Source organism: Pongo pygmaeus, chromosome 16 (genome assembly GCF_028885625.2).
Source record: "Pongo pygmaeus isolate AG05252 chromosome 16, NHGRI_mPonPyg2-v2.0_pri, whole genome shotgun sequence".
Taxonomy (NCBI): Eukaryota; Metazoa; Chordata; class Mammalia; order Primates; family Hominidae; genus Pongo; species Pongo pygmaeus.
In genome coordinates this window covers 95463446-95607090 of record NC_072389.2, presented here as the reverse complement: position 1 = coordinate 95607090, position 143645 = coordinate 95463446, and the positions used below count along the sequence as shown (strand labels likewise).

The 143645-nt window shown below is 44.5% G+C and overlaps 2 protein-coding genes, 2 non-coding genes and 2 pseudogenes across 5 annotated transcripts; 3 read left to right on the top strand and 3 right to left on the bottom strand.

Moving 5' to 3' along the window:
- Nucleotides 1–2959: 2959 nt before the first annotated feature.
- On the bottom strand, nucleotides 2960–7892 carry LOC129013897 (protein ILRUN-like; annotated as a pseudogene).
- Nucleotides 7893–53051: 45159 nt separating this feature from the next.
- On the top strand, nucleotides 53052–69786 carry ARPIN (actin related protein 2/3 complex inhibitor). Its single transcript, XM_054450395.2, has 6 exons — nucleotides 53052–53298; nucleotides 55228–55303; nucleotides 57956–58088; nucleotides 62399–62605; nucleotides 63002–63165; nucleotides 64594–69786. Exons 1-6 carry the CDS (start codon nucleotides 53207–53209, stop codon nucleotides 64600–64602), a joined length of 681 nt encoding a protein of 226 aa, XP_054306370.1. The 5' UTR covers nucleotides 53052–53206; the 3' UTR covers nucleotides 64603–69786.
- Nucleotides 68749–68810, bottom strand: LOC129014770 (U7 small nuclear RNA). The gene has a single exon (XR_008494308.1). It is a non-coding gene; the product is annotated as a U7 small nuclear RNA (small nuclear RNA).
- A 1496-nt stretch (nucleotides 69787–71282) lies between the features above and the next one.
- Nucleotides 71283–128791, top strand: AP3S2 (adaptor related protein complex 3 subunit sigma 2). Of its 2 annotated transcripts, XM_054450397.2 has the most exons (6): nucleotides 71283–72487; nucleotides 77980–78071; nucleotides 78488–78599; nucleotides 95486–95557; nucleotides 124643–124750; nucleotides 126716–128791. In XM_054450397.2, exons 1-6 carry the CDS (start codon nucleotides 72419–72421, stop codon nucleotides 126842–126844), a joined length of 582 nt encoding a protein of 193 aa, XP_054306372.1. In that variant the 5' UTR covers nucleotides 71283–72418; the 3' UTR covers nucleotides 126845–128791. The 2 variants fall into 2 exon arrangements, with proteins under 2 accessions (XP_054306372.1, XP_063509000.1); XM_063652930.1 differs by lacking the exons at nucleotides 124643–124750; nucleotides 126716–128791 and having other exon boundaries at nucleotides 95486–98010.
- On the top strand, nucleotides 80533–80639 carry LOC129014761 (U6 spliceosomal RNA). The gene has a single exon (XR_008494303.1). It is a non-coding gene; the product is annotated as a U6 spliceosomal RNA (small nuclear RNA).
- Nucleotides 89811–90546, bottom strand: LOC129013745 (arginine/serine-rich coiled-coil protein 2-like; annotated as a pseudogene).
- Nucleotides 128792–143645: the final 14854 nt, after the last annotated feature.

Genomic DNA, 143645 nt, shown 5'->3' with positions numbered 1-143645 from the left:
GGTCAGGAGGCCCTGGGCAGTCTGAGCTTGCAGGCCTGGCCTTGTCTAACACGGCCTCCCCTCCAGGCATCGGGATAGAAGCTGGACTGGAGCACCGAGCCTGGGCTAAGCCTGGAAATCTGGCCAGCCCCATGGTAAGGGAACTTGCAGCTGATCAGCAGTTCCCCGTGTGAAGGCAGGTGAGGCAAGGCCAGGCTTGCCCCAAGGCAGCCTGGGAGCTGCTGGAACAACAGGGCCAACAGGGCGAACAGGGCGAACAGGGCGAGGCAGCCTAGGGAGCATCGGGCACGGGGTGTGTCCAACACAGTGACCCCACCTGCTGCCAAATAGGACCCAATTAACGCTTAGCAACTCCTTCTCCTCCAGGCTTAGAGCGTGTGGAAGGAAGGGGCAGAGAGGCCCTCCTGACAGGTAGAAGAGTGTGCACCAGTAATGCGTTCTTTCAAATTACTGCACGTCGCTCAGTCGGAAGGGTTAACGTACTCATGAACATTTAAGTTCCCTTCCCTGCCCTTTAAAAAATATTAGCGAAGCTGCTGGGAGTCAGCCCTCCTACCCTCGACAAAGCTCTCCTTATTTCTAGGTCTTCTTTTATGTCCTTCAGTAAAGTTGTATCGTTTTTGTCATATAGGCAGGCCACAGTTTTTGTTAAATTTATCCTAGGTATTTTACAACAGTTATTATTGTAAACTTTTTGCATGCACATATATTTATATTTTTATATTGTCAAATCTGTTACTTTGTGCCTGCCAACTTTGTTACTAGGCTTAGAAAGGCCTTCTCCACTCCAAGATTATGGAACTATTTGCTTATATTTTCTTTTAAAACTTTCATGTTTTTACTTAAAATACATACAAGTTTTTTGTTTGCTTTTAAGGAATGTAGGGGCTTTTCTTAGCATCTGGTATGAGATGGAGCTCAACTTTCTCTTCCAAATTGTTAGCCAATTGAACCAACAAAATGTATCGAACATCGAACTACCTATCTTTTCTCCATTGATTCAAAATCCCCCCTTTATCACACATCAAATTCTTATATCTATTGAATCTCTTTCTCAGTTTTCTATTCCGTTCTATCGATCTGTTGGCTTATTCCTGGGTCGATACTACAAAATGACTTTATTTCTTATTAGAAAAGCAATAAAGGCTTATTACAGAAAGATCAGAAATATATAGACACTAAAAAACAGACAAACAAAAACACTTGTGCTTGCACCCAGGGATTACTACCATTTTACCTGGATGTTTATCACCCAGATCATTTAATTTATATAAATGTATATAAATATATACATTCATAGAGTAAAATTGAGATCACACCATATAAATGGTTTTGTAAACTTTTTTCATTTCATGATACTTCAGGAATATGCTTCCTTGCCAGTAAATAGTCTTCTTTTTAAAACTTCTTAATTGTAAGATATGCATACAATAAAGTACACAAAATAAACACATTTAGCTCAATGATTTATCACAAAGCGAACACCCATGTAACCACTACTCAAGTCGAGAAGTACAACATTGTCAGCACCCTGGAAGCCCATCCTCTGTGCTCTGTGCTCTCTCTCTCTCTTTTTTTTTCTTTTTTTTTTTTTTTTTTGAGACAGGGTCTCACTCTGTCATCGAGGCTGGAGTGCAGTGGCATGCTTGTGGCTCACTGCAGCCTCCACCTCCCAGGCTCAAGTGATTCTCCCACCTCAGCCTCTCAAGTAGCTGGGACTACAGGTGTGCGCCACCACACCTGGCTAATTTATATATATTTTTTGTAGAGATGGGGGTCTCACCATGTTGCTCAGGCTGATCTTGAACTCCTGGACTTAAGCAATTGTCCCACCTTGTCCTCCCGAAGTGCTAGGATTACAGGTGTGAGCCACCACACCCGGCTTTGTCTGTATCTCTTGGTGTATATATGTAAATCTTTCTATTGGTTGTGTACCCGGGAGTGGAATAGCCAGGTTATAAGGTTTGCCTATGTTCAGTTTTCATAGATATCAAAAATAGTTTTCTAAAATGATCATATCCTTCTACCAGCTGTGTAAGAGAATTCTGGTTGTTAATTCTTGATATTGTCAAGAATTTTAATTTTAGTCATTCTGATAATGTCTCATTGTGGTTTTATCTTATTTTTTATGCATAGGCAAAATACTTTTTGTTTAAAAAGATGCCCCCCCCCCCGCCCCGGATTTTAAACTTTTTTTTCCCCTTCCCAAATGACTTAATGACTTGTTAGCCTGATGCCTAATAAACAAAATCCAAGGTGGCTGCGTGGATTTCTGCTTGGTAGCCTCAATACCGTTCTTGCAACCCAGCATTCACACATGTGTAATGAGTTTATTGAAAAATAGTCTGTCTGGCCTGGGCATGGTGGCTCACACCTGTAATCCCAGCACTTTGGGAGGCCAAGGCAGGTGGATCACAAGGTCAAGAGATCGAGACTATCCTGGCCAACATGGTGAAACCCTGTCTGTACTAAAAATAACAAAATTAACCGGAAGTGGTGGCACACGCCTGTAGTCCCCAGCTACTTGGGAGGCTGAGGCAGGAGAATCACTTGAACCTGGGAGGCAGAGGTTGCAGTGAGCTGAGAATCACGTCACTGCACTCCAGTCTGGCAACAGACTAAGACTCTGTCTAAAAAAAAAAGTCTGTTCTGCTTCTTCCTCTTTTGGGATGGGGGCTCAGAACTGGGGTTCTGGGCCATGTGGTCTGCAATCCAGAGGAACCCCTTTCCTACCCTCCGACCCCAGAGCCAGGTCTTCTGTCTTTTGTTAATTTTTCTTGTTGCTGACACCTGTTTAATTTTTTTTTTTTTCGTACAGATGGGGTCTCCTGATGTTGCCCAGGCTGGTCTCGAACCCCTGGACTCAAGTGATCCTCCCGCCTTGGCCTCCCAAAGTGCTGGGATTAGAAACATGAGCCACCTTGCCTGGCTTGGCCCCTGTTTAAGGCTGCCTGAAGGACTAAGGCCTGTGGAGGCTTACTACTGATAAGCTGTTTGCGTGACCACTGGGGGACAGATTTACAGAGTTCTGTGAGTCTATTCTGATCTTGTTCTGTTGGGTCAGGAGCAGGAGCCCTTGTGTTTTCGCTGATTGGGTGGAACCCGGATGCCCCAGGGTCTTTTAAGTTGTTTTCATCTGATTATTGGTTCTTTTGGGAAGAGGCAAACTGACTGAAGTTTCCTTCTACCTTGGGATGCAGTGGTGCATTGAGCTGCGTTTCAAAAGATGACGGCAGCTGCATTACTCCTAAAAGTCCACCCACCTTTACACTGAGAATCTTCCTGGTAACAGCTCCATAGCAGAGCCCTGTAGCGGTGCACATTCACCACTGTCCCTGATACATTCCTGCTCTGCTGGAGCTGCACATCTGGACGCTGACATCTGCAATTTTGAGGGGCTTCTAGTGCTCTCACTATCACCACATTCACACGTCCAAATTGGTCTCCCCCGACATACTTAAGACGAACCCCTGGAAGCCAGGCCTCTGTCCCAGAATTCTGGATCTACCATGATTTTACAAACTAAGTATCAGGAGGTATTGACTCTGCTTCTCCTTTGGTGACATCTTCAACAAAGGACATAGAGGGCACACTGATGTTTGGGCTATCAGAGTCACAATAGGCACCAATTGCTGTTAGGTTCCAGTTGGTCGTGTCCAGGAAGAAGGTGCTGTCATCAGGGTTGAGCTGGAAGCCAAGCAGCCACAGGAACTCAGAGATGAGCACGTCCTTGTCGGTGGTGCCCAGGCAGCCAAAATTCTGCACCAGCCCTGGGTCCAGGCCCACTCAGCCACTCACTCGCGCTCGTACTCTCTGCTTCCCCAGCACCACCACGAAGCCTCTGGCTTCTCATTGTGGTTTTTAGTACACATGCGGCTTAGTACACATTTCCATCACCACTGTCAATGTTGAGTACTTTTCACATGCTTATTGACCATTTAGAGATTCTCTTTTTGCAATACAGTCGGTGCTCTGAATCCACAGATCCGACCAACTGCAGATCGAAAATATTCAGAAAAAAAAACCCAATAAAAATGACAATACAACAATAAAAAATAATACAAATAAAAAACAATACAGTATAACAACTATTTACATAGCATTTACATTGTACTAGGTATTATAAGTAATCTAGAGATAACTTAATGTATGTGGGAGGATGTGTGTAAGTTATATGCAAATACTACATCATTTTATATAAGGGACTTGAGCATCCATGGATTTTAGTATCCACGGGTCCTGGAACCAATCCCTGGCAGATACCAAGGGATGATTGCACTTATTCAAGACTTCCATTTTTTTTTTTCTTTTTCTATGAGGTTGTCTTAATTTTTTCTTACTAACATTAAAGTTCTTTATTTTTTGGCCCGGCACAGTGGCTCACACCTGTAATCCCATTACTTTGGGAGGCCGAGGCGGGTGGATCACCTGAGAGTTCGAGACCAGCCTGACCAATATGGTGAAACCCCATCTCTACTAAAAATACGAAAATTAGCCAGGTGTGGTGTGGGCGCCTATAATCCCAGCTGCTCTGGAGGCTGAGGCAGGAGGATTGCTTGAACCTGGGAGGCGGAGGTTGCAGTGAGCCAAGACTGTGCCACTGCACTCCAGCCCGGGTGACAGAGCGAGACTCCGTCTCAATAAATAAATAAACAAAGTTCTTTATTTTTATTTTTTATTACTGTTTTTTGAGATAGGGTCTCTCTCTGCCAGCCAGTCTGGAGTGCAGTGGTGCGATCATGGCTCACTCCAGCCTTGGCCTCTTGGGTTCAAGCAATTCTCTCACCTCAGCCTCCAAAGTACCACATGTACACCACCACGCCTGGCTAATTTTTGTATTTTTTGTAAAGACGGGGTCTTGCCATGTGGCCCAGGCTTGAAGTTCTTTATGTTTTCTGAATATGAGTTATGTTTTGATTATAGGTGTTGCAAATATTTTCTCCTATTCTGTGGTTTGCTTTCTTACTCATTTTTAAAACAGCTTTATTAAGATGTCATTCACATGCCATAAATTCACTCATTGAAGTATACAACTCAGTGGCTTCCGGTATATTCACTGTTATGTGATCATCACCATGATCAATTTTAGAATGTTTTCATCACCCCCAAAACAAACCCCACACTCCTTAATCATCACCCACCCCCGACCCACCCATTACTTCCAGGCCTAGGCAAACATGAATCTACTTTCTGGCTCTACAGATTTGCCTATTTTATTTTATATTATTTTATAGACAAGGTCTCCCTCTGTCACCAGGCTGGAGTGCAGTGGCATGATCATGGCTCACTGCAGTCTCCTGGGCTCAAGTGATCCTCTCACCCCAGCCTCCCAAGAAGCTGGGACTACAGGTGTGCACCACCATACTCAGTTAATTTTTTTTAAATATATTTTCGCAGAGTCGGGGTCTCTCAATGTTGCCCAGGCTGGTCTCAAACTCCTGGCCTCAAGTGATCCTCCTGTCTTGGCCTCCCAAAGTGCTAGGCTTATAAGCATGAGCCACAGCTCTGGCCTCTTTCTAGCTCCTCATTAGGACACACACTGTTACTGTAAACCTTATGAGCCTTGGAAAGACAGTTTTTTGGGAGGTGGGGAGGGAAGGTGTATCCATAGCAATCACAGGGATCGTTATGTTGTGGGGAGTATGTGCTCTTCATTTCACTAAGTACTGTCAGCCTTCTCTCCAGACGGCTGTGCCACTTTGCACTTACACCAGCAGGACCTGAGGGCTCTCCACCATATTTGCCAGAACTTGATACCATCTGACTTCTGATTTTAGTGAAGTGGTATCTGTTGTTTTGATTTGCATTGTTCTCATTACTGGTGAGATCAAACCTCCCTTCAAATGCTCACTAGCCAGGTATGTTTCCCCTTCAGTGAGTTGTCTATGAAATCCTTTGCCCATTTAAAAATTGGGTTTTCTGGCCAGGAGCAGTGGCTCATACCTGTAATCCCAGCACTTTGGGAGGCTGAGGCAGGTGGATCATCTGAGGTCAGGAGTTTGAGACCAGCCTGGCCAACATGATGATACCCTGTCTCTACTAAAAATACAAAAAATTAGCTGGGCGTGGTGGCAGGCGCCTGTAATCCTAGCTACTTGAGAGGTTGAGGCAGGAGAATTGCTGAACCCAGGAGATGGAGGTTGCAGTGAGCTGAGACTGCGCCACTGCACTTCAGCCTGGGCAACAGAGCGAGACTCTGTCTCGAAAAAAAAAAAAAAGTTGGGTTTCCTTTTCTTCTCTTGCTTATTTGCAGCAGTCCTTGAATGTTCCAGCTATGACTCTCTTCTTGGCTTTGCACAAGTTTCTCCCAGACTGTCACTAGTCTGCTTGCCTTGTCTACGGGGCACTCTATTGAACTAGAGTGTTTTCAATGCTTAAATCTATTGATTTTTTTAAAAATGCCCTTAAGCATTTTTAAAAAATCTTGTTTAAGAGATCCTGCCTGCCCCCAAGGTTGTAATAGTAAGTGACTACATTTTCTCCCAGTAATTTTGACCCCAGAACCTTTCTTCATATTCTCTGGACCCCAGGGTCTGTCATTAGCACCCTCCCCTGCATCTCTAACCCTTGCTTTGGATAATCCCTTCACCTTTACCTTCTTGCTCTAAAAGAATCCCAAGTCTCCCTGTGAGCGCTGCTCCTGGGGCAGTCCTGTCAAATGGCTGCTGCCTTTTCTGTCATGCCCTTGAACCCAGGACTACTGACTGCACTCTACAGCACCTCGAGGTAAATTAGGAAAAGGCGTCTCTTCTGGTTGGCTGACTCCCAAGCACAGGGGCAGTGAGGGGAACATGGACTGGATTTCTGGCCCTCTCTCTGGGGCCCCCTGTGAAGGGCACATCCCTGCCTGTGTCCCTACCTGTACCTCTGGTCTGAGGACTGGGTTAGACACCCTACTTCCCTCCACACAGGGTTCCTTCCACTCCCCCACCACCCAGCACACACACACACACACACACACACACACACACACACACACACACACCCCTGCTCATCTGAAACACATAAGATCAAGGCCGGGCTCAGTGGCTCATGCCTGTAATCCCAGCACTTTGGGAGGCCAAGGTGGGCTGATCACCTGAGGTCAGGAGTTTGAGACCAGCCTGGCCAACATGGTGAAACCCTGTCTCTACTAAAAATACAAAAATTAGCCAGGTGTGGTGGTGGACGCCTGTAATCCCAGCTACTCGGGAGGCTGAGGCAGGAGAATCCCTTGAACCCAGGAGGCATAGGTTGCAGTGAGCAGAGATTGTGCCACTGCACTCCAGCCTGAGTGACAAGAGGGAAACTCTGTCTCAAAAAAAAAAAAAAAAAAAAAAAAGGCCGGATGTGGTGGCTCACACCTGTAATCCCAGCACTTTGGGAGGCCAAGGTGAGTGGATCACCTGAGGTCGGGAGTTTGAGACCAGCCTGACGAATGTGGAGAAACCCCATCTCTACTAAAAATACAAAATTAGTCAGGCGTGGTGGCACGCGCCTGTAATCCCAGCTACTCGGGAGGCTGAGGCAGCAGAATTGCTTGAACCCAGGAGGCGGAGATTGCAGTAAGCTGAGATCGTGCCACTGCACACCAGCCTGGGTGACAGAGCGAAATTCCGTCTCAAAATAAATAAATAAATAAATAAATAAATAAATAAATAAATAAATGAATAGATCAGGCTAACTTCTCATTTCCTCTCCTTATTACCATCTACCATCCTCAAAGTACCCTTATTCATTGAAATGTTTAGCACCTCCTGTTGTACCATCTCTCTCCTTCTCCCTCCCACTTCTCCAGTGTTAATCTTGGTGATTTCACTTCCCATGTAGATAAAACATTCAACATGCTGGCTTCTTAGTTCTTTGCCTTTTTTACTTTCAAGGATTTCTTCCTCCACTTCCACTTTAACCATTTTCTCCTGTGGTTTTATCCCAGCCCTTGTCATCTTTTACCTTAAAAGACTGCTTTTTTAAGCTCTACACTCTCTGTAAAACTCATATTGTATTATAAATTTATATTAAAAATTATAGGTCTATACAATTTTCTACTTAAACTTTCTGGGTAAGATTTTAAAGAATAACATTTCTCTAATGACTATTGATCATAATATTAATGTATTATATTTTAATATTTACTTAATTTTATTTTTTTACAATCACATGCTTTGAGGATTTTGAACAAAAACAATACTGAATTTAAAAATTTATCTGTTTATCCAAAGACTTGTGAATAATTGAGGTTCAACAGAATATTATCTGTGATAAAAAATAAATAGTTTCATAGATAAACTAAATGTATACGTTAAACTTTTTAAAAAATGCATCCATATGTAGGTATAAAACCTAAAAAGCAAAGGGAAAATTTTGTCCATATCTCAAAAGTGTATATTTTTATATACTCCAACCTGTTTTACTCATATAAAACTCTATCTACAAATAGGCATTTTCTCCTATGTTTCCCTAAGGGTATATTAAGACTTTTATTTTTTCTTTTTAAAATAACTAGTATTGTGTTAAATGATGCTAACAATGAAAAGGATCTAGACCTAGACACTGTAAATCAGTTCCAAGATATTTGAGCCTAAAAGAAAAGGAAAAAGAATTTATGGCTACTGCACAATCCCTACATGAACTCTAACTCTATTTTTGTCTAATTGTAAAATACACTGATTCTTTCTTGAGCTCAAAATGTTATTAGTTACTAGTAAAATAATTAATGTGTTATTGGTTTGGATCTTATAATTTTGCCATGTGAAAGTGTGATTGTGTTTTAAAATTAAGGTTTTCAAAGATCTAAATAAGATAATAATTTAATATATTTTGCTATAACAATCTCTCTTATACATATGTGTGTATATGTGTGTTTGTCTTATATCTCTAGAAAGAACTAACTCTAATTTTTGGAACCCTTTATTTTTAAATTTATGTCATAAACCACATTCATTTACAAAGTTTCACATCCCATGTTACATATGTGTGATTGTGTATACATAGAAGAGGTGTACAGGAATAGGTGGAGCAGGACTAAAAAGAAACAACAAACAAACAATGAACAGGAAAGCTCTGATAGTTCAGAAGTGGGGGAAAGATGAATGTAAAGTTTATTCTGTTTTTAACTGAGACGGAGTCTCACTCTGTCACCCAGGCTGGAGTGCAGTGGCACAATCTCAGCTCACTACAACCTCCGCCTCCCGGGTTCAAGCGATTCTGCTGCCTCTGCCTCCCGAGTAGCTGGGATTACAGGCATGAGCCACTGCACCCAGCCTGATATGGTTTGGCTGTGTCCCCACCCACATCACATCTTGAATTGTAACTCCCACAATTCCTATGTATTGTGGGAGTAATCTGGTGGGAGGTAATTGAATCATGGGGGCAGGTCTTTCCCGTGTTGTTCTCGTGAGAGTGAACAGGTCTCATGAGATCTGATGGTTTTAAAAATGGGAGTTTCCCTGCACAAACTCTCTCTTTGCCTGCTGCCATCCACGTAAGACGTGACTTGCACTTCCTTGCCTTCCGCCATAATTGTGAGACTTCCCCAGCCACATGGAACTGTAAGTCCGTTAAACATCTTTCTTTTATAAATTGCCCAATCCCAGGTATGTCCTTATCAGCAGTGTGAGAACAGACTAATACACAGCCTAACAAGAATTCTTATGTTTGAATCTTGCACATTTAACCAGCATTGAACCAGAGACAGGCTGATCCAAACTCATCCATGATTCTTGTACAGTATAGCCCATGTTTTCCACCGTGTCATAAAGGAGATAGGTAAAGGAGATTTTTTTTCACGTTTGCAACTAAACTTGTCTGCCAAGTAAGGACTAGTAGCCAAAAACCTCTTCCAAGTATAAATTGTAGGTTATTGGAACTCTATTACCTTCAAACTGAAAATAAACTCAAGCACTTGGATCAAGCTACACAAGTGTTTCCACAGTAGAATCAGGAATTATTACAAATACCTAGCACCAAGTAGAGATATGCATTAGAAGGCTACCCAGGACAGCTATAATATTACATTTCATTATGAACTCACCGGTTGTATTATCAGGGATGATATTATGTTTTATTCCAGGATAAAACAAACAAGTAACTATAGTTTTAATCAACAGTTTCAGTTAAGGCTTTATAAAAGGACTTTATGAAAGCAAAAGGATAACACAATTAGATGCTGTCAGCAAAAGACTTTTGAAAGATTTCCATCCCCCAGTCGGGATGCATTTGTCCTTTGATGGTATCAGGGCCACAAACTTCACTGGCCACATTATAAAGGGGATCTGCATCAGCAGGACCTTTGGAATACAAAGTAGGATTTCGATAAATAAACAGAACACATCTTTCACAGGAGCCTAATTTGGATGGTCAGATGCTTTTTAGCTCAGTCAACAAAAAGATGGAATCCTCCTTCGGCAGGGTCAGAACCCCTTAGATATTCTCTGCAGATATTTATTAAATATAACCAGTTTAATTGATGTATTGAGCATACTCTTGCATGTGGTTTTGAGCACACTAAAACGTTTTGTTTGAATATATTGATTATATTTGAATATAATCACTATATTCACAAGAATCTTAAACCAGTCCCTGAGAACCCTGAGACACAATGTTCCTTAAAACAAAACTGCAAATATATTCACTATACATTTTTTTCTTATGCTAAAAAATGGAAGAATTTGGAAACCACAAATAATAAATAAAATGATTACCTATAGGAGAGGAAGGAGACAGGACGGAATGGGGTAGAAGCTATACTTCCTGGAGTATACCTTGTTTTGTACATTTAACTCTAGAATTATGTGAATGTTTAACATAAGAGTAAAACAAACTGAAATCAACACGTATCAGTAATTTGTGTCTTTCTTTTTTCTTGATCAGTATATCTAGAGGTTTATCAATTTTATTGATCTTTTCAGAGAACCAGCTTTTGGCATCATTGATTTTTCTCTGATGTTTGTTTGTTTCTTACTTTATTGATTTCCTCTCTTATCTTATTTCCTCCCCTCTACTTTCTTTGAGTTGAATTTGCCCTTCTTTTTCTAGTTACTTAAGGTGGAAAGTTAATTTTAAAAATTTCTTCTTTTCTAATGCTGATATTTGCACATCTATGAATTTCCCTCTAAGAATAGTTAGTCTCCGTGTGTGTGTGTGCATGCTTGCTTGGGCGTGTGTATGTGTGTGTGTGTGTTTGATAAGTTGTTTTTGGTTTTGGGTTTTTCTTTTTTTTTTTTTTTTTTTTGAGACCAGGTCTGGCTCTATTTCCTAGGCAGGAGTGCAGTGGTACAAACTCTGCTCACTATAACCTCTGCCTCCTGGGCTCAAGGCATCCTTTCACCTCAACCTCCTGAGTAGCTGGGACTACAGGGGCACACCACGACGCCCGGCTAATTTTTGTAGAGATTGGGTTTCACCATGTTGCCCAGGCTGGTCTCGAACTCTCGAGCTCAAGCGATCCTCCCACCTCACCCTCCCAAAGTGCTGGGATTACAGGTGTGAGCCACTGCATCCGGCCTGTTTTTTGTTTTTAAATCACAAATTCAATTTCTTTAACAGGTACACCAATATTCAGATTGCCTATTTCTTCTCAATCCCTTTGGTAATGTGTGTTTTTAAATGACTTTTCAAAGAATGCCAGGATGTTTAAAGAGGTCTGTCTACTCTGGATGGCTAGAACTCAAACATCCCTGGCTCTCATGAACCTCGGGATAGTTAGGCTTATAGCTCTCTGATAGTGGTTCTTTGCCTGCCTTCCATATCTGAAAACGACACATGTACGTAGCTTTAAGGGCCTGCTTCTCTCAGGGCCTCTCAGTGGGTAAAGCTAGGGAATAAAGTGTATATCTATATGTGCATATCTATATTCATTTTTATGTCTGTATTGAAAACCATGATTCACATAACACCTCCAGTTCCAATCCAACCCCACAATGTACACTGTAGCTTTCCCCTTTCCATATTTGTAACTGCCTTCTCTGACAATGAGAAACTCGGCTCTGTTGTCTTTGACATATTACATGATTTGATCAATTGCCTTATATGTAACCAGCCTCTGACTGCTGCCGCCTCCCTCCCCGCCCCCATGTGGATGCCTTCCTCTGTCCTCCCAGCAGAAGGATCACCTTCCCCACATGAAACTCTCCTCTCCCCTCACCTCATGCCAGGTTGTACTTGGCAGTCCCTTCACCCTGTTTAGACTCCAATGCCCCCCACCAAGCTGTCCCCAGTGGGTACAACTACTCACCCTGCTCATGCTCTCACTTTCCATATACACTGCCTCACTCTTTTGGACTCTCGGCCCACTTGGGCTCTGATTCCCCAAGCCAAGCTGCCCCTCCACGAGCTCCCTGCTCTGCCAGTCCAAGTGTCAGCACTGAATTTTTCTGAAAGGGGAAGGCTGTTAAACAATGTTTGATATGATTGGGTGTTAAGTTTCTTCCACTATAGTTTTAAATTCATTATTTCCAATTAGTAAGTAATTTTTGTATCTTGATCTTGTATCCAATGGTATTGACAAACTCACATTATTAGTTTTGATATCTTTTCTTTTTTTCTTTTTTTTTTTTTTTGAGATGCAGTCTCACTCTGTCTCCCAGGCTAGAGTGCAGTGGCATGATCTTGGCTCACTGCAACCTCCACTTCCTGGATTCAAGCAATTTTCCTGCCTCAGCCACCCAAGTAGTTGGGATGACAGGCGTGTGCCACCATGCCTGGCTAATTTTTGTTTTATTTATTTATTTATTTATTTATTTGAGACAGGGTCTTCCTCTGTGGCCCGGGCTGGAGTGCAATGGCATGATCTCGGCTCACTGCAACCTCTAACTCCTGTGTTCAAGTGATTCTCCTGCCTCAGCCTCCTGAGTAGCTGGTATTATAGGCATGCGCCACCACAGGCTGGCTAATTTTTGTATTTTTAGCAGAGACGGGATTTCACCATATTGGTCAGGCTGGTCTTGAACTCCTGACGTCAGGTGATCCGCCTGCCTCGGGCTCCCAAAGTGTTGGGATTACAGGCGTGAGCCACTGCGCCTGGCCTAATGTTGGTATTTTTAGTAGAGATGGGATTTCACCATGTTGGCCAGGCTGGTCTCAAACTCCTGATCTCAAACTCCTGATCTCAAGTGATCGTCCCGCCTCGGCCTCCCAAAGTGCTGGGATTACAGGCGTGAGCCACCTCACCCAGTGGTATCTTTTCTTTCTACTACATTTTATTGGTGGCTGCTGGTGGTATATAGAAAACTATTCGTTTTTTCTTTTAATAGAGACAGGGGTCTTGCCATGTTGCCCAGGCTGGTCTTGCTGGGCTCAGGCAATTCTCTGGCCTTGGCCTCCCAAAGTGCTGGGATCACAGGCGTGAGCCACCGTGTCCGGCCTCTTTTTGATATTTCAACAAAATATTTATACCACAGAGCAGAGAAGAAGCAAGAAAGCACAATGAGCAATGCGCATAGGTCCTGGCCCCATGTCAGGCATTGCAGGGAAACTGCTGTTAATGCATCTGGCCTGTGCACTTGCCATTTATGTCCTTTGTGGCCGTGCTTGGGTAGGGGAATCTGGACATGTAGAGAAAAGATATATCACAGCTGAAGGGGGCTGGGAGGACTTTTTTTTCCATGGGGACACTGAATAAACAATATGTTGTGTGCCTGCGTTTTTGATTGTGACACACAGAAGGGCAGGGGTGGAATTTTCCACTTGTAGTGTCATGTCGGTCCTTAAAAAGTTTCAAATTTTGGAGCATTTTAGATTTCTTATTTTCAGATCAGGGATGCTCGACTCATGTTAAAAATGAATAGTGGGACAGGCACGGTGGCTTATGCCTGTAATCCCAGCACTTTGGGAGGCCAAGGCAGGTGGATCACCTGAGGTCATGAGTTCGAGACCAGCCTGACAAATACAGTGAAACCCATCTCTACTAAAAATACAAAAATTAGCTGGGTGTGGTAGCAGTATGGTCCCCCCATACCAGAGGGCAGGGAACTGGTCTAATTCCTTGCTGTATTTCCAGCACCTAGGAGAAGGGACAGTTAAATGCTCATAAATATGTTAAAATGAATTAATGGAACAACAGTTGGCATGGGCCTTGAAGGATAAGAATACACTAGACAAAGTAAAAGAGGAACAAACCGGCTGGGCACGGTGGCTCACGCCTGTAATCCCAGCACTTTGGGAGACTGAGGAGGGCAGATCACAAGGTCAGGAGTTCAAGACCAGCCTGGCCAAGATGGTGAAACCCTGTCCCTATTAAAAATACAAAAATTAGGCCGGGCGCGGTGGGTCAAGCCTGTAATCCCAGCACTTTGGGAGGCCGAGATGGGCGGATCACAAGGTCAGGAGATCGAGACCATCCTGGCTAACACGGTGAAACCCCGTCTCTACTAAAAATACAAAAAAATTAGCCGGGCGTAGTGGCAGGCGCCTGTAGTCCCAGCTAGTCGGGAGGCTGAGGGAGGAGAATGGCAAGAACCTGGGAGGCGGAGCTTGCAGTGAGCCGAGATTGGGCCACTGGACTCCAGCCTGGGCGACAGAGCAAGACTCTGTCTCAAAACAAAAACAAAAACAAAAAACAAAAATTAGTTGGGCGTGGTGGCAGGTGCCTGTAATCCCAGCTACTAGGGAGAATTGCTTGAACCCAGGGGATGGAGGTTGCAGTGAGCCGAAATCGTGCCACTGCACTCCAGCCTGGGCGACAGAGTGAGACTCCATCTCAAAAAAAAAAAAGAAATATCAAAAAGACTTGCAGATCTCCCTGTGGGTAACAGTAAGAAGAAAAAGAGGATAGGCCAGGCGCAGTGGCTCACACCTGTAATCCCAGCACTTTGGGAGGCCGAGGCGGATGGATCACCTGAGGTCAGGAGTTTGAGACCATCCTGGCCAACACAGTGAAACCCCGTCTCTACTAAAAATAAAAAATTAGCTGGGTGTGCTGGCGGGTGCCTGTAATCCCAGATACTTGGGAGGCTGAGGCAGGAGAATCACTTGAACCCGGGAGGCGGAGGTTGCAGTGAGCCGAGATTGCGCCATTGCACTCTAGCCTGGACAACAAGAGCGAAACTCTGTCTCAGAAAGAAAAAAAAAAAAAAAAAAGAAAAGAAACGAAAAAGAGGATGTATTTATGTTTATCTATAGCACAAAAAGTCAAGCTGTTGGAGGAACTGTACAGCAGTGTGTGTGAAATATCTTCCAGAAGAGTGTGGTCTTGGAATGACCACCATATAGGACCTGAAGAAACAGAAGGATAAACTGTTGAAGTTTTATGCTGAAAGTGATGAACACAGGTTAATGAAAAATTTTAAAAACACTGCATAAAGCTAAAAATGAAGATCTGAATCATGTATCGAAAGAATGGATCTGTCACTGTCACAGTGAACACAGGCCATTTCATGACATGCTGATCATAAATAAGCAAAAATCTATCATGATTGGCTGGGCGTGGTGGCTCATACCTGTAATCCCAGCACTTTGGGAGGCCAAGGTAGGTGGATCACTTGAGGTCAGGAGTTTGAGACTAGCATGGCCAACATGGTGAAACCCTGTCTCTACCAAAAATTAAAAAAAAAAAACAAAAAAAACCCATCTCTACTAAAACTACGAAAAAACCTCATCTCTACTAAAAATATAAAAATGTAGCTGGTACTACAGGTGCACTCCTGTAGTCCTAGCTACTTGGGAGGCTGAGGCAGGAGAATGGCTTGAACCCAGGAGGCAGAGGTTGCAGTGACCTGAGATCTGCCACTGCACTCCAGCCTGGGTGACAGAGTAAGACTCCATCTCAAAAAAAAAAAAAAAAAAGATTTATCACTATCAACTGAAAATTGAAGGGAACTATGCATATTCAACAGGCTGGTTCCAGAAATTTAAGGAAAGACACGACATCATATATTTATTGTGATGATAAAGCATTTGCTGATCACAAAGCAGTGGATAAATTTATTGATGAGTTCACCAAGGAAATCACTGATGACAATCTGTGCCTGGCATGGTGACTTATGCCTATAATTCCAGCACTTTGGGAAACTGGGGGTGGGGGGGGTGCGGATAGCCTGAGCTCGGGAGTTTGAGACCAGCCTGGCAAACATGGTGAAACCCTGCCTCTAAAAAAAATACAAAAAAATTAACCGGACATGGTGGTGCACGCCTGTAGTCCCAGCTACTTGGGGGGGCTGAGGTGGGTGGATCGCTTGAGCCTGGGAGGTTGAGGCTGCAGCAGTGAGCTGAGATGGTGCCACTGCTCTCCAGCCTAGGCAACAGAGCAAGACTGCAAAAAATAAATAAATAGAAAAAAAGAAAACCTAACGCCACAACAAATGTATAATGCTGATGAAACATCATTGTTTTGGCATATTATACCAGAAAGACAATGACTACAGCAGATGAGACAGCCTTTGCAGAAATTAAGGATGTCAAGGACAGAATAGCTGTGTTGGGATGTGCTAACGCAGCAGGCATGCATAAGTGAAAACTTGCTGTGAGAAGCAAAAGCTTGCATCCTCATTGTTTTAAAGGAGTGAATTTTATTTTATTTTATTTTTTTATTTTTTGAGGCAGGGTCTTGCTCTGTCACCCAAGCTGGAGTGCAGTGGCACAATCTCAGCTCACTGCAACCTCTGTCTCTTGAGTTCAAGCGATTATCCCATCTCAGCCTCCCTAGTAGCTGGGACTATAGGCACACGCCACCAGTCCTGGTTAATTTTTGTGTGTGTGTATTTTTGGTAGAGATGGGGTTTCACCATGTTGGCCAGGCTGGTCTCGAATTCCTGACCTCAAGTGATCCACCCTGTTTGGCCTCCCAGAGTGCTGGGATCGCAGGCATGAGCCACCTCGCCCAGCCAAAGGAGTGAATTTCTTACCAGTCCTTTATTATGCTAACAAAAAGGCATGGAAAACTAGGCATAGCTGCACATGCATATAGTCTCAGCTACTTGAGAGGCTGATGTGGGAAAATCGCTTGAGCCTAGTTCGAATCCAGCGTAGGCAACATACTGAGACCCTTTCTCTTAAAAAACAGTAACGACAAGAGGCATGGCTCACCAAAGACATATTTTGTGATTGGTTTCACAAACATTTTGTACCAATGGCTAGTGCTTATTGCAGGGAAGCTGTGCTAGATGATGATTGCAATATTTTGTTATTCCTTGACAGCTGTTCTGCTCATCCTTCAGCTGAAGCTCTTACCAAAAATAGTGTTTATCAGCCGGGCGTGGTGGCTCATACGAAAAAAATATTTTTTGTATTTTTTTTGTAATCCCAGCACCTTGGGAGGCCGAAGTGGGTGGATCACCTGAGGTCAGGAGTCCGAGACCAGCCTGGCCAACATGGTGAAACCCATCTCTACTAAAAATACACACTCACACACACACACACAAATAGTGTTTATGCCATGTACTTTCCCCCAAATGTGATTTCATCAATTCAGCCATGTGACCAGGATATCCTTAGATCAATGAAGAGTAATTATGAAAACACTTTCTTGAAAAGTATGCTAGCAGCAGTGAACAGAGGCATGGAGAAGGAAAGTTTTCAAAAGGAGTTTAGCAGGAAGGATGCCATATATGCTATTGCCAGCACTTGAAACAGTGACTAAAGACACAGCTGTGCACGCCTGGCAAAATCTCTGGCCTGTGACTATGTTCAGTGATCATGGTGAACAAAGTGGTGACTTTGAAGGATTTTATGTCAGGTGAGAACAAAAATAATGTTTGACCTTCTTACATATGCCAAAAATATATCTTCAGAGTCTGTCAGTAACCTACAAAAGTGGATATCAAGGAAATTTTTAACACTGCTAATGAACCTCCCGTTGTTCATTCATTGACCGATGGTGAAATAGCTGAAGTGGTTCTGAATCAAGGTGATTGTGATAGTAGTGATGAGAAAGATGATATTGGCTAGGCATGGTGGCTCACGCCTGTAATCCCAGCACTTTGGGAGGCCAGGATGGGTGGATCACCTGAGGTCAGGAGTTCAAGACCAGCCTGGCCAACATGGTGAACTCCTGTCTCTTCTAAAAACACAAAAAATTAGCCAGGCATGGTGGCGGGTGCCTGTAATTCCAGCTATTGGGTAGGCTGAGGCAGGAAAATCACTTGAAGCTGGGAGGTGGAGGTTGCAGTGAGGTGAAATCATGCCATTCCATTCCAGCCTGGGCAACAAGAGCAAAACTCCATCTCAAAAAAAAAAAAAAAAAAAATGACTATAGACAACATGGTGAAAATATGTGATGGGCTTATTGGACGACTAGAGCAGCATACATTCATAACCGAACAAAAAATCGTGTGAGTTTGTAAAATCAAAGAGAGATTTCTAAGACAAAGAACTGTTGTTAATGAGGCAGATGACTCCGGAGGAAACATTTTAAAAAAGCCGTCCAACAGAGTGCCTCCTTATCCCTAGAGGACCCACTTCCTGGTCCCTTAACTGCTTCTGATGTTTCTTCTCATCTAAAACAATAAAATGCGACATACAATAACCTTTTAATCAAAACACAGCATCGTAGGTGGAGACTGAATGTTACCGTTAGTTGCTGTTGTTTCACAGCTGATACAGATTCTGGTGATGCTACGATGCTGCCTAGTTACCGGGAACATGTTATTTTTTTTCATTGTATTAATAGTGTGTCATATATATATTTTTTTACTGTTAAGTACTTTTGTGTGAATAAGAAAAGACTGCTTATCGGTAACATAAAAATTCCGTCAGGAATGGCAGTGATGCCAAACAACCACAGTATCCACATGGGTGGCTGAGAGAGTGACACCTTTGCTTTTTATGGTTCAATATATAAACTTTGTTTCATGCACAAAATTAATAAAAATATTCTATGAAATGATCTTTAAGCCATGTGTATAAAGTGTATATGAAACATAAATGACATTCATGTTTGGCCTTGGGTCCCATCCCCGATGCCGATATTCCAGAATCCAAAAAAACCCCACCAAAATCCAAAATACTTATGGAACCCAGGCATTTCAAATAAGGGATACTTAACCTACATACTGTCCTGTATCTAGCTGCATTACTAGTTTTACTTATTACAGGGTTTTGTTTTCTTTTCTTTTGTTTGAGACAAAATCTCACTTTGTCACCCAGGCTGGAGTGTAGTGTCGGGATCATGGCTCACTGCAGCCTCTACCTCTCGGACTCAAGTGATCCTGCCACCTCAGCCTTGCAAGTAGCTGAGACCACAGGTGTGTGCCACCACGCCTGGATAATTTTTGTAGTTTTTGTAGAGACAGCGTTTCGCCATGTCGCCCAGGCTGGTCTTGAACTCCTGGGCTCTAGTGATCCACCTGCTCCGGCCTCCCAAAGTGCTGGGATTATAGGGGTGAGCCACCATGCCCAACCTACAGAATTTTAAAGTTGTTTTTCTTGGAGTGATACAAATAATGACAGCTTTATCTCATCTTTTCTAGTATTTATACTTAAAAAATATTAATGAATTAGCTAGAATATCCAGTACAATGGTTGCTTTTTTTCACTGCTGTATCCCCAGCACCTAGAACAATGCATGGCATACAGTAGGTGCTCAGTGAATACTTACTGAATGAACAACAACAACAAAAAATAGATTTAGCTCATTCTTATTGTACTATTCAAATCCTCATTTATTTTGGGTTGGAAGTTCTGAATAAGTTTTTCCTGACAGCTGGCATTCACCTTTCAGGTTTATATATCTAAGAGCATAAATCAGCTGTCTATGTGTCTCTGCCCACAAGCTTCATGCATTATTCACAAGTTACTGGAAAGGGGAAGATAAAGGGCGGTTTTTATTGTACCAACATTGCTAGTGCTCAGGAGCCTTAGGTTAGAGAACAGGTTTGGATAGAGAGCAGGAAGTGCTGTGCATAAGTAGGAGACACTTGCACTGTGTAGGAAATCAAAATATGCTAGCACAAAATGTGCCACTTTGGCATAAAGATTATTTTGAGCTGGAGGTAAATGAGAATCAACAGATGCAGAAAGAAGCCTTCCTGGAGCTTTCCTTATCTGACTAAAAGCAGAAACTTCTGAGAAAAGAAGACTGCCATAAATTCCCTCTCCCAGGGAAGTTTCATGGCCACGAGAAAGAGGGGAAATTGGCACTGAGATGGACTTGCACAAACAAACCTTATTCCATTAGTTTCCCCCATATATTTACCTTCCCACAGTTTGCTGCCCAGGGAAGCCTAAAACCTGTCTCCTTTGTCATGTGACTTCTCTAGAAATTTATTGTTTTTTTGCTAAGATGCTGTGTAAGCCCAAGTCGTAACCACCGATTTGAGTTACTCATCACCGAGGTTTCTTTCACATGATGTGCACAAGTTAATAAACTTGTTTGTTTTTCTCTTGTGAATCTGTCTTCTGTCAGTCTAGTTTTGCAGCGTCCCAGCCAGAGAATCTAGGAGGGTAAAGGACAAAACACTTTTCTTCCCTTAGAACTATAACATCCCAAAGTTTGGATTTGAATATTGAATTCAGCAGTTTACGTAGCCCTGCAAGACTTGTTGCGTTGCTGAGTGACAACCTTTGGCCACAGGCAGCGGGAAATTGTTAAAGTAGAAAGACGCCTCCCCCAAAACAGGAAGTTTGTTAGGAGAAACAGTTGTCTTGAACTTGAGAAAAACTTCCAACAGAATGTTCATTTTTTGTCTTCTTGATCTGATGATTTCTAAGGTTCTCCCATTGTAATGACTGTTTTATCTGCTAGTTCTCAAATTTCTGTTTTTCATGTATATACTTGGTGGGGTTTTTCTTATTTTTTTAAATGCAATCAGTTTTGTTATTGTTGTTTGTTTTTGTTTTTGCTTTTTTTTGAGACAGGGTCTCTGTTGCCTACGCCCTTGACCTCCCAAGGATCAGGTAAACCTCCTGCCTCATCCTCCAGAGTAGCTAGGATTACAGGCATGGGCCACCACACCCAGCTAATTTATTATTATTTTATTTTTTGAGATGGAGTCTTGCTCTGTCGCCAGGCTGGAGTGCAGTGACGCGATCTCAGCTCACTGCAACCTCCGCCTCCCAGTTTTGAGCAATTCTCCCGCCTCAGCCTCCTGAGTAGCTGGGACTATAGGCGCGTGCCACCACGCCCCGCTAATTTTTGTTTTTTAGTAGAGACAGGGTTTCACCATGTTGGCCAGGCTGGTCTCAAAGTCCTGACCTCAAGTGATCCTCCCCCCTCAGCCTCCCAAAGTGCTGGGATTACAAGCATGTGCAGCCGCGCCCCACCAAAAATAATTGTTTTAAAGATTATTTTTCTTGTTTCTTTTCCTATCATCTGCTGAATTTATCACATTTTCTTTGTCCCATTTTTTTTGCAGTTGTGGTTTGCAAGTTATATATGCTACTTATGTTATTCTGCTAGTTATCCTTAATTTTTCAATGTTATGCATGTGCTTACTGGAACAGCCAAATCATCGAATTAGTCTTGTTATGAGAAACAGAAGTCTCCTCCATCCTCCCTCTACCATCTCCTTCTCCCCAGAGGAAATCACTCTTATTCGTTTTTTTCTTTTTTTTTTTATTTTGAGATGGAGTCTCACTCTGTCACCCAGCTTGGAGCGCAGTGGCACGATCTCAGTGCACTGCAACGTCTGCCTCCCAGGTTCAAGCAATTCTCCTGCCTCAGCCTCTTGAGTAGTTGGGATTACAGGCACCCGCCACCACGCCCGGCTAATTTCTGTATTTTTAGTAGAGATGCGGTTTCGCCATGTTGGCCAGGCTGGTCTCGACCTCCTGACCTTCAGTGATCCATCCGTTTTGGCCTCCCAAAGTGCTAAGATTATAGGCGTGAGCCACCGTGCGCGGCCTCTTTTTGGTTTTTGAGACAGAGTCTTGCTCTTGCCGCCCATGCTGGAGTGCAGTGGCGCCATCTCGGCTCAATGCAACCTCCACCTCCGGGTTCCAGCAATTCTCCTGCCTCAGCCTGCCAAGTAGCTGGGATTACAGGCATGCGCTGCTACGCCTGGCTAATCTTTTCTATTTTAGTAGAGACGGGGTTTCACCATGTTGCCCAGGCTGGTCTAAAACTCCTGAGCTCAGGGAATCCACTCGCCTCGGCCTCCCAAAGTGCTGGGATTACAGGCGTGAGCCACTGCGCCCGGCATAGGCCTCTTATTCCTTTTGATGATTCTTCTCATATTTACTCCTTTATCTCTAAATATTACACATATATTGCTACTTCTTGATCATTTTTAATTTTAGTTATCATCTGTTGATTTTCCACCATAGAGGATGAAGATTGAACTCTTTCACTATCGGTGCACATTCACACACAAACACACACACACATGCACCTCCCCAATTCTCCCAAACTGGTAGGAGAATGAATGAATAAATTTTGGTACATTTGCACAATGGAATATTATACAGCTTTGAAAGTGTATGAATTAAAGAACCAGGGAACAGCAAGTATGAATCTGGATGGTATCATAATGAGTGGAAAAAGAATGTCTCAGGTGACCAGACAGAGTGATACCCTTTTTGTAACATTCTAAACCACGTGAAAGGAAACGATTCATTGTTCAGGCCCCCATATGTGTGATGAAGCTATTTTTAAAAATCAAAAGGGCCTGATGCTGTGTCTCACTTAAGGCCATGAGTTCAAGACCAGTTTGGGCAATATAGCAAGATTCCTTCCTACCAAAAAAAAATTTTTTTTAATTAGCTGTGTGTGGTGGTGCACACCTGTAGTCCCAGCTACTCTGGAGGCTGAGGTGGGAGGATTGCTTAAGCCCAGGAGGTGGAGGCTGCAGTGAGCTGTGATCACACCACTGCATTCCAGTCTGTGTGACAGAGTGAGACCCTGACTCATAAAATGAAATACTTAAAAAAAAAAAAAAAAGAAGAAGAAACACTAAATTTAGGATGGTGGTTATCTTTAGTTGGGGGAGGCTGGGAGATGGGAAAGGCAAGAAGTCCATGGATATTATTGGCTAGTTGGGTTGTGGATTCAAATGAGGGTTCATTATATAAATAAATACATGAATAAATGCATACATAAGCAAATCAAAGTAAACAAAACGAAAGAGATAAAGCATGAGCTAAACAATGATAATGTGTTCTTAACTACACAGACTTCACAGCAGTGCTGTGCATCATGTAAAAATTCTGGAAATTTCTATCAAATTAAGTTGCTTTGAAAATAAACTTCCCCACCTCCACTTTCTGTTTCTTCTTTCTTAACTGCTTATTATTTGACCAGTGGACCTCCTGTATTGATTTTTTTTTTTTTTGGTGACGTCTTGCTCTGTCGCCCAGGCTGGAGTGCAATGACACGATCTCGGCCCACTGCAGCCTCTGCCTCCCAGGTTCAAATGATTCTCCTGCCTCAGCCTTCCAAGTAGCTGGGACTACAGGCGTGTGCCATTATGCCGGCTAATTTTTTTTTTTTTTTTTTTTTTTTTTTGAGATAGAGTCTCACTCTGTCGCCCAGGCTGGAGTGCAGTGGCGTGACCTCAGCGGTGATCTCAGCCCACTGCAACCTCTACCTCCCAGGTTCAAGTGATTCTCCTGCCTCAGCCTCTTGAGTAACTGGGATTACAGGCATGTGCCACCACACCCGGCTAGTTTTTGTATTTTTAGTAGAGACGGAGTTTCACCATGTTGGCCATGCTGGTCTCGAACTCCTGACCTCAGGTGATTTGCCCACCTTGGCCTCCTAAAGTGCTGGGATTACAGGTGTGAGCTACCATGCCAGGCTTTATTTTATTTTCTATTTTCTCTGCTATTTTCCATCTCTTTGTCTCTGTCTCTTTGCTCTATTTTCTGGGAGATTTCCTCCACTTCAATTCCAACTCTTCATTTCTACTGTCATGTTTTCAATTTCCAAAAACTCATTTTTGAAAAATTTCTGAATGTTCCTTTTCTATGGAATCCTTTCTTTGCAGTATATCTGCCTCCAACTCCTGCTCTAGGGCTCAGTCTTCCTGGGTGTGCTGCATCATTTACCAGTCGTCCATCTATTTACTGTCTTACTATCGTCCTCTCCACCATTCTCCACTTCTTTATGGGTATATGTCTCTTAAACGATACTTTACCATAATTTAATTGTTTTTTCAGGAAGTTCTCTACCCTGAAATTTTTATATAAATATTTACAATTGGCTGGGTGTGGTGGCTCATGCCTGTAATCTCAGCACTTTGGGAGGCTGAGGCAGGCGGATCACTTGAGGTCACAAATTTGAGACCAGCCTGGCCAAAACAGTGAAACCCCATCTCTACCAAATACACAAAAATTAGCTGGGCGTGGTGGCATATGCCTGTAATCCCAGCAATTCGGGAGGCTGAGGCAGGAAAATCGCTTGAACCTGGGAGGCAGAGGTTGCAGTGAGCCAAGATTGCACCATTGCACTCCAGCCTGGGCGACAGAGCAAGATTCTGTCTCAATAAATAAATAAATAAATAAATAAATATTTAGAATTATATTTATATATCAACCTCTAGATTCTAATAAGAATCTATATCATACCTTCAAATAAAACAAGAAATCTTTTACTCTCTTTCTTCCCTCTTTCATTTATTCTCCTCTTCCCACCTCCCATGTTGAAATAATCAGAGATTCCCATCGCAGAGTTTTGTTTTGTTTATTTTTAATCCACACCTTCTTGGACATCAAAAAGTTTTACTGGCTTCTTTACCCACCACTCCTTCTTATATCTCACATTTCCCTCTCCCTCTTGGATTCTGTATTATCTATTGCTGCATTAAAAATTATCAATATTTGGCTGGGGGTGGTGGCTCATGCCTGTAATCCCAGCACTTTGGGAGGCCGAGGGGGGCGGATCACCTGAGGTTGGGAGTTCGAGACCAGCCTGACCAACATGGAGAAACCCATCTCTACTAAAAATACAAAATTAGCCGGGTGTGGTGGTGTGCGCCTGAAGTCCCAGCTACTTGCGAGGCTGAGGTAGGAGAATCACTTGAACCCAGGAGGTGGAGGTTGCAGTGAGCCAAGATCACGCCACTGCACTCTAGCCTGGGCAACAAGAGCGAGACTCTGCCTCAAAAAAAAAAGAAAAAAAAAGTTTTAGATCTCAAAGGTCTGAAATGGACCTGTTTTGTTCTCCCACTTGGTGGATAGTATATGATATGTAGGGATAGATTTCTGGGCTCATAATGCTTTTCCCCCTTGGAAGGCCGAGGTGGGCAGATCACCCGAGGTCAGGAGTTTAAGACCAGCCTGGCCAATGTGGTGAAATCCCGTCTCTACTAAAAATACAAAAATTAGCTGGGCATGGTGGCAGACGCCTGTAATTCCAGCTACTCAGGAGGCTGAGGCAGAAGAATTGCTTGAACCCGGGAGGTGTAGGTTGCAGTGAGCCGTGATTGCACCATTGCACTCCAGCCTGGGAAACAAGAGTGAAACTCCATCTCAAAAAAGATAATAATAAAAATAAAAATAAACATTTTTCCCCTTCAGACTTTGTCATTATCTTCTTGCATCCAGTGTTACCAAAAGAAGAGCTGATGCCAATCCAATTTTTTGTCCCTTTTTAGTTGATCTGTTTTTCCTCTCTTAAGGAAGGATTTCTTTTAAAAAAATATTTTTAGAGATGGGTGTTTCACTATGTTGCCCAGGCTGGTCTTGAACTCCTGACCTCAAGTGGTCTTCCTGTCTCAGCCTCCCAAATAGCTTGGATTACAGGCGCATGCCGCCACAACCCACTCCAAGACTTATCTTTTATCTCTGATATTGTGAGATGTCACCACACTGTCACTGGGTACAGTTCATTTGTTTTTTTTTTTTCTTCTTTTTTTAATTGACAAATAAAATTATACATATATGGTGAGCAACATGATGTTTTCAGATATGTAAACACTGTGGAATAGCTATATCAAGCTAATTAATGTACGCATTACCTCACATACTTATTTGTACTGAGAACACTTAAAATCTATTCTCTTAGCAATTTTCGAGTATATAGTATGTTGCTTTCAACTATAGTCGGCAGGTTGTACAATAGGTCTCTTGAACTTATATTTTCTGTCTAACTGAAATTTTGTATCCTCTGACCAATATCTCCCTAGTCCCTGGCAAACACTATTCTATTCTCTGCTTCTATGAGCTTGACTTTTTTACAGTTCACGTACAAGTGAGATCATTCAGTATTTGTCTTTCTGTGTCTGGCTTATTTCACTTCACATAATGTCCTCCAAGTTCATCCATAGCAATATAGAAAGACTTCACCTCTACAAAAACATCGTTTCTTAATTAGTTGTTGCAAATGACAGGATTTCCTTCTCTTTAAAGGCTGACGGGTGCAGTGGTGCCTGCCTGTAATCCCAGCACTTTGGGAGGCCGAGGAGGGCGAATTGCTTGAGCTCAAGAGTTTGAGGCCAGCCTGGGCAACATGGTGAAACCCTGTGTCTACAAAAAAATACAAAAATCAGCTGGGCATGGTAGCACATGCCTGTAGTCCCAGCTCCCTGGGAGGCTAAGGTGGGAGGACTACTTGAGCCTGAGAGGTCAAGGCTGCAGTGAGCTGTATTTGTGCCACTGCACTCAGGCCAGGGTGACAGAGTGAGACCCTATCTCAAAAAAGAATAAAAAATAAGAAAGAAAGAAAGAAAGAAGGAAAGAAGGAAGGAAGGGAAGGAAGGAAGGAAGGAAAAGAAACGAAAGAGAGAGAAAGAAGAAAGGCTGAATAGTATTCCACTGTGTATGTATACCACCATTTTCTTTTTTTTTTTCTTTTTCTTTTTTTTTGAGACAGAGCCTTGTTCTGTCACCCAGGTTGGAGTGCAGTGGCACGATCTCGGCTCACTACAACCTCCACCTCCTGGGTTCAAGCGATTCTCCTGCCTCAACCTCCTGAGAAGCTGGGACTACAGGCACATGCCACCATACCCAGCCAATTTTTTGTATTTTTAGTAGACATGGGGTTTCACCATGTTAGCCAGGATGGTCTTGATCTCCCAACCTCAGGTGATCCGCCCACCTTGGCCTCCCAAAGTGCTGGGATTATAGGCGTGAGCCACCACACCCTGCGTATACCACCATTTTCTTTAACCATTCATCTATTGACAGTTAAGTTGATGACCTATCTTGGCTATTATGAATAGTGCTACAGGAAACATTGGAGTGCTGGTATCTATTTAACATACTGATTTCATTTCTTTGGGATATATAAATCATATGGTAGCTCTATTTTTAAATTTTTGAGGAACCTCCATAGGTTTTTTTTGTGGGGCAGACAGGGTCTTACTCTGTCACGCAGGCTAGAGTACAGTGGCGTGATCATAGCTCACTGCAGCCGTGGTATCCTGTGCTCAAGCAATCTTCTCACCTCAGCCTCCTGAGTAGCTGGGTCCACAAGCATGTGACATCACACCTGGCAATTTTTTTTTTTTTTTTTTTTTTTTAGTAGCGACAAGGTCTCATTATGTTGCTCAGGGTGGTCTTGAACTCCTGAGCTCAAGCAATCCTCCTACTCGGCTGGGATTACACGTGTGAGCCACGGAGCCTAGCCATCTATCTATATATACTGTATTGTAGTATATATAATTAATTTAAAGTCTCCTTGATTTCTCCGTTTCCTGAGTTTGGTATCTCTGTTTTAAGGTTGTGTTTTTCCTCAAATATTTTTTGATTCCTGGATGTGCGACTGTCTTCTTATATTTGAGCATCCTTATTAGCTTTCACAGAAGACCTTGACAATGGGCTAGTAATAGGTATTTCTCACTTCTTGCTTCCTAACGAGCAGAAAGTTAATTGAGTTTGGGCAATTGCATGTTCAGCCAGCTCAGGTAACAAATCATGATTGTTCTAAATCAATTGTTGTAATTCCAATTCTGTTTTTTTCCAGCCTCTCTTGCAGCAGGGCTGATGTGTGACAAAGTTCTGGCCAATGAGATATAAGTGGAAGCCTACTTAGGAATTTCTGGGAAAATTTTTACTTTATCATAAAAGGGACACTTTTATGAGTGAAAACTCAGTGACACTACATCTTTCCCTTCTTCCTTCGACATGATGTTGTGTCCGGAGTTGGTTCCTTCTGGTGGGTTCTAGTCTGGCTGACTTGAAGAATGCAGCAGCAGACGTTTGCAGTAAGTGTTACAGCTCTTAAAGGTGGCACAGACCCAAAGAGTGAGCAGCAGCCAAGATTTATTGTGAAGAGCAAAAGAACAAAGCTTCTACACTGTGGAAGGGGACCTGAGCAGGTTGCCACTGCCTGCTGGAGGGGGGAGTGAGGGGGGAGCTTTTATTCCTTTATTTGTCCCTGCCCATGTCCTGCTGATTGGTCCATTTTACAGAGTGCTGATTGGTCCATTTTACAAACCTTTAGCTCGCTACAGAGCGCCGATTGGTGCATTTTTACAGAGCACTGATTGGTGCATTTTACAAACCTCTAGCTAGCTACAGAGTGCTGATTGGTGTATTTTACAATCCTAGCTACAGAGTGCTGATTGGTGCATTTTACAGTCCTAGCTACAGAGTGCTGATTGGTGCATTTTACAATCCTCTTGTAAAGCAGAAAAGTTCTCCAAGTCCCCACTCGACCCAGGAAGTCCGGCTGGTCTCACCTCTCAATGTTATATCTGAAGTGCAGCAGCCATCATGTGACCATAAGGCAGCTGTATACTGAGGATGATGAAGTGGAAAGGTAGAAAATCTGTTTTCCGTATAGCTTCCTTGAGTCAGAGACACTAAACCTGAAACCACCTATCTCTAGACATCTCGTGATGTGATTTAATTAAATGTCTTTTTTGCTTGAGTCATTATTAGTCAGAGTTCTTATTATTTGCTAAACATTACTAACTAATGTGACCAGTGTGTGACACTGTGACTGTTTGCTACATCCTGAATCCAATTATTTTGATAGGGGAATAGGATACTCTGCTGGGTGGGTTGAGCAAGTAGCTTATGTTTTTATCGTGTTGGTGGTCTTCCAGAGCACTGCCCTACTTTTTGAGCTCAAGTGCTCACCCTGCTACTCCTTTTTTTTGTTGTTGTCACAAAATATTGAAAACTAATAAGATGTTTATTGAAAGAACAGCAACACAAGCCAAAATAAACCTATAACAATAGACATAATGAAACAAAAACCAAAATTCACTGGGGAGGAAAAAGATTTAAACAAACATCCTGGGAATTCCTATCTAGGGCACTCCTTTGTGTGCCAGGCGCCCTTTATGTGTCAAACGTCATCTGATAACATCGGTGAAAAATCTTCATTCACACTTTCTTGGTGCAGAAGACACAGACCTGATGACGAAGTCACTGCGAAGTGGTTTCTGGATGTGTTTTCTGGTGGCGTCTTAAGGTCGCCGGCCGACCGAAGGCTCTTGGACACTTGGAACATTTGTAGGATTTCTCTCCGGAGTGGATGCGCTGGTTCTCCTTCACATTCGCCTTGTAGGTGAAAACTTTCTTGCAGTCTTTACATTCGAAGGGCTTCTCCCCTGTGTGGCTTCTCTTGTGGCACTTCAAGTAGGACTTCTGGGTGAACTGCTTCTGGCAGACATCACAGGTGTAGGGCCTCTCGCCAGTGTGGGTTTGCTGGTGAAATTACAGGCCTATACCCCTGCATGAAGCACTTTCCACAGAGATTACACTGAAAGAGCCTCTTTCCTGTGTGTGATCTCTTGTGGATGGCTAGCTTGCCACGATACTTAAACCTCTTATTGCACACCTCACATGCGAAGGGCAGCAGTTCCTTAACTTCTTGGCCATCGGGGTGACTGACCGGGCCTGCAGGGCCTGGGGGATAAACTGAATTTATCTCAGCTTGTCCCTGTCACCCTGCTACTCCTGACTGCAGGCAGAGGCCTCGGCTGCCCTCTGGTACAAGCGGCGGAGGAAAGCAGGGAGCCAGACCCTTGTTCCTACTGTGATGCCTGAATTAACCACCTTCATGGTGCCCCAGAGCTTCCTTCTCTTCCCTGTATCTACCGTCTCCAAGCTTAGAGCCCCTAAGATGCTCTTGACTTGTAGAGCAATGTTTTCTTGCATGTGGTTTAGGCTGTGGTTTCCTGCTGTAGTCTAGCCTCATTCTCCTTCTGCCTTTCAGAGGTTCCGATCATTTATGGTCTACTGAGAGCACTCTGTTTTCCAGTGTTGCCACTGTGTGTGTCTGTGTGTCTGTGTGTCTGTGTGTATCTATGTGCCTACTTCACATCTGATCCAAAAACTGTGATTTGTATTCATGAAAAGAATAGGCCGGGGGCAGTGGCTCATGTCTGTAATCGGAGCACTTTGGGAGGCAGAGGCAGATAAATCGCTTGAGCTCAGGAGTTCGAGACTAGCTTGGCCAACATGGCAAAACCCATCTCTGCAAAAAAATACGAATATTAGCCAGACGTGGTGGTGTGTGCCTGTAGTCCAGGTACTTGGGAGGCTGAGGAGGGAGGATTGCTTGAGCACGGGAGGATTGCTTGAGCCTGGGAGGTAAAGGTTGCAGTGAGCTGAGATCACGCCACTGCACCCCAGTCTGGGCAACAGAGCCAGGCCCTGTCTCCAAAAAAAAAAAAGAAAGAAAGAATAGTCAGCCTTATTTTTAAATATCTAAACTCTCTCTTCTAGGACTCTAGCTGAAGAAATAGCAGAATTGTAGTCAAAGTTTTATATTCAAAGATTTCCTTTCCAGCAGTATTTGTGTAATAGGATTAATATCTTACAAAGTATCAAAGAGCCTTTCCAAGTACAGAACCTTCTCTCTGTGTGGCTTGAAGCATCCAGCCTGCCTAGAGGCAGGAGAAGAGGTGTGGGAGGTAAAAGTATTAAGGTTTACTAGAATTCATTATTTCTTTGAAATTGATACGTGTCCCTATAATCAATGTTTGCTGACAATAGCTGTTGGCCAGGCAGTAGTTTCAATATGGTTGTCATTGTCTGCATATATGAAAACTTGGCCTGAAAACCTTCTATTAACACCTTCTATAAGATTAAAAGAAGAAAAAAGGACAGGAGGTGCAGCATAAAAACCTGCAGAATGAGGCTGGGAGCAGTGGCTCACTCCTGTAATCCCAGCACTTTGGGAGGCCGAGGCGGGTGGATCACTTGAGGTCAGGAGTTCAAGACCAGTCTGGCCAACATGGTGAAACCCTATCTCTACTAAAAATACAAAAAATTAGCCAGGTATGGTGGCGGGCGCCTGTAATCCCAGCTACTCAGGAGGCTGAGTCAGGAGAATCGCTTGAACCTGGGAGGCAGAGGTTGCAGTGAGCTGAGATTGTACACACTGCACTCCAGCCTGGGTGACAGAGCAAGATTCTTTCTCAAAAAATGAAAAACAAAAAAACTTGCAGAATGAGTGTCAACAGTTGGGAAGGCAATCCCATAGGCAGTGGTGGAGCACTGGATGAAGAGATCCTGTATCAACAACTCTCTCAATGCACAGGCAGCAATGCTGTATAGAAAGACACGGTCATTATCGACTTTGATATGAAAAGGGGTTCAGAAGAATCAATGTCTACATCGGTCTCTTCTATAAAGAAGTTATAGAAATACCTTTCAACTATTTCACTTAGATTTTCCTTTTTACATATACACAAGATGATATATAAAAATATATGTCTAAATAAGTCTAAAAAGAGCTTTTTGAATGAGTGTAAACCAAAATTCTAAATAAGAACGCATTGTTCACAATTTAATTGGCAGTTTGTTTTTCTTTCTTAGGAGTACCTAAAATAACAGTGCATCTTACAACTGATGGTGCTAGTTGTGGTGAAATGCAAAATTATAGAAAGTATGAGGAGAGAAGAAGGAATTAATATCCAGTTCTGACATTCAAAATAGATTATGCAGCAAGACATTAGCCTTGCAAAATAGGTGTTTGTCTTAAGAGATCTTCTAAATTATTTTCTTCCGATCCTATGCACAGATATCCTTTAGCATTTCAACAACCAAGACCAGAGGACTCAGCCTGTAGAGTTGTCCCCTAAGTGGAAAAGAGAGCGCTTTCAGCCTAGATTGTGGGCCTCAAGGCTTGCTGCTTCGCTGGAGGGATGTGTGTGGCAGAGCAAGGTGGAAGCCTGCCTGTTTGAGGCCATGGGGAAAGTGGAAAGAAGAAAGCAGTGAAGGGCTGGGTTCGGTGGCTCACTCCCAGCACTTTGGGAGCCCAAGGTGGGTGGATCACTTGAGGTCAGGAGTTCGAGACTAGCCTGGCCAACATGGTGAAATCCCGTCTCTGCTAAAAATACAAAAATTAGCTGGGCATGGTGGTGCATATCTGTAATCCCAGCTACTTGGGAGGCTGAGGCATGAGAATGGCTTGAACCCAAGAGGCAAAGGTTACAGTGAGCTGAGATTGCACCACTGTACTCCAGCCTGGGTGACAAAGCAAGACTCCGTCTCAACAACAAAGCAACAACAAAAAAAGGCAGCAAAGGAGGAGAGGGATTCAGGCAGAAATGCAACCAGAGTTAGAGAAGTCAGTAACTCAGCGATACCCATGGTGAGGGGGGCTTTGCCTCTCTTCTGCTTAGAGCCCCTGAAGGAGGCTGCCTCAGAGGAAGCCCTGTAACTCTCCGAGGCACAGTCTCATCAACTAAGGCACAGTTTGAGCAGGCAGAGCAAGGATCTGAGCTTCAGCCTTCCTGAACTTCTGTGCAGCCCCCGTGGGGTGAATGGGATCCTGATGTCACTAGGGTGGGCTGTGAAGTTGCCGGAGGGGATCACCCTGGATTCAGAAGAGGCTTAAGCAAACCCACAGCCAAAGACCCCTCGGCCTCCCTCCCACTCCTGCCCCTGGGATCTCAGCAGCCACAGTCCTGTCCCTAATACTCCCCAGCTGCCACTTGGGACAGGAGCCGAAGACGGACTGCTTTTCTTAGAGAGACTGAGACCTGTGTATAAGGATTATTGGATAGGACTAAGTTTTCAAGGTAACTTTTTCCCCCCACACTAACCAGAGAAGAGAACTTGGGAAGTAGAAAAAATAAAAGAACTACATTTTTTTCTTTACATCCCAGATATAGTTGAGCTGCATTTTAAGACCCTGCTACATTTAGAAAAATGAAAGTGTGGAAACAAATATGTTGTGATAGGAGAATGATTTAACAAGTTACTACACATGCATAAAATGGATTTTTACACAGTTATTAAAATTATGTTTTTTAAATTTTGAATTTAATTTAATTTTTTAAAAAACTAAATTATTTAATTTAATTTATTTTAAAAACTAAATTATTTAATTTAATTTAATTTTTTGGGTTTTTTTTTAGATTTTAGAGACATGTATGTCTCCCTCTGTTGCTCAGGCTGGAGTGTGATGGCACAATCACAGCTCACCGTAGCCTTGAACTCCCGGGTTCAAGCAATTCTTATGTCTCAGCCTCCCAAGTAGCTGGGACTACAGACGCCCACCACCATGCCCGGCTATTTTTTGTATTTTTAGTACAGACGGGGTTTCACCATGTTGGCCAGGCTGGTCTCAAACTCCTGGTCTCAAGTGATCCTCCCACCTCTGCCTCCCATAGTGCTGGGATTACAGGCGTGAGCCACCACACCCAGCCCCGGCTAATTTTTAAAATATTTTGTAGAGACAGGGTCTAGCTATGCTGCCAAGACTGATCTTGAACTTCTGGCCTCGAGCCGTCCTTGAGGATCAAAAAGATAGAGTCCTTCTACAAGACCACTAGCCTGGACTGTGGAAAAAATGTCGATGACATGAATGTTAAAACAAGGCTGTGGGCTCTGAGCTCGGAGATGGTAGGTACAGGGAACAGAAGGAAGCTCTGGGACACCGTGAAGGTGGTTAATTCAGGCATCACAGTAGGAATAAGGGTCTGGCTCCCTGCTTTCCTCCCCTGCTTGCACTAAACAGGATAGCAGAGGCCTCTGCCTGCAGTCAGGAGTAGCAGGGTGGGCACTTGAGCTCAGAGGGTAGGGTAGTGCTCTGGAAGACCACCAACACTTAGGAGCAAGAAAAAGCTAAAAACATAAGCTACTGATTCAAGACATCTTGATGGAGGTGAGTGCTCCCAGACGATGAGGAAGACGACATTGAAGCAGCAATGCCAGAAAACAAATTGACATTAGACAATCTGGCAGAAGGGTTTCGATTTTTTAAGACTGCCTTCACTTCTTTTATGACATGGACCCTTCTATGACACAGGCACTGAAACTAAAGCGAATGGTGGAAGAAGGATTGGGACCATATAGGAACATTTTTTAGAGAAATAAAAAACCAAAAAAGTCAGACCAAAATTCTGATGTATTTCTGCAAGTTGCACTGAGTGTGCCTGCCTGTCCTGCCTCCCCTTCCACCTCTTCTGCCTCTGCCACCCCTGAGACAGCAAGACCAACCCTCCTCTTCCTCCTCCTCGGCCTAATCAATGTGAAGATGACAAGGATGAAGAACTTTATGATGATTTACTTAATAAATAGTAAATATATTTTCTCTTCCTTATGATTTTCCTAAAACATTTTCTTTTCTCTAGCTTACATTATTGTAAGAATACATCATATAATACATATAACATATAAAATAAGTAAAATGTTTATGCCATTGCTAAGGCTTCCAGTCAACAGCAGGCTATTAGTAGTAAAGTAATTTCTGCTGTTACAATAAAAAGAGAAAGAAAGAAAGAAAGAAAGAAAGAAAGAAAGAAAGAAAGAAAGAAAGAAAAAGAAAAAGAGAGAGAGTAGTTAAGTATCTGGAGAGTGAAGAGTTATACGCAGATATTTTACTGCATTGGGGAAGGGGGATGTCAATTCCCCAGCTCCCCGCATTGTTCAGGGGTCAACTGTATTAAACTGTAAACCTTTTTTTTTTTAAAGAAATGAGGTCTTGCTATGTTGCCCAGACTGGTCTCAAACTTGTAGGCTAAAATCGTCCTCCTGCCTTGGCCTCCCAAACTGTTAGGATTATAAGCATGATCCACCACGCCCAGCCTAAAACGTAATTTCTTTTTTTTTTTTTTTTTGAGATGGAGTCTTGCTCTGTCACCCAGGCTGGGGTGCAGTGGCATGATCTCGGCTCACAGCAAACTCCGCCTCCCAGGTTCAAGCAATTCTTATGCCTCAGCTTCCCAATATAGCTGGGATTATATTCTCACGTCACCATGCCCAGTTAATTTTTATATTTTTAGTAGAGACAGAATTTCACCATGTTGGCCAGGCTGGTCTCGAACTACTGGCCTCAAGTGATCCACCCGCCTCAGCCTCCCAAAGTGTCGGGATTATAGGCGTAAGCCACCATGCCTGGCCTATTCACGTTGTTGTACAACCATCACCACCATCCATCCATGGAACTCATTTCATTTTGCAAAACAGAAACTCTGTGCCTGTTAAACAACATCCTCCCCTCCTCTTCCCTCTGCCCTGGCAACCACTATCCTGCTCTCTGTTTCTATAAATTTGACTACCCTAAGTACCTTATGTAAGTGGAATCATAGAGTATTTATCCTTTTGCAACTGGCTTTTTAAAATCACTTTGCATAATGTCCTCTAGGTTCATCCATGTTGTAATATGTGTCAGAATTTCCTTTGTAAAGCTGAATGATATTCCATTCTGTTGTGTATACCACCTTTTGTTTATTCAATCATCTGTCAATGGATACTTGGGTTGCTTCTGTGTTTTGGCTATTGCAAATAATGCCCACTATGAACGTGCATAGACAAATACCTCTTCGAGCCCCTACTTCCAGTTCTTTTGGATATATACCCAAAAGTAGAATTGCTGGACATATGGTGGTTCTATTTTTAATTTTTGAGAAACTGCCATACTGTTTTCTATAGTAGCTGTACCATTTTACATTCCCACCAACAGTGCACAAGGGTTTCAATTTCTCCACATTCAGACTTGAAGACTGATATATACAAACTTGTCTGATGAACTACAGTCAGGAAAGACAATGATGCTCTGAAAGAAAATCATCATGTCTAAGGAAGATGCTGGCAGACAGGATACAGTAGCAGGGTCAGAGGGCACAAGGATTTCAGGGACCCCATGCGCCTGGGCAGGTCTACCTTGACTCAGACACTCCACGAAGTGCCTGTGGGTAACTGCAAAGCCATTTTTGTGTCGATGCATTGATCTTTCTCTTATTAATCAATAACAGCTTCTCATATTTCCCAATTTTTCATTATATTCCGAACTAAATACAACCCTGAAAGTTTATTTGAAATGTCATCTTTGTAATATCCTTTTAAAAAAAGATATGGATACTCTTTTTTTTTTTTTTTTTTTTTGAGATGGAGTTTCGCTCTTGTTGCCCAGGCTGGAGTGCAATGGTGCAATTTGGGCTCACCGCAACCTCTGCCTCCCGGGTTCAAGCGATTCTTCTGCCTCAGCCTCCCGAGTAGCTGGGATTACACGCATGAACCACCACGCCCAGCCAAGATATGGATACTCTACTTGCAAATATTTCTTGGTTTTTTATTTTATTTTATTTTTAAGTAAAAGCAAGTTTATTAGGAAAGTAAAGGAATAAAAGAATGGCCACTCCATAGACAGAGCAGCCTCTTGGCTTTTTATACTGGTCCACTGATGTGTACATGTAATGCCATGGTTTAAATTTTTTTAGTTTTATGAGATAATGTAATAACCAACACGGCAAGTTCCCCTTTGTGAGTCCTGTCTGTCAATCTGAACTTGAATTTTCCTGCTGCACTTGTTTTTCTAGGTGTATCTATTCTAGAACGATTAGAGCCCCTGGAGTGACAATCAATTGTCAGGGCTTAGGACATAATGATGCTGGGCCTCCCAGGCAGGTCTCTCTCTGCCCAGCAGGAACCTCCATGGTAATCACAGTCAGTGATGATAACTTCCCCTAAATTATTCCCATTATGCCAGACTGACTTGGCCCTCTTTTTTTTTTTTTTTTTTTTGAGATGGAGTCTCACTCTGTCACCCAGGCTGGAGTGCAGTGGCATGATCTCGGCTCACTGCAACCTCCGCCTCCTGGGTTCAAGCAATTGTCCTGCCTCAGCCTCCCAAGTAGCTGGGATTACAGGTGTGCGCCACCACACATGGGTAACTTTTGTATTTTTAGTAGAGACAGTGTTTCACCATGTTGGCCAGGCTGGTCTGGAACTCCTGACCTTAATGATCCACCCACCTCAGCCAAGTGCCCTCTTGGCACTTGGGATTATAGACGTGAGCCACAGCACCCACCCAAGTGCCCTCTTTCAGTGCATCTCTACTGCTCCTCCACCCAATGCGGCTCATTGGACCAGAGCACCTGAAAAACTTCCCTGTTTCCAGGGACGAATTAAACCTTCTTTTCCCTTTGACTAGAGGTCTCCATACTGGGCGCAGGTCTGTCAGTGTGTAGCTGTGGTTTCAGAGGTGCCTGAGACTCCCGTCTGCCGGTATTACATTTTGTTCTTTATCCCCGAAGCTATCTGCAAGACAGAGTTTTAGAAAATAATGCTCTCTGTAGTCAAAGTTGGAAACGTTTTAAGGCTGACTGTAAGGGAAACCCTTTGACAGAGCACTGTGGCCAGTGTGACTTCTGTGGGCATTGATTCAGGGACCTTCTCCCGGCTCCTCTGCTCTAATTACTGGATATCGTTCTGCCTGATCAGACAGACAGGCTGTCTGCTTGGACATCTGGTCACATTTTGATGGTATTTAAATATTTATTTGTCTTATCTCTGAGGATTAGAATGTCAGAATCAGGGGTTTCTCCTAGAGCTTCCACTGCAAATATTGATCTAAATGAATAATTCCTCAATGTTCATAAAGAAACAGGCATTGCTAAATGGGAACCATCTTGGAGAAACTCTACCCTGGTATTTCTGCTTTGAGGGCTAGCGTTAGGGAGGTATCCTGTCAACATTACCGTGCAAACTGTCATACTTACACCAAATATCAGGGATCAGGAAGAAGTAATCATTTCTCACATTCTTTCCCTCAGCCAAGTCATCCACATCCTGTTGCAGTCAGGTTATGTTGACTGGGAAGAGTAAGGGTCTTCAGAATCCATTTGTAACATTTGCTATATGAAATTATGTTGGTTGGGCGGGGTGGCTCACACCTGAAATCCCAGCACTTTGGGAGGCCGAGGCGGGTGAATCACCTGAGGTCAGAAGTTCAAGACCAGCCTGGCTGACATGGTGAAACCCCATCTCTACTAAAAACACAAAAACTAACCAGGCATGGTGGCAGGCACCTGTAGTCTCAGCTACTTGGGAAGCTGAGGTGGGAGAATCTCTTGAACTCAGGAGGTGGAGGTTGCAGTGAGCTGAGATGGTGCCACTGTACTCCAGTCTGGGAGGCTGAGGTGGGAGGATCACTTGAGCCCAGGGGTTCCAGACCAGCCTGGGCAACATAGTGAATCCTCATCTCTACAAAAAGTAGAAAAAATTAGCTGAACATGGTGGCATGTGCCTGTAGTCCTAGCTACTCAGGAGGCTGACAACAGGAGGATTGCTTGAGCCCGAGGAAGTCGATGCTGCAGTGAGCCATGATCATGCCACTGCACTCTAGCCTGGATGAGAGCAAGACACTGTCTCAAAAATTTAAAAAATTGGCTGGGCTCAGTGGCTCATGCCTGTAATCCCAGCACTTTGGGAGGCTGAGGCAGGTGGATGACCTGAGGTCAGGAGTCGAGACCAGCCTGGCCAACTTGGTGAAACCCTGCCTCTACTAAAAATACAAAAATTAGCCGGGCTTGGTGGCAGGCGCCTGTAATCCCAGCTACTTGGGAGGCTGAGTCAGGAGAATCGCTTGAATCCAGGAGATGGAGGTTGCAGTGAGCCGAGATCATGCCATTGCCCTCCAACCTGGGCAACAGAGCAAGACTCTGTCTCAAAAATAAATTAATTTAATTAAATAATTAAAAAATTAGCCAGGAATGGTGGTGCACACCTATTGTCCTAGCTACTCGGGAGGCTGAAGCAGGAGGATTGCTTGAGCCCGGGATACGAGATTATAGTGAGCTATGATCACACCACTGCACTCCAGCCTGGGTGACAGAATGAGACCCTGTGTCTAAAAAAAAAAAAAATTTAAAATGTGAATGCCTCAATGCCACATAAATGTACACTTAAAGATAGTAAAGATGGTAAATTTTGTTATGCATCTTTTACCACAATTGAAAAAATAAAAAATTGGCCGGGCGCGGTGGCTAACGCCTATAATCCCAGCACTTCGGGAGGCCAAGGTGGGCGGATCACGAGGTCAGGAGATCGAGACCATCCTGGCTAACATGGTGAAACCCCGTCTCTACTAAAAATAGAAAAAAAAAAAAATTATCCGGGTGTGGTGGCAGGCACATGTAGTCCCAGCTACTCAGGAGGCTGAGGCAGGAGAATGGCGTGAACCTGGGAGGCGGAGTTTGCAGTGAGCCAAGACTGTGCCACTGCACTCCAGCCTGGGTGACAGAGCAAGACTCTGTCTCAAAAAAATAAATAAATAAAAATAAACAATAAAAAATAAAAAAAAAGCAAGGGACTGATAAACACAAAATTAGGATGGTGGTTACTTTTAGTTGGGGGAGGATGGGGATGGAGAAGGCAAGAAGCCATGGGTAGTTATTGGCAATAGTTATTGGCAATGTTGTAGTTGGGTGGTGGAGAGTTTATTATAAAAAGTATTATTATTATTTATTACTATTACAAAAATACCCAACCATATATGGGGCAAATAATGATAGTGGGCTCTTTAAAAATTTTTTTTTTCAATTTTTAAAAAATTATACTTTAAGTTCTAAAAATTCTTTTTTAATTTAATATTTTTTTTTAGGCAGGGTCTCACTCTATTGCCCAGGCTGGAGTGCAATGGCACGATCATTGCTCACTACAGCCTTGACCTACTTGGCTCCCCTCCCACCTTCACCTCCCAGAGTGTTAGGATTTCAGGCATTCACCACTGCACCCAGCCTACAATGTGTTCTTAATTAAGAATTACAGTCTTTTTTTTTTTTTTTTTTTTTGAGACAGTCTTGCCCTGTCACCCAGGCTGGAGTGCAGTGGCCCAGTCTTGGCTCACTGCAACCTCTGCCTCCTGGGTTCAAGCAATTCTTCTGCCTCAGCCTTGCAAGTAGCTAGTAGCTGGGATTACAGGCTCCTGCCACCATGCCTGACCAATTTTTGTATTTTTAGTAGAGACAGAGTTTCACCATGTTGGCCAGGCTAGTCTCGAGTTTCTGACCTCAGGTGATCCGCTTACCTCGGCCTCCCAAAGTGTTAGGATTATAGGAATGAGCCACCGCACCCGACCTACAGTCTATTAATTACATACACTTGAGGCTCAAAAAGTAAAAGTCATTTATAAAATGTGTGATAATAAAGAGACCATAAATCACCCATGATTTATTAGCTCTTGCTAATATTTTTGCAGTCTTTTTTTTTTAAAGTGGAGATGGGATCTCATTGTTGCCCAGGCTGTCTTAAACCCCTGGGCTCAAGCAATCCTCCTGCCTTGGCCTCCCAAAATATTGGGATTACAGATGCAAGCCACCATGCCCGGGCTTTTCGTAGTCTTCATATGTGTGTGTGCTAAAATTGGAATACGGAACATTCTCTTTTGTAACTGTGTTTTTCATCCAACAGCAAATTGATAACATTTTTGTATGCCATTAATATTCTTTGACAGCGTTTAAAATATAGTCATACAATTCTATTACATGGATATACCATAGTTTATTTAAATAAATGACTAGTGTTAAAATTTAAATTGTTTCTATAATTTCCCTATTATAAACCTGCTGGAATGAATATCTTTGTAGCTTGATCTTTGCATCTGTTCCTGATTCTTTGGGGAAATTCGTGGGCATGCAATAGTTAAGGCAAGGATATACTAAAAAAATTAAGGCCTTTGATACCAAAATAGTCAAGTGATCCTTAGGAAAGGTTTGCCAATACTTATTCTGACAAATAAAATATACAAACAACACGAGTCCGTTTTCTCATATCCTTATCAACGATGAGCTTTATGAGTTTTTAAATCCTTCCTGAAAAATCTTATTTCCCCGATGTTTTAATTTGCATTTATCTGATTACAACTGAGATTGAATATTAAGATGTTTTCACAGTTTAAAAATTAACTAGTTTTTAATCGAAGAAGTAATTTATGTACATGTTAAAAATATCAAACAGCATAAAAAAGTACACTACGAAACATAAGTCTCCTTCCCGCCCTGGAGCCCCAGTCCCCCAGAGGCAGCCACCATAATCAGTTTCTTGTTTCTCCCTCCAGAAATATTATGTACATAAAGAGGCAGGCCAGGCATGGTAGCTCACAGCTGTAATCCCAGCACTTTGGGAGGCCAAGGCAGGCAGATCATGAGGTCAGGAGTTCGAGACCAGCCTGGCCAACATGTTGAAACCCCATCTCTAAGAAAGATACAAAAAATTAGCCGTCATGGTGGCACATGCCTGTAATCCCAGCTACTTGGGAGGCTGAGGCAGGAGAATAGCTTGAACCCGGGAGGCAGAGGTTGTAGTGAGCTGAGATCGCGCCACTGCACTCCAGCCTGGAGTGCAAGACTCCATCTCAAAAAAAAAAAAAAAAGCATACATGCAAGAATAAATGCATTTATGTACATATATATACAGTTTTTTATGCACTGAGAACATGTTTTTAGAATAAAATACAAATTCTGAGCCCTGCCTACCACTCAGACCTCATCTATGCTGGACTCCCTAAGAGTCACTGCGCTCCATCAGCCTTATTTCTTTGTGCCCTCAACACTCTACATTCTCTTTTGCCCCCTGGCTTTTGTTCTTGCAGGTCCCAGTGCCTCAACTCAAAAGGCACCTTCTAGAGAAGTCTTCCCTGGCTACCTGTCTCCTGGCCACCCCAGTGCACCCAGTCTCTCCCTTCCCCATCCCTTTGTTGAGTTTTCTTCATAGCATCTACCACTGCCTGAACCTCTCTCATTTCTGGGTTGCTTTATTTGTTCATTGCCCCTCTCCGCTACCAGGATGTCTGCCTCATGACAGCTTGGATCTGATCTGTTCGGTTCACCTCTGTATCTCCAGCACCTAGGACAGTTCTCAGTAGAGAGGAAGTCCTCCGTTAATATCTTTTTTTTTTTTTTGAGATGGAGTTTCACTCTTGTTGCCCAGGTTGGACTGCACTGGCGCGATCTCGGTTCACTGCAACTTGAACCTCCCAGGTTCAAGCAATTCTCCTGCCTCAGCCTCCCGAGTAGCTGGGATTACAGGTGCAAGTCCCCACTCCCAGCTAATTTTTGTATATTTAGTATGGGGTTTCACCATATTGGCAAGGCTGGTCTCGAACTCCTGACCTCAGATGATCCACCCACCTCAGCCTCCCAAAGTTTTGAGATTACAGGCATGAGCCTCTGCGCCAGGCCAATATAAATTAAATGAGTGGCTGCTGAGTACACTGTACTGTACTTTGCTGCTTTCACTTAACAGTAAGTGAAATCATTTAATATTGTGCGTGCACACACATACATACGGTATGCCATGTATGCACATGCTTCATTCTTTTTTATGGTTGCATAGCATCTCTTTGAATTGATATTTCATTATTTATTTAGCCAGTCCCCCATTGATGGACATTTAAGTTGCTTCTAGTATTTTGCTATTTTAAACAATACTCACATACGTGTCATTTCACATTCAAATATTTCTTTTTTAAATAATTAAATTAATTATTTTTATTTTATTTTTATTTTTGAGCCAGAGTCCCACTCTGTCGCCCAGACTGCAGTGCAGTGGCACAATCTTGGCTCACTGCAACCTCCGCCTCCTGGGTTCGAGCAATTCTCCTGCCTCAGCCTTTCGAGTAGCTAGGATTACAAGCGTGTGCCACCATGCCTGGCTAATTTTTGTATTTTTAGTAGAGACAGGGTTTCACCATGTTGACCAGGCTAGTCTTGAACTTCTGACCTGAAGTGATCCACCTGCTTCAGCCTCCCAAAGTACTGAGATTACAGGCATGAGCCACCGTACCCGGCCAAATTAATTAATTTTTGAAACAAGGTCTTGCTCTGTCACCCAGGCTGGAGTACAGTGGCACAATCAGCTTCAATCTCCAGGGCTCAAGCAATCCTCCCACCTTAGCCTCCCGAGTAGCTGGGACTACGGGCACACGTCACCACGCCTGGCTAATTATTAATTATTTGTAGAGATGGGGTTGAACTATGTTGCCCAGACTTGTCTCAAACTCCTGGGCTAGGGCGATCCTCCCACCTCGGCTTCTCAAAGTGCTGGAATTACAGGTGTGAGTCACCGTGCTGGCCCTTTTTTTTTTTTTAAATAGCTGAAACTTTAAGTTTTGTTTACAACAGCCATCCCAGGCCTGGCACAGTGGCGCTATAAAAAATTTAAACATTACCTGGAAATGGTGGTGTGCACACCACCATTACTAGGGAGGCTGAGACTTGAGCCCAGGAATTCAAGGCTGCAGTGAGTTACTCCAGCGTGAGATCCTGTCAAAAAAAAAAAAAGGCCAGGCACAGTGGCTCATGCCTGTAATCCCAGCACTTTGGGAGGCTGAGGCGGGCAGATCACTTGAGGTCAGGAGTTCGAGGCCAGCCTGGCCAACATGGTGAAACCCCCATCTCTACTAAAAATACAAAAATTAGCCAGGCGTGGTGGCACATGTCTGTAATCCCAGCTACCTGGGGGGCTGAGGCACGAGAATCGCTTGAAGCTGGGAGGTAGAGGTTGCAGTGAGCTGAGATCACGCCACTGCACTCCAGCCTGGATGAGAGAATGAGACACCATCTCAAAAAAATAAAAATAAAAATAAAAATATAAGGAAAGAAAGAAAAAAGGAAAAGCCATCCACAATGATATTATTAAACTTTTTTCTTTCTTTCTTTTTTTTTTTTTTTAGTATTTTTACAGTTCTTTTAAATTTGTATCAGTTATCTATTTGCGAGTCAGTCATCCTGATACATTTTGGACCAACTGAAATAGAATTGGATCAAAACTCCATTCACTGCTTAACTTCCATATTCCTTTATTAAGAATGCCATGATGGCATTTCAGGTTTCCTGGTATCAGCATCAGCTCAGACCCATATTTAACAATCCTTTAAAATTATGGGCCAGGCGCAGTGTCTCAGCCTGTAATTCCAGCACTTAGGGAGGCCAACCAGTCAGATCACTTCAGTCCAGAAGTTTGAGACCCGCTTGGGCAACATGGCGAAACCTCATCTCTACAAAAAATACAAAAAAATTAGCTGGGTGTGGCGGCATGCGCCTGTAGTCCCAGCTACTTGGGAGGCTGAGGTGGGGGGATCACCCGAGCCTAGGAGGTTGATGCTGCAGTGAGCTATGATTATGCCACTGCACTGCAGCCTGGGTGACAGAGTGAGACCCTGTCTCCAAAAAAAAAAAAAACAATTTTTTTGAAAAAAAACATTGGGCTGGTGACTCATGCCTGTAATTTCAGAACTTTATGGGAGGCCAAGCCAAGACGATTGCTGAGCTCAGGAGTTCAAGACCAGCCTGAACAACATAGTAAGACCTTGTCTCTATTTAAAAAATTAATAATAAAATAAATAAAATTCTGGGTAGTCTCTTTTCCCTTGTGCAGTTATTTGATTAAATGACCACGATCCCTCTGGGGGCAAGTCTAGAGAACTATTTTTTTTGTTTGTTTTTTTGGAGACAAGTCTCTGTCATCCAGGCTGGAGTGCAATGGCGCAATCTCAGCTCACTGCAACCTCCGTCTGCCGGGTTCAAGCAATTCTCCTGCCTCAGCCTCCCAAGTAGCTGGGACTACAGATGCATGCTGCCACACCCAGCTAATTTTTTGTATTTTAGTAGAGACAGGGTTTCACTGTGTTGCCCAGGCTGGTCTCGAACTCCTGAGCTCAGGTAATCCACCCGCCTCCGCCTCCCAAAGTGCTGGGATTACAGACGTGAGCCACCACGCCCAGTGAGGACTATTACATATATACATGTGATGGTGTTCCTCGAGGGGGCACAGCCTTTCCTTCAATCAATGGACTCTGTCTGAAAACTGACTCAGGCCTGGAAATGGATGAGGGAGTGTAATTTTCTATTGTAGTGAGCATCAGTCTTTTACCCATCAGGTCTAGTTTTTGTTTTTATTTTTATTGAGACCGAGTCTCACTTTATTGCCCAGGCTGTAGCACAGTGGCATGATCTCAGCTCACTGCAACCTCTGCCTCCTGGGTTCAAGTGATTCTCGTGCCTCAGCCTCCTGAGTAGCTGGGACTACAGGCGTGTGCCACCACACCCGGGTAATTTTTATATTTTTAGTAGAGACGGGGTTTCACCACATTGGCCAGGCTGTCTCAAACACATGACCTCAGATGATCTGCCCGCCTCGGCCTCCCAAAGTGCTGGGATTACAGGCATGAGCCACTGTGCCCAGCCTGTTTTTGTTTTTTAATACAAATTGAACATCATGCTTAGAGGCAGTCCATCTATCTTGACCCTAGTACCATAAAGCTTGTCCAGGCATCCTAATTGCCAACTGTAGCCTGGCTGCTCCTTCTGACAATTACATCTACCTTGCCTGGTAGGTAAGTGTGGCCACCAGGCCCCTGCCGTTCCCAAATCCCATCATCTCCTTTTACTTGGGAGTCTAGTTCCATGGTAGTATCTATTCTATCAACCCCACAGGGCATCTCAAAGATACCTGACTTACCTTGTTGCCTCTGGGCTGCCTGGCATAGTCAGATGGTGGGTCCTCAGGTCCTAGACAGTAAATCCATTCTAACATTGCTCTCTCCCTGAGTCTCATAACCTCTTCTTCAATACTGTCAAGGAAGTTCTGGCATCTCCACCTAATTGTTGTGTGCAAGTTTCATATTCAAGTTTTCCAGTTCAGGCTTTTCAAGGTTTTCAGGCTCATCCACCCCACGTCCCCAGCCCAGGGTCTCACTCTTTTCCTAGAGGGGCTGTGATTTGACAGGAGGCCTATCAAGGCTGCACACTCAGGCTTCTTTGACAGCTCTGTCGTCATCAGATACTGAACCCGATTTTTAGCAGTTGTCCCTGAAGCTTCAGGAAATGAGAGTCTCCTTAAAAACTGCCACAAAGCTCCCCATGGCTTTTTTGTTTTGAGACAAGGTCTTGCTTTCTCATCCAGGCAAAGGTGCAGTGGGATAATCAGGGCTCACTGCAGCCTCTACATCCCAGGCTGAACTGATCCTCCACCTCAGTCCCCGAAATAGCTGGGAACCACGGGTTTTTTAATTTTAGTAGATGTGAAATCTTGCTATGTTGCCCAGGCTAGTCTTGAACACCTGGGCTCAAGCAAGCCTCCTGCATCAGCCTCCCAAAGTGCTGGGATTACAGGCATGATCAACACCACGCCCGGCCCCTCTGGGCTCTCTTAATCTCTACTTCTCCTTCCACAAAGATAACTTCCTTGCTTTTCTTTTAGAATTTAACCACCCAAGCTTTTATTTCCAAACAGTATAGTTTAGTCTTACCTAACTTTTTAACATTGCATAAATGAAACAATATAATCTACAGCTCTATGAATTCTTTGGTGACTGTCTTCTTTACTACAACATTCTATTTATGACAGTCCTCATGTTGTGAGTTGCAGTCAGTCATTCATTTTTATGGCTGTATCATATTCCATCATAGGGACTACACCCCAATTTATTTATAAATTCTACCTTCTCTAGACATTTGAATTATTTCCAGTTTTGAACTATTATGAAAAGTGTTGCTATAAATTTTCTTTCTTTCTTTCTTTTTTTTTTTTTTTGAGACAGAGACTCACTCTGTCGCCAGGCTGGAGTGCAGTGGTGCTCACTGCAACCTCTGCCTCCCATGTTCAAGCGATTCTCCTGCCTCAGCCTCTTGAGTAGCTGGGACTACAGGCAAGCGCCACCATGCCCAGCTAATTTTTGTATTTTTAGTAGAGACAGGGTTTCACCATGTTGGCCAGGATGGTCTCCATCTCTTGACCTTGTGATCCTCCTGTGTCAGCCTCCCAAAGTGCTGGGATTACAGATGTGAGCCACTGCACCCAGCCTCTATAAATGTTCTTGTATGTATCTTTTTTTTATTTTTTTTTTTGAGGTGGAGTCTCGCTCTGTCCGCCCAGGCTGGAGTGCAATGGCGCAATCTCGGCTCACTGCAACCTCCACCTCCCAGGTTCAAGTGATTCTCCTGCCTCAGCCTACTGAGTAGCTGGGTTTACAGGCGTGTGCCACCATGCCCGGCTAATTTTTTATATTTTTGGTAGAGACAGGGTTTTACCATGTTGGCCAGGATGGTCTCGAACTCCTGACCTCAAGTGATCCTCCTCCTTTTTTTTGAGATTTGGTCTTGCTCTGTCACCCAGACAGGCATGTAGTGATGCAACCAGAGCTCACTGCAGCCTCCATTTCATGGGCTCGGGGTCCTCCTGTCCCAGCCTCCTAAGTAGGTGGGACTACAGGGATAATCTACCAGGCCCAGCCAATTTCTTTTATTTTTAGTAGAGACTAGATTTCACTATGTTCCCCAGGCTGGTCTCAAACTTCTGAGCTCAAAGGATTCTCCCACCTCAGCCTCCCAAAGTGTTGGGATTACAGGTGTGAGCCACTGCATCTGGCCTTGTCTATATCTCTTGGTGTACATATGTAAATGTTTCTATCGGTTGTATACCTGGGAGTGGAATAGCCAGGTCATAAGGTTTGCCTATGTTCAGTTTTCATAGATACCAAAATAGTTTTCTAGAAACTGATATGAGTAATAAATAATAAGGCTCTGGTCTCCCGCAAAAAAAAAAAAAAAAAAAAAAAGTTTTCTAAAATGATTGTATCCTGTCCCCACACCCAGCCTCCCCATGGCTTGTACATATCTAAAGTTGGCTGTTAGCAATCCTGAGACTATCATTTTCTTTTTTGTAAGGTTTCAATGCTGTTAATAAAAGCTGGTCTACCCTACATTTCTTTTCTTTATTTTTTTGATACAGAGTCTCACTCTGTTGCCCAGACTGGAGTGCCATAGTGCAATCATAGCTTACTGCACCCTCAAACTCCTGGGCTAAAATGGTCTCGAAACCCACCTCAGCCTCCTGAGGAGCTAGAACTACAGGCATATTTCACCATACCCAGCTAATAAAAAAAACTTTTTTTGTAAAATTACCAGTTCCAATAATAGCTAAAAGTGTTCAAAATGTTAATAAAGGTTTTTGTTGCATGGTTAAATAAATAAATAATAAATAAATTTTGTAGAGACAGGGTCTTACTATATTGCGTGGGTTGGTCTTGAATTCCTGGCCTCAAGTGATCCTGCCTCCTTGACCTCCCAAAGCACTGGGATTACAGGCGTGAGTCACCACACCTGGCCCAATCAAAGGTAGCCTCCTCCACATTTCTTATAATGATCGTTGCTCCATACCAATCAAATGCCACAGATGCCCCGTTTACCTGCCCAATTTCACTCTCCACCTACAGCTCACCCCCAATTAACTACAGGTGAAAACCTTAATAATTTTGATGCCACTTCATGCCAAGGGTTATCATGAACCACTTACCACTAGCAACAACGTCCATATTGCTGTCATGAGGGATTGTTTCCACGTGAAATCAGTGGGGCCCTAGGCAGAATTGATCACTACAGAGAGGTGAGGACAGAATAGGTCAAAGGCCTGGGAAGAACGTGAGGCCAAGAGGCTCTGATGTGACATTAAGAGATGTTTGATCTAGGCCACGCATGGTGGCTCATGCCTGTAATCCCAGCACTTTAAGAGGCTGAGGCGGGTGGATCACCTGAGGTCAGGAGTTTGAGACCAGCCTGGCCAACATGGTGAAACCCTGTCCCTACTAAAAATACAAAAATCAGCTGGGTGCAGTGATGCACGCCTGTAATCCTAGCTGCTTGGGAGGCTGAGGCAGAATTGCTTGAACCTAGCTACTTGGGAGGCTGAGGCAGGAGAACTGCTTGAACCTGGGAGGTGGAGGTTGCAGTGAGCTGAGATCACACCACTGCCCTCCAGCCTGGGCGACTGGGCAATACTCTGTCTCAAAAAAAAAAAAAAAAGAAAAGAAAAGAAATACAATACATGTCTGATCTAAAGGCATATCATAGATTTTCTTTCCAAACTAGGCTTACTCCATTTGCATTTATTGATGTGATGTGATGGATAGGTTTGGTCTTCATTCTGGCATCATGTTATGCTTTCTCTCTTGAGCGATTTCTTTGTTTTTCTTTTGCTCTGTGGTGTGTATGTAATTTCTTCAGGCTTTTTTTTCACTGCCTTGGTGGCAATTTGGCATGCTATTTCTTCTGGAACCACCAGACTTTGTCAGGACAAGATGTGTCAGATATGCTAAGATGTGATCTGATGCATACAATCTAAGACTCCACACACAAATGCACTTTCTGTTTGTTTTACTGCTAGACATTTGTGTCCTACACAGGAAGCCTGATAAATTCGATTTTGCCCAATGCCCATCAAAAGACAGGGAGAAAAATGGTTGGTATGTTTATAATTACATGCACAGCTTTAGGGAAGACATTCCTGAGAGAACTTTGATTTTGACTGCAGTTAAGGAGAATCTTCTGCTTATAATTTCATCTGTCTGATAACTGGAAGAATTTTCTTTTCTTTTTTTTTTTTTTTTTTTTTTTTTTTTTTTTTTTTTTTGAGACAGAGACTCGCTCTGTGCCCCAGGCTGGAGTTCAGGGTGCGATCTCAGCTTACTGCAACCTCTGTCTCCCCAGGTTCAACGATTCTCGTGCCTCAGCCTCTTGAGTAGCTGAGATTACAGGCGTGTACCATGACATCTGGCTAATTTTTGTATTTTTAGTAGAGACAGGGTTTCACCATGTTGGGCAGGCTGGTCTCGAACTCCCAACCTCAAGTGATCCGCCCACCTCGACCTCCCAAAAGTGCTGGGATTACAGGCGTGAGCCACTGTGCCCGGCCCAAAGAGTTTTCTACACACCAGCTTCTGGCACATTATGATTCACACTTTGTTCCTTCTCCAGCACCCACAAAGTCTCAGTGCCAGGCACTGTAGGGCACATTTCTACTGTGATGTGACCTCTGGCCCTGCTCCTTCATGTCACACACTTTGTGCTCTGTGCCAGATGAGTTGGCACAGAGGGAGGTAGGATATTTCTACACCAGGATGGCTGGCTATAATTTAATTATAGGTGGAGAAGAGTACAGACCACATAAATGTATTCCACTAAACCCAAACTAAATGTATTCCATGTCAGCTTCCCCTCATTCATGTTTTACACCACCATCACTTGATATGAGGCAAAAGAGAATTCTGAGCAAAAAAGTAGTCTCTGCTTGAAGCAAAATTGCCATATCTATGAAAATTTTACAAAAGCAGATGCCCATGTGAACACATTATGAGAGCCTTCCAACACTGGCCTCAATAGAGGCTCATGGAACTGAGAGGCCCAAAGCTTTGGTGTCTATAGCTGTAAATTTGCTTCTCCTAACAATCAAAAAAAAAAAAAGAGGGCCGGGCACCCTGGCTCATGCCTGTAATCCCAGCACTTTGGGAGGCTGAGGCAGGCGGATCACCTGAGGTCAGGAGATCGAGACCATCCTGGCCAACGTGGTGAAACCTCGTCTCTACTAAAAATACAAAAATTAGCAGGGCATGGAGGCGCATCCCTGTAATGCCAGCTACTCGAGAGGCTGAGGCATGAGAATCGCTTGAACCCAGGAGGCGGAGGTTGCAGTGAGCTGAGATTGCGCCATTGCATTCCAGCCTGGTGACAGAGCAAGACTCCATCTCAAAAAAAAAAAAAAAAAAAAAAAAATTAGCTGTGCGTGGTGGTGCACGCTTGCAATCCCAGCTACTTGGGAGGCTGAGGTGGGAGAATTGCAGAGGTTGCAGTGAACCAAGATTGCACCACTGCACTCTAGCCTGGGTGACAGAGTGAGACTCTGCCTCAAGAAAACAAACAACAACAAAAAACTGGACATTTTGGAAAGTTTGATGATGAGGCGGAACACAAAGCAAGGGGAGTTAGTGTAGGAATCAAATGTTGAATGGTGTTAATCGAAGATAACTTGATACCGTCTCCATGGTACCTTGTGGTTTATAATTTATAGAGACATGATTAAACTGCAAAATACATGTAAGAAAGTCCAACAAAATTCTGGGGTTTTTTCCCGTGATGACTGATGCTTTTTAGGAAATAAATGTCAAAACATTTCCAAAAATTTTCCTTTTGTTCTTTTGGGTTCCTCCGTCTTGCTGGTGCCTGGCCTGCAGATTGTGCTGCTGGGGTGAAGTTGCAGAGCCTAATATGCAGATGACTCTTCCTGAGAGGATTTAGAGCAGCCCTATCCAATAGAACTTTCTGCAACGAAGAAATGTTCTGTGTCTTGTAGTTGCTAAATACACGTTGCTATTGAGCACTTAAAAATGTGGCTAGTGAAAGTGAGGAATTGAGTTTTACATTTAATTTAGGTTTAATCAGTTAGAATCTAAATTTAAGTAGCCACATGTGGCTAGTGGCTACCATAGATGGCTGTGCAGAGTTGGAGCCACACTGAGGGGGAATATGACACAGAAAAGGGAAAGAGGAGGAGGACATGCCAGCCAGGTGGCTGTGAGCAGCTGGAGGGTTTTGAGCAGAGAGGGCCAAAGGACAGTTCTAGCCAGAGGGGCTTTCCAGTAGGGCTTTTCTATATTTTTCCTTCTCAGACATATACCGGGCAGCCAGGTAGGCCAGATAGGAGTGAGGCTGACTCATCCATTGGGCCCATCATACCTTTAGCGGTCCACAAAATGTTTTTATTCTTTTGAAATTTAAAATTAATTTCATTAATTTTTTTAATAGACAGGGTTTCGCTATGTTGCCTAGGCTGGACTCAAACTCCTGGGCTCAAGTGATCCTCCCACTTCAGCCTCCTGAGTAGCTGGGACTACAGGTGCTTTTTTTTCCTAAAAATATGTTTAGTAATGGATGATTGGATGTAGAAAAAATATATATATGTTTAGGTTGAAGAAAATACTTTAGACCGGGAGCAGTGGCTCAGGCCTGTAATCCTAGCACTTTGGGAGGTAGAGGCAGGTGGATCACATGAAGTCAGGAGTTTGAGACCAGCCTGGCCAACATGGTGAAACCCCGTCTCTACTAAAAATACAAAAATTAGTCGGGTGTGGTGGTGAGTGCCTGTAATCCCAGCTACTCAGGAGGCTGAGGCAGGAGAATCACTAGAACCTGGGAGGCAGAGGTTACAGTGAGCCAAGATTGCACCACTGCACTCCAGCCTGGGCAACATAGCAAGACTCTGTCTCAAAAAAAAATTAATAAAATATATAAAATTCATATATTCATCTTTATGCCAACCCAGTGGTAAGATATTATTTTTAAAAAAATGTTTAAGGAGAAAGGGTTCCTTGAAAACAAAAGTGCCTAGGACCCAAGAAAGTCATTGTGTGTGTGTGTGTGTGTGTGTGTGTGTGTGTGTGTGTATAGCAGGGAAGGGAGAGGGTGCTTGCTTCTTCCAACATTGACAGCTCATGCTGGACTCCTAGGCATCTGCCTGGCCACCACCCCCTTTAAATGCCACCCCCCCCGGGGGTACACCTGGCCTCCCTGAATGGGCCCACCTGCCCCGAGGCCTGGCACGAAGAAGCCAAACAAAAGAACAAAGATTCCTCAACAATCCCAGGGTCAGAAGAATCTTCTGTACCAGGCTTGGAAAATGCAACTGTGGACTATGACATAGTTGGGCAAAGGGCATTGTGGGGCCAGGGAGGAGTTCAGGAGCTGTGCGGGAAGAAGGATGGAGGGCAATGCTTTGTTGTAGAAAGGGTGAGCTCGTTAAACTTTACAATCCCCCTGATACTGACCCCATTTTACAGAGGAAGAAGCATGGGCTCAGAGAGGTTGAGGAGCTTGCCCAAGCTCACAGCTGGGATTCAAACTTAGGTGTCTTTGATCTGACACTCATGCCCCAACTCCCTCGTCACAGATCCCTGGGATGCCTGACTCAGCCATTGTAGGACCGCGGGCGAGGCATAATGGACAGCTTCTAAGCTGACCACCCAATCCTCCCCAGTGGCTGTTCTCCATTCCTGCTTCCCAGAAACCCATCCTTCCCGGGCTGATCCTACAAAGGATCTTCTATAATAGGATCTTGGGGCCTCAATTTCCCTTTTGTGCGTGTGCTGGGGCAGGGATCTTCCTCTAGGAATGAGGAAGAGAGAGAGACAAGAGAAAAGCATGGCCTTTCTGCCCCACTGTGCTAAGTCCCCAGCCAGGGTCCTCCCGGAAGCCCAACCCCTGCCGCGCGCGGCCTGGCGTGCAGGAATGGAGCTCGGTCCCTTTAAATCCCGCCGAGGAACGCCTGAGGGCCGGGCCGCGCCATTCCCGGATCCGCCGGCTGGGAATCGCGGGTCCCCGCGCGTCCTGCAGCGCTTCCCGCGCCGCGCCCCCAGCCCAGTGCGCCGGCTCTGTGCGGGGGTGCCCGGGCGGTCGGGAGAATGAGCCGCATCTACCACGACGGCGCGCTCCGGAACAAGGCGGTGCAGAGCGTCCGGCTGCCAGGGGCCTGGGACCCCGCCGCCCACCAGGGGTAGGCCTGGGCGCACGGCCTCGGGTCGGCCTCCCCTGCCCCGGCTCGAACCCCGCTCCAGGATCGGGGGGTGGGATGCGGGTGGAGGAAAACTGGGGTGGCCAAAGCCGCCTCTCCGCCTTCAGTCCGCCCCTCCAGTCCGCCCCTCCCGGCGCCCCTGCCGCCGCGCCCGCCCAGCGACCCCATGACACAGATCGGCTTAAAGCTCCACGCCTGTCCGCCTGCCCTCGAGAGAGGGTCCGGACCCCCAGACAGGTCTCCGAAGGCTGTGCTTCGCCTCACGCCGACCTCAGGCCCCACCCCACCCCTATAACTATAAACTCCAGCTACTTGCCGCGCTGCTTTTGCACAGGCTCATGCCCTGCCCCAGAAGGGACAGTGGCCGTGCTGTGGCGGGAACAGCGGGCGGGCTGGTCCAGAGCAGGGCCTGCCTGGGTGAGGAGGATTTGGAGGGCCAGGCCCTGTCGTCACAGGGTTATGAGGCCGAACGGACCATTCCATTTACAATTGCACGGAAGAATTGTGCTAAGTGAAATAAGCCAGACACAGAAAGACAAATATTGTGTGATCTCGTATATGAAATCTATAAAAGCGCTGTACCATAGATACAGCAGAACAGTCCGGGCGCTCTGGTTCACGCCTGTAATCCCAGCACTTTGGGAGGCCGAGGCGGGTGGATCACTTGAAGCTAGGAGTTTGAGACCAGCCTGATGGTGAAACCCGCCTGATGGTGAAACCCTGTCTCTACTAAAAATACAAAAATTAGTCGGGCGTGGTGGCAGGTACCTGTAATCCCAGCTATATGGGAGGCTGAGGCATGAGAATCGCTTGAACCCAGGAGGTGGAGGTTGCAGTGTGCCACTGCACTCCAGCCTGGGCGACAGAGCAAGACTGTGTCAAAAGAAAAGAAACAGTACAACAGTGAACAGTGATTGCCAGGGGATAGTGGATGGGGATGGGGTAATGATCAAAGGTACAAACTTTAAGGTATAGAATAAACAATTTCTGGGGATCTAATGTACAGCATGGGGTCTGGTGGGTGTGTTCATTAATTTGTGGTGATCATTACATAGTGTGTACTTAAATCATCACGTTGTGCACTTTGAATATATATAGTCTGTTGTCAGTTAAATATTTAGAAAAATAATTGCGGGGGATGGGGATGGATTGGATAGAGACAAGCTAGGTAGAGTTTTCACTTCCCACTCTCATCCCTCTTCCACTGTCATCTTCAGCTGTCCCCACGCTTCTCCATTTCTGTGGATGCAAAAAAGGAAGCCTCCAGGTTCTGCTTTTATGAAAACCAGAGTCGAGAAGCCAGGGGTCCACTTCCCCTCAGTGAAGGACCGTGTGATCTTGGACTAGTCTCAGACTTCTGAGTTTTGGTTTCTTCACCTCTCAGTAATAACCATTTCCTCGGGTTAATGACCACCTGGATATGAATGAGAAGAGGAAGATGAGAGTGTTTAAAAACAGGTGGAAAGGGAAAATAGTTTATTGCAGCTTAGATACCTACCCCCACATTTGGCCCAATAAAAAAGTAAAATCTTTTATATTTAGTAATCACTTAATAGCTTACAAAACACCACACACATGATCTTGTGTCAACATCAGAGGAGCAGAGTGAGGCAGCTGTTTTCCTCCCCGTTTTGTAGATAAGACTGAGGCTCTGGTTCCAGTAACTCCCAGTGGTCTTGTAGGAGGGGGCCATAGCTTGATCTTAGGGCAGCCTGACACGGTTCCTCCTGGCATCTGGGCAATGCCCCAACCTTTGGGACCCTTGCAGTGTTGGAGACCCTTATGTAGGAAGCACGGGGAAAGGAGCTGCTCGGTACCCAGCCTGCTCAGGGCTGGGTAAATAGGAGACATGGGTGAGATTTGCTGAGGACTGACAGAACCGGCTATCCTTTCTTTCCCTTTCATCCCCAGGGGAAATGGTGTCCTGCTGGAGGGAGAACTGATCGATGTATCTCGGCACAGCATCTTGGACGCTCATGGCAGGAAGGTGAGGATGCTTCCTCGGTGCTAGTTAGAGGGCACTGACTTCATGGTCGTCACCCACTGTGGCATCTCCTTGTGCTGGGTCCTTCCAGTGCCATGAGTTGGGATTCTTGATGGGCTTAGAAAGCAAGTGGGAAGTAGGTCAGGAGATTTACAGCCAAATGGGACCACCAGCTGGAAGAATAGTTTAAGGCTGTGTTGGGCAGCAGACAGGTGGGGGGGCCTGTGTTCTTGCCAGAAGAGCCTGGGTCATGGCTGAGAAGGCCGACCAGGCACTAAACCCCAGTCTTGCCTGAATGTAAACTCTGACAGTGTCTGGGGCTTCAGTTCCCATGTTGATGTCCTGGCTGCCTTTGCCCTCTCAGCCTCCTGGGGTCATGCCCTGTATCACCACCCCATCTCAGGTGTCTGTGAGTACACCTGGCATTTACCATCCAGTACTAGCCTGTGTCTTTTTTCTGAGCGCTAGTTCTGACTTTCCACTACCCCTTCAAATAGCCCCACCTGGATGTGCTGACCACCTTATCTCCTTGGTCTTTACAACTGAGCCTGGTCTCTAAAAATGCCCCCCCCAGTAGGGCCAGAGGTCTGGTGCTACATGGAGCCTGCATGTCCCTCCTGTACCCCACAAGAACAGCTCAGCACTATTTTCATGTCAGGCGGTATTTTGCTGCACCCTCCCCTCCTTAGCACACAGTCGGCAGGTGGGAACACCCATCAGAGCCCCTAGCCAGCCTGCCCAGGAGAGCCCAGCAGTGTCTCCATGCTGATGTGGGGCTTGCTTGCCTCAGCTGCCCTCAGGCAGGGCCTTCTCCTAGCCCCTCTTAAAACTTGCCTCCTCTGACTTCCATTCCTGGTGATGGTGCAGTTGCCCTCCCAGCCACCAGGCTGCGAACCCTCACTGTCCCCTCCCCAGGTAAGCAATGCCAGGCCCTGCTGGGCTCCTCCCTTGCCCATTCCTCCCCCTCCCCTGCCTTCGCTTCCTCTTGCCATGGCTGCTTACCTCAGATGGACCCTCAGCCTGTCCTGATAAAACCTTGCACCTGTCCCCCTGCATTCTGGCTGTCCCCAGAGCTCATCCCTGCCCTGCTGCCAACAGGACAAATGTCTTTCCAGAAATACATCTCTGAGGTTTCTCTCACTGCTGCTCAGAAACCTTTCAGGATTCCTTGTCCATCAGATAAAATCCAAACTCCAAATGCCAACTCAAGACCTGTCCTGAACCAAGCCCACTTGCTTTCCCAGCATGGGCTCCCAGAAGGCCTCCAGGTGCCCTGTGTGGCTCAAACATGCACAAGGGCCTCTTGGCTTTTATTTCCTATACTGTCCCAGGCTTTTAATGTTCTTCCTACAGCTTCTTATTCCCACAGTTGGCAGACCTCCCTACCCTCCAAGACTTCATCTTTCTTGATTCTACCAGGAAGTGGCCTCCTATTCTTCAGGCCCTGGGAGCATTTTACCCACCTGCCTTGAACAACTGGCAAACAGCATTTACAGCACACTTCACGCTTGGCACTGTGCTTGCCCCTCTGTTATCTCATTTAACCCTCATAATATTCTTAAACACAGACATCACATTATCCCCATGTGATGGGGAAACTGAGTGGTTTGTCCCAGGCTGTTGGAAGGGGCAGAGTGGCTGCCCTCACTCAGGGCTCCTTTTCAGTGCCCTTTCCATTGCACCTTGGCAGCGCCCATTCCTGCTCCATGGTATTTGGGGTCCTCGGGCTTGGGTTATGGTTTTGTTTTGTTTTGTTTTGTTTTGTTTTTTTGAGATGGAGTCTCATTCTGTCTCCCCAGCTGGAGTACAGTGGCAGGATCTCGGCTTACAGCAACCTCCGCCTCCTGGGCTCAAGTGATTCTCCTGCCTTAGCCTCCTGAGTAGCTGGGATTACAGGCACACCCCACCACACCTGGCTAATTTTTTATATTTTTGATGGAGACAGGGTTTCACCATGCTGGCCAGGCTGGTCTCGAACTCCTGACCTTAAGTGACCCACTCACCTCGGCCTCCCAGAGTGCTGGGATGACAGACGTGAGCCACCTTGCCTGGCCGAGTTATAGTTTTCTTTCTTTCTTTCTTTTGAGACGGAATCTCGCTCTGTTGCCCAGGCTGGAGTGCAATGGCACGATCTCGGCTCACTGCAACCTCCGCCTCCTGGGTTCAAGTGATTCTCCTGCCTCAGCCTCCTGAGTAGCTGGAATTACAGGCACCTGCCACCACGCCCGGCTAATTTTTTGTAGTTTTAGTAGAGATGGGGTTTCACCATGCTGGTCAGGCTGGTCTTGAACTCCTGACCTCGTGATCCACCCGCCACTGCCTCCCAAAGTGCTGGGATTACAGGCGTGAGCCACTGCGCCCAGCCCAAGTTATGGTTTTCTATATATACTTTTTGTCTTTGGCTGTGTGGAAGCCCTGGGCTTGCCCTGTTAGGAACTTCTAGTAGGGCTCATTATGTGTGGCGGGTGCTCTTGTGAACCTATGAATGAATAAATATTTGGGGGCGGGGGGAGCATCTGCCTAGCTTGAACGTCTTTTGGAGCTGAGGTGGGCTTCTGGGGTAGATGTGAGGTTGGCGGGGCTGCAGCCAGAGCCCAGAGTGTGTGTGTTGTGGGATGAGGCTGCCTCCCTCACTCTCTGTCTGCCTGGCCCCAGGAGCGCTACTATGTGCTGTATATCCTGCCCAGTCACGTCCATCGCCGTAAATTCGACGCCAAGGGAAATGAAATCGAGCCCAACTTCAGTGCCACCAGGAGGGTGAACACGGGCTTCCTCATGTCGTCCTACAGTAGGTATCCTCTGCCCTCCCTCCCTCCCTCCCTCAGGACCCTCCTGCAGTGTGGCGGCCTTTGTCTTCTGAGCCTCTTAGCCCCTGGAAATTGTCTTTTCAGCCTGCTTGACGTTGAAGCCCTGTGAGTGGCCTGAGGCTTCCACACCCACCCCTGGCCTTGCCTCCCGTTTACTCAGAGGATCTCCGTTCCCTCCCCTCCATCCCAGGGCCCAGGCTGGCCTTCCCACCTCCTGACGTTTCCTGTATCTGGCAGAATCATCCACAAACCTGGCTTTGGGCTCTAACTGCCTTTGTGCAGAGCCCAGGCCAGGCCCTAGGCGGTCTCTGTTTTACTGCCCAAATCCTCATTTGGTTCTGGGATCTTAGTCCATGCGTGCTATATAACAAAATACCTTAGGCTGGGTGATTTATTAACAATAGAAATGTGTTTGTTTATTTTATTTTTAATTTTTAAAATTTTTGTTTCTTTGTGCATTTTTAGTGGCTGGGTTTTGCTGTGTAGCCCAGGCTGGAGTGTAGTGGCTATTCTCAGGTGCGATCATGGCGCACTACAGTCTTCAAGTGATCCTCCCTCCTCAGCCTCCAGAATAGCTGGGACTGTAGGTGTGTGCCACTGCACCTGCTTAAGAACAAAAATATCTGGCTTACAGTTCTGGAGGCGGGGAAGTCCAAGGCCAAGGTGCCAGCAGATTTGGTGTCTGGTGAGGGCTTGCTTTGTGCTTCAGAGACGGCGCCTTCTTGCTGAGTCCTCACATGGCAGAAGGCAAGGCGGCTGTCTCTTCAACCTCTTCTGTAAAGCACTCATCCCACTCGTATGCCGTGACTTACTCACCTCCTAAAGGTCCCACCTCTTAATGCTATCACATTGGTGATTAAGTTTCAACATATGATTTTTTTCTTTTTTAAAAAAATTTTAGGGTGAGTGCGGTGGCTGACGCCTGTAATCCCAGCACTTTGGGAGGCCGAGGTGGGTGGATCACTTGAGGTCAGGAGTTCAAGACCAGCCTGGTGAACATGGTGAAACCCCATCTCTACTAAAAATACAAAAATTAGCTGGGCGTGGTGGCGTGCATCTGTAATACCAGCTATTTGGGAGGCTGAGGCAGGAGAATCACTTGAACCCAGGAGGCGGAGGTGCAGTGAGCCGAGATTGCACCACTGCACTCCAGCCTAGGTGACAGAGTAAGACTGTGTCTCAAAAAAAAATAGTAATAATAATAATACTTTTTGATGGCCACTTTACTTCTAGGCATTATGTCCATACTCCATCAGTGGAGGAAAGGCAGCTGAGTTCGACTTTTTTTTTTTTTTCCTTTTCTTTTTCTGTCTGAGACAAAGTCTGGCTCTGTCCCCCAGGCTGGAGTGCAGTGACTCGATCTTGGCTCACTGCAACCTCCGCCTCCCGGGCTCAAGCGATTCTCCTGCCTCAGCTTCCTGTCAACATACGAATTTTGGGGGATACATCCAACCATAGCAGGCCCTCTATGATCTTGTTCTTCTTCCTAATTTTTTCTCTGGTAGAGCCTCTTTGCTGTCTGCCCCTGGGTGAGAAGGTTTTGAGGTTGAGTGGGACTCTATCACTTTATTCATTCATACCTTCAGTTACTCATTGACTCTCTGAACATTAGGGACCATCTATATCATGTGCCAGCCCTTGTGCCACACGCTGAGGGGTCCAGGGATGAACAAGACCCAGTTGTATACTTGAAATGTTCTCAGTCCAGTAGAGGAGATGGACAGGCCCGGGCCCGGATCCCGTGAAGGGTGCTGAGCCCAGGCAGGCATGGCTGGGGACGCCCTGGAGCAGGGAATAACAGGACTGAATCCTGAAAGATAAGCAGAGGTCAGCCAGGTGCCAGGGATTTGCAGGGTGTTTCAGAGAGGCAGAGGGTGCCCAATGCCTGGAAGTTGAAGACTTCCTGACCCAGGTATGAGAAGCCATGCAGGGCAGGCAGCAGGAGGGGCGGGCACTGAGGAGCTCAACTCTAACTGAGGGTGCAGGGCAGCCCTGTAGTGAGTGGTTTTAAGTAGGCAGGTGATGTGATCAGGTCTGTGTTTGAAAATCTCCAGGGAGGCAAATAGCCTGGAGCCCAGCGAGGCCTGTGAAAAAGCTGTTAGGGTCACCTAGGACAGAGATAAGAAGGCCAGGTTTAAGGACCTGTCAGTGAGGGTGCAGAGACTGGAGCAGCTCAAGCTAGGGGAGGCACAGTGGCCTCAGTGTTGGCTTGGCTATTGGGGAAGAAGAGGAAGGAGTCATGATGACGCCAGGTGTTGGGCATGGGTGCCAGGCTCGGGAAAATGGAGGGGCGAGAGGTTTGTGGGGAGGAGGTCTGTTTGGAACACACTGAGTTTGAGTTGCCAGGAGCACTGCTGGGTAGAGGTCCACTGAGGCCTTGGAGGACAGTTCTAGAACTTGGGGAGAGAACTGGGCTGCAGCACATTGAGAATACTGAAGCTACGGAAGTGGACCAAGTTACCCAGGAGGAGAAAAGAAGTGGGCCCGGGAGGTTGTCTTGGGAAACAGCAACAATAGGAGGTGGATGGAGAAGGAAGAGCAGGAGATGGAGCCAATGAAAGGTCCGAGGGATGGGGAAGGTGTCATGTCTCTAAAGCCCCACGAAGCCAAGGCGAACAGGCGTGAGGAGCTAGCAATGGGGTCAGGCACTGCCCACAGGTTAGTTAGGTCTGAGATATGGAGCATCCAAGAGGTTTGCAGGTTAAGAGCTCACTGGTGACTCTGGTGGGGGTACACGGTGTCTGGAGCAGTAGGTGTCAAAGCCAGAATGCAGGAAGGCCTTGAGGAAAGGTCAAGGAGTGGGGAGAGAGAGACAGGTCCTCAGGAGGTGGGAAGGGGTCTGTCTGCAGCCCAGATGGAGGAGCTGGCTTGAGGCAGGAGGAGAGGCCTCCTATCCTTTGAGACAGAAGGAAAGAGGAGATGTTTTGTGTGGTCAGAAGTGAGTTGACGGCTGGGCGTGGTGGCTCACACCTGTAATCCCAGCACTTAGGGAGGCTGAGGTGGGTGGATCACCTGAGGTCAGGAGTTTGAGACTAGCCTGGCCAACATGGTGAAACCCCATTTCTACCAAAAATACAAAAATTAGCCAGGTGTAGTGGCACACGCCTGTAATCCCATCTACTCAGGAGGCTGAGGCAGGAGAATTGCTCAAACCCAGGAGGTGGAGGTTGCAATGAGCCGAGATTGCACCACTGCACTCCAGCCTGGGTGACAAAGCGAGACTCCATCTCAAAAAAAAAAAAAAAAAAAAAAAAGTTGACAGGTGAATGGTCAGGGAAGTGGGGGGCCCCACTTGATGGCTTCTGTTACCTTGCAAAGAAGGTGAGATGCTCTGTCTAGAGGGTGTCGGGGCAGAGGGCTGAGGAGAATGGAGCAGTCCTGTGGGAGCAGCCACCTGTGCAGTCCCAGAAGGCATCCCTGACAGAGCTTGGCTGAGGTCATACACCATGAATGGAATGTGTTCCATGAAATGTGTTCATGGGTTGGCTGGGATGTTCTCCAGCAAAGTGCAGCCACCTGGGCTTGGCGTGGCGCAGGCAGCCTGTGGGACAAGCTCCGGGGTTGCTGTGCTGGGGTGTGGCCTTGTGAACACCCAGCCCTGGAAGGCTGGGCCCACTTCACAGTCCGGGAGTGCCCCTTCCCTAATCCAGCACCTGGATTTAGGACTCCTCCCTTAGCCCATGAACTCTGCCAGGGCCAGGAGAGAGGAGGCAGACTACCAGAGTTTACTCCTGGTTCCAGTAGACCTCACCCCAGCCAGGTAGACCCTGAGAGCCTGGAGAGAACCCTGCCTGGCCACCGGGGTCTCAAGATGGAATGCGTTGGGGTGCTTTGAATCCTGCCTCCTCTACTACTGTGTGACCTTGAGCTAATTACTGAACTTCTCTAAGCCTTAGTTTTCTCATCTGTAAGATAGGAATAGTGAAAACATGAACGCTCACCAAGGGGTCCATGTGCCCGGCGCTGTGCTACATGCTTTATTTCCTTTATACGTCATGTCAGTCCTGTCAGGTAGGTTCTGATTTTATCCCATTTTTCGGGTACAGCGAGGTGATGTGACTTGCCTAAGTTATTGTGGAGCCCAGATCTGCAGCAGGCTGCCTGTCCCCAGCCCATGCCTGTCCGCCTTTGCTGTGGAGTTCCTCGATGAGGACTTGCAGAATGGGCACTGAGTCCCAGCCTCCGGGTGACTGAGCTTGGAAACACTCAGCCCTCACCTGGCTCCTGAGAGGCCCTCCGGAAGTGCTTGCTGCCACAGTGATAATGACCCTCCTGCGCTCTGTGCCTGCAGAGGTGGAAGCCAAGGGGGACACTGACAGGCTCACACCCGAGGCGCTGAAGGGGCTGGTCAACAAGCCAGAGCTGCTGGCGCTGACAGAGAGCCTCACCCCCGACCACACAGTGGCGTTCTGGATGCCCGAGTCAGAGATGGAGGCGATGGAGCTCGAGCTGGGGGCCGGGGTACGGCTGAAGACTCGGGGCGATGGTCCCTTCCTGGGTGAGCAGTGCAACCCTCACTGGCCCCCACCGTTCCTGTGGCCCATGGGGGCTCTTGGCCTCCCTTCTGCCTAGAGCTCATGGGAGCAGGCAAAGGCTGGCCTCCATGGGGACACGACCAAGCCCTTGAGATTTACTCCTAAATCCCTGCACAAGTGCCCTAGGGCCATTAGGCTCGACAGCCTGTATCCCCGGGTGCCACCCAATCCCATGGTTCCTGTGAGCGACTCTCCCCACCATACCTTGGGGGTCCCACCCAGAGACTCACTGACCACATCTAGGCCTGGAGAAAACAGTGGTTTAACCCAGGCCTAGGGGACCCCACCATAATGGGCCCAGCCCCCACTATGTTTCCGCCACAGGGACAGAGGACATTCAACTTCATCTCTTCTTTCAGATTCATTGGCCAAACTTGAGGCTGGAACAGTGACCAAGTGTAATTTCGCTGGTGATGGAAAGACAGGGGCATCCTGGACAGACAACATCATGGCTCAAAAGTGTTCGGAGGGGGCTGCAGCAGAGATCCGAGAGCAGGGGGACGGGGCAGAGGACGAGGAGTGGGTAGGTCAATGGGGAACCACCTGGTGTTGGTGCGGTTGTATCTCCTGGCAGGAGCATGGTACATACTGGTTGAGGTTGTGGGTAGGATGAGAAGATGACAGGATGAATCTTACCCCCCAGCTTTAGCGGAATTCTGTGAAACACCTGGGAATGTGTTAGCATCAGGAAAATTCCTATAAGGTATGAAGAATGACAACCTGGGACCTTTCTTTTAGGTGGCTCTGAACCTAACTATTCCCCAAAGATTCCCAAGTGGTAGGAAGGAGGGGGTGCAGAGGGATATTAATGATGGTCATTAAGTCTCAAAACATTTCTACTTCAGGTGAATACATTAACCATGCTGAGGCAGTTGAACAACTGAATGCGTAGTTTTTCCTCCCTTTGGTTTGGGCTCCTTGCATGAAGTGTCTGGAGAATGGCTGACCTGGTCCTTACTGGTTTTTCTTTTGCTGAGAGTCAGTCCCCTCGTTGATCCTCAGCCTATTCACAGTTGCTTTTCTTTTCTTTTCATTTCTTTTTTTTTTGGAGACGGAGTCTCATTCTGTTGCCCAGGCTGGAGTGCAGTGGCACGATCATGGCTCACTGCAGCCTCGAACTCCTGGGCTCAAATGATCCTCCCACCTCAGCCTCCCAAGTAGCTGGGACTATAGGCATGCATCACCACGCCTGGCTAATTTTTTTATTTTTTGTAGAGACGAGGTTTTGCCATGTTGCCCAGGTTCACAGTTGTTTTTCTGAAGTATATTTTACCCAAAGACTTGAATTGATGTCAAAAGGCCCCAAAATGAACATTTATTATTTTATTTTATTTTATTTTTTTGAGACGGAGTTTCACTCTTATTGCCCAGGCTGGAGTGCAATGGCGCCATCTCAGGTCACCACAACCTTTGCCTCCCGGGTTCAAGCGATTGTCCTGCCTCAACCTCCCAAAGTGCTGGGATTACAGGCATGCGCCACCATGCCTGGCTAATTTTGTATTTTTAGTAGAGATGAGGTTTCTCCATGTTGGTCTGGCTGGTCTCGAATTCCCGATCTCAGGTGATCCACCTGCCTCAGGCTCCCAAAGTGCTGGGATTACAGGCTTGAGCCACCACACCTGGCCTCAAAATGAACATTTAAAGCAAAGAAGTCACAGAAAAATGCACTATTTATCTAGGTGATGGAGATGATGTCTTTTGCCAGAGAAAGCAGGGGCATGCAGATGAAAGTGTCTGGATTCCTTTTTGTCTTCATAAAGCGAGTCTTGGACTGAAAAACAGTCCAAGAGCTGTTGGAGCTGCCGGGCCAGCTCTAATGAGGTGAGGCCCAGGCAAGCACTCATGGGCCCCACAGACACCACGCAATTGAACCCTTGTTTGTCTGATAACTTGCAGTGATGTTTATGACATGTGCTGTCTCCACATCTCTTTACCCCTTGGATTTCTCTAGGATGACTGAGGGACGTGGCTGTCTCCGGGGGCACCAGCACCTTCTGTAGCATTGTGGAAAATTTCCTCCATGAACTTCTACTCTGGAGCTGGAGAGAACAGTCTGCCAAGTCTTACCTGGTTCTTCCCCGTAGCCACCTTGGAATACTCTTTGAACAAGCTCTGCTAAAACCAAACCCATGACCACTGTGTTGGTGGTGGGGCCCCATGCTGTGGCTCATGGAGGGCCCCTCCCTGCATGTGAGTCTAGCCTTCCTAGACATTACATGATGACCCTTTAAAAAAAAAATTAGAGATGGAGGTCTCACTCTGTTGCCCAGGCTGCTCTCAAACTCCTGGACTCAAGCGATCCACCCACCTCCGCCTCCCAAGGTGTTGGGATTACAGGCATGAGCCACCACACCCGGCCTCATGTTGACCCTGGCCCTGGATAGCAGCCTTGTTTTTGGAGGCAGGTGGTGGGAGAGACCCTAGGACAGCCTGAGAGTAACTGGGCCTGGTATTGGTGCAGAATGGGGAATATCCCTTGTCTAAATGCAGAGCGGCTGAGAGAAGTTGGCGGGGCTCTTCCTCTGTTCTCATTGTTTCCTGCTTTCCTTCCCCATCTGCCCCCTCCTCAGCACTCTGTGTTGTAGCCTGTACTATCCTGCTTCAAGCCTCCATGTCCCTTGTACCTTCCCCCCACCTCGAGTTGCCAGTTCTTTACTCCCCCAATGATCCCATGCCACCTTGGGGGTTCCTGTCATCTGACATCCCTGGCTGCTTTCCTGGTAGATGCCATTCCCAGAGAGGCCAACAGTGTGGCTGGCTCGTCCGCATCTCTCAGACTCATTCTGCCAGGCTACAGTTTTGAGAATACCTTTTTTATTGTTGTTTTGTACCTGGAGAACTTTTTATGAATGAGTAAATCTTCAGAAAGGAATTCCTCCACCCTTACTGGGTTATTGTTAGGTGTAAATGGCCTTTCAGCTGAGCAATGTTCCTATGAGAAGGAAGCCATTTCTCTTGGGTCATGGACACTGCCTTTTGGGTAGTATACCCACACCCAGATCTGTGAAGAGACCTGGAGTTGAAGTCTCCATGTCGTCAGGACTTGGTGGCATGTCGATCTTGCTTGACTTGGGGAAAGAGAGGGTGGTGGTGAACTAATAATTATGGAGTCCCCCTAATGTGTGAAACACAATGCTAGATGATTTCCATGATAACAATTACTCATACTTGTGCTAAGCACTTGTGATATCTTACTTGTCACAACAGTCCATGAGGTACTGATTATTATCCCCATTTTTTTCATGAGGCTAAAGCTCAGAGCTCTAGGATAGTAAACAGTGGCAAGAGGAATTTATACCCAAATACTCAGATTTCAAAGCCCACATTCTTAACTACCAGACTATTCATATTATAGAGCAGGAAAAGGGTCTCAGAGAGGTTAGGCAACCTGCCCAGAGTCACACAGCTAATGAGTAGCAGAATCAGGATTCAAACCCAGAGCTGTCAAAAGCAAACCTTATGTTCCTTCCACTGTCCCCTGCTTCCTTGCCCTTCAGAAAGGTCTTGGAAATGGGCCAGAGGATGTGGTAGCCACTTCACTGGTGTTCTGTGTCTGAATGGGACTTTCTCAAAGGCAGGCCATGCTGGGACCTCAGCCATGGGAGTGGCCGGGGAGGTGGTTGAGCAGAAGGATAGCTGGGGACACTGACTGGGGGTAGAGTCACCCAGTGTCTTTAGACATCCTGCTGCCTAAAGCACTGTGCCCAAAGGGTATGGCAAACTTATATGGACAGGTCACCATTCCAAACAAGGAGGCCCAGTGTGTCAATAGGAGAGGTCCTAAAGCAACAAAAAGGGTGGGGTGTCTTGGAGGGGCTTCAGGAAGGGAAAGACCATTGTGTCTGGAGCTCAGAGAATGGGGGCTGGTGTTTGAGATGAGGCTGGAGATTGGGCATGGCATCCTCATGCATGTTAAGGAATTGGGGACTTTATCCTTAACATCCTGGAAGCCAGTGATCCCATGGAGAGTGAGAAGATCTGATCTGTGTTTCAAAGGTCACTTGACTGCAGAGCAACTGGAGGCGAGGAGCTCCTTTAGGAGACTGCTGCAGTTGCCTGGGTGAGAGGCTAGAGGAGTTTGGTCTATAGCAGTGGCAGGGGAGATGGAAAGAAGAGAATGATTTGAGGAGCATTCCGGGGGCAAAATCAATAGGACCTGGGGGGAGACGAAGGGATCAAGAATGATGCCCAGATTCTGGGTGAGTGGCAGTGCTGTGGTGCACAAGTAGTGATGTTATGTTTCTGAGTGACCTGCTGTTTAGCAGGAGCCCAGCCTGTGGCTAAGAAGTATAAAGAACTGAAACTAGCTCCCTAGGGATGGGAAAATCAAGTGGGCTGAGGATAAGAACAGGGCCCCAGGGCCGGGTGCAGTAGCTCACGCCTGTAATCTTAGCACTTTGGGAGGCCGAGGTGGGCGGATCACTTGAGGTCAGGAGTTTGAAATCAGCCTGATCAACACAGTGAAACCCCGTCTCTACTAAAAAATACAAAAATTAGCCGGACATGGTGGCACATGCCTGTAGTTCCGGCTCCTTGGGAGGCTGAGGCATGAGAATTTCTTGAACCCAGGAGGTGGAGGTTGCAGTGAGCTGAGATTGCCACTGCACTCCAGCCTGGGTGACAGAGTGAGACCCTGTCTCAAAAAAAAAAAAAAAAAAAAGAATAGGGTCTCAGGCTCAGCAGCTAGGGAAACTGAGGCAAAATCCTATTCCCTAGGACTAGGGACTAGGAAGGGAGAAAATAGGAAGCTGCTGTGGCATAGGCATCTGCGTGGGCAGATGGTGAGGCCAAAGCCCCTGATTTTGCCATACCTCCTGCCCTGGTCAGGACTGGTTCAGGCATTAGGGCAGGCCCAGCCAGGGCAGGAGCCTTCTTACATACACCTGTGGGGAGTTGAGGAACTACAGCAGGGCTCAAACCCTGCTTTCAGGGGCCCCCATGTGGCTGGCAGGGGCAGCTTTCAGAAGCTAGACTGGATCCTATTACTCCCCAGACGAAAAGCTCAAATTCCTTAATACAACTCAGAGCTCATCACAGTGTCACAACCCTCCTTTCTCGGCTCGCTTCCTCCTTAAGAGCTCTGGGGTGATCCTTTCAGACCAGCCCGAGGGATCTTCCATAGGTTGTTAATAGGGCTAGAAACAAAAAGTGGTGGTGTTTCTATGATCTAATTTGTTGGAACAAACGTAACGTTAAACTCAAACATTTCTGTAGGATTTCTTGGAGCTTTAACTATACTAACATTTACTGTAACTCTTCAGGACAGGGTATGATTACGTATTTCCCACATTTCTTTGGTCATAGAACCCGTTTTTGTGAGGAGCATTTCATGGGACAGCTGTTGTGAGAAACAGTTTGGGAAGGGTGGTGTTGGTCCCATGGAGGGGCTGGCTGTTCCCGGAGCAGGCCACTCCCCCACTTCCATTGCCTTGCCTGGACTCTTTTCTTGTGGGGAGGTCCCTTTCCTCTATCCATCTGAATTTCTTTTCTTCCACCAGTGTCCAGCTTGCCTTTCACCATGGGCCTAATGATGGAAACTGATAGTTATTTTGTATCTTCAAACAGAACCAAGAAAATCCTCTGAGCTTCATTCATATGGGAAATTTTTTTCTTTCTTTTTTTTTTTTTTTTGAGGCGGAATTTCGCTCTTGTTGCCCAGGCTGGAGAGCAATGGCTCAATCTCGGCTCACTGCAACCTCCACCTCCCAGGTTCAAGAGATTCTCCTGCCTCAGCAGGAGGATTACTGTAATCCCAAGTAGCTGGGATTACAGGCCTGTGCCACCATGCCTAGCTAATTTTGTATTTTTAGTAGAGATGGGATTTCACCATGTTGGCTAGGCTGGTCTCGAACTCCTGACCTCAGGTGATCCACCCTCCTCAGCCTCCCAAAGTGCTGGGATTACAGGCATGAGCCACAGTGCTGGACATTATGGGAAAATTTTTTGAGGGACTAAACTAATCTCCACAAATAGCAATGCATTTAGGAAATATATTTAAAGGGGAAAAAAAGACTCATAGTTTCACTCAGTCATGTTCATAATTTTTAGTGTTTGGGTTTTTTAGCATGTAATTTGTGTACATAGTTTTGGTTTTTGTAAACTTGCATGGGGTTTTCTGGTACAAACTGGAAAACCTGCTAGACAAATTCTGAAACATCTGTAATGCTTTGTACGTAGTTGTTGTAACACTATGCCCACACATAATCACTTTCCATATTGCTGCATAGTCTTTGTAACCATTTTTCTTTCTTCCTTTTTTTGAGATGGAGTTTTGCTCTTGTTGCCCAAGCTGGAGTACAATGGCGTGATCTTGGCTTACTGCAACCTCTGCCTCCCGGGTTCAAGCTATTCTGCTGCCTTAGCCTCCCGAGTAGCTGGGATTACAGGCACACGCCACCATGCCCGGCTAGTTTTTGTATTTTTAGTAGTGACGGGGTTTCACCATGTCAGCCAGGCTTTTCTTGAACTCCTGATCTCAAGTGATCCTCCCGCCTCAGCCTCCCAAAATGTTGGGATTACAGGCGTGAGCCACCGTGCCCACCTGTAACCATTATTTTTAAGATTGTTACCATTGGATAGTTCTTTCATGGTCCAACTTTTGGATATTTAAAATTGATCCCTGTGTGGCTAACAGAATTAATGTTTCCAAAAATGTTGAAAATTATATAGTTCCCTTAATTCCCCACCTCTAACTATATTTTTGGGTTATTTCTTTAGGAACAGATGCCCAGGAGTCATATTACTGAGAATCTAGAAATCTTTTGTAAAGTTCTTGTTATATTGCCAGATTGCTTCCCAAAAGCGTTGTTCTAAACCATAATTTCACCAGCAATGTAGGGGAGAACCATTTTTATGCTGCCCTTGTCAGAATTGGGTATGAAAACATTTTTAAAATGATTTTTGATGAGGTGAAAATAATATTTTAATATATTTTAATTTGCCTTTCCCGCACTTATAGTGAGCTTAAACATTTTTTCCTTTTCCTAGCTGTATTTCTCCTTTTGTTATTCATTCTTTTGTCCATTTATCTACTGGGGAGATGGGGAGTGTTCTCTTTTTAGTTTATCAGTTATTTGTATTTTAAATATAACCATTTGCCATATTTTAACGATTTTTCCATTAAATAATTCTTTTTATAAAAAAACTTTATATATCTGTTGATGTTTTGTGATTTTTATTGCTTCTAAGCTAATACAGATTTTTGGATATTATTTAATTTCGTTTTCTTCTATTTAGGTTATTATCTGGTTTTATACTTAACTACTTATTTTCAAATTGCTAACCAGTTATCCTAATAGTATTTACTGAATTCCTTCCCATTCCTACATCACATATTAAAATTATTTTGTGCCTAAATTATTTATAATATTTCAGTTAGTCTTCCTATAATTACAATTTGAACCATCAAAGTAGGTTTTCATAGTTGGCAGAGCTAGTTCTTCTTCATACTTCTGTTTCAGAATTTTCTTTAATATTCTTCCTCAACATTTTAAACATTTTGTCAAGTTTCAGTGCAATTGACTTTGGGTTTTTATTTATTTAAAAACTGGACCGTGCTGGGCGCAGTGGCTCACGCCTGTAATCCCAGCACTTCGGGAGGCTGAGACGGGTGAATCACTTGAGGTCAGGAGTTTGAGACCAGACTGGCCAATGTGGTGAAACCCCATCTCTACTAAAAATACAAAAATTAGCTAGGTGTGGTGGCGGGTGCCTGTAATCCCAGCTACTGGGGAGGCTGAAGCCGGAGAGTTGTTTGAACCCAGGAGATGGAGGCTGCAGTGAGCCAAGATCGTGCCACTGCACTCCAGCCTGGGCAACAGAGTGAGACTCCATCTCAAAAAAAAAAACAAAAAAACAAAAAACAAAAAAACTGGACTAGGCATGGTGGCGGTTTGGGAGGCTGAGGCTGGAGGATCCCCTGAGGCCAGCAGTTTGAGGTTACAGTGAGGTATGACTGTGCCACTGCACTCCAGCCTGGGTAAGACCCTGTCTCTGAAAAACAAACAAGCAAACCCCAAAACTCTGGCTGCAAAAGTAGTACATATTTCTTTGAAGGAAAAAAAAGGAAAACTTGATAATCCTACCACCCAAAGATGTTTTTAAATCACTTATGTGGTACTCAGTTATGTGCCATGCACTGTTCCAAGTGCTTACAAATATTATACTAACTCCCTTTGTGTTTATAACAACTGTCTGCAGTCAGTAGACTCATTTTCCAGTTTTACAGTTTAGGAAACTGATATTACACCTTTTCTACAGATGGGGAAACTTGCCCAGGGTGCCCAGGCAGTCTGCAGAACCATGCTTTGAATCAGGGCAGTGTGGTTCCAGGGTCCTGTACAGATCAAACACCCTGACTCTGCCATTCCGTCAGATACATTATTCATATTTTGGTGTATTTGCCTCCAATCTTGTGCAAAATGGGTTGTCCCTGTACATACTTCGTGTAATCTTTTAGCTTAACAGATGTCATGAAAACTTCTTTCCCAGCATGATTTTTATTATCTATTTAATATTTCTCATATTCATGTAGAACAATGCACTTAACCAATTTCTCATTTTTCTAATAATTTTCTTCCCATTTTCCCCTGTAATAACACTGATGAGATATATATATTTTTTCTTCATTTTTTTTACTGTTCTGAAGATACTCTGGCAGAAATGTATGTTCCTGAGGGTAAATCTTTTCACACATCCACAATCATTTTATCATAAATTCTAGAGCTGGAAACGCTGAGTCTAATCTGTCACCCAGGCTGGAGTGCAGTGGTGCGATCTCAGCTCACTGCAACTTCCGCCTCCTGGGTTCAAGCCATTCTCCTGCCTCAGTCTCCCAAGTATCTGGGACTACAGAGGCGCGCCACCACACCCGGCTAATTTTTGTAATTTTAGTAGAGGCGGGGTTTCACCATGTTGGCCAGACTGGTCTCGAACTCCTGACCTCAAGTGAGCCACCCGCCTCGGCCTCCCAAAGTGCTGGGATTACAGGCGTGAGCCACCGCGCCCGGACTGTTATATATTTTAAAGGCTTCTGATCCATATCGCCAAACAGTCCTCTGGATCGATTTGCAGCTGTATCCGCTGCTCCATGTGCCGTATACGGACGTGCTCCACTTCACCCACACTGGGTCATTAAAAGAACAAACAAAAATAAGAACTTGATCGATTTGGGATTTTAAATGGAAATGCACTAAAAATTCCTTAATTCCACCATTCACCGTCTACCATGGAGGAACAGCCCATCTGCACGGAGAGACAGCTACGTAATTCACTGCAGCATTGTAATACTGAAAAAAATGAACGAAATGTTCCTTAACCGAGGAACGGCCGAATGACCGGCGTCTCCACTCCGCGGAACATTCTGCGAGCGCTAAGGGGATGGCGGGAGTGCATGATTTAGAGCGGGCGGTGAGAACAGCAAGCTCCCGCCGCCTCTCCGTTTTGGCAACCCGGCTGTTGGTCAGGTTTCGGCTTCTGGGGCCAGCCGTCGGTCTGGGCGAGGGACACAGATCCGGATTCGCATCCTGACCGGCCAACCGACGCTGGCCGAGGTGACGACGTTCCTCGGCATCCGCACCTGCCCTCCGCAGGGGACCCCCGCAGCCCTCTCCAGGGCGTCAGAGAGGCCGGACCCTTGGGTGCTAGGGCTCCTCAGCGCCGGGGCCAAGTTTCCGAGTGCCGCTCTCAGCAGCGCACCAACCGGAAGTGACCGTGTTGTGGCGGAAGGAGGAGCTTTCTGGGAGTAGCCGGTGCTGAGAGAACCGTGGCTGGCAAAGATGATTCAGGCGATTCTGGTTTTCAACAACCATGGGAAGCCGCGGCTAGTCCGCTTCTACCAGCGTTTCGTGAGTGCGGCCCGGCTTCACCACCCCCCTTCAGGGCGCCCACTATCTCTTCCCTCCTCTTTGGCCTCTCGGCGCCCGGGGGCACCGCTCCTTGGTCACCTGGGGCTCCTGCACCGAGCATGACCCTCGCCCTACTTAAGCACTTAACCTAGGCGCAGGCTGGTACCAGGCCTTCTGTTTCCCGCCCTACTGCCCCCGCTCTCTCTGACCCTTTTCTTGATCCTGGTATTTCTGTGCCATTTTGTGACATTTTCCCTTGGGTCTCTGGGAACGAGATAGAAGCGACAGTGGGGAGTGTGCCTCGATGAGAACTTGAGTGATTGAAGTCACATTCTGTCATCTTTTTGGTTGTTGACCACAGTTTCATGAGGAAGAAATATTAAGTTTCTGGAAGTTTTTGTTATAGCCAGAGGGTCTGGAAAAGTTCTTTTTTTTGGAATTATTTTGCTTCAGTGTTGGCTGGGACTTTCCAGAGACTAGATACCCTTCACTCTGTAGGGTTGAAGAAAATCAGTTTGAAAGTGGTAAAATGATAAGAAATTATAAGTGCTGCCGCATAAGAGCTCAATAAATGATTACGTAAATTTGAATTTTCCCAACACGTTCCTTTGCAAACACATAAACATCAGTATTTGCTTCCTGTCTTCCAAGATTGTATTTCTTCATGGCGGGGTTTCAAAATGTTACATAATTGGGGGACTGGTGAAACTGAAGAGGGGAAAGAGCCAGAAAACGTGTTCAGGCTTCAGCTTCACCTTTTCTACTCTTGCGTCTATTGACAAGTTAATAAACCCTTTTCAGACTTTTATTCTGTCTTTTGTCAATTAGAAATGAAAAAATAATTTTACTCCTTCATAAGATTTTTAAAGCTAGATTATATTTTATTAAGTGGATTACATCGAGGTAAAAATATGAGTATTCAGGCCGGGCGCGGTGGCTCACGCCTGTAATCCCAGCACTTTGGGAGGCCGAGGCGGGCGGATCACGACGTCAGGAGATCGAGACCATCCTGGCTAACACGGTGAAACCCCGTCTCTACTAAAAATACAAAAAATTAGCCGGGCGCGGTGGCGGGCACCTGCAAGTCCCAGCTGCTCAGGAGGCTGAGGCAGGAGAATGGCGTGAGCCCGGGAGGCGGAGCTTGCAGTGAGCCAAGATAGCACCACTGCACTCCGGCCTGGGCGAAAGAGCGAGACTCCATCTCAAAAAAAAAAAATATATATATATATTTAAATAAAAAATATATAAATATATATTTATATATTAAAATATATAAATATATATTTAAATATATAAAAATATATTTAAAATATATAAATATATATTTAAATATATAAAAATATATTAAAAATATATAAATATATATTTAAATATATAAAAATATATTAAAAATATATAAATATATATTTAAATATATAAAAATATATTAAAAATATATAAATATATATTTAAATATATAAAAATATATTAAAAATATATAAATATATATTTAAATATATAAAAATATATAAATATATATTTAAATATATAAAAATATATTAAAAATATATAAATATATATTTAAATATATAAAAATATATTAAAAATATATAAATATATATTTAAATATATAAAAATATATAAATATATATTTAAATATATAAAAATATATAAATATATATTTAAATATATAAAAATATATTAAAAATATATAAATATATTTAAATATATAAAAATATATATATATTTATATATTTAAATATATAAAAATATATAAGTATATTTATATATTTAAATATATAAAAAATATATAAATATATATATAAATATATAAAAATATATAAATATATATATTTAAATATATAAAAAATATATAAAATAAATATATAAAAAAATATAAATATATATTTATATAAAAAAATATAAATATATATTTATATAAAAAAAATATGAGTATTCAACGTAACTATTTGTATTTGCATTTGTGTGTATGCAAATTTCCCCCCTAGTTTTTTTCTAACAGGGTTATTGAGATAAAACTAACATGCCATACTGTTTACTTATTTATTTTATGTTATTTACTTATAGAGACGGGGTCTTTCTATGTTGCCCAGGCTGGTCTTGAACTCCTGGGCTCAAGCAATCCACCCGACTCAGCCTCCCAAAGTGCTGGGATTACAGGCATGAGCCACTGTGTCTGGCCCCAGTTTACCTATTTAAAGGGGACAATTCAGTGTTTTTTAGCATGTTCATAGAAGCTGTGTAACCATCACCACAATCAATTTTAGATCATTTTCCTCAACCCAAAAAGAAACCTCTGCCCATTAGCAGTCACTCCCTATTTCTCCATGACTCTCCCAGCCCCAGAGATTCTCTTTCCCTCTAAATTTGCCAGTTCCAGAATGGCAGGAATTTGCCTATTCCGGAATGGCAAATGGAATTTGCCTGTTCCGTTGCATATAAATGGAATCATAAATAAGTGGTTTTTTTTGTGTCTGCCATGTTTCATGTAGTATAATGTTTTCAAGATTCATCCATGTTGTAGCATGTATCTGATGTTCTTCATTTCTTTTATTGCTGAATAATATTCCATTATATGGATATGCCATATTTTGATTGTCAATTTGTAAGTTGATATTTCTGCTTTTTGGCTCTTCTAACCAATGCTGCTATGAACATTCTTGTGCAAGTTTTTGTGTGGACTTACGACTTCATTTCTCTTGGTTATATACCTAGGAGTAGAATTGCTGGGTCATATGGTAACTATGGTGAACATTTTGAGAAACTGCAAACTATTTGACAAATTTTCCAAGTGGCTGCACCATTTTACATTTCCATCAGCAATGTATAAGGATTCCAGTTTCTTCACATCCCTGCCATTCGTTATTTATTTATTTATTTTTGATTAAAGACATTTTAGTGGGTGTGAAGTGGTATCTCATTGTGGCTTTTTTTTTTTTTTTTTTTCCGCGAGACTGAGTCTCGCTCTATCTCCCAGGCTGCAGTGGCGTAATCTTGGCTCACTGCAACCTCTGCCTCCCGGGTTCAAGTGATTCTCCTGCCTCAGCCTCCCGAGTAGCTGGGATTACAGGTGCCCGCCACCATGCCTGACTACTTTTTGTATTTTTAGTAGAGATGGGGTTTCACTATGTTGGCCAGGCTGGTCTCGAACTCCTGACCTCAAGTAATCTGCCCGTCTTGGCCTCCCAAAGTGCTGGGATTACAGGCGTGAGCCACTGCACCCCGCTCATTGTGGTTTTGATTTCAGTTTCCAAAATGACTAATGATGTTGAGCATCTTTTCATGTGCTTATTGACCATTTGTGTATCTTTGGCGATCATAGGATTTTTATAAGACCTCATGAGCTCATGGATGAAAGTACCTTGAAAACTACAGAGTACTAAAAAGATATGAGGGGTTATTAAAATCACTGAGGCATGTAAGCAATTGGTAGTTTAGCTTTTTATTGAACTAGAAATTAGGTAGCCTCATCATTTCGTACCACTTCCCCACTGCTGCCACTTCCCCCAGAGTCAGATAAAAGGCTTTAGTTCAAAAGATGTGTTTGTCAGTTTTTAAAAGTGCTGATGCTTAGCATGTTTTGTATTTTGCAGTATATAGAGTTAGTCTCTTCCAGCATCCTGTCATCTGTGAGGTTTGTTTGTTCTTTAAATGGAAATGAGGAAAATAGTGATTGATTTACTCAAATTTGTAGTGACCAATGATTAGCAAGTTTTCATTCATTCAGTAAATACTGTGAGCCATTCCATACCCATGTGAGTCAAATTAATTTCCCCACAATTAGGTTTTCCCTGTTTTTTTTTTCCCCCTCTCTGTTTCTTTTAAATAACTAACCATTTCAAAGCTAAATTCAGGGCTATAGAAAGAAAGGGATTAAAATTACTTGAACCTATTTTCTAACTCTTGGGGCAAGTCCAATTTGAAGGTTTTCTTATGCTTCGTTACTCAAAGTGTGGTCCCCAGACCAGCAGAAATGGTATTGCCTGGGTGCTTACTAGACTTGCATCTCAGGACTTAACCTAGACCTGCTAAATCCGAATCTGTATTTTAACAGCATTCACAGCTGATTCATTGCAAATGAAGATTTGAGAAGCAATGCTCTAGAGCTTTAAATTATTTTCTGTCTTAATTGCTGGTTTCTCCCTCTCTTACCCTTTTTAACCATACTTCTGAAACTCATATGCATAATTAGAAATCAAAGGAGAGTTATCAAAGTGATTTCATCAGAGTTGAGCTTTCTTACGCACATAGTAAGTGAAAAAATAAGGTCAGACATAGTGGCTCACACCTGTAATCCCAGCACTTTGGGAGGCCAAGGCAGGTGGATCACTTGAGGTCAGGAGTTCAAAACCAGCCTGACCAACGTGGTGAAACCCCATCTCTACTATAAATACAAAAATTAGCCGGGCATGGTGGCACATACCTGTAATCTCAGCCACTGGGGAGGCTGAGGCAGGAGAATCGCTTGAACCCGGAGGTGGAGGTTGCAATGAGCTGTGATTGCACCACTGCCTGGGCAACAGAACAAGACTCTGTCTAAAAATAATAATAATAATAATATATTTTATTTGTAGCTCTCTGTTCAAAATTTTAATCTGTAATCTGTTTTTCTCAATAATACTTTGTTGGTGAGTAGCACAGCATCTTACATGTAGTATCTATATTACCAGTATAAAGATAGCAGCTATATTTGCCAATACAACTTTTTAAAACATTTATATGATTCTTGACCTTTTTTTTTTTTTTTTTTTTTTTTTTTTTTTTTTTTTTTTTTTGAGATGGAGTCTCACTCTGTCGCTCAGGCTGGAGTGCAGTGGTATGATCTTGACTCACTGTAACCTCCGCTTCCTGGGTTCAAGCAATTCTCCTGCCTCAGCCTCCCGAGTAGCTGGGATTACAGGCATGTGCCACCACGCCCAGCTAAGTGTTTTTTTTTTGTATTTTTAGTAGAGATGGGGTTTCACCATATTGGTCAGGCTGGTCTCGAACTGCTGACCTTGTGATCCGGCCCCCCCGCCTCCCTCAGCCTCCCAAAGTGCTGGAATTTCAGGCGTGAGCCACTGTGCCTGGCTGACATCTTGACCTTCTTAAAATGTTAGACCTGTTGAGATTTATTATATCCTTGTCATAGATGTTTTCCAGGGGAAGACAAAATATTTCAGGATCAGGCCTTCTAGTTATTCTCTGACTTTGTATGAGAGTTTATCAATGTTCCCTTTCTTGTTTAAATATCAGCTTACCTATAGGACAGTAATGGTTAGTGCCTTAGATATTTAGGTAAATATACCCTATCTTAATTCCTGTATCAGAGCATTGCCAACCATTTTTCATAGATTCACTCTTATTTTTTCTCATCATTTTTATCATTTCTAGAAACAAGTACTAAATGTTTAGATGTTCCCAGCTTAGAAACACTTCCCTTGTCCATCCCCATGGATGGGATGTAGTTTTTCAGGCTTGCCCACTGATTCACTTATCTTTTTGTTCCATAGCCAGAAGAAATTCAACAGCAGATTGTTCGAGAGACTTTCCATCTAGTCCTCAAGCGGGATGACAACATCTGTAACTTCTTGGAGGGTGGAAGGTAAACTGTCAGTTTCATTTTTCTCCCCATATATCCACTTGTGAGTGGCCTTCATTATTGCATCTTCTGGCAGTACTCAAGTGTCAGGTGGGTACTTGATGCAATTTTAACTGGTCTCACCATGATCTGCTCAGGGAGAGACACAATTCTCTTTGGGGCGCAGTTCAATTATTGTGCTTCTGATATTGCTCATTTAGATGATTGATCCCTGAGAGGACAGGCAGGAGAAGAGGTGAGGTAAGGTGGCTTTAGGTACCTCTGCCAAACTTGGTTGCCATTCACCTAGTAAGAATGGCCTGCTTCTAGCATTTGGCCTTCTCCTTTCCAGTGGGTCCTTTCTCATTCTTTGGCACAAGGTTTCTTTTTGATGTGTTTAATTAAGCTGTGGGCATTTAAACGTTTCCCATCTTCTGCAGTTTGATTGGTGGCTCTGACTACAAACTGATCTACCGGCACTATGCTACCCTCTACTTTGTGTTTTGTGTGGATTCGTCAGAGAGTGAACTTGGAATCTTGGACCTCATCCAGGTATGTGTAGTCAGCTAATGATGGCAGCAACTTTGAGAGTTTCCACAGGATTTTTGAGTAACCAGCCTGTAGAACCTTGTGTCCATCTCCTTACTGATACTAGTAAAAGTTGCCAGATGTCCACCAGATGGTGCTCTGGGAGAGCTCCTGAGAAACCCTCAGCACTTTTAGATTTATTGGTTTCTATCTAGCCCTTGCACTGCCCTTGGTTTTCATTTATAAATTTATACGTTTGGCCGGGTGTGGTGGCCCACAATCTGCTTACAGATTGTTTTTATTACCTTCATGAAAACTGAGATGTGTAGGGACCCTAGCTTGGGAACTATTCATTTAGCATTATTTCATCATTTTATATGTGAGATTCTAGATGAGCTTCTTTTAAGTACTTGAATAAGCCCATAGGTAGAAAGCGCTCAAATAGATGCTACATTGAAAACTTAAGTAACAACAATTGTGGAAAAGAAAATTCCATAGCTATAAAATGTAAACTTTAAATGCTTGCAACAGGCCAGATGTTTACATTTTACAGCTATAGAATCTTCTTTTCCACCTATGGGCTTATAGGCTCATGCCTATAATCCCAGCACTTTGGGAGGCCAAGGCGGGCAGATCACTTGAGGTCAGGATTTTGAGACCAACCTGGCCAATATGGTGAAAACCTATCTCTACTAAAAATACAAAAATTATCCAGGCATGGTGGTGTGCACCTGTAGTCCCAGCTACTCAGGTGGCTGAAGCAGGAGAATCGTTTGAACCTGGGATGTGGAGGTTGCAGTGAGCCGAGATCATGCCACTGCACTCCAGCCTGGGCAACAGAGCGCGACTCCGTCTCAAAAAAATAATAAATTAAAAATAAATAGGCTGGGTGCAGTGGCTCATGCCTGTAATTCCAGCACTTTGGGAGGCCAAGGCGGACGGGTCAAGAGTTCAAGACCAGCCTGACCAATGTGGTGAAACCTGGTCTCTACTAAAAATACAAAAATTAGCTGGGCGTAGTGGCACGTGCCAGTAATCCCAGCTACTTGGGAGGCTGGGGCAGGAGACTTGCTTGAACCCGGGAGGCAGAGGTTGCAGTGAGCCGAGATCGCACCACTGCACTCCAGCCTGGGTGACAGGGTGAGACTCCATCTGAAAAAAATAAAAAATAAAATAAAATAAAAATAAATAAATAAATCCTTACAACAAAATTTGTTTTCTGAAGATAAAAGTTTAAAAGCTAAATATATCTTGGAACAAATAAATTGAAATTCTGAATATATAGTTTTGTAGGATAATTAAAAATTTCATACATCGTATTCACTTATACATAAAAGTATGAATAAAGATGAACCCATCTAAAACAGATGCATCTCGGAGATAATTTTTAAATACTTTCTTAAAACCTGAGTCAGATTGGACATTGAGAATCAGCATAATAGAAAGAGCTCAAGGCGGGGCTCAGTGGCTCACACCTGTAATCTCAGCACTTTGGGAGGCCAAGGTGGGTGGATCACTTCAGGCCAGAAATTTGAGACCAGCGTGGTCAACATGGTGAAACCGTGTCTCTACTAAAAATACCAAAAATTAGCTGGGCATGGTGGCATATGCCTGTACTCCCAGCTACTTGGGAGGTTGAGGTGGGAGAATCGCTTGAACCCAGGAGGCGGAGGTTGCAGTGAGCCAAGATCGTGCCACTGCACTCCAGCCTGGGCAACAGAGTGAGACCCTGTCTCAAAAAAAGAAAAAAAGCTCAAGATCTAGCATCAGAAAATCTGGGTTTGAGTCATGAATCTACCATCTGAAAAGTGATATTAGGTTGTAGAATTCAAATGTGAGAATGTGCTTTATAGTACTGTTAACTGTATGTAGCAGGCTATAGAAATGTGTATATAATACGAGTTTATTTGAAAATTAAGGAAATATAGTGATAATGTATTTTAAAAATTGGGATGGAGTGCTTGCCTCAGCAGCATATGTTCTAAAAGTGTACCAATGCAGAAAAGATTAGCGTTGCCACTATGCAAGGATGACATGCAAATTGGTGAAGCATTCCATATTATAAAAAATAAAGAAAATTTTTTGAAAGAGAAAAAAAAATTGGGCCACAGTTATTAGAGAAGATGGACCTTGGAGATTTGTATTAACAGTACAAAAATACTAACTTTATAATTTTTTTTAAGTTTTTTATTTATTTTTTTTGAGACGGAGTCTTGCTCTATTGCCAGGCTGGAGTGCAGTGGCGCGATCTCGGCTCACCACAACCTCCGACTCCCTGGTTCAAGCGATTCTCCTGCCTCACTCAGCCTCTCGAGTAGCTGGGATTACAGGCACACGCCCAGCTAATTTTTGTAGTTTTAGTAGAGACGGGGTTTCACCATGTTGGCCAAGATGGTCTCGATATCCTGACCTTGTGATCCGCCCGCCTCCGCCTCCCAAAGTGCTGGGATTACAGGTGTGAACCACTGCGCCCGGCCTCTAACTTTATAATTTAATAGACATTTATTAAATATTTAGTGTACATTGGATTTGGTAAGATCAGATAAGTAAAATGTAAAAATAATAGGAACTAAAAAGTTTGATCTTTGTTTTTGTTTTTTTTTGAGACAAGGTCTTGCTCTCAAACTGGAGTGCAGTGGTGTGATCAGAGCTCACTGCAGCCTCCATCTCCCAGGCTCAACCCATCCTCCTACATCAGCTTCCTGAGTAATGGGGCCTACAGGCATGCATCACCACATCTGGCTAATTTTTTGAATTTTTTAGAGATGAAGTCTCACCATGTTGTCCAGGCTGGTCTCGAACATCTCAGCTCAGGCAGTCTTCCCACTTTGGCTTCCCAAATTGCTGGGATTACAGGTGTGAACCACTGGACCCAGCTGATCTTTGAAAAGACAATAAAAATTAATAAATAGTTGGCCTAATTGATATAAAGAAGATAGAAGTCAGAAATAGAAAACATTGTTTTAAAGGGATGATATATACATAGTTATACTACCAATATATTTGAAATAGCTGACTACAAAAAATAACTGCTCTGGCCTGGGGCAGTGGCACATGCCTGTAATCCCAGCACTTTGGGAGGCCAAGGAGGGTGGATCACTTGAGACCAGGAGTTTGAGACCAGCCTGACCAACATGGTGAAACTTCGTCTCTACTAAAAATAGAAAAATTAGCTGGGCATGGTGGCGCATGCCTGTAATCCCAGCTGCTTGGCTGCTTGGGTAGCTGAGGCATGAGAATCACCTGAACCTGGGAGGCAGAGGTTGCAGTGAGCTGAGATCACACCATTGCACTCCAGCCTGGGCAATAGAGCGAGACTCTATCTCAAAAAAAAAAACAAAAACGAAAAACTGCCCAAATGAGGTCAACATAAAGGCACTGAAATAATATTAGGATGAAATAATAGATGTTAAAAAAAGAACTGACTCCCTAATGGGGTCACAGTAGAATTTTTTAAAGTTGAAGTACATTAAAACCTGTATGTTACAGTAAGTTATTTTTTAAAACTTAGAACAAGGAATTCTACTACCTAAGCGCATTTTATGGACTAAATTGGTTATCATCCAAAAACCTGACTCTAAAAAGGAAGATAGGCCGGGCGCAGTGGCTCACGTCTGTGATCCCAGCACTTTGGGAGGCCGAGGTGGGAGGATCACAAGGTCAGGAGTTCGAGACCAGCCTGGCCAATATGGTGAAACCCCGTCTCTACTAAAAATACAAAAAAAATTAGCTGGGTGTGGTGGCATGCGCCTGTAGTCCCAGCTACACAGGAGGCTGAGGCAGAAGAATCGCTTGAGCCTGGGAGGCGGAGGTTGCAGTGAGCCAAGATTGCGCCCCTGCACTCCAGCCTGGGTGATAGAGTGAGACTCTATCTCAAAAAAAAAAAAAAAGGGAAGATGTTCGTCAAATATTGCGGATTAGTACTGGTACAAAATTACTAACTAAAATCTTAGCCAACAATCAGTTGAACCAAGGGATTGTGAGACCTGACTTTGTTTTCTTTTTGACTCTCCCATTAACAAGCAATGTGCCCTTAAACAAATCATCTAGGCTTTATTGGCCTTAAGGGTTTTTGTTTGTTTTGCATTTTGTCTCTTCTGTGTGTTGAGTGTTTTTTTTTTTTTAATCTACAAAGATACTAGATATTCTTTTCTAGCCCTAAAGTTATTTCTTTAGCAGGAAAACTGCATACTATTAAATAGAAGAATTATACATTGTGTCCAAATAGTATCTATCCCAAGAATGCAAGTCAGTATAACAAAGAAAAATTAATAGTCTATTATAGCAGTAAGAATAACTAATATAATAAAAATTAGTAGTTGCTGAGAGGAGTGATTATCCAAATTGTATTAAATACACTCAAACTGGAATAAGAAGCATTTTTTATTAAAAGTATACATTTATTAATATAACTGTTTACTTTCTGAAGAAATGAATATAGTTATGTGGTTCAGAATTCAGAGGCACACTATGAGTATACAGGTTGAATATCCCTTTGAAATGTTTGGGACCAGAAGTGTTTTGGATTTTGGACTTTTTCAGATTTGGGGTTATTTGCATTACACTTATCCTAAATCTGAAAGTTCAAAACCTGAAATGACCAATGAGCATTTCCTTTGAGCATCATGTCGGCACTCAAAAATTTTGGATTTTGCAGTGTTTTGGATTTCAGATTTTTGGATTTCAAGTGTTCAACCTGTATAGTGAAAAATATCCTTCTTCCTCTTTCCTCTTGTCACCTAGTTTACTTTCGTTGAAGCAATCAATTTTAGTTTCAAAACCAAGAGCCAAGAACCAGAGCCAATGTTATCTCGAGGGTGAAATCTGTAGGCATTTATGAATACTCTTGTTGAGTGTTTCGTCCAGGTGCAGTGGCTCATACCTATAATCCCAACCCTTTGGGAGCCTGAGGCAGGAGGATCACTTGAGCTCAGGAGTTCAAGACCAGCCTGAGCAACATAGTGAGACCTAGTCTCTATAAAAAATCAGGTGATGTGCCCCTGTGGTCCCAGCTACTCATGTGGCTAAAGCAGGAGGACTGCTTGAGCCCAAGAGGTTGAGGTTTCAGTGAGCCATATTCACGCCACTACACTCCAGCTTGAGTGACAGAGCGAGACTCTGTCTCAAAAAAAAAAAGGATTATCTTTTATTGTTTACCCTAATTTTAACAAACATTTGTAGTGAGACAAAAACAAATGAAGAAGTGACATAGTAAAGAAAGAAAGAGAGATAAGTTATCAATGTAAGGTGGCCGGATTATGGACATAGAAAATCTTTTTAAAGAATTATAAGTAAGGAAATGATATGAGCAAAATGACAGAATATGAGATAAAGCCAACAAAATTAAATCTCCTGTTTCTGAGAAAACAGCTAGAAAATTCATAATTAAAGAAGTCTCATTTACAGTAATAATAAAGGATAGTTAGTGCTTGGGAATTAACTTGGTATGGAATACTTGACATTGATTCCAATAAAATTTCAAAATCTTAAAGGAAAAACAAAGGAATAGTTGGAACAAATGGAGCTACAAACTCTCCCCTTGTTGGGAAGAGTCAAGCAAAGATGACAGTAGTCCCAAAGGTGGTGAGCAATACATCAAATGGAAGACCAAGTATAATTCCGTCAGGAGAGTTTATAGAACTCAGTAAAGGCAAAATTTATCAGGGAAAAGGAGTGGCCAAGAAATGCAAAAGTATATTTCTAGAGAAAAACGGACCGTGATGGGAGATTTGCTTTACTAGGTTTCATAATGTATAATATTTACAGATGAATTGATTATCTAGAAAATCCAAATCAGTTGGAAACAATTGGAACTAATAATAGAGTTCTGTAAGGTGACTGAATACGTTTAACATATGGAAATTAGTAGCTTTTGGCCAATGCAGTGGGTCACGCCTGTAATCCCAGCCCTTTGGGAGGCCGAGGCGGGCAGATCACTTGAGGTCAGGACTTTGAGACCAGCGTAGCCAACATGGAGAAACCGTGTCTCTACTAAAAATACAAAAAATTAGCCGAGTGTGGTGGCACATGCCTGTAATCCTAGCTACTCAGGAGGCTGAGGTAGGAGAACCTCTTGAACCCGGGAGGTGGGGGTTGCGGTGGGCTGAGATTGTACTCTGGCGTGGGCAACAAGAGCGAAACTCCGTCTCCAAAAAAAAAAAAAGTAGGTCAAAGCAGAACGTGGGGGGGTAAAATGAGTGTTCTCAGCTGATTCAGGTAGCAGAGCACCTAGGATAACAGACACTGGATACTTTGTTTCTTTTTTTAATTAATATGAATAAAACTACGTAAGTCTTTATGCAAACTGTTGTGCCTATTCTGCTAAAAACAGAATGCCTGGGTCAAAGGGAATTAATATTTCTAATCATAATGCATGTTGCTAGATAGATATTTAGAAAGAGTATGTTAGCCAGGCACAGTGGCTCACACCTGTAATTCCAGCACTTTGGGAGGCCGAGGTGGGCGGATCACCTGAGGTCAGGAGTTCAAGACCAGCCTGGCTAACATGGTGAAACCGTGTCTCTACTAAAAATCCAAAAAGTTAGCCGGGCGTGGTGGTATGCACCTGTAATCCCAGCTACTTGGGGGGCTGAGGCAGGAGAATTGCTTGAACCCGGGAGGTGGAGGTTGCAGTAAGCTGAGATAGTGCCATTGTGCTCCAGCCTGGGCGACAACAGTGAGACTCCGTCTCAAAAAAAAAATGAAAAGTATGTTAATTTATAATGCCTCCAGTACTATATAAGTTTGTTTCCTTGTAACTCCAGTACTGAAGTGTGTCATTTTAAATTTCTACTCAGAGATAGAGGTACCTCACACATTTGAATTTTTATTAATCATGCTTCCTTTTTCCATGTGTGGGTTTATAATTTTATTTTCCATGTCAGCCTTCTATAATATAATTGAACCACTTGTCCAGTGAAATCTAGATCCTGGCTTATGTCATATTTTATATATTCTAAGGTGCACATTGTATCACACTTCAATAACTCTAAAATCTGGATATGTGTCGTAGTGGGTGACATCTTACAATTATAATTGACAGCATTTTTTTTTCTTTGTTAGCAGATAAAATAATGGTTTGCCTTATCATCAACAAAAAAGTAAATCTCTGCGTATTTTGAGTTTATTTTAAAACTTATTGTTTTAAACTAATTATTGTCTAACCTATTATATTAAGTGTAAATAATCCATTTTTACCTCCCCTTGTTGAAGAAACTCTAATATTGTATACTGTATTAAGTTTAGAGTGAAACCCAAGCCCCCTATTACAGCCTGTAAGGCCCAACATGGTCTGGCTCCTTTGCCTCTCTCTCCCCTCACCATATACCTGCTCATCTTCACTATGCTCTAGCCTTCTTGCTGTTCTTCAAACACAAGTACATTTTTGTGTCTGGGCCTTTGTACTTGTTCTGTCCCCTGGAATACTCTCATCTAGGTTCCTTCATTTCAGCTCTTTGAATGACTGACTTCTTTTATCATTTATGTCTCAGCTCGCAGTTTAATCCTTAGACAGACTTTCTTAACACTCTATCTGAAGTAACCCCCGTCACATCATCCTGTTTACTTCCTTCAGGGCACTTAGGACAATAGAAAATATCTTGTTTCATTTGCCTCCTTGTTCTTCCCACACCCAGAATATAAACTGGATAAGAACATGACTTGTTGACTAGGAACAATGGTATGTTCCTAGCATGTAGTCATCACACCTTTAACATTGGTTGAATAAACATTTAATACATAATTGGATTTAGTTTTTACTCTTCATTCCTTCATTTTATTCTTTTGAGTTCACTGAGTTACATTTTTCTTTCTGCATTACTTTCATTCATTCATGTTGTTTAATTTATTGTTTCTTTTTTTTTTTTTTTTTTTGAGTCGGAGTCTTGCTCTGTTGCCCAGGCTGGAGTGCAGTGGCACAATCTCGGCTCACTTCAACCTCTGCCTCCTGGGTTCAAGCGATTCTCCTGCTTCAGCCTCCTGAATAGGTGGGACTATAGGCGCCCACCACAGCACCTGGCTAATTTTTGTATTTTTAGTAGAGTCGGGGTTTCACCCTGTTGACCAGGCTGGTCTCAAATTCCTGACCTTGACCTCCCAAAGCGTTGGGATTACAGGCGTGAGCCACCGCACCTGGCTATTTATTGTTTCAATAGAGTTTCACATACGTAGTAAGACTAGTTATTTCCCCTTTGTGGCAATTGTTTTTCAATACATTCTCTGATATTTATAACTATTTGTTCATCCATATATATTCTTGAATAATTTGTAAAGGTCCCAAAAAGTCCCGTTGGATTATAATTATAATTAGAAGTGAGTTAACAGTTAGCATTTCCCTCTTGTTTATTCATTTCTTCTTTTGAATCTTACATTAAAGTTTCTTTTATTTATTTTTTATTTTTTGGAGACAGAGTCTCACTTTGTCACCCAGAGTCCAGTGAAGTCTAGATCCTGGCTTATAATATCATATGTTATATATTCTAAGGTGCACATTTTATCACACTCTAATAACTCTAAAATCTGAGATCATGCCACTGCACACTGGTCAACAAGAGTGAGACGCCATCTCAAAAAAAAAAAAAAAATGAAGAGTATGTTAATTTATAATGTCTCCAGTACTATGTAAGTTTGTTATATAATTTGGAGTCTCACTCTTGTCGCCCAGAGTGCGGTGGTGTGATCTCAGCTCACTGCAACCTAACTTTGAGGTTAGGAGTTCAAGACCAGCCTGGCCAACATGGCGAAACTCTATCTCTACTAAAAATGCAAAAAAAATTAGCCAGGCGTGGTGACGGGTGCCTGTAGTCCCAGCTACTGAGGAGGCTGAGGCAGGAAAATCACTTGGACCCAGGAGGTGGAGGTTGCAAAGAGCCGAGATTGTGCCACTGCACTCCAGCCTGGGTGACAGAGTGAGACCCCAAAAAATACAAATTAATAAAAATTAAAAGTAATCATACTCTATATATAGTTCTAAAACTTTCTTTTTCATCATTTAAGTTCTGGAGCTTTTTCCACATGCATTTTTTTTGATGGTGTATGATTTTCCATAATATGGATGTATCATCATCTTTGATTCATCATGCTACTTGTGGGCATCTATGTTTTTCCCAATTTCTTGCTATTGCAAAGGATGCTGCAATGACATCCTTCCATGTGCATCTATATGAACATATGTTAATTCCCATAGTACAGATTTCTCAATTGGAATTGCTGCTTTAATAAGGGTATGTGTTTTTTAAATGGATAGATACTGCCGGATTGCCTCCAAACAAAGGCTTTGCCTTTGATACTTGTACTAATGGAATGTAATAAGAATGTATCTGTTTACCCGTAACCTCACCGACTTTTGAATATTAAGAATATTTTCACACTGGGTGCAATGGCTCATGCCTGTAATCCCAATACTTTGGGAGGCCAAAGCAGGAGGATCGCTTAAGCCCTGGAGTTTGAGACCAGCCTGGGCAGCATAGTGAGACTTTGTCTCTACAAAAAAATTAGCCTGGCTGGGTGTGGCGGCCCACACCCGTAATCCCAACACTTTGGGAGGCCGAGACAGGCAGATCACTTGAGGTCAGGGGTTGGAGCAGCCTGGCTAACATGGTGAAACCTCGTCTCTACTAAAAGTACAAAAATTATCTGGGCCATGGTGCGAGATGTCTGTAATCCCAGCTGCTCAGGAGGCTGAGGCGGGAGAATCACTTGAACCTGGGAGGCAGAGGTTGTAGCGAGCCGAGATCATGCCACTGCACTCCAGCCTGGGTGACAGAGCGAGACCCTTTATCAAAACAAACAAACAAACAACAACAACAAAAATTAGCCTCGGGTGGTAGCATGCATCTGTGATTCTCAGCTACTTGGGAGGCTGAGGTTGAAGGATTGCTTGAGCCCAGGAGGTCAAGGCTGCAGTGAGCTATGATTATACCACTGCACTCCAGCCTGCATGACAGATCTTATTTTTGTCTCAAAAATAAGATAAGAATATTTTCAAATGTTTGCCAATCTGATGGGTGAAAAAATGCAAATTCATTGTTTTCACTAGAGTTTCCCTGAATAGTGGTGAGGCTGCATATCTTTGGTATTTGGAAATGTCTACGATATTTGTCCACTTTTCAAATGGCTCGTTTGTTTTGTTTGTTTGTAAGTTAGATTTTTTCCTAATTGTATGCATATTCTTTTTTTGTTATATTTATTGCAAATATTTTCTCCTAGTCCACTGGTCTTTTTACTTTATGTAGGTACATCTGGAAGTTGTTTTCTTCATAGCTCCCAAGGTATGAAAATATTCTCCAATAGTTTTGCCGTTGTTTTTTTTTTCCTTTGGAGAAAACCATTTTTATTATCATCACCACCCAGCTTATTTGTGATGGACTATGTACCAGTGGCAAGATCTAACGAACATCTGCATAACATTTATTTTATGTTTTAAAAGATGAAAATAACTGTACAAGGTTAAGTACAAAAGTATGCAAGATAACAGACACAAAAAAATGCATGTATGAGATTTCATTCTACCTACAGCATTTTATGTTCAAAAAGTAGAATTCACGAACCAAAAAATATTGTCCTTCTGTAGTCCTGTCAGGTTTAGTGAAAGTGAGTCTAACGTGATTACAACACTTATATCACTGATCTGATATTTATGAAAAAAATCTTATTTTTCAATAAATTAAAGCCAATGCAAATGGGAATAGCATTTCAGTTTTTTGGTGTTTTTCTTTTTTTTAATTTTTTTTATTTTGAGACAGAGTCTCACTCTGTTGCCCAGACTGGAGTACAGCGGCATGATCTTGGCTCACTGTGACCTCCGCCTCCCAGGTTCAAGCAATTCTTGTGCCTCAGCCACCTGAGTAGCTGGGGGTTTTCACCATGTTGGCCAGGCTGGTCTCAAACTCCTGGCCTCAAGTGATCCACCTGCCTCACCCTCCCAAAGTGCTGGGATTACAGGCATGAGCCACCGCACCCGGCCACGTTTCAGCTTTATAAAATAGAGATATGAACCTGGATGGTGGTGATGGTTGCACGTTATGAACATTATCGAATGCTACTGAATTGTACATTTAAAAAATGGCTATGATGGTAAATTTATGTTATGTGTATTTTACCACAGCTTAAAAAAAAGAGAGGAAGAAAAGCCAGTGCAGCACTCATACAAACTGGAACGCTAGCTCTTTGGGAACAAGGACCTAACATCAGAACAAGAAGGCTATAAGTTCCCAAACCTTAAAAGTATAATCTTTTTCAAACTGCATCCATTTCTCACGTTGAAGATGTGAAACCCAATCCTGTTCCTCTTTGTGTGTGGGTTTGTGATCTTGCCTTTTCATACTGAGCATCTAAATTGCTAAATATAGTACTTCCTATTGCTTCAAAGTCTTCTAACTTTCTTCATCAACTGAGCTACATCCAGCTTCATCTTCACTCTTAATACCCACTAATTTCCATATATATGACATTTTGGTTCTTGTTTCCCAAAGTCATAGTTCAGCAGGCGGGGAGTTTGCCCAGTTTTTCTGGCCTTGACTTTTTTCCTCTTGTTCAGCAAATTTCACTGGATTTCCAGCTGCTGTGTCATAATCCCTAGGTACAGCTGTTCTGTCTCTGCCAAAGCTGTTGCTTGCAGGGCTCCCATTTGAGTTGCCATAGCTGAGTTACTGGCATTCCTGATGCCGACAGGGCAGCAACATTGAGAACAAAATCTCTAGTAACTGGAGCTATTTCTTGTTTTTGTTTTTCAATGATTTCTTTTTCTTTTAAAAAAATTTTCCCCAATACCCATCCCAACTATTTCTTTTTCTTGCTGTTCTTGTAATTTCTTTGCCTAGTCCAACCTCCCAGCTAAAGCTTCTTATGCATCCATTGCTGTACCTCTGCCTCTGAAGAGAGATGAACTAGAAATCTGGCTTAAACTTCTGCTAAATCTTAGTTTCTCAATGCTCTACTTTCTCTCTTGTTTTCTGCTTCCTGTACGACTTCTGCTTCTTTCCTATGCATGTCATATTTATTTATTTACGTATTTTTCACACACAACACAGATGTAGTTTTTATCTTGAACAGGAGCAAGATCTGATCCATGGTTTTCTTTCTTTTTTTTTTTTTCTTTCCTTTTTGGAGATGGCGTCTCACTCTGTTGGCCAGGCTGGAGTGCAGTGGTATGACCTCAGCTCACTGAAACCTCCACCTCCCGGGTTCAAGTGATTCTCCTGCCTCAGCCTCCCAAGTAGCTGGGACCACAGACGTGCACCACCACGCCTGGCTAATTTTTGTATTTTTAGTAGAGACAGGGTTTTGCTATGTTGGCCAGGTTGGTCTCAAACTCCTGAATCTCAGGTGATCTGCCTGACTTGGCCTCCCAAAGTGCTGGGATTACAGGTGTGAAGCACCGTGTCCAGCCCATGGTTTTCTTTTCCTGCTTCTAGATCATGATCGTTCTTCTCTCTGCTTCTGGATTGAGACTACTTCTTTTCCCTCTACTACAATGATGCCTTTCACGAGACCTGTATTTTGAGTGACTTCTGCTTCTTGATGGCTTTCTTTGTGTTTGTGTCTGTCCTCATCATTTTCAGATGACTGTATTTATTTATTGAGACAGCATGTCACTCTGTTGCCCAGGCTGGAGTGCAGTGGCACAATCACAGCTCACTGTAACCTCTGTCTCCCCGGCTCAAGCTTCTCACCACAGCCTCCAAGTAGCTGGAATCACAGGCACACACCACCATGCCTGGCTAACTTTTGTGTTTTTTATAGAGACAGGGCTTTGCCATGTTGCTCGAGCTGGTCTCAAACTTGTGAGCCCAAGCAATTTGCCCACCTTGGCCTCCCAAAGTACTGGGACTACAGATGTGAGTCACTGCACCCAGCCCATTTTCAGATGAATTTAGTCCCTGTCTTCCTTTATCAGAGTAATGTTCTTTGTCATTATGCTCCTCAGAAGTGTATTTCTTAGAGGATTTGTTGTAGGTCTTCTTGCCGCATCATGAAATCGGCTTATTATTTTCCTACCTGAGTCTGCAATGTCTTCAGTTCAGCCTCTTTGCCCATCAGCATGCTCTTTGTGTTTTCGTCCTTCATTTCCTTTCTTGTTTTCTTTCTCTTGACCTTGATTGTGATCTTGAATAATAATATTTTGAGTAAGAAAAACAGATGCATCTGACAGTTCTTTTTTTCCCCCACTATCTGGGGATGTCTTTTTCTGGGGCTAGTCCATCTGGTCTTGGATAACTACCCTATCTTGAGAACTCAGTCTTAATTTCATTAAACATCTTCAATGAAAACAGCCTTTTGGCACAGTGCTGCTGCAAAATATGGTCTGGCTCTCCTCACATGTGCTCTGGCTGCCACAGTTCAGAGCTCAGGCCACTAGGGTGGTACCTCCACTTGCCACTTTTAACAATACCAGCCACCTCAAAGCTTTGCCACAGACTGAATAGCTCCTTCCAGGGGCCTGGATGGCACCCAGGGGATCTGCTGTTGCTTTTTTAATTTATTTTTTTACATTTAGCTCATTAATATCTGTTAGATATTTTTATGTCTGCATTGAAATATGTAACTTTATTTTTCCCCCAAAGGATAACTGTTCCAACATTATCAGTTAGCTTGTCTTTTCCCCACCAACTTAAAATACGACTCTTATTTTAAAAATTGCATTTTACAAACATGTATGTTTCAGTAATTTATATTCTGCCCCACTGATCTATATTCCCATCTTAGAATTATACTTTTATTTTATTTTTAAAATGTATTTAGAGACAAGGTCTTGCTATGTCACTCAGGCTGGAATGCAGTGGTGCCATGATAATTCACTGCAACCTTGAGTTCCTGGACTCCAGCAATCCTCCCACCTCAACCTTCCAAGCAGCTGGGACTACAGGGGTGTGCCACTATGCCTGGCAAATTTTTTATTTTTTATTTTTTGTAGAGACGATGTTTTGCTATGTTGCCCAGGCTGGTCTCAAACTCCTGGGCTCAAGGGATCTTCCTGTCTTGGCTGCCCAAAGTGTTGGGATTATAGGCGTGAGCCGCCTCACCCAGCCTTAGTATTATACTATTTTAGTTAACAGAGCTTTACAATGAATTTTGATACCTAGAAAGACTGCACCCAGGTGAAATAAACAGCCTTGCTGCTCACACAAAGCCTGTTTGGTGGTCTCTTCATATGGACACGTGAGACAGATTTCACTGGGGAAGCAAATAGCCATGGGGGTGGGCAAGAACTATCCATGATTGTAGAGCTTTCAATCGGCCTTTTATTCTTGTAACAAATGAAAAACCAAGGATTATCAGACATCTGAGGAAAACCTCTAACATAGAAGAAGGAGATAAAATGAACAAACAATAAAAAGCAACTTAAAAATGGACACCATATAAAGAAAGGAAAACAGTTAAAAAAAAAACAAAACCCAAAACCCTATTCTTAAGCTACAGAGAAAGCCTGGCCAACATGGTGAAACCCTATCTCTACTAAAAATACAAAAATTAGCCAGGCATGGTTGCACATACCTGCAGTCCCAGCTACTCAGGAGGCTGAGGCAGGAGAATCACCTGAACCCGGGAGGCTGAGGCTGCAGTGTTCTGAGATCAAACCGCAGCACTTCAGCCTGGGTGACAGAGTGAGACCTTGTCTCAAAAAAAAAAAAAAAAAAAAAAAGCCACAGAGAAATAAAATAAGACAAACATAAATGGATGCTAAACAAAAACACTCACAGCCTTGTTCACACAAAATGAACAAAATGGTCTCTTAGAAATAAAAAATGAGAGGAAATGAAAACAAAAACCCACTTCAATTGAAGTATTAGAAAATCAAGTTAAGCAGTTGTCTCAGAATGGGCAGAGATGGAAAATGGGAGAGAAAAGATAAGAAAATAAGACAGAGGCCGGGCACAGTGGCTCACATCTGTAACCCCAGCACTCTGGTAGGCCGAGACGGGGATCACGTGAGGTCAGGAGTTCGAGATCAGCCTGGCCAACATGGTGAAACCTTGTCTCTACTAAAAATACAAAAATTAGCCAGGCGTGGTGGTGCATGCCTGTAATCCTAGCTACTCAGGAGGCTGAGGCAGGAGAATTGCTTGAACCCAGGAGGCAGAGGCTGCAGTGAGCCAAGATCATGGCACTGCACTCCAGCGTAGACGACAGAGCGACAGTCTGTCTCAAAAAAAAAAAAAAAAAAAAAAAAAGACAGACAGAGGTCCAATACTTGAATATAAGCAGCTCCAAAAAGATTGATTAGGAATGTGGAAAGGAGGGAATTCTCAGCAAAATAATTTGATAAAATTTCCCAGAACTGAAGGACTTGAACTGCAGGATTATAAGGGCTTACCAAGTACCCAGCATAGTGATTGAGAAATAGACCCATTTAACTATGTGTCCTTATAGTGAAATATTCTGGCACTGTTAAAAAAGTAAAGATTTATGAATAGCATTAATATGAAATTATTGTATGTGGTTTTTGGCATACATGTATATATCTGTTAGATATGTTATCTGGGAGGAGAATTACTAGGTCATAGAGCATGCATACATAATGTCAAATAGTTTTCCAAAGTGGTTGGTATGTGGCAGAATACAGTGCACTGGTTACCAGTCTCAAGAAAGGAATCTAAATACTTTTGCCCATTGCATCTTGGTATCAGAGTCGGCAAGGAAAAAGTGCAAACACTGGATAAAGCTTTACTTACATAGAGAAGAGACAGCAGGATCAGCTCCAATAGTGTGCATTGGTTCCTCATGGCAAGTGGGTCTGTCTCCCCAGCAGCTGCTGCAGGGTGGTTTGCCTACGAGCACTCATCTTGTGCTACAGTGGGAACAGTGTGCCTGGTCTCCGTCACTTGCTGGCCTCAAGTAAGACCCATTTTCATGCAGTGCCAAACAATTCATGACACTGCTGACAATGAGATTGTTTAAATGAGGTCATTGTCAGAGAAATTAAACAGTTATAGACAGATACCTAGGTTGTAGTTACATGGTGTGTTCTTTCTGAAAATTCATTAAACTGTGCCCTTGTCATTTGTACACTTTTCTGTTATGTTTTATTAAAAGTTAAAGGTTCTACAGAGAAGTAAGCTCAGGGCTTTTAAAAAAAATTTTAAGTTGTAAACACGTCAATTAAATTTATTCATGGGAAGGTGTTTTGTAGGCTAAATAACTGACCAAAAAAATTAAAAAGGGAAGATGTTTTGAAGTTAATGTTAGCTGAAATTAAAACACAACTATGTTAACCCTGTAATAATGAAAAATTTTTTGTACATGTATTCATTGAGGACATAGTATTGTAAGTAGTTGGTTTTTTTAATTTGTTATTCTTTTATGTCATTTTTTTCTTTTTTCTTTTTCTTTTTTTTTTTTTTTGAGAGACTCTCACTGTCACTCAGGCTGGATTGCAGTGGTGCGATCTCTGCTTACTGCAACCTCCACCTCAAGCGATTCTCGTTCAAGCTATTCTTGTGCCTCAGCCTCCCAAGACTGTAACAGGCTCATGCCACCACACCCAGATAATTTTTGTATTTTTAGTAGAGATGGGTTTTCCTCTTGTTAGCCAGGCTGGTCTTGAACTCTTGGCCTCAAGTGATCCGCCTGCCTTGGCCTCTCAAAGTGCTGAGATTGTAAGTATGAGCCACCATGCCCCACCATAAATTGGCATCTTATAAAGGGGGAAAGAGCCACATGTGTCTGCTGGTTGTGTTGCTGTGCTGAAAACAAGGTTTTCCTGTCCCAGATTATTCCCTCTAAATCGAGATAAGTAGGGTGATCAGCTAATGCTGGAGACAAAAGGTAGGTGTTTGTTTTGTTTTTTTTTTTGAGATTTATCATAAAGTAAATAGTATTGTGACAGCCTGTTTTACTTTCAGATGTGACATTGATAAAGCTGCGAATATGTTCCTATTTCTCTTCTTTATCTATTTCTCCTTGTTTTCTAGGTTTTTGTGGAAACTCTGGATAAGTGTTTCGAAAATGTGTGTGAATTGGATTTGATCTTCCATATGGATAAGGTACATTCTCTTGCAGTTCTCTTCCAAACTAGGGTTACTAGAAAACCAAGAGCCTTGGGCATCTCTAGCCACCTCTACATCTTCATATTGTTTCTTGTTTTTTTTACTCTTAAGATAGTCCTAGAACCTGTTTTATTTAATAGATTTAATAGTTTGGGTTTTGTTTTGATTTTGCTAAGATCTACTAACAGTTTTAATGTGCATAAGATTATTACTAGGCCTATATCGTGGTTCATCTGTTCACAGACTGACTTCTTGATATAGGAGAATGATGTCACTGGCTACTTGGCCAAAGGTGAGATAAATAGTTTTATGTTGATTATAAAATTAGTTTCCTACTCATAGGCCAGTGACAATGAAACTTTGGAATAATCATGACACAGGGGCTTTGACTTAGATAGTAAAATTTATATCTTTCCTAAAGAGTAATATAGTGACTAAGATATCTGTAATGTAATTCAAGGTCAGGTGATATTCTGTAGGAAGGCAGACTATCAGAGGCAGAATTAAAATGGCCCCAAGTAGGTGTTCTCAGATTTGTTTTGCTAGCATAACTGTGACATGGCCTATGTCCTCATATGCCAAATTAAACTTGGGCGATAGCCAGCAAGGGGATACGAATTGCCATGTTTATTTTATTCAACTTATTACATGCTGTCCCCTGTGCAGTTTACTGGTGCGTCTTTGGTTTGCTTGGTCCTGGTTTTTCTTCAACTGATTGTTGTCATTATGATCCCTGGCCCTTGGAGAGAGATGATTTTTTAGGAGACTGCTGCTCATTGCTAAGCCATGATCCTTTATTAACCTTTTCATCATGATGAAGTAGGAGTTTTTAGATCCATCATTGCTAGCATTGCTGTCTAAAGGACTTTCTTGTTGTTTTTCAGTAGGGTCTTCAGTCTTAGTTGACTCTGTTGAGGTTGGCAGATCCCCACTTTCCAGGCTAATGTAGTGAATGCATTCTTGAGTTTGGATGACATTAGAATGGAGTAAAGTTTTGTCTCTCACCATCTGACATGGCTCTGTGACTCTATCAGCATCCTAGTGCAGAAACATGATGGAACCCTTTTCCTTCTTTAGATACTTAACTTTGGACTCCCTGACAACCTCACGGGGCTTCCAGTATTTACTGATGCTTTTGAGTCACCCTCCCTTTCATATGAAAGGGTTGTATACTTTTTGGAAACTTCAGCGATCTGTTAGCACCCTTTCTTTGCAAGCACTTAGAGTTGTTTTGTACTTTTCATATGTTAAAGATCTGCTATTTTGCAACTTCTGTCAAGGAGAGCCATAGCTCAAATCTAGTTCCCTTTTGTACTAGAGGGACTAGAGTCCCTTTCAAGTATTAAAGAGACTTGAAAATATAGGGGGAAGGGAGAGGTGCCTTCTATAGGCCTTATTGTTATGATTTTAAAATAATATTGTTAAATACAGGCCAGGCGTCGTGGCTCACACCTGTAATCCCAGCACTTCGGGAGGCCGAGGCAGGCAGATCACTTCAGGTCAGGAGTTTAAGACCAGCCTGGCCAACATGGCAAAACCTTGTCTCTACTAAAAGTACAAAAATTAGCCAGGTGTGATGGTGCACACCTGTAATCCCAGCTATTCAGGAGAATCGCTTGAACCCGGGAGGCGGAGGTTGCAGTGAGCCGAGGTCGCGCCACTGCACTCCAGCCTGGGCGACAGAGCGAGACTGTGTCTCAAAAAAAAAAAAAAAAAAAGCAACCAAATTGTTAAATACAAGGTGTTACTTTCAAAGTTACCACCTGGTGTGCAAAGTGGGTTCTTTGAAGATGCCACCTGTTGCTCACCAGGCTGCAAATGAATTTCTTAACATCTCAGGTGTAGATTCAGGGATTCAGGGATAGATTTTACTAGGAAAGGGGGAGTTTTCAAAGCAAGAGAAGAGCCCATGGAGAGGTGTATTGAGGTGTCTCTGCTGGAATGGCTCCCATCACCCCCCTCCTCCAATGCTGTCTTTTTTATCAAGCACCCATGAGAGTAGCTTTACTAGTGGAGAGATAGGCAGAATGCTTAGACACCACGAAATCTGTATTTGTGTGCCAGCTGCTTATAGATGTTGTCTGGGGGCCGGGTGCGGTGGCTCACGCCTGTAATCCCAGCACTTTGGGAGGCCTGAGGTCGGGAGTTCGAGACCAGCCTGACCAACATGGAGAAACCCCGTCTCTACAAAAAATGCAAAATTAGCCGGGCTTGGTGGTGCATGCCTATAATTCCAGCTACTCAGGAGGCTGAGACAGGAGAATCACTTGAACCCGGGAGGCAGAGGTTGCAGGGAGCCGAGATCATGCCATTGCACTTCAGCCTGGGCAACAAGAGCAAATCTCCATCTCAAAAAAAAAAAAAAGAGGAAGTTGTCTGGGAATGCCAGCTGCCCAACACCTGGAAACTTAGGGACCTGTGGGATAATACACACCTGGAGAAGACAGCTGTAGGTCCTGTGGGAAGTTGTGCTTGGGTGCAGCCCCTCTCACTGGGAGAAGGGGTAGCCTCCCAACCCCCTAGTCTAAGCTAGTTCATCGTCTAGGCAACCTGGAGTATACCTCCATGGTGACTTTTTTTTTTTTTTTTTTTTTTTTTTTTTTGAGACGGAGTCTTGCTCTGTTGCCCAGGCTGGAGTGCAGTTGTGTGATCTCGGCTCGCTGCAACCTCTGCCTCCCGTGTTCTAGTGATTCTCCTGTCTCAGCCTCCCAAGTAGCTGGGACTAGAGGTGCCTGCCACCATGCCCAGCTAATTTTTGTATTTTTAGTAGAGACAGGGTTTCACCATATCTGTCAGGCTGGTCTCCAACTCCTGACCTCAGGTGATCCACCCACCTCAGTATCCCAAAGTGCTGGAATTACAGGTGTGAGTGAGCCACCGCGCCCAGCCTCCAAGGTGACTTTGAAAGTCAACATTTGTTGTTTTGTGTTTTACCTTCTTTGCTCTGTGTTATTTGTAAGAATCACCCATTTTGTTACAGGTAGCCTTAGGTAGTTTAATTTCATTGCTGCATAGGATTTCATTATATGAATTTATCCATTCTATGACTGATGGAATTAGATTGTTTTGAGTTTGGAGCTTTTATGAAATATGTTGTCATGAATATTCTTGAAAATGGATGCTATTGTACATTTTTGTACATTTTCTTGAAACATCTATTTCTCTTAACAGTGCAATTCCTGGGTCATAGGTGAGGCCTCTAGAAGGAAGAAACAGGGGAAGCACAAAAGCACCAGCAGGGCTGCAGCACTGGCAAAAGAAGTCTGAGGCTCAAGGCCTCTGGACTGTAGGCCATAGTATCTGCCACTTCGTTAGATAATGCCAAACTTTCCAGAGTGATTGTATCCATTTATACTTCTACCAATGGGGGGTGAGTGTTCCCAGTGCTCTGTATGCTCACCAAAGGTTTATATTCTCAGTGTGGTAATCATTAGAACTGTTAACTAAATATTTACAGTTCTTTCCCCTTCGGGACACATGGTAAAATTATACTAATATGCCTTCCTGAAGTTAGGTGTAGCCATGTGACTTGCTTTAGCCAATGAAGTGTGAGTGGAAGTGCCATGTGTCACTTCTAGGCAAAACTTAGGAGCCAGTGCTAATATATATAATAATGGAATATATATATATATATATTCCATTTGTGGAAGCATGGACACAGCCTCCCAGGGCCTGGGTCCCTAACTGAGGATGAGGTGGAGCAGTGCCCCCAGGTGGATGCACAGTGGATGTGTGCATAGTGTGAGAGAAATAAACTTGTCACTTTAAGCCATGAAATGTTAAAATTGTTCCTGTGGCTTAACCAAGCCCGTCCTGACTGACGGATGTAGAACTTAATTTTTATTGAGCTAGTAGGTATGTACTGGCATTTCATTGTCATTCTAATTGCATTTCTCATGAAGATGAGCATCTTTTCTTGTTTATTGGCTATTAGGAGGTCCTCTCTAGTGAAATGTTTATTCAGGGCCTTTGTTCTTTCTTCTGCGAGGTTGTCTGCCTGTGATTTAAAAATGTATTTGTAAGGACCGGGCACATTGGCTGATGCCTATAATCCCAGCACTTTGGGAGGCTGAGGCGAATGGGTCAACTTAGGTCAGGAGTTTGAGAACAGCCTGGACAACATGGTGAAACCTTGTCTCTACCAAAAATACAAAAATTAGCTGCGCGTGGTGGTGTGCCCAGCTACTTGAGAGGCTGAGGCAGGAGAATCACTTGAACCCGGCAGCTGAGATCACACCACTGCACTCCAACCTGGGTGACAGAGCGAGACTCCGTCTCAAAAAAAAAAATGTGTTGGTAGAAGTTGTATTGAATAGAAGTAGTGACAGTGGGCATCTGCTCTGATTCCTGGTTTCAAAGGGAAGCTTTCATCCTGTCACCATGAAGTAGAGCATTTGCTATAGGTTTTTTTGGTAAAGATTGCCAGGTTAAGGATGTTTCTTCCTTTCTCTTCCTACTAAGGATTTTTAATCATAAAAGGATATTAAAATTTATCAAAAGTTTTTTTTCCAGTTCCTGAGGTAATCATGATTTTTTTGCATCATCATTCTAACACTGCTTTGTAAACATCTGTAAGGATGACTGCTAAAGCAGTAAAGTAATTCCAGTTCCAGCCATTTTATTGGATGTGGCTTTTAGAAGGAAATAAAAGGCCATAAAAATGTTGTTCTTCCTCATATGTCTTATCTTCAGATAAGTTCCATAAAGTATTTTGCTGCCACTGCAAATTTCTTTTACAGTTTATGAAACTATGTATTTTTGTTGTTCATGCGGTATTAGGAAATAACTGTTCATATCTCCTGAGATTTTTGAAAATGAGTGATGCAAGGAATCAGAATCCTACCCTATTCAGCTTTAGAATGTCTGAGGCTTCCAATAGGTAGCTTCCTTTTCATAGGATTTCAAGCTTATCTTTGCCCTCATAGAGAGCAGTTGCTAATTCAAGTATAGCTTCTTCTGTTGATAATGAAAAATGATCTTTTTACTAAGATAGGCAAAAGCCTTGTCCTAAGACAATAGGAACATCACCTTGAATTCTGTTCTTTTTAACTAAAGAATCTCTTCACCTTGAGGTCAGAAACTCTCATCAATTCCTAGGTCTTTAAGATCTTCATTAGATAGTCATGGATAGATGCCCCATCACCTTCAGCAGATGTGGCCGGAGTAGTAGGCCTGTGTAAAGACCAGATATGACTGAATTCCTCGGCTCTGACAAGTTGTTTATTCCTAATCTTGTGATTTCTTGTTTAACCTCCTAAGTTGTTTTTGTATACTCTTTTTATCACTGCTTCTCTCTTTTTCACCTCCTCTCTCTCCTTTTCTTCCTGTGTTAAAGGAGGGTTTATTTCATTCCATTTCTAGAGCCAAGTTCTCTTTCTGTCTCTCCCCGACACACACCATAATGTCGCTTCTTGCACTGGTCTCTAAGGTGTCATTAGTGTTGTTCTTCTGTGTCTACACAGAATGCCCTGGTCTCGGAGCGAGTACAGCCCTTCCCGTGGCTCTACTGCCCCACTAACTGTAGTTCCATTTCCATCGTTCTCATGCAAGGTGAACTTGAATTCGTGGGTGATTTACGCCCAGTCTTTAATTCTACTTTCTCTGTTCTCTTTCTAGAGTCCCATAGCCTGGTTTTCACTCCTACCCAAAATTCATTGATGATTTCCCAATTTTCAAATCCTGTGGCCGTTTCCTAGTCATCAGTTTCTTTATTGTTTCTGTGGTATCTGATACTGTTAACCCTTCAGTGGAGCACTCTCTTAATCTTTTTCCACCTTTCTTTCTGTCATATAGAAGCCTGCTGATTTTTTTCCTATTCTTTTCCCACTCTATCAGGAAGTTATGTTGTCAGTCATCTCTCACCTCTCTCTTCTCCCTCTCATATTTCTAGCATAAATCTCATCCATTTCTCATGTTCTAGGTCTTGAAGCAAAACTTGGGTATTAAAAAAAAATTTTCATGCTCAAACTATTATCTGTGTAGGTAATTCCCAAATTGGTAATTCTAGTCTTGATGTATGGCTTGAGTCCTATTCCTGTATTTCCAACAGCCTGAAGGCATTTCTCCCTAATGTCATTCTCACATCTAAATTTCTTCTTGCCACTTATCCAGAGCCAGCTTCAGCATATGTCTTCTGAAAACCATTTCTCTCTGCAGCTTCCCTTTTCCAGGAGTGTTACTACCATCCTCTGTCATCTACATTCAAAACCTTTTCTCCCTCTTCCTTGCTCCCAAGATCCAGTCAATCACTAAACCTGTTGCTTTTTTCTGTAATGTCCTTCTTTGTATCTTGTTCTTAGATTCACCAACTGTTAACGTTTGGCATACTTGCTCTTATCTCTATATACATATATACTTTTTTTCTGAACGATTTTGAGAATTGGTTGTAGACATCATAACTTTTCATCCCTAAATATGTCAATAAATATCTCCTAAGAACAAGGATATTCTTATATAATACATTGTGTGTAATTCTCTAATGATATACAACACAATTAACATAGTTGAGAAATTTAACATTAATAAATATTATTTTCCAATATATAGTTCATATTTACGTTTCCCAATTGTCCCAGAAATGTCCTTTAGATCTTTTTTTAAATCCCAGTTTTAGTTATGAGTCAAACGTTGTCTTTAGTTATCATGTCTCTTGATTGTTTCTGGCAGGTTTTCTAACCTTATTCTCTCTTCCTTCTTGTTGATCTCACATACTGAAATTAGTTTTTCTAATGTACTTCTTAGACTAGCCTTGACTCCTTGGCCAGACACATTCAAGGCTCTCCACAATTTGTCCCCATCCTATCCTGGCTTTGCTTCGTAACTACTCGCCAGACGCTTTCTGCTCCAGCCACAGTGGACCTCTCTTACTTATTTTGTAATTCCTGCCTCAACTCTCTGCCTGAATTGTCTGTTCATGTACTAAATACTGCCTGTCATTCGAGTGCAGCTTAAATCCTACCACCCTAAAGCTTGCCCTCATGGTCTACCCTATTGTGATCTCTTTGAACCAGGTATAGTATTATTTTTATCCTTCTGTGACCTTAATTTATATACCTTTCTATGTTTTCCCTGCTTGATTAGACTGCCTTATCTTTGTATTCCCCACTGAATCTAGTGTGGTACCTTTTACTGACTGGGGTAGTTCTTCAGGTGAGTGTCACTAAAGAGTTCCCAGGACTCTAGTCTCATAAGGTTGTTCGTGATTTAAACTGTTGGAGGCTGGAGTAAGGTCTAATTTCATAGTCTCTGGGGTAGCCATCAGCTCTCCTGGCTGTGCCATTTAGAGCCTAGGGCACTTGGTTCCCTTTTGCTTTCAGAAATTCCTAAACATAGCTCAACATCATGACTGAGCTGGGTGTTGGTGTTAATTATGATGAATTGAATTTTGTTCAAAGAAAACTGTGTGGGTGACCTAACATTCTGATCTACCAGTATCTAATAGCAAAGCTAGATTTAGAATTCAACTGGGCTTTCAAGATTTGGTCATCAGAGTCACAATTCAAGGGCTATGTCAAGGGAATTTATCCAGCGCTTTATTTTTTTTAAAATAGATTTCAATTTGCAGTGGGCCCTCTCAAGAGAACTGAAACATATGCTTCTGAATGGTGCTGAACCCAAGAAAACCTCATAGTATGGAATTTTAAATCTCTGCTAAGCATAGGCTGCTAAAATGGAAAAATGCTGCGGGTTCAAAATTAACTCGTGAGCACTAAGATGAAAGGATCATAAACAGTAATATTGGGTTTTGTTTGCCAGATGTCCCTTCTATGAACAGAGCTTGTGATAACAAAGCTCATTACCTGCCACACCCTGTGACGTTGAAGCAGGTGTCCTGACTGCAGGTCTCCAGGAATGGTGGGACAAGTGAGGGACAAACAGTTTGTGTTTTTGATGATGAAAGAGGAGCTATTTGGTCTAGAAGAATAAGATATTCTGTTTGAGTTTTAGTTCTTGTAAAAGGTGCGAGTTAACATACCTGACTATCCCTGGCTGCCTCTATTTCTCTATCTGGATGTGCCTAAGAGAGAAGAAGAGAGCTGAGACCAGCCTTGTGTTCCACTGCATCTATAAAGCCCTTCTTTACTGATGCTTGATAGGTAAGAATTTTGTGGCAGAATTTTTTTTTTTGGCTTAAGTAATAAGGAAATTTATTATCTTACATACAGAAAGGCCAGTTGTAGGGCAGAGTTAAAGCGTGGTTAAGACAGGCAGTTTTATCTGCAGTTTCACTTTCTGTAGTTCCAGTTATGCACAGTCAACCATGGTCCAAAAATATTAAATAGAAAATTCTAGAAATAAACAATATGTTTTAAATTGCATGCCATTCTGAGCAGCATGATGAAATGTTGCTCTGTCCTGCTCCAGGATGGGAATCATCCCATCATCCATTGTATCCATGCTACGTACACTAGCTGCCCATTGCTTACTTAGTAGCCATCTTGACTGTCACAGTGTCATGGTGCTTGTGTTCACGTAACCTTTATTTTACTTCATAATGGCCCCAAAGTGCAAGAGTAATGATGCTGGCATATTGCCATAATTGTTTTTATTATTAGTTATCATTGTTAATCTCTTACTGTGCCTAATTTACAAATTAGACTTTAGCTTAGGTATGTGTGTATAGGAAGAAATATCGCATCCACTGGGGGTCTTAGGACATATCCTAGGCAGGTAAGGGGGGACTACTGTACTTTCCGTATGTTATCTTCAATTCTTAGTGTTGGCTGTAGGATATTTTTTTCAGAGGCCAAAATCTTATTCCCTCAGGGTAACATAAAGACAGAGATCGGCTGGTCATGATGGCTCATGCCTGTAATCCCAGCACTTTGGGAGGGCCAAGGCGGACAGATCACGAGGTAAGGATATCGAGACCAACCTGGCTAACACGGTGAAACCCCGTCTCTACTAAAAAATACAAAAAATTAACTGGGCGTGGTGGCAGGTGCCTGTAGTCCCAGCTACTCTGGAGGCTGAGGCAGGGGAATGGCATGAACCCGGGAGGTGGAGCTTGCAGTGAGCCGAGATCGCGCCACTGCACTCCAGCCTGGGTGACAGAGCGAGACTCCATCTCAGAAAGAAAAAAAAAAAAAAGAGATCAGCAATAATGATTTCTAAAATCCCTGTAATTTGTTTAGAAAAAAAAGAAAGAAAGGCTGGGCACGGTGGCTTGAGCCTGTAATCCTAGCACTTTGGGAGGTCAAGGCGGGTGGATCACCTGAGGTCAGGAGTTCGAGACCAGCGTGGCCAACATGGTGAAACTCCGCCTCTAATAAAAACACAAAAATTACCCAGGTGTGGTGGCATGCACCTTTAATCCCAGCCACACGGGAGGCGTGAGGCAGGAGAATTGCTTGAACCTGGGAAGTGAAGGTTGCAGTGAGCCGAGGTCGCGCCACTGCACACCAGCCTGGGTGACAGAGCAGGACTCCATCTCAAAAAAAAAGAAAAAGAAAGAAAGAAAGGAAAGGAAGGAAGGAAAGGAAGGAAGAAAAGGAAGGAAGGAAGGGAAGGAAGAAAAGGAAGGAAGGAAAGGAAGGAAGAAAAGGAAGGAAGGAAGGAAGAAAAGGAAAGAAAGAAAAGAAAAAAGGGAAGGAAGGAGGGAAAGAAAGAAAGAAGGAAGGAGGGAGGGAAGAAAGGAAGGAAGGAAGGAAGGAAGGAAGGAAGTATGCACACTTGGGCTGGTTGTGGAGGCTCATGACTGTAATCCCCAGCACTTTGGGAGGCTGAGGCGAGAGGATCGCTTGAGCCCAGGAGTTTGAGAACAGCCTGAGCAATAAGTGAGACCCCATCTCTTTAAGTAAAAAAGAAAAAAACAAAAGCAAAGATCGTTCCAGACTATACTTAATATCTGCTGCCATATACACACTCACTTTCCTTACTTGAACTTTGGATTGCCTCAGTGCACAATCTCATTGATTACCTGCTGCTTCAAGTTTGGTGTGTTAGTCATTCCTTATTACTGGTTAGTAGAATAACAGTGTACACGAAACAGCACAATTTGACCTTTAGAGATATTCATTTGATATGCAGCTGTTTTCAGTAAAACCTAGTGTTTGTCAAGGTTGTAGTCAGTAAACAAAGCTTATTACCCATGGTATTACTTGGATATGTTGCAGATAAAACAAATTGTATTTTGCTTTGGTTGCTGATTTATAGGCACCCTGAAAGGCTGGAATTGAGATTCAATTTTACTGTTCTTGCTATTATTCCTTATATTGCAGAAGAGGATTGGCCTAATCTAAGATAAGAAGCAGAGTTTCTTTCTTTATTTTTATTTTTTTTTTTTTTTGAGATGCAGTTTCGCTCTTGTTGCCCAGGTTGGAGTGCAATGACGTGAATTTGGCTCACTGCAACCTCCACTTCCTGGGTTCAAGCAATTCTCCTGCATCAGCCTCCTGCGTAGCTGGGATTATAGGCATGCGCCACCACACCCGGCTAGTTTTGTATTTTTTTTTAGTAGAGACGGAGTTTCTCTATGTTGGTCAGGCTGGTCTCAAACTCCCAACCTCAGGTGATCCACCTGTCTCAGCCTCCCAAAGTGCTGGGATTACAGGTGTGAGCCACCACACCCGGCAAAGCAGAATTTCTTGATTCCTAACTAAGAACCCTTTTCCAGGCTTGGTTTTTGTGTCAATCAAGGTAGGCTAGGTAATACATTACTCTAAAATCCCAATGGCTTATGACAGCAAGGTTTATTTTTTCAGTCGTGCTATGTGGCCATTGTGGTGTCTCTGCTCACTGTAGTTCCTCTGAGGTCCAAGCTGATGGAAATCTCCTCAACATATGCTTCTACCTGGGCATGTGTGTGTGCCAGCTCTTGAAGTGACACATCCCCGCACACTCACATTTCAGTGATCAAAATAAGTCACATGCTCCCACCCAAGGGATGGGGAAATTATCCTATTATGTGCCCAAGAGGGAGGAGAACCTGAACTAGTTGAATATTACCAATGATGACCATGGTTTTTTGATGGATTTTCTTAGAGGAAAAGTTGATGTTTGATTTATTATCACTTTGTAGAAGGGAAGCTAGAAATTTTAGTAACAGAAAAATAGAGGAGTGCTCTAATAAGAAGGAAACATGGTTGAATCTTAGGAAAGGTATCCCACATAGCAGCTTTTCAGTTTCTCTGATTATTGGGTATTTATATCTTCTATACTTCCCAAATGAATTTAAGATGACTTAAAATAAAATTTCTTAACAGAATAAATGGTTTTTATATGTGGGAGGCAAGTGCCTCCCTCCTTAGAGGCTTTCTGCAAATCATTTGTCTTTACCTTGGCTCTCTGACCTTGATGAAGTACTGATGTCTGTTGAGAGTGTTTTTGTCTTTTCTCTGATTACCAAACAACAACCATTTATTAAGCATTCACTAGGAAAAAGACACTGCGCTAAATATAGAGATACAAAGATATAAAACTCAAATTTTCTACCTGTAAGAAGCTCATAAGCTAGGCACGGTGGGTCACACCTGTAATCCCAGCACTTTGGGAGGCCGAGGTGGATGGATCACTTGAGGTCAGGAGTTCAAGACCAGCCTGACCAACATGGTGAAACCCTGTCTCTACTCCACTGTGCCCAGCCCCAGCCCAGTTTTTACTTTTGATGAAGCTTTCTCTAAACTTCGGTATTGTAGTTCTCCAAACTGTTTGTCTTCTTGCTCATGCTCTCATGTTTTTAATTATAATTGTTTCTAGTAGATTGTAAACGCCTTTGGAATAGTGTCAGTATGTAATACTTTGTTGGTTATCCAAACAATACAGGACAGTCAGAGTTGATTAGTTGATGTGAAATAGATATGTGTCCCAATTTCTTGGGTTTCTTTTTCTTTTCTTTTCTTTTTTTTTTTTTTTAGACAAAGTCTTACTCTGTTGCCCAGGCTGGAGTGCAGTGGCATGATCTTGGCTCACTGCAACCTCCGCCTCCTGGTTCAAGTGATTTCCAGCTAATTTTTGTATTTTTAGTAGAGACAGGGTTTCACCATGTTGTCCAGGCTGGTCTCAAACTCCTGACCTCAAGTGATCCACCCGCCTTGGCCTCCCAAAGTGCAAGGATTACAGACATGAGCCACCGTGCCTGGCCTTCTTTTCTTTTTTTTGAGACAGAGTCTTGGTCTGTTGCCCAGGCTATAGTGCAATGGCATGATCTCAGCTCAATGCAACCTCTGCTTCCGAGCCCCTTCCACTTCAGCCTTCCAAATAGCTGGGACTACAGGCATGCACCACCATGCCTGGGTAATTTTTTTATTTTTTGTAGAAATGAGGTTTTTCCGTGTTGCTCAGGCTGGTCTTGGACTCCTGGGCTCAAGTGATCTGCCCATCTCGGCTTCCCAAAGTGTTGGAATTACAGGCATGAGCCATCTTACCCAGCCTGTTTTTTTATTTTCAAGGCATACTTTTCAGGTGTATTATCTGATTAGCACTGCTAGAGGTCCTTTTTTTTTTTTTTTTAATTTTGAGACAGAAGTCTTCCTCTGTTGCCCAGGCTGGAGTGCAGTGGCTCAATCTTGGCTCACTGTAACCTCTGCCTCCCGGGTTTAAGCAATTCTCATGCCTCAGCCTCCTGAGTAGCTGGGACTACAGGTGCGCACCACCACGCCTGGCTAATTTTTTTTTTTTTTTTTTTTGTGATGGAGTCTCACTCTGTCATCCACGCTGGAGTGCAGTGGCGCGATCTCGGCTCACTGCAATCTCTGCCTCCTGGATTCAAGCAATTCTCCTGCCTCAGCCTTCCGAGTAGCTGGGATTACAGGTGCGCGCCACCATGTCTGGCTAATTTTTTGTATTTTTTTAGTAGAGACGGGGTTGCACCATCTTGGCCAGGCTAGTCTTGAACTTCCGACCTCATGATCTGTCCACCTCGGCCTCCCAAAGTGCTGGGATTACAGGCATGAGCCACCGCGCCCGGCCCTAATTTTTGTATTTTTTAGTAGAGACAGGGTTTCGCCATGTTGGCCAACCTGGTCTCGAATTCCTGACCTCAAGTGATCCATCCACCTCAGCCTCCCAAAGTGCTGGGATTACAGGCGTGAGCCACTGCACCCAGCCAAGGCCCATTTTTTAAAACCAGATTCTAATTAGACCTTGCCTTTGAAGGTTATGACTTATGCATACTGGCTAGTTTCAGGATGGGCTCACTTTTCACTTTGCCTTTGCTCCCTTGGGAGATAACCTCTGGGTGCACTCAGGAGGAACTAGGAACCCTGTGTTCCTCGAGTCGGATTCTGCATGAAGTGCCTTTGTGGGCTTCTGATTCTACCAGATTCTAACTGTGTAATTTATGCAACCCTCTTAAAGACCTCTTTGTGCCTCAGTTTTCTTCAGTTGTGAAACAGGGATGATATCACATTTCATTGATTCTTAGACTCACTTTTTGGGTACCATTTATAATTTTAACATCTCAAATCAAGATTTTTCTTATAATCAATGGTATGTCATTTTTCTTTTTTAGTAGCATATAAAATAGTATGTTTTACAATCAGTGAAGTCCTAGATTTGATATAATACAGTAATATCCACCATTCAATTATTTGAGGATCGGAATTAGTGAATAATTGCTTAGTTCAATAAATGGTGAATTTGTCTTTATTTTTACTTTTTTCCTACTAGTCTCTCTGCCTCCTATATTGTGCCTTAAGACTATCCTTTACATACCTTCCTAATGATATATTTAAAAATGTATTTTTTACTAACTCCCTTGCTGATGTATACCCCCAGCTGCAGTGATTCTTGAGGAGAAGGACATGCCTCACTCCCCTCCACCACCTTCCTCAAAACCTTATGATAGTTCAGTGACACTGAGTGATTGAGGGAAGTGTGTTATTTAAATGAATTTTCATGAATTTTTTTTTTTAAGTTGGGGACCACTGCCAAAAGGGTGAAGATGCAGCCCTTTCTTATGTACAAAGACCTCCATGAGCATGCCCAGCCTGCCTCTCTAGCCTCACCTCTTGCTTTGAACTTTACGCTCCAGTGATACTGAACTATTTTTGTAACTTGTGTTTAGGGATGTTACAGCTTTGGATGTCTTTGATCCAGCATGTAAAGGGCGAGCAGGTGGAGTGGGGCGCAGGGCTGTTCCATGGGCAGTGATTTAGAAGGAGCAGGAACTGTGGGGATGGAGATGGTCTCCTTAGAAACAGTTTAATGGGATCTAGGCGTGGCATTTGGACTTTTTTTCTTTTTTTGTTTTATGGCCAAATTGTGCTTCACTTATCTGCCTGCCTATGTGGTTGCCTTAGGCAGAGTGATAGAATCCCAGGGTAGAGGGCAGGAACTTATTCTGTGTTGCTCCAGAAGACACAGGTAGGATCGCGGGTGGAAATTATTTGATGCTTGTTGTAGCTCAGTACAGTTAAAAACTCTTTGACAGTTGTTGCTGCTCAACAGCCCACTGAGCAGCTTGGAAACAGTAGTGAGCTCTCTTCATGGAGGCGAAGGATCTGTCACCAGAGTGAAGGATCTATACTGTTAAAGGAGCCAAAGAACAGAATCCTGCACTGGGAAAGAGGTTGGTCAAGATGACTTTGATTGTAACTACCAAATTAACCAACATCCGAGTACTTACTAAGAACCAGGCACATAATAGATAGCTAAGTGCTTTATATACAGTGTCTCATTTATTTCCTACATCATCTTTTTTAATCTTTAGAATAAGCCTGGCAGCTAAGAACTCTGGTTCTCCCCATTTTACAGATGAAGAAACTGAGGTTTATTGGTAAGAAACCTCAGTTTCTCCAAGGTCACACAGCTGGTAAGTGATAGAGCCAGATTCAGATCCTAGACTCTGATTCTGGACCCGCTCCCTCTGCACTCTGCAGTGCTGCCTGTAGTATTCCTGCACACTCTGCGGTGCTGCCTGTAGTATTCCTGCCTGCTGTGACATCCTAAATGTGGGGAAATGTGTTTGTGTCATGTTTTCTTAGCAGGTAAGCAACCAAGGAAGGATGAAATTCAAAAGGACAAGGTCTGGATCTTTTTCTGTACTTAGCACTGTGCTTGGCATTTGTGATCAGCAGTGCAAACAGGTAGTAGCCAAAGGAGGATGAAACACTGGGTTAGAAAGAAAAAGTCCTGCTAGAACATTAAAAAAAAAAAAATGATTTCACAGAGAACCCTGACTCATAATAGGAATTGGTTTTTTTAAAAAGGAAGTAATAACATGTAGTGAGTATACTTTACTGCAGTCAACTATATATATTCAAAGAGCGTAAAATATGAAGCCAGTGAGTGAGTGATCCTTTTATTAATTAAAAAAGATGAGTTGGGCGCGGTGGCTCATGCCTGTAATCCCAGCACTTTGGGAGGCCGAGTTGGGCAGATCGCAAGGTCAGGAGTTCAAGATCAGCCTGGCCAACATAGTGAAACCCCATCTCTACTAAAAATAGAAAAATTAGCCAGGTGTGGTGGCGCATGCCTGTAATCCTAGTTACTCAGGAGGCTGAGGCAGGAGAATTGCTTGAACCCAGGAGGCGGAGGTTGCAGTGAGCTGAGATCGCACCATTGCACTCCAGCCTGGACGACAGAACGAGATTCTGTCTCAAAAAAAAAAAAGAAGATGAATTAGTAGAGCATGAAGAATAATGAATGAGTTGCTAGGTATTTTGCCATTCCCTCTGCCTGGATGCCTTTTCCTCCAGTTGCCAGTTAGTTTTAAGGCCACCCTTCTCTGAAATAACATAGCACTTTGTACTTGGGTCATGGTATTTATCACAGACTTCCTTTTATTATAGTTAATTCTGTACATGTTTAATCTTTCTTACTTGATTCTAAATTCTTTAAGGACAGGGTCCACATCTTATCTTCATTTCCTTCTTTCAGCTCTTAACATTCTGTGATGTTAAGCATATTTGAAAATAGACATTGTTAGAGATTATGTTCTTTTAGTGAAAAATCGGCCAGGTGCTGTAATCCCAGCACTCTGGGAGGTTGAAACAGGAGGATTGCTTGAGCTCAGGAGTTTGAGATCAGCCTGGGCAACATGGTGAAACCCTGTCTCTACAAAAAATACAAAAATTAGCTGGTCTGTGGTCCCAGCTACTCTGGAGGCTGAGGTGGGATCACTTGAGCCTGGGAGGCCATGGCTGCAGTGAGCCATGATCACGCCTCTGCTCTGCAGCTTGAATGATAGTGACAGAGCAAGACCCTGTCTCAAAAAAAAAGAAAAAAGAAAAAAATCAGTGAATGCCTTGAACCTAACACACTGCCTTTTATGTGGTAGGTACAGTGGGCTCACTGAAACATTTAACTTGTTCAACTCTATCCATTTGTCCAAAAACAAAAAGGAAACGAAAAATTCTAAACACAGGACGAATCTGCCCTCAATTCTACTTAATTAGTATATGTCTGGAATGAGTGTGACATGGAAGATTTGAATCTGCTCTTCTTTGCCTCTGCTCTCATGTGCCTGTGCTCATGTGTATCTTAGAGTGCTTAGAGTGATTCTAATGCTTAAAACAAATTTTCAATCTCTGTGGCCCCTAAACCAGCCAGCCACTTCATCTGATGTGTAAGACAAGGCTCCACTGGATTCATTCATTGCCCATTGAAACAATGTATGATCCTGTGAGTGAAAGAGAGAAAGAAATCAATGGTTAGGGATTGAATGTCTTGTGGAATTTTATGACAAGAAGACATCTAGGGAAAACCATGGAAATGTCCAGTCTGAAGATCAAACAGTTCATAAAAGTGATTCAGAAGACACTAAGAGCAGGTGAGAGGGAAAAACAGAACTTTACAAAGCAAAGTTGCTTTCTTGGCTTGCTTTCTTCAGAGCTGCTTAGGACCAGACAGCTCTATGTGCCTGAGAGTTCCTGAAGGAATCTTAGCATTGAAATACAATTTACCATGAAATACTATGCAGCCATAAAAAAAGGATGAGTTCATGTCCTTTGCAGGGACATGGATGAAGCTGGAAACCACCATTCTCAGCAAACTAACACAAGAACAGAAAACCAAACACGACATGTTTTCACTCATAAATGGCAGTTGAACAATGAGAACACATGGGCACAGGGAGGGACCATCACACACCAGCACCTGTCGGGGGGTAGGGGGCCAGGAGAAGGGTAGCGTAAGGAGAAACACCTAATGTAGATGACCAGCTGATGGGTGCAACAAATCACCATGGCACGTGTATAGCTATGTAAAAACCTGCGTGTTCTGCACATGTACCCCAGAACTTAAAGTATAATAATTTTTTTTTAAAAGTACAATTCATAGGCTGGGCGCAGTGGCTCATGCCTGTAATCCCAGCACTTTGGGAGGCCAAGGCTGGCAGATCACTAGGTCAGGAGATTGAGACCATCCTGGCTAACACAGTGAAACCCCCGTCTCTACTAAAAATACAAAAAATTAGCCGGGCATGGTGGTGGGCGCCTGTAGTTCCAGCTACCCAGGAATCTGAGGCAAGAGAATCGCTTGAACCTGGGAGGCGGAGGTTGCAGTAAGCCTAGATTGTGCCACTGCACTCCAGCCTGAGCGACAGAGTGAGAGTCCATCTAAAGAAAAAAAAAATACAATTCATTACTTAGATATTAACAATGAGCTACAAAAAAAGCACTCCCCCCAAATAAAGCCCAATTACATTTAGAATATTCTTTTTTAGAAGTCATGGGAGTGTGTAATACACTTTTGAAGGTTTCTGTTAAAATGATTTAATGGTGATTTAATGTCTCTTTCACGCATATTGTTTTGTCTCCCTAGCTAGAAGTCAATTTTTCAGTGAAGTCAAGTATGCCTGGTACTTGTTAATGTGCTCCATGTTGTTCACTGTAGTTACACCTACATAGACATCCAGCCAACAGTCATTGATTCTAATTACCATATGTTCATTTTTAGGTAAAAGAGATGCAAGGGAATGAGGATAGTCAGTCCTTTGCTTGTCTTAAAACACCGATAAAACATTGGGCTTTGGAATGAAAGTATGAGTAAGAGAGAAAAAGGCATATGTACCAGGCCCTCAATACTACTCATAAAGATACCTTCTTCCTCTTTTCATTTCTTTCTAAAATGTATAATATGGGAACTAGAGTCTGACTCTGGGCCAAGATGACTCTCAGATGATTTTCTCTTCCTGTCAGTGCTGAGTCATCTCAGAGCTGAGTTACCCTTTGGCTCATTAATAGCCACCATGCCCTCAAGTATAGACAAGAAAATGATGCATTTCCCATCTCTCAACAATCTCTTCCCTACTTATTTTCTGAAGCCCTTTCCTAGGAATTAATGAAACCAGCTGTGCCACGAAGGAGTAGAAAAAGCTATCAGCCTTGGAGGCCAAGGCAGGCGGATCACGAGGTCAGCAGATCGAGACCATCCTGGCTAACACGGTGAAACCCTGTCTCTACTAAAAATACAAAAAATTAGCCGGGCGTGGTGGCGGGCACCTGTAGTCCCAGCTACTCGGGAGGCTGAGGCAGGAGAGTGGCATGAACCTGGGAGACGGAGTCTGCAGTGAGCCAAGATCACGCCACTGCACTCCAGCCTGGGCAACAGAGTGAGACTCCGTATCAAAAAAAAAGAAAAAGCTATCAGCACTCAGCTTTTTATATAGTAGACTAGTTGTCTTGTCAGTGATTAACAATTCTTTTTCAAAACTTGAGTGTTGCAGCGTTGGCATCCTCATGTTTTAATATAAGCACTGTGACCATGCTCTTTTATATTTGATTAGTGTTTTTGTCTTCTGTGTATAACACAGTTATTTTGAGAAAGACTCCACAGTGGGAGCGTGAGCCTCTGTCTTTTGTGGCACAACAGGCATTTGCCCTCCAATGCAACGGACCTGGAGAGGGATTGATCTAGATTAGAGGTTTCTATGGATTCGATTAAGCTTGGGATGTGGCGTGCATTAACGTGCTGCTAGTGTCTCAAAAGATTTTACTTATCCTCTCTGCTTGTGAAATTTTCTGTTAGATGGGATCCTGCCATCCCAATACAGAACTGCATTTTATTATAGAAACAGTATTGTTCATATTAGGTGTAGCGTCAGGGGTGCTCTCTTGTACCACATTTTGGGTAGCTTTATGGATTTAAGTCTGCTTTCATGAGCTGCTAGCCTTGAAAATCTTACTTATTACCTTTATAGAAAAATGTATTGTAAATTTAAATACTTAAACTTTTGGAACATGACCAATTTAAGGTTTGGAGACTGTTTTTACTAGAGTAAAAGGTAATTTAAATACCTTGCTTATGCCTTCTTGTTTATTATCTTCAGGTACCAGATCAGTCTGTTTTTAAGTGATCTCTGTTGACATGGGATTAGATTCAGAACTTTCTTTGATTTCAGTGAGAAACAACCAGGGATGGAACCCTTGAAGAGCATGGAATCCTCTGTCCTTCCGGAGGGTTGTTGCAACTGACTTGTCCCCACCCCTAGTAGTTCTGAGGCACATCTGTATCCTTGAAGAAACACTTTTATTTTTCTTCTTAGATTCAATTCTGATATGAAACTAGCAGACTCATTTTAATCTACTTTTTTTTTTTTTTTTTGTAATAGGGTCTCGCTGTGTCTCCCAGGCTGGAGTGCAATGGTGCAATCACTGCAGTCTTGACTTCCAGGCTCAAGTGATCCTCTTACCTCAGCCTACCGAGTAGCTGGAACTACAGGCTTGTGCCACTATGCCCAGCTAGTTTTTAAACTTTTTTTTTTTTGGAGAGACAGAGGTCTCACTATGTTGCCCAGGCTGGTCTTGAACTCCTGGGCTCAAGCAATCCTCCTTCCTAGGCCTCCCAAAAATGCTGGGATTACAGGCATGAGCTGCTATCCCTGGTCTTAATGTACTTTTGTCTGCAGAGGTTAACTTTGTGTTGCAGACAGTAAGTAGGTCCAGTTATAGAAGCAAGTACCTTCAAGGGATGGAAGATGAGGTGATAGCATCCTAGAAAAGAAAAAATGAGGCCAGGCGAGGTGGCTCACACCTGTAATCCCAGCACTTTGGGAGGCTGAGGTGGGTGGATCACCTGAGGTCAGGAGTTTGAGACCAGCCTGGCCAACATGGTGAAACACCATTTCTACCAAAAAATACAAAAATTAGCCAGGTGTGCCGGGCGTGGTCGCTCACACCTGTAATCCCAGCACTTTGGGAGGCCGAGGCGGGCGGATCACGAGGTCAGGAGATGAAGACCATCCTGACTAACATGGTGAAACCCTGTCTCTACTAAAAATACAAAAAATTAGCCAGGTATGGTGGCACATGCCTGTAGTCCCAGCTACTCGGGAGGCTGAGGCAGGAAAATCGCTTGAACCTGGGAGGCGGATGTTGCAGTGAGCTGAGATCGCACCATTGCACTCCAGCCTGGGCCACAGAGCGAGACTCTGTCTCATAAAAAAAAGAAAAAAAAATTAGCTGGCTGTGGTGGCATGTGGCCTGTAGTCCCAGCTACTGGGGAGGTTGAGGCTGTAGGATCGTTTGAATCTGGGAGGTGGAGGTTGCAATGAGCCAAGATTGTGCCACTGTATTCCATCCTGGGCGACAGAGTGAGACCATGTCTCAAGAAAAAAAAAAATAAAGAGACACAGATGTCCAGAGGTGTTGGGGGAGAGTGGAGAGACTCGATAACAAGTTAAATTGTCTTTAGAGGAATTGACATTTTGACTACAGTACTCATTCCTACTCTTGACTATTTTCAGGGGTTCCAAGAGAAAAATTTAAATAGGACAGAGCCAAAAACACCGACTTTCACTCACTAAAATGTGGTCGTAAATTTATGTATCTTGATCTTGGAAAGCATCAGTATCTATGCCTCATTTTACCTTTTAAGATTTCAGATTTATCACCCGAAGCATTTTCTCTATTGCCTTCCCCTTATATCAAGATATCCTGTTGGTTTATTGGAGTTATCCTAATCTTTATGTCAGATGAAACTCATCCTGGTTGTAATTATTTTTAAGTTAAATTACCATTGGATTTGCCAAGTACTGAAAAATCAGTAGCACTTTTGTTTAAACTCTGTTAATAAACACTTCTGAATGAATTTTGCTAGTGTCATTATTTCCCATGCTTGCTGAGTAGAAAGTTGAATTATTATTACTTGATAATTCATATTTGTTCAGTGCACACTGTGTGAAGCTGGGTTTAGGCCTCTCGAAGACTTAGCCTCTTTCTTTCTGTTCCTGTGGTTTCGAATGCCATTTACATGACTCACGTCTCAGATTTTCTTTCCCTACCAGCCTCCCTGTGTTGGTTTGTGACTTTATCTGTCAGTGTTCTCTCAGGTATTTACCTAGATTTCTGCAGGCATCCTCAAGATCAGCCCATCAGCCAACTTCTGTTGTTTAACAGAACCCTTCTTTGTGCCCTGACTGTATCTCCAGTTCTTTAGGTACATGAGTTCAGTATTGATTCTTGACTGCTTGCTCCCACACCCATGCTTGGCAGCCTCCAACTTTCTCAAGTCCCATCTATCTCCAATCAGAGAAATGTTAGCCATCTTTCATGGTCACTTCATATTCAGTGGACAAGGTCTGAACTGACTAGCAGGACTAACGGGCAGCTGTTCGCTCATCCATTGCTTACTTACACTTGAGTCATTTTGCTTACCAAAGGTCAGTTGTGATGTTTCCAGATCTCTTTATGCCAGTAAACTGGTATTGTAATTATGTAATTTGATTAAATAATATACAGATTAAATTAAGAGGGAGAAAAGAAAATTATTCTGGCTGTGCATGGTGGCTCACGCCTATAATCCTAGCGCTTTGGGAGGCCCGGGTAGGCAGATTGCCTGAGCTCAGGAGTTCGAGACCAGCCTGGGCAACATGGTAAAACCTCATCTCTACTAAAAATACAAAAAATAAGCTGGGCGTGGTGGCGGGCGCCTGTAGTCCCAGCTACTCAGGAGGCTGAGGCAAGAGAGTCGCTTGAACCTGGGAGACAGAGGCTGCAGTTAGCCGAGATCGTGCCACTGCACTCCAGCTGGGCAACAGAGTGAGACTGTTTCCAAAAAAAAAAGAAAAGAAAATTACTCTGTGAAAACTAAGAGGAATGATTTGGAAGGACAAGTTACTTTAAAAAGGAAATGAAGCTGAATTAGGTTTGGGCAAGATAACTATGGAAGAGTAGAGGTGGAAGGATCCTAAAAATCTAGGATTCTGTACTTACTGTTTCACAGCAGTCTGAGTTCTAACTTTAGAGAAACTGGAAATTGTAGATGATGCATTCTGGGTGAGTTTTTTGCAATAATGGCAAAACACTCTAATCAGCAGAAGAGATCCTTCTAGGTTGGGCACATTGGCTCACACCTGTAATCCCAATACTTTGGAAGGCTGAGGCAGGAGGATCCCTTGAGCTCAGGAGTTCAAGACCAGCCTGAGCAATATAGCAAGACCTCATCTCTACTTAAAAATTAAAAAAAAAAAAAAAAAAAATCTGGGCATGGTGACACGTGCCTATAGGCCCAGCTACTCAGGAGACTGAGGCAGGAGGATTGCAGGAGCCCAGGAGTTCAAAGCTGCAGTGAACTATTGTCATGGCACTGCACTCCAGCCTGGGTGACAGAGCAAGACCCTGTCAAGAAAGAAAGAAAGAAAGAAAGAGAAAGAGAGAAAGAGAGAGAGAGAGGAAAGAAGAAAGAAAGAGAAAGAGAGAAAGAGAGAGAGAAAGAAAGAAAGAAAAAGAAAGAAGGAAAGAAAGAAAAAGGGTTTTTTGGCCCTAGCCAAAAGTTCAGTGGCTTTCAAAATTTTGTTATTTATAACAATGATGGTAGGCTTGGACATTCACGGGAAAAGTCACAGTAAAAGTCAGATTAACCATATCTTTATTACTTTAGTTTTAAATGCTATCCATGGACTCTCAGTTACTGAGGGTGAGGAAATCAGTGTTCGTATTCTACCTCCCTCCTTTTTCCCCTCTTCTCTTCCTAGTTTTTGCTAGCTGGAGTTTTATACATCATCAAAGCATATAGTATTGACGCTCTGTTGTTACCCTAATCCTATTTTAGCCTTAGACCTACAGTTAAGTAGTTTTCAGTGCTCACCGCAAGTTTTTGCCGTAGTTTTTGGTTTTGTTTTTGTTTTTGAGATGGAGTTTCACTCTTGTTGCCCAGGCTGGAGTGCAGTGGCACGATCTTGGCTCACTGTAACCTCCTCCTCCTGGGTTCAGGCGATTCTCCTGCCCCAGCCTCCCAAGTAGCTGGAATTACAGGCACATGCCACTTCTGCCCAGCTAACTTTTGTTTTTTTATTTGTTTGTTTGTTTTTTTCTGAGACAGAGTCTCGCTCCATCATCCAGGCTGGAGTACAATGGCGCGATCTCAGCTCACTGCAGCCTCCACCTCCCGGGTTCAAGCGATTCTGCCTCAGCCTCCTGAGTAGCTGGGATTACAGGTGCATGCCACCACACCTGGCTAATTTTTGTATTTTTAGTAGAGATGGGGTTTCACCATGTTGGCCAGGCTGGTCTTGAACTCCTGACCTCAAATGATCCACCCACCTTGGCCTCCCAAAGTGCTGGGATTACAGGCATGAGCCACCAGGCCTGGCCCTGCCATAGTTTTTCCAGTCACCTGTTAGTTGGCACACGTGCTTCCTTTTGTAGATTCCTTAAGAAATACTTGGCTGGGTGTGGTGGCTCATGCTTGTAATCCCAGCACTTTGGGAGGCCAAGACGGATGGATCACCTGAGGTTGGGAGTTTGAGACCAGCCTGACCAACATGGAGAAACCCCATCTCTATGAAAAATACAAAATTAGTCAGGCGTGGTGGCACATGCCTGTAATCCCAGCTACTCAGGAGGCTGAAGCAAGAGAATCGCTTGAACTGGGGAGGCAGAGGTTGCGGTGAGCGGAGATCGTGCCATTGCACTCTAGTCTGGACAACAAGAGTGAAACTGTCTCAAAAAAAAAGAAAAAAAGAAATACCTGGGAACAATGGTCCCCATTCTGTTACCCTTGCTGGACAGTTGACTGGATATAAAGTCCTTGAGTCTTCTGGGTACAGTGGCTCATGCCTGTAATCCCAGCACTTTGGGAGGCCAAGGTGGGCGGATCACAAGGTCAAGAGATCCAGACCATCCTGGCCAACACGGTAAAACCCTGTCTCTACTAAAAATACAAAAATTAGCTGGGCATGGTGGCGCATGCCTGTAGTCCCAGCTACTCGGGAGGCTGAGGCAGGAGAATCGCTTGAACCCAGGAGGTGGAGGTTGCACTGAGCCGAGATCGCGCCACTGCACTCCAGCCTGGCAACAGAGCGAGACTCCGTCTCAAAAATAAAAATAAATAAAGTCCTTGAGTCACACTTTCTGTCCTTGAGAATTTTGTAGGTGTTGTTCCATTTTCTGTTAGCATTAAATATTAATGTGGAAATTTTCATTATTTTATTTCTCTTTTAAGTGATTTGATCTTTTTGCCTGATTGCAGGAATCCAGAAACCTTACCTAAAGGTGTATCTTGGTACTGCCTATTCTGAATTTGTTTTCCCTGGGATACAGTGTGACCTTTCAGTATGTAGACCCCAATCCTCTTATAGTTCAGAAACATCTTAGATTCTATCTTTATGAACATATCTTTACATATTTTTCCCATTCATGTTAAACTTTTCTTTTATGCAAATGTTACATCTCCTTTGCTGTCTTTTGTAACTGTTTCTTCTCTATTTCTTTTAGCCCTTTTTGGTTTCTTTTTTTTTTTTTCCATTTCTCTCCTTTTGTTCCTAGTGTGTTTTTAGCAGTTTCTTCTCCCTTTGCTTCTTCCAGTTTCACCTTCATTTCTATAACAGTATTTTTCCTTTCACTTCTTTCCTCAGTTCTGCTAATATACAGCTTGTCTTCTCTTCTCGTCTCCCTACCTCTGCTAAAGTTCTTGTATTTCTGCTTTGAGCTCTCGTTTCATAGAGACAACTATTTTATCAAGTTTTCTTTTTTTCGTTGTGTAAAATATTTTATTACCATTGTATCTAGTCCATGGAGGCCCTTTTCCAGTCTGTGGTCTTAGTCTGCCATTTGGTTTTCCTATTTCTTTCCTAATTTTTTCTTGTTGTATATTTATATAGATCCTGTTTAGATTTTTTGTATACTTATCTTTAAATAGGCAAGTTTTTCAGGGACGAGCTGTTTTGCAGGATGTTTGTTCGGGGAGCTACCAAAACTGTGTTCTGGGCTGGCTACAGTTGTTCCCTTGATTTAGGGTTCTGGGTGAGTCTGTTTACCCTTAGTCTCTAGCCAGCCAGTCGAGATAGGCAAGACGTCTCTTAGCATCTCCACAATGCAAAGGATGTCTTCTCCACTACCACAGAGACCACCTCTGTGAGGCAAATGTAGCTTGTGTGATTTCTCATTTAGCCTCAACTTCAGGTCCAAGGAAGTTCCTGCCTTCCAAAAACAAGGAATTAATTTGGTACTGGAGTGTGTCCTTTACCCGCAGGAAGTACATATTTTTGCAGATCTTTCTGAGATTGCCAGCTCCCCTGTCCTCTCCCTGTAGCATCCTTTCTTCTTTTCCTTCTGTGAAGCAAAGGAGTCCCTGCCTGAGCTCCCTGCTTTTGACAGCTTTTTCACCTGTTTGGGGGTTTGGAATTTTGGATATCCTGTAGTTATAACAAAAATGGAGTTTGCATTTTTATTTCTTCTTTTTGCATTTGGAACATATTTTGAACAGCATTTGAAAATGCTGACTTTATGATGCAGTGTTAAATAAGAAGTTTTAACTGACTTTTTCTGTTAACCAGCCACTAGTCTCCACGACATCATGTGTTAGGCCTTTTACTATACCTTCTCCAGAAAGCCCCCCCACCACACTCTTGTCTATCTTCAAAGTCCCTAAAGCCCAAGGAATATGCTACTCAGATATATGGAAAGCCTTTCATTCATTTAGCATGCCTACTCTGAGCATTGTTCTAGGCCTTGGAGATAAAGCATGGAAGAATTAATACAAGATCTTGACACACCAAAGACAAGTCTTAAATGATTTCATGTGGACTAGGGGTCAGGGATGAATAGAGTGGAAGACACAGTTTGGGATTCTGAGGAAGTATGATATAAAGGGTAGAACATGAGCTCTGGAATCAACACCATTCTGCTACTAATATACATGACATTGGGATCATTTTATTGCCTTTTCCTCATATATCAAATGTATCAATTTCTTCATATATAAAGTGAAGGCAGGCCAGGCATGGTGGCTCATGCCTGTAATCTCAGCACTTTGGGAGGCCAAGGCAGGGGGATCATCTGAGGTCAGGAGTTCCAGACCAGCCTGGCCAACATGAGGAAACCCCGACTCTACTAAAAATATAAAAATTAGCTGGGCATGGTGGCGGGTGCCTATAATCCCAGCTACTCAGGAGGCTGAGTTGGGAGAATCGCTTGAACCCAGGAGGCGGAGGTTGCAGTGAGCCAAGTTCACACCACTGTACTCCAGCCTGGGTGACAGAGCGAGACTCGGCCTCAAATAATAATAGTAATAATAATAATAAAGTGAAGGTTATATTACCTACTTTAGATGAGTGTTGTAAAATTAAGGTAAGTTACATAAAGTACTTGGTTCATAATAGATACTCAACAACTACTACTTTCTACCCACACAGGGATTGGCTAAACAAAAGGAATAAATACTGACAGTGCAGGTATAGAGGACTATTTCTCTCCTTTTTTATTAAATTGTGGTAAAATATGTAACATAAAGTTTCCTGTCTTCACCATTTTTAAGCTTACAGTTCTGTGGCATTAAGTATATCCACACTGTTGTGCAGTCGCCACCACCATCCATCTCCAGAGCTCTTCATCTTGCAAAACAGCACCTCTGTACACATTAAACAACAGCCACCACTGCCCTCTTCCTTCTGCCTCATGGCAGCCCCCATTCCAGTTTCTGTCTCTGAATTTGACTACTCTGGGTACCTCACAGGAGTGGAATCACACAGTCCTCATCCTTTTGTGTGTGGGTTGTTTCACTTATAGTATCTTCAAGTTTCATCCGTGTTACACTGTGTCTCAGAATTCCCTTCCCTTTTACAGCATCTCAATTCAGATGAAAAAAAGAAGAATTCCTTTCCTTTTTAAGGCTGAATAATATTCTGTTGTATTTCTGTGGCACATTTTGTTGATCCAGTCGTCTGTTCATGGACACTTGGGCTGCTTCCACCTTTTGGCTGTTGTGAATAATACTGCTATGAACATGGGTGTACACATTCTCTTCAAGTCTTTACTTTCAATTCTTTTGAGTGTATACCCAAAAGTGGAATTGCTGGGCCATATGGTAATTCTGTTTTTAATCTTTTTGAGGAACCACCATACTGTTTGCAGAGGCCTATTTCTTGATGGGGAAGTATAAACAGTGGAATTCCCCCAGGGAATAATTTTAAAACCAGTCTTGTTTAACATTTTGTAAATTATCTAAATATGAGACTTTTACCATTAAATCTTCATTTGCATATAGCTAATGAATAATTCATATTGTATAAAATGTAAGAACACCTCGTGAGTGTGTGTGTGTAGACAGAACAGTGGTTAATAAGGCTCAATGTGGGCACACATGCAAGGGAATACATTTGATTTATTATACTCTGTCCTCAAGATCAGAAGTTCCCTGCACTTACTGAGGGCAAAATACAGGGAGCCAATGCCAGAGAACTTCAGATGTCAGAAGTGCACAGTGCCCAGATATGCAGACACATCTTTCTTCTTGACTCTGCATTGCTGACAGAGTAAACTGGTGGTTGACTCTAGGCTCTGGACCAGTGGTTCTCAGCTGGGGTGAGTGTGCCCCCTGGAACACATATGACAATTCTGGAGACATTTCTGATTGTCAAGCTGGAGGAGTAGAGACCAGGGATGCTAGAGAACAGGCCACAGTGACAGGACAGCCCCACAGCAGAGGATTATCTGGCCCCAGATGTCACTAGTACCCAGGCTGAGAAGCCCTGCTCCAGACCCAAATTACCTTCTCAGCCTTGTCTTAGCCTCTCTCCTGCATAAATAAAGTTGCCATCCCAGCCAGACCCAGGAGCTCCCCATACCTGCCCATACACCAGCTGAATTGCTCCTTCCAACATCTACCTGAAATTCTTTCCCCTGCCTCTCTAATGTCAGAGCCCAACTTCCATCCTCCCACTGTCTCTGTGAAGCTCTCTGATCTCTCTAGCCACTGTTCCCTTTCTTCTCTGACTTCCCCAGGACTAACCGAATCATTTGGCACTTAGTTAACAGTAGAAGGTTGTACTTGCTATCTTCCCAACTTGACCGAAAGCACCTTGAGGGCCATTTGATGGGATTTGGTTTGAAATATGGAGTACCATTCCTTATGAACCACAGTGGGCATCTCTGCTTTGACCCACCCAGGGCTTTCTGTGACAGCTTTCCTACCACGAAGGGGTACAGTAGTTGAGTCACCTCCGTCCCATCACAGCAGTTAGGTACACTGAGATTCAGCTTTGTTTAGATGACTGCTGGCTAGATGGAACCTAAGCCCGAATGTGAGCCTTATGCTTAGAAAGGTGTTTATGCTGAATCTGCTTTCTAATCTAAGCAGTAAGAAATGAGGTGAGGAGAGGTAAGGGAATTGGGCTCTGTCTTGCTCTGATCACGTCCCTTCAGTGGAGCACAGGCTGGAGGATCTGCCTTATAGAAGGTGGAAGACATTCATTTCAGTTGCTTGGATAGGGATTATTCTGTCATAGCTGGACCTACTTAATGACAGTCAGTGTTGATGATAGTAATATTAATAATGAAAGCCACCATTACTTACTTAGAACCCAGTGTGTCCTGGGCACCAGGCTTGGTGCTTTACACACATTTATCTCATCCAGCCCTCACTGCAATCCTGGAAGGAAGCTGAAGCACTTTAAAGGTAATTTGCCCAGGGCCACCCAGCTAGCAAGTAGCAGAGCCAGAGTTTAAACAAGAGCTGTCAGACTTTGAAGCCTGTGCTCATAGCTACCACCTCGCTGCTGAGGGGAGAGACTCGTGTTGCTAAGTGCCAAGACCTGGGAGAGACCCCTCGTTGTGTCACTGGGCAAGGGGGCTTGAGTGTCTGAGTTGTGAGTCAGGACATGTCATATCTGACCACTGCTACTGCAGGAAAAGGAAACCTCGTGGGTTACACTCTGACCACCACAGAGTATTCTGACTCTTCTGATTTTTGCTTCCCCTTTAGGTGCACTACATCCTCCAGGAGGTGGTGATGGGTGGGATGGTGTTGGAAACAAACATGAATGAAATCGTGGCTCAGATTGAAGCTCAAAACAGGCTGGAGAAATCCGAGGTGAGTAAGCAGCTGTGCTCTAGCCCTGGCTGGGTAGAGAAAACCTGGGCAGAGGCAGGAGTGTGTACATGTGTTGGTTTGTGTTGCTGTGAAACCTCAGGAAATGATACTCATCTTCTTTCTTCCTTGAGTCCATTGAAACTCATGGATTTGAAGGTCAACCAGCCCTGAAAATTAAACAGGTAACAAGGTTTGAAATCTCAGATTTTCAGGGTAGAAGAGCAAATAGAAAAGCCAGATGGCAGAGGAAGGCAGACAGCTTCTGGCTTGGGGGTTATGGCCCATGTTTGTGGTTTGTAATTCCTCCTTTGAAAGCCACTCATTCCCTGGAGGGACCCAGAACCCTCTTCCCTAGTCCAGTGTGGTTTCCTAGTTTGTGTGCTCTAAGAGTCTGATCTCCCAGCAGCCATTTCTTGTGGTGTCTTTCAGACCTCAGAGTTGCCAATTTCCTTATTTCCAGTTAGCCTTATAAAAAACTACAGTAGAGTTTGGGCTAGGCTTGAAAATAACACACCCCAGTCCACCCCCACATGGTGCTGGGCTTGATACAAATGTTCACATAAATTCTGTCCTATCCATCTGAGGTCTCTCCGTCCCCTTCCTCAGCCTTACCAGAGCACAGAGGTTACAGACGTATACTTTCACATGCAGAAATAGCAGAACAAATTACCTCTTTAATTATCTGAGTGTCTTAAAGAGCTTCTTTGCCTTGTATAATGGAACTTGATCTTGCGAAACCAGGAATTCTTCTTTCTGTGAGGACTGGCAGTCCTGCGGAAGAAGCTTTTCCAGACCACAGCTATTGTGGCAGCTATAGTTCTTTTAGAAATGTAGGCTGGGAAGATTCCAGGAATAGTAAGTGAGTCAGAGGCAAGAGGGTTGGAAATGAGAAGAAATGGAGACTTGCTGGGTGAGGGCAGAATCGGAGTTGGTATCCGGAAAGAAGGCAATAGGGGAAAAATGATTGTGAGGGAGTTTTCATCCACTTTTGCTGTTCTCTCCACATGGGGGTGAGCCTGCCAGGTGGGGGTTCACTGTAGATGTGCATACTCTTTGCGTTTTGTCACCAGCCCTTCTTTATCTGTGATACCCCCACCCTCTCCCAGCTTGTTGCCACATGACACTTCCAAAGCCAGCTCTTTTCATCTCACATTATTAGTTGGCAAGCAGTTGCCCTAGAGCTGTGACTGTCCTTTTCCTTTTAAGAACTTCCCTGTGACGTTGCACGTTTCAGTAAGAGTCTTTAGTCTCTTGAGGAAAGGGTTTTGTTTTGTTTTGTAACCAGAAAAGTGCCCCTGACAAATCACCTTAGATTATTTCAGCATTTATTGGGTACCCACCATGTGCCAGGCACTGTGAGATGCTGGGGCTGTGAAACTGTATAGGCCACACCCCGCCTCTGAGGAGCTGGTAGTCTAGTAGGACTGCAGGCTTTGGATCCCTGTGCCAAACCCCATCTAACCTCAAGATTGTTTTGTTGGCTACTTTTGAGGAATAAGGGGGGAAAGTTAAAACTTCAATTGTGTGTGCTCAGTTTGGAATTTTTCTAGGCATCCCTCACCTGTTATTTTGTTTGTTTGTTTGTTTGAGACAGAGTCTCACTCTGTTGCCCAGGTTGGAGTGCAGTGGCGCAATCTCAGCTCACTGCAACCTCCGCCTCCCGGGTTCAAGCAATTTTCCTGCCTCAGCCTCCCTAGTAGCTGGGACTACAGGGGCCCGCCACCACACCTGGCCAATTTTTGTATTTTTGGTAGAGACGGGGTTTCACCATGTTGGCCAGTCGGGTCTCGAACTCCTGACCTCAGGTGATCCACCCACCTCGGCCTCCCAAAGTGCTGGGATTACAGGCGTGAGCCACCGTGCCCATCCTGCTTGTTTGTTTTTGTTTTTGCTTTTTTTTTTTTTTTAGCATTAAGCAGATAACACTGAGAATTTGTCTCATACTCGCCTCTCATTTCTTCTCAGGGTGGCCTTTCAGCAGCCCCCGCGCGGGCTGTGTCTGCTGTGAAAAACATCAACCTGCCAGAGATTCCTCGGAACATCAACATTGGCGATCTCAACATCAAAGTTCCCAACCTGTCCCAGTTTGTCTGAGGGTCAAGGATTGGGCTGAAATAGAGTCCTTAAGACAAGCAAAGAACAAGCACGTCTGGAAACAGAACGCATTTTGAGCCTTAGAAGAGTCAAGCCTCAGGACCCGGAACCTTTGTGTCTGGGGAAGACTGTTTGGCATGGAATAGGGAAGGGATTCCTATTGACACTGCTCGGGTGCACCCATTTCTCACATGTGCAGCCATGCCGTTCCCTGATGCACACGGCCACTGCGGATGTGAGGGGCCCTGCCTTCCTCAGCAGGGAGTCAGCATGCCCAAGTCACTCGCACCCTTACCTCTCACATGGATGCTCCCAAGGGTTAGGGACTGCATTGAGCAGGCCCACCTGCTTCCCAGAACCTCCTCACTAGGGCTGAGCACCTTCTCTGACTAGAGTCTTCATCCTTAGCACCACAGACTTCTGAGGTCCTGTGCCCTTTACTTGCTGGTGAGATGTCATAGGTAGAAAAGAGCTGGCCCTTCAGATTTGGGGGTGTGGTGAGTGGCAAGTAAGGGCAGAATTTTAGGAGAACCAGAATCACCCGCTGGCTCTACTGAGATTGTTACACCCAGAATCCTTTTGTGTTTTTGTGTGTTTTTTTGTTTTTTTTGAGATGGCGTCTTGCTCTGTCGCCCAGGCTGGAGTGCAGTGGTGCAGTCTCGGCTCACTGCAACCTCTGCTTCCCGGGTTCAAGCAATTCTCCTGTCTCAGCCTCCCCAGTAGCTGGGATTACAGGCGCCCACCACCATGCCCAGCTAATTGTTGTATGTTTAGTAGAGACAGGGTTTCACCATGTTGGCCAGGCTGGTCTCGAACTCCTGGACCTCAAGTGATCCACCTGCCTTGGCCTCCCAAAGTGCTGGCATTACAGGTGTGAGCCACCGTGCCCGGCCACCAGGATCCTTTTGTATAGCCAAGCCTTTTGGTTACCGCCTCATGAAGAATATGGTTCCCGCACTGTCCTAGTCTCAGTTGTATTCTCACAGGTGTTATGTGCAGGACACAATCCAAATCATAAACCTGGCTCATGCCCAACACATTTCTGCTAATAGAGAGAGGGACCCACCACACACCCACACATGCCAGAGGTCCCTCCTTACAGAGGAGAGGCCCTGTGTCTGTAGAAGGTTAAAGCTGACAACATGTGAAACATCCCAGAATTATGACTCTTCCCAAGTTTAAAATACATTCTCCTCATGAGAGCAGAAGGTTTGTTGCTGTGTTGTGAATGATGAGCTGCCTCCATAGGGAACCCACTGCCACCTGGGCCAGCTTCTGGAGCATGAGAACCTGAGCCAGGGTCACCCTTGTGGGGCCTGGACATGACGCACACTGGCTGCGACCAGGAGCAGGGCTGCCTCTTCTCCCTCTCCGAGCTCTGCTTGTGGGCACGCCCTGTTCCCTCAGGTGCCATTCTCCCAGAGCTTAGGCACCCATAAATGTTCTTTCTGTGGTGGAGTAGGGCCTCCTGCTTCCATACTGTCGCATGGGCTAGATCTCAGGCATGGTGTTGAGCCACCTTAAGATGAGGGCTGCTTCGCGGTAAAGTTTCCAGCCTGGGCCCCTCTCGGGCCTTCTGGCTGGGGACCCTCAGCCTCCTGATGCTGTTGCAGGGCAGGTCTGAGAGGGTGCCCAGCAGCACCCGGTGTTGGGGCCAGCTCGTTTTCCATTTTTGAACAGCGCTCCCTGTGGTTTGTGCCCACTGCTCCGTACAGCCTCTAATCCTCACTCTTGAAAGCTCCATGATAAGCACAGAGATGGGCAGTGTGGGTCAGAAGGTGGGCCGCTTACTGTGGAAGAGGGAAGTGTAAGTGAATAGATGTCAAAACCCCTGAAGTCATTCTTTTGAAGGGTTGGATTTTCTTTTTTCTGGCAGACATTTCAGTACGTTCACATTTCTCTCATATTTGCTGAATATGAGATCAGAATAAAGGAGATCAGTGTTTATTTTGTACCTTCTGTAAGTCGGCATGAGCAAGATCATTCTACAGTCCTTACAGCAGCATTCTTATCCCTGTTTTGCAGATTAGGAAAGCAGACCCAGCTCCAGTAACCTTCCCTTAGATTACACAGGGCTGAGATCTGAGACTGCTCACTTAACTTCACTGTCCTTTTCTTTCCTCACTGCTGAAGATGGCTTCTCCCAATGTTATCATCTTTTTTTATATAGATAAGGAAACTGAGCCTCAGAGAGTCTGACTTCTCACAAACCATTGTCTAAATAGGCTTGATTTTCTAAGGTGGCCAGTGATCATGTCATAGAGTATAAGCGCCAGAGAGTCGTCTGTGTCCCTCCATTTAACTGATGTTGAAGCGGAAGCCCAAGGTGGTACATGTTATGTTGAGGGTCACAAATCCAGAGCCACATCCCTCTTCTTGAGTTTGTTTGTTACGTGGTTTAATGCATTACTGCAGGACAGCCCTTGTGCTAGATTTCCTGGGATAGCCTAGATTTTGAATGTTTTGCTTGCCAGAAACCAATGGTTTTAAAAAATCATTGAGTGGTCCTACAGATTCAAAGTGGGCATCCAAACATCCCTCACACGGCCTCTTACAATGGCATAAAACTGAAGCCCACTTTTTTATTTGGAAAACTCAATCCCTTTGGACAAGCCACAATAATTTTTCATTAACTACTTGAGGTTGCCTGCAAATTCAGCTAGCTTTCCAGCCTGCTATCAGCAAAGCCATAGACATCTTTTTTAAAAAATAGGTTAAGGTTGGCCAGGTGCGGTGGCTCACGCCTGTAATCCCAGCACTTTGGGAGGCCAAGGCAGGCGGATCACGAGGTCAGGAGATCGAGACCATCCTGGCTAACATAGTAAACCCTGTCGCTACTAAAAATACAAAAAATTAGCCAGCCGTGGTGGTGGACACCTGTAGTCCCAGCTACTCAGGAGGCTGAGGCAGGAGAATGGCGTGAACCCGGGAGGCGGAGCTTGCAGTGAGCCGAGATCACACCACTACACTCCAGCCTGGGCGACAGAACAAGACTCCGTCTCAAAAAAAAAAAAAAAAAAAAAAAAAAATAGGTTAAGGTCGTATGGAATACTAGGCTTTCCTCTTTTTTGTGAGTTGGGGGTCTCACCCTGTGGCTCAGGCTGGAGTGCAGTGGTGTGATCATGGCCCACTGCAGCCTCGAAGCCCCGGGGTCAAGTGATCCTCTCACCTCAGCCTCCTAAGTAGCTGGAACCACAGGCACGCAACCACCACTCCTGGCTAATTTTATTTTTTTAGTAGAATAAGGTCTCACTATGTTGCACAGGCTGGTCTCTAACTCCTTACCTCAAGCCATCCTCCCACTTGGCCTCCCAAACATGTTGGGATTACAGGTGTGAGCCACTGGACCTGGCCAAATACTGAGTTTTCAGTGCTCACTGCCACTAATAAAAATCTGAAATTCTTTCATTATGCAATTTCTAAGTGCCTGGTGAGGGCCAAGCTCAGTTCTAGGCTCTGAAGATTAAGAGAGAAACAAGGCTCTGTCTGCTCCTGTTGCCTCTGTGAGCATCTTTGACAGAGTGCTCAGATTGTTGGGATGTAGTGCATCGGACTGGCAGCCTGAATTTGTGGAGACCGCAGTCAGTAACTTTGTGATATATGGAATATTTAGAGGACAGTAACCCATTTCCCTACCCCCTACCTGATCACATCATGCCCTGCTGGGCCATACCCCAAACAGCCCACCTTCCTCTAGGCCTGGCCATGGCCCTGTGCCTGCCACATTGAGGATTAAGTCAGGATATCTTGAGCCCTCTCAAATCCCTGTTTATTCAGGCCTCTGCCACATATAGAGCCAGGCTTCTGTCCCCACCACTTCCACTACCATGGAGCCCACTTAGTAAAACCCTCTCTGGGCCCAGCTTCACCAGAAAAGACACCAGGGGAGCAAGGCTCAAAGCAGGGGCAGCTAAATCTGATCTTGTGGACCAGTCTTTAGTAAGGGCTTTCAGCGTGGCTGTCTATCCATTGCTTTCCAAATAGGATGCAGCAATGATTGGTACGTGGGTATTAAGACTGGTAGTAGGGGCTAGTCCAAGTTTAGCAATAGCCAAACTGGAGAGCCTCTGAAGTATGAGAGTCCCAGAGGGATTTGTCAGCTCCTGGCAGACATCCTGATTTTCACCTTCCTGAGTCTACCCTACCCCAGAGTGTGCCAGTCTCACTGTGGTGATGGTTAGCCCAGTGTGCGCTGCACCCACACACCAGCACGGGGTCGGTGCTTGCAGGCTGGTGGATGCTGTCCTCTGGGTTAAGACTGTCTCCCTTCTCGGGAGCACTGGAGGGTTCTCCATCTGCAGTGTTTCAGTGGAAGTTGGCAGATATGAAAACAGGCCCCCTGTAGGGAAGTAGTTCCATGAAAATGATTAATTCTTTCCAAAAGACTTAAAATTTTTTCCCATTTCAATTTTCCTTTCAAAAATGAAATACATTCATGTAGTTCAAAACTTAAGAAAACAAAAGTCTGTTCAGCAAAAGACTCGCACTATTTCCCCAAACGCTGAGCCCCACTCCCCATCCCTGGTAACAAGAAGTGTTTCCAATTTTAAGGTTAAGAAACAAAGTCCCTGGATTTGTATTAGGGATGTCTTCCTGAGAGTGAGTTGTGTTCCATTTGACCCTGGCAGTTGACCTCGGCCCACTAGGATCATGCCGCCCTCTCCAGGGAGGAGGGCCTCCCCATCGCCCTGTACAGTGGCACCCCAACCCTGGCACTGCCTGCCTTTGCTCAGCGTACCTTTCCCATGGCACTCTGACGTACTGGATATTTGGTTTCTGAAGTTACTGGCTGTTTACCCTGCCGGGATGTAAGCCCCTCCAGGGCAGGGGCTTGTCTCGTGTTCAGTGCTGCATCCCAGCTGCTGGGCACGGTGCCTGGTCCATGGCGTTCAATAAATGACTGTTGGATGAGTGAACGGTTGAGGCAAATGGCGGTTCATTGTAACAGTCTCAGCATGTGCTCTCCAGGGCCCTGTGCTCAGCACTTGGGAAGGAGAACCAGGGTAGTGGTATTGGAAGCAGGAAGTGGGAAGGACCCGATGATGGCTCGTGGAGGCTGAGGGAGAGGAGAATGGCAGAGCTGGTGTTGGCAGGTGGAGCCCATGTAACGAGGAGGCACAAGGATGGGGCTCTCGAGAGAGGGAGGGGGTTTGGGAGGGTGGCAATCAGGAGTTTGGATGTGGAACGCATTCAGTTGGGGTTGTCCAAGCATCTCTGGGGGCAGATGTCCACCAGCCAGCTGGGAAACTGAGTGGGCAGAAGAGGAAATGAGTGTCCACCCAGAGATGATGATTGGAGGTGTGGGGGCGAGCGCTGTGACCGGGGGACAAGAGGGTTGAGGACTGAGCCTGTGGGCAGGGGAGAGAGGAACCTCTGGACCGTGGGCGACTTCAAGTCAAGGAAGCACTTTCAGTGGGGAGGGGGACCAGGAAGAGATGGCCTCTCTCAGGCTTCCATTGGCCCCAGCCCAGCCCCCCGAGTGAGAACTGTGAAGAGATGGCTCTAGCCTCGTGGTGGGGCAGGTCCAAACTTAGCGTGGGTCACAGTCCAGCTCTGCAATGTGCAGTCTGGACCTTCAGAAGATCAGTTTCCTCATCTGAAAAAGAGGGTAATGATTCCTGCCTTGTAGGTTACTGTGTGGATTCACTGAGATCGTTGATGCAGATAATGAAGGACTCAGTCAACATTGGCTACTCTTATCACTGAGACTTGCAGAGGGAATGGGAGTTGAGGAGGTAGATGGAATAAGTTCAAGGATGCTGGGAAGGAGAAAGAGCTCAGGTCCTGGCAGAAGGGCAAGAGGAAATGAGGGCAGCAGAAACCAAAGTGGGCCTTAAAGGAGGGCGCTGCATGGGGATGGTGACGCACAGTGGTCCTGGCCTGGCCTGTCAGTGGGGTCCCACACCCGTATCCAGAGGCACAGCTAGATAAAATGGTTGAGGAGGTGGTGAGGTCTGCAGAAAGTGAATCTTAAGATGGGGAGGGTCTGAAGACATAGAAGAACAACTAGCAACTGGCAGGACCCACGGTATGGGGGGCAGAGGGGAGAGGAGCCCGGAACTTCCTTTCCCTGGAGTCAGGAGGGACATCTAGCAGTCCCAGCAAGCACAGCAGAAGCTCGAATCTGGGGGACCAGTGAGAGGGCCTCTGACCTCGCAGGCCTGGATGAGAGTTGGGGCCCCTGCAGGGACTCCACGCTTCCCATGAGAAGTGGGATCTTTGAGCCTTCTCAAGAGCAAACCGTACATTTTAGTACAGCTCTGACAGCCTGGCCTCCAGGGAGCACTTGGAAACAGGGGTGTCCCCTCCCCCAGCCTCCAAGGACCAGGCTGCAATTTCAGGAGAGACAAGCTGGAGGTTGCCTTCTGCATTGCTGCAAATGAATGCCCCTTGCACACCGTGAAAGAAAGGCAAAGCTAAAATTGATAGAGTTCCAGGTAGTTTTCACAAATGAGTCCACTGGTCCCGCAGAATGAGGTGATGCTCAAAATATTTACCAACCAGCATGGCTCAGGCATTGACCAATCAGGATGGAGGTAGCTGATTTAGGGGTTGGGGGTTACTGGTGTCACATGTGGGCTCTGCTGCCAGGATCCCTTCCTCTTCCTTCCACCAGGATCCCTTCCTCTTCCTTCCGAGGCAACATTCCTTCTGAGGCAACAGCCACATCTGAGGGCTGCTGCAGTCTGCTTTGCTTACCTGGGAGAGGCAGAGATGAGGCCTGTGGGTTGTGTGTGTGGCTGCGTGGGTCAGCGTGCCTCCTCCCACTTGGGCACTGTGGTGGGAGGGACAAGTCATCTCATACTTCATCTCTCTGGACACTCCTAGGCTGGCACTGAAACTGGAGGCCAAAGGACAGCCCCAAACCCACGACACTTTGGGCTGCCAAAGATCACCACCTTCGCCCTAGGCAGCCTGGAACTGAAGGTTTTCTCCAGCCTCTTGGTCCGGGGCACTTGACATGAACGCCCTTTCCCTGACCCCTGTCCAGCCACTCCCAGCTGGGTGTGCTGGCTAGAGGGAGCTGTGGACCGAAGCCAGCAGCACCGAGGCAAGCCAGGATTTGAACTGTCAACTGCCAAGCCAGCTCTACCAGAACTTCCTTTGTGTGGCTGGACCTGCTCCCACAACACCGTCAGTTCACGCAGAGGGAGCTCCCGCAGGACTCAGCTCCTTGGGGGTGTTTTCTGCTGAGATTCCCCTTCTGAGTTCCCGGCCTCTAGCTGCTGGGAAGAGTCTTCTGAGTTCCCGGCCTCTAGCTGCCGGAGAAGTCTCCACCATTTGGGCCCTGCCTCAGCCCTAGAAACTGTCAAACAGCCCAGTAGCTGTTTAAAGTACATGATGATATTACAGGGTTGGAAGGAAATCCCTGGGTCCAAACCCTGTGTCAACCAGGTGAGGGTTACGGTGACACTACCTGGCCTTGCAGCCTGAGCCTGGTACAGGTTGACACCCTGAAGCAAGTCCTCCTTTTCAGGTCCCGCCCAAGCCTTCTTGTCAGCCCAACTGGCTCAGCCCCAGCCCAGCCCTGCCCAGCTGCCCTGGGCTCCCCTGCCCTGGAGAGGCCACAGGCTGGGCCCTTTCTCTGGGTGTCACAGCTCCCCTTTGCTCTGGGCCCACAGTCCCCGGCATCCCCAGCCCCTGTCTTCTCATCCCTGACACGAGCTCCCCTCCCTGGGAACTCGCTGCCCACCAGCGCCAGGTCCTGCACGATGGTTAGTGATCCTGGAGCCCACTTGTCACCACTGTATCCTCCACCCCAGTGCCCCTGCCCGGACACCACCACAACCCCTCAGGCCCCTCAGCAGTGTCTCTGCCTCCCCCTCTGTCTCCTTGTGGTTCGTGTCATCGCTCCGCCAGAGTGAACCACCTCATGCATTCATCAGATCCCCACTGCCCTGCAGCCTTTAAAGCCTCCCAAAAGCTTCCCACCAGCCTCAAAGAAACCCAAGGCTGTGCTTAGCTGCCCCCACCCACCCCACGTCCTCATCTTGCACCCCTGCCTGGCTCCCTCCTTCCAGCCACACTGGCCTTTATGCTTCTCAAACCTGCCGGGCTCATTCCCATGCGGGGCCTTTGCCTTGCCATCCCCTCTGCCTCTGTCTTCAGGTCCCCCTCGCTCCTCGCTTCTCTCAGCCTTCACCTGCAGAGGACTTCCCGGTCCCACCTGGCTGAAGCAGCCACTTCTCCCCTCACTCCCCATTCCCTCACCCCACTTTGTCCTCCATGACGCTTGTCACCCGATATGACAGTGTGTGCCATGTCGACTCTGTCTTTTTCACTGTTGTTTTGCTGCTGCCTTGCTGGTTCCTGGGACAGTGCCTAACCCATATTCAGCTGTCAGTAAGTACGAGATTGCTCAACGAATCAATGAATGCATTCAACTCCTTCCATTTCCCTCTCAACATGCGTGAAGCTCCACGCCGTACTCAGCCTTGAGGGCAGGAAGCACTGTGTGGTGGGGGCACAGGACCGACTTCCTGTCTCACTGTGTGACCCTGAGCCAGTCCCTTATCTGCCCACTTCCAGGTGGTTGGAATGGTGCGTGAGAGGGCACTTTACTATGATACATAGTCCTAAAGCCCTGAAGGAGACGTGAACTTGGTTTGAATCCTGGCTCCGCCACTTCCAACTGTGTGACCTTGGGCAATACACCTAACCTCTCTCTGTTGTGTTTCCTCATCTGGGAAATGGGAACACAGTGGCTCCCTTGCACCAGTCAGCATTCCCAGTGCAAAGAGAACCGACCCAGAAAGGCACTCGCTGAAGGGCTGTGGGGAAGCTCTCACAGGCTCAAAGGGAAGGCAGAAAGCCTAGACTCAAGCTAGCCAGGCTGCAGACAAAACCAAAAGTCCACCTGGCATGGTGGCTCACACCTGTAATCCCAGCACTTTGGGAGGCCAACATGGGCAGATCACGAGGTCAGGAGTTCAAGACCAGCCTGACCAACATGGTGAAACCCCATCTCTACTAAAAATACAAAAAAAAATTAGCCAGGTGTGATGGCGCATGCCTGTAACCCCGGCTACTTGGGAGGCTGAGGCAAGAGAATCGCTTGAACCTGGGAGGTGGAGGTTGCAGTGAGCTGAGATCGTGCCACTGCACTCCAGCCTGGGCAACAGAGCAAGACTCTGTCTCAAAAAAAAAAAAAATTCTGCAAAATGCAAACCAATCTATAGTGACAGAAAGCAGAAGAGTGGCTGCCTGGGAATGGAGTTGGGGAGACCGGTGGGAGGGAGGGACGACCAAGGGACTCAAGGAAACTTTTTTGAGATGACCTGTCAGTGAATTATCCCTATTATACAGATGAGACAAATGAGGCTCTTTGGGATTAACTTACTTGCTGATGGTCACACAGCTGTTAAAGGTCAGGTCCAGAATGGGAGCCAGGTGTGCCTAAATCCAAACGCTGTGCTTTTTTTTTTTTAGACAGAGTCTCGCTCTGTCGCCCAGGCTGGGGTGCAGTGGCATGATCTTGGCTCACTGCAACCTCTGCCTCCCGGGTTCAAGCAATTCTCCTGCCTCAGCTTCCTGAGTAGCTGGGACTATAGGCACACGCCACCACACCTGGCTAGAAACCCTGTGCTTTTTAACCTTGGGTGGAAGGTGACTAGCAGACAAGAGGCCAGGAGTGAGGGTCCCTAGGATTGAACACGGGCTACACAGAGAAACCCAGAGACGGCCCCTGCTTAAACATGGTGTTCCAAAGAGTGACACCTGGGATGAGGACAAGGCGGGCTGATGCCAGGCCCCACAGAGGTTTCAGAGCAGGTCCTGGTGCCCTGGGCGAGATGGCACAGAACAGCACCGCAGGGGGCTGGGGCCAGCTTGGACTTGCTTGGGAGAGCCAGCTGTCCACATTTCAGTAATGTCACGGGTCAGTTGTCAAGCATAGCCATCATTAAAAATTAAATTACATATGCTCACAAAGTATGTCAAAAGAGCAAAGGTAATATGCCACACTTACCACTTCCTGATTATGTTAACACGTTTGACTATCATTTCTGCTTTTGAGGTTATCCACACCTCTTGTATCTGTGCGGTGGAGACATCACACCCTGGTATGCCACTGGGCATCTGTTCCCAGCTCCACATCCACAGCAGCTTGAAATTGGACAGGGCAGGGTTATTTATTTACACCATGGAAATTGGTAAATGCTAAAGTCAGGGCCAACGCCCTGTACCCTGCGCCCACTCTCTGCCGGTTGCTAAACACTTTTGTCATTACATCATTGAGCCCTAGGGTCTTGGGCCACCCCCATGGGGAGCAGGAGGCCTGGGACTGCAGCTGAAGGAGGGCACATGGAGCCAGAGGCTATGAGGCCCGGGACTGCCTGGAATGATGGTATAAGATGGCCAGGATGCACGGAGCCCTGCTGCCTGGCACGTTTCTCATGCATTCGCTCACTCCTCACTACCACCCTGAGAGGCAAAGCATCGTTACCATCTGCTGGTGGGGAAACTGAGGCACAGAGAAGTGACTTACCCAGGGCCACTCAGCTAGTAAGTGTCACAGCCAAGATATGAAGCCTGATCCTTAACTGCCACGCTCTGCCCCCTTCAAAGGTACCAGCGTTGGTCTGGGGGTCTGGCCTAACGGGTCTGGCCTAACCCTTCCCTGAAACCTCCAGCTGTGTGCAGGCCTCAGCCCCCAGAAGCCTGGAGTGAGTTTCAGTGAGCACTCAGCCTGTGGCCCCGCTTCCCCTGTAGGCAGCCAGTCCTGGGAGCCACGTTTCATGCAGATCTGAGGGCTAGGGAGGCCAAATGCAGGTGGGCCTCTTCCCAAGACAGTCCGGGTCCTTTCTCCAGGTGCCCTGGGGCAATACGGGCCAAGTTGGGTGGGTGGAACCGCTAAGGCCTCCTGAGGGCTCGGAAGAAGAGAAATTCCAAGAATGCAGCCACCTGAGGGACCGCTCAGGTGACAGAACACCTGAGCCCCACCAGCCCGTCCTCAGCCCTCTTTTACTGGCAGTCTGCCTTATGCTGGTGCCGGGCACACTCAGAAGGGAGCAGACTCCATGTGGGGGAGCCTGCCACCAGTCCCCCTCCCAGGGGAGAGAGGCAAGGGGGCCGCTGCAGGTCCAGGGAAAGGCTGATGCATTGATGGTGGGAGAGTAGGCAGTGTGATGCTTTGCATGGAGTTTGACCTTGGCATTGGTGGAGTCCTGAAGGATTTTCAACAATTTAGGGGAGAGAGAGGGAGACAGTGACATCTCCAAAAGGTCAGTCCAGCTGCCAGTGGAGCAGAGGTTGTGGTGAGGGCAGGGGGACCACCCAGGAGGCTGGAGTGGCCAGTGAGGCGCTGCCGCGTCCTCCCCTAAGGCAGGACACAGGGCAGTGGCTGCAGAATTGAGCAGAATTGAGGCCAACTGGATAGGGGACAGGGAGGCAAAGAGCCTGGTGGGGGTGGCACCCTTGGCCAAGGTGTAGGGGCAGGATGGCAGGGTCAGGTTTGGAGGTATATTTGAGAGCCCCCAGGATGCCCGGTTCAGATGACTACAAGGAGCTGGTTCTGTGGAGGGGGCTGGGCTGGGCAGGACGTCTTAGGCCGTGGATGAAAATGGGGGATGGTGTCCAGGGAGGTGGTGAACCCGTGGGAGTGGGTGGGACATCCGTGATGGAGGAGACCTCATGCCCAGGACAGATCGGAAGGCATGAGGTCTCCTCTCCCACCCCCACCCAACCCCCTCCGTAGAGGGGACAGCTTGGAGGTGGAAGCCATGCCACCTGGTCAAAGACTCACTAAGACAATTCATGGGGGGCTCCTCTCCAAGGGCTTCTTAAGGGCGGGGCGTTGCTAAATGCTGTACAGGATTTTTCTCGTTTAATTCTTACAACAGCCCCAGGGATTGTCCCCATTTTATAGAGGAAGCTGATGGCTCAGGCTTGAGTAACCACCCCAGGCCAGTGCCCAGCTTGTGTCAGACCCTCTGAGGAAGCCAAGTCTGTCTGACCGCAAAGCTGCCTCCTACCCAGCATTCCTCTGCAAGGTCCCTGCCCTGCCCTGCCCTGGGGGACTCCTGGGGGAGCCACATCCGTGCTTGGGTGTGGCACCCAGGGGGCACTGGGGAGGGAGCCCGCCGAGGGGTGCCATGCAGGACTTTGCGTCCCCACCTGCCTGGTCCATTCCTCCCCCAACCCCACTCTGCCCTGCCCTGCTGCCACCTCAGGGACCTCTGTGGGCTCTAGGTCCTTTCCATCCCTTCCATAGCCCGGACAACAACAGGCCCTTTCCCACTTCCTGAGAAAGTTCCCAAGAAAGTTCATTGTAAAAGCTACTCTTTGTCTTTTTTTTTTTCCAAAAAATATGTTTTTAATCAATTTTATAATAAAATCCAAACTGAGTTCTTGAAAACAACAGCAATAAGAAATTGAAAAAAAATCTCAGTGCCAGGAAGTACTGACTCTAGCACTGCCCTCCCCAGCCCCAGCAGTGGCCCTGGTGCCCACTTTCCCTGACTCCCTCCCCCGCTGCTGGTCACCAGGCCTCCTGAAGCCACCTCCGGAATATCCCTGAACTGCTCTCCTTCTGTCTCTGGAGGACACCCCACCCCCTCACCCGCCACCAACTGCTCTTCCTGCCTCCTACCTGGCACCCTTCCAATCTGGTCCCCAAACTGTCCCCAGGGGCTCTCTCTAGAAGGCATATCTAATTCCATCAGTGTCTTTTCTCCAACTTCATCAGGGATTCAAGATTCCCAGGAATAGAGTTCAATTCCCTAGCTCGGCATTCAGGGCTCCACTGTCCCTGAGCACTCCAGCCTCCCTCTCGCTATGCACCGGACCCCCTGCTTTTGCAGATGTTGGTCCCTCTGCTACGGACACCCTCCCTCCACCTGTCCATCTGGCAATGCACCTCATTCCTCAACAGTGCCCCTTGGACACTCACCTTTTCTTGCCCTCCCTCGTCACAGTGTGGGGGGCTTCTGTCATCTCACCATTCTATCCAGGCTGGCTTCAAAGGCCTGGGCTCCAGCGATCCTCCCACCCCAGCCTCCTGAGAAACTGGAATGACAGGTGCACACCACCATGCCCTGCTTTGGTTCTTTAGTTCACCCTATATGTGCCAAGTCCTGTGCTAAGTGCTGGCATACAGTGGAAAACAGCACAGGCAGGAACCCTGCGCCCATGGAGCTTATTATCCCTGCTGTTGTTGCCCAGGTAGACCAGTAATCCTCGGTGCGTAGGAGCCACGCACACACACAGCTGACCAAAGTGCCTGCAGGCAGCCTGTGCTGCTTAAGCTTGTAGGGAGAGGGAGGTTTAGAAACAGCTACTCCCGTCCTCACCAAGGGACTCCAGCCTAGAGAAGGGGTCTTTGGGGAAAGTCCCCCACTAAGCTGCCACACCCTGAGATCACGCACCCTCTCCTGAGGGCTCTTCCGAGCACCACGTGGGGCTGAGTTACTGAGATGGAGGTGGCAGCAAGGGATGCCATGCAGGATGAGCAGGGAGGCATCATTCCGAGTCCTGCCTGCCCCTCCCACTTCCACCTTTTCTTTTCTTTCTTTTTTTTTTTTTTGAGACAGAGTATTACTCTATCGCCCGGGCTGGAGTGCAATGGCACGATCTCAGCTCACTACAACTTCTGCCTGTTGTGTTCAAGCAACTCTTGTGCCTCAGCCTCCCAAAAAGCAGGAATTACAGGTGCATATCACCACGCCCGGCTGATTTTTGTATTTTTAGTAGAAACAGGGTTTTGCCATGTTGGCCAGGCTGGTCTTGAACTCCTGGCCTCAAGCAATCCAACCTCCTCTGCCTCCTAAAGTGCTGGAATTATAGGTATGAGCCACTGCACCTCACCCTTTAAGCAGCATTTTAATGGTTTTGTAGTGGTGGGTGGTTGCTATGAAAATCTCACGTTTGTTCTAACAATTCAAAGAATAAACAAGCATATAAGGAAAATATGGATAGTCTCTCTCCTGTCTCCCTCCCTCATCCCACCCCTGGCTCAAGTCAACCTCACTGAGGCAGAGTGGATTAATAATTTGGCAAGTTCATTTCCATTCCATCCCAGCACTCATGACAATACACCCGAATGACGCACCCAGAGAGAGGACCCTGCAGCTTTGCTGGGTCAGACAGATGTGGCTTCCTCAGAAGGTCTGACACAAGCTGGGCACTGGCCTGGGGTGGTTACTCATGCCTGAGCCATCGGCTTCCTCTATAAAATGGGGACAATCCCTGGGTCTGTTGTAATAGAGGGTGAGATGAAATGCATTACTTGGAACTTGCTTTTGAACTTAAAAATGTACTAATGGACATCATTCCAAGTTGATACATACAGAATTAGCACACACACTCTGACTGTGTACAGTGTTTCCTGTGGACCTTTATTCACTTGTTTAAAGGGTGCTCTACAGACATTTTGGCTTATTTTTCTTCTGGAACAGGGAATGCTCTAATAAGCCTCCTCCTGCATCAATGGTTTAAGCAGTAGTTTCGTTACTCCCTGGGTTTAGGATAAATTCCCCAAAACAGGATCACTGGATGAAAGGGTAGCTGTGGTTAAATTGTGAATAGGGCTTGCCATTTTATTCATAGAGATTCCCAAGTGCCCCAGGACTGTGGGGGGGATCGCAGTTCTCCACACCCTGGCCAACTCTAGATGTTATCCGTTGGTCTAGACCTTGGCCAATATCATGAGTGAAAACTGACATCTCATTGTTTTAAAATTGTGTTTCCTGAGTACGACTAAGGTTAAACATCTTTTCACCTGTTAGTTGGCTTTTAAAATTTCCTCCTCTGTGAAGTTTCGGATCTAATCCTTTGCCCAGTTTTCAGTTGTGTTGTTTTCATTTTATTTTATTTTCCCAAGTCCTATTCTGCCCTAATGTTTGTTTGTTTGTTTGTTTGTTTGTTTATTTTGAGATGGAGTCTCACTCTGTTGCCCAGACTGGAGTGCAGTGGTGTGATCTCGGCTCACTGTAAGCTCCGCCTCCTGGGTTCATGCCATTCTCCTGTCTCAGCCTCCCAAGTAGCTGGGAGTAACAGGCTTCCACCACCACGCCCGGCTAATTTTTTGTATTATTATTATTTTTTTTTTTTAGTAGAGACGGGGTTTCACCATGTTAGCCAGGTTGGTGTTGATCTCCGGACCTCGTGATCCTCCCGCCTCAACCTCCCAAAGAGCTGGGATTACAGGCGTGAGCCTCTGCGCCTGGCCTGTTTTTATTTTTTTTACAAACATCTTATAGGACCTTTTTAGGACATTATTGATATTAATCTGTTGTTGTTTATATGTGTTGCAAATATTATTGTCCAGAGTAATATTTAGCTTTTGCCATACAGAAGTTTGTATATATTTAAGTTTTCCTTTTGTTATGGAAATTTGAAAACACACTAAAACATAACAGTAATAATGAACCCTCAATATACCCATCTCTGAGACTCAACAATTAGCAACATATAGCTAATTTTCCCCTGGTGTGGAGTGTTCTTTTTGACTTTGCTTGTGGTGGTTGTGCAATGCAGAGATTTTTACTTTTATGTAGTCAACTGTAGCAGTCTTTTCATTCGTGGAGTACGGATTTCATATACCTAAAAAGGTCTTCCCCCTCCACAATTAGTAGCAAAACAAAACAGAAAACACTCTTTCAATACTTCTAAAATATGATTTATTATTATTATTATTATTATTTTGAGACAGAGTTTCGCTCTTTTTGCCCAGGCTGTAGCACAGTGGCACGATCTCGGCTCACTGCAGCCTCCGCCTCCTGGGTTCTAGCGATTCTCCTGCCTCAGCCTCCTGAGTAGCTGGGATTGCAGGCATGTGCCACCATGCCCGGCTATTTTTGTATTTTTAGTAGAGATGGGGTTTTTCCATGTTGGTCAGGCTGGTCTCGAACTCCCAACCTGAGGTGATCCGCCTGCCTCGGCCTCCCAAAGTGCTGGGATTACAGACGTGAGCCACCGCACCTGGCTGTGATTTATTATTTTTAAAATGGTAGCATAGTACTTTTTTCATATAGAAGCCCATAATTTATTTAACCAATCCTCCATTACTGAACATCTAATTATTTCTGATTTTCCCCTATTTTAAATCATGCTGTATTGAGCACTCCTGACTTCTCCACCCCTTCTGGATTAGGTCAAAGCAAACCTGAGACATCAAATCATTTCATCCAAAAATATAAGTTTATAATTTTTATTATTATTTTTTTTGAGACAGAGTTTTGCTCTTGTCGCCCAGGCTAGAGTGCAGTGGTGTGATCTCATCTCACTGTAACCTCTGTCTCCTAGGTTCAAGTGATTCTCCTGCCTCAGCCTCCTGAGTAGCTGGGATAACCGGTGCCTGCCACCACGCCCGGCTAATTTTTGTATTTTTAGTAGAGACAGATTTTCACCATGTTGGCCAGGCCTCCTGACCTCAGGTGATCCACCTGACTCGGCCTCCCAAAGTGCTGGGATTGCAGGCATGAGCCACTGCGCCCAGCCAAGTTTAAAAAAGTTTTTAAAATAAAGGCGGGGTCTTGCTATGTTGCCCTGGCCTCAATCGATGCCCCTGCCTCGGCCTCCCAAAGTGCTGGGATTACAGACGTGAGCCACCTCACCTGGCATTCAAATTTTTATATTATAGCCGGGCGCAGTGGCTCACACCTGTAATCCCAACATTTTGGGAGTCCAAGGCAAGTGGATCACTTGAGGTTGGGAGTTCAAGACCAGCCTGACCAACATGAAGAAACCCTGTCTCTACTAAAAATACAAAGTTAGGTGGGCGTGGTAGCACATGCCTGTAATTCCAGCTACTCAGAAGGCTGAGGGAAGAGAATCGCTTGAACCCAGGAGGCAGAGGTTGCGG

Coding starts and splice junctions, on each gene's coding strand:
- ARPIN (XM_054450395.2), top strand. CDS start 53,207: ATGAGCCGCATCTACCACGACGGCGCGCTCCGGAACAAGGCGGTGCAG. Junction 58,089..62,398: donor CTTCCTCATGTCGTCCTACA/GTAGGTATCCTC, acceptor CTGTGCCTGCAG/AGGTGGAAGCCAAGGGGGAC. Junction 62,606..63,001: donor GGGCGATGGTCCCTTCCTGG/GTGAGCAGTGCA, acceptor CTCTTCTTTCAG/ATTCATTGGCCAAACTTGAG.
- AP3S2 (XM_063652930.1), top strand. CDS start 72,419: ATGATTCAGGCGATTCTGGTTTTCAACAACCATGGGAAGCCGCGGCTA. Junction 78,072..78,487: donor AACTTCTTGGAGGGTGGAAG/GTAAACTGTCAG, acceptor CATCTTCTGCAG/TTTGATTGGTGGCTCTGACT. Junction 78,600..95,485: donor GAATCTTGGACCTCATCCAG/GTATGTGTAGTC, acceptor CTTGTTTTCTAG/GTTTTTGTGGAAACTCTGGA.